Consider the following 141,028-nt stretch of genomic DNA (forward strand, 5'->3'; position numbering starts at 1 on the left):
TGGTTCAGGACCCACCTCCGCGAGCTCGTGCAGGCGGCGTCCCCAGCGGCGCAGCAGAACGGCAGCGCCGCCGCCGCGCTGCTGAGCGGCGCGCTGGTGGCGCTGGGCGAGATCGGCGGCAACGACTACAACTTCGCCTTCTCCCGGGGCGTGCCGCGGGACGAGGTGCGCCGGTTCGTGCCGGCCGTGGTGGACAAGCTGGCGGGCGCCATGGAGGAGCTCATCGCGCTGGGGGCGCGCGCCTTCGTGGTGCCCGGGAACCTGCCCTTCGGCTGCACGCCGCTGTACCTGCAGCGGTTCCGCGCCAACGGCGGGTGGTGGGACTACGACCCGGCCACGGGATGCCTCGCCTGGTTCAACCGCTTCGCCCAGTACCACAACCGGGTGCTCACCGCCCGCCTCGACAAGCTCCGCCGCCTGCACCCGGACGTCACCATCGTCTACGCCGACTGGTACGAGGCCACCATGAGCATCTTCCAAGCCCCCGGGAAGCTAGGTACGTACGTGAACGTGACGCCCGTAGTACATAACCATTAATTCATGTGTAATGTAGAACTGCGCCGCCGCCGTTGTACGTGTGCTGCCCGCCCACCATAGGCATAGATAGGCCGTGCGGCGGCGAGCTCTGTTTGCTGCCCTTGAGGTTGGGGCTCTGTTTGCTGCCCGTTGCGACGGCGACGGCGACGCCGCACCAAACAGCGAGGCAGCTCTTGTCGGATCGCGCGGCAAGTAGGCCCCTTTGCAATTGCAATGGAAGCACGGTCGGGCCGGCGACAAAGCACAGCGAGTACGTCTTGGTCTTCCTTCCATAAGGTGTCAGTCAGGGTGATAGGGAGATGGGCAGTTATGGCTAAAAAAGGCTATGCGCGAACATGGCCCGGGCCCGGCACCAGTTGTGGTCGTGTGGCCACCAGCCGCATGAGCCAACAAACGCCAAGGCCATCATGGGTTCACGTGCAACAAATGGCCCGTCGCGACCAGCTGTGCACTGCCTATGGTTTTTGGGCCTGGTACAGATCTTACCTTGGCTAGCATTATCCAAAGTGTCAGCCCAGGATATATGGAAATAACTGACTGGTGGCGGGGGCTCGTCGGGTCCGGCCGTTCGGACGGAGTCCGTCTGTCCGGCAGACTCCCGCCAAATTGTTTTCAGATATTTATCAATAGATTTTCCCGCCTAGCACCTACAGACCAAGAGTAGCACACGACAGATTTTGACTCACACTCATCTCATCCCACGTCATCTAAACTGGTGCATGCAAATAGTTTTAAACGGATTTAAAAAAGCTATAACTTTTATACTAATCATTCAAATTAAATTCCGATTACACCAACGGTTTTGTTACAATAAATCCTTCAAAATAAGATCCCACATGAATATATTTAGATAATATTTTATTAACGAACATTTATCTTATGAAGATAGAACATTCTTGAGCAGAGATGATGTTCTAGGTTTATAGAAACAATGTTCCGTCTTCAATAAAAAAATGTTCTCAGTTTAGAATAATAATATTCTAGTTTAGATTGATGATAATATAATATAAAAATAAATATAGACAGATAACATAAATAAATAACAATAAAATTTAGAGTAAAGCATAAGAGAAAACATAATAAAGAAAAATAAAAATGAATATAACACATATACTTTTTAAACGTCCTAAAATAGACTATATAATATCACATATACTAAGTGAACAACAGTAAATACACCATAAAAAATCACTAAATATATTATAGAACATCATACATTGTGCAAACATAGAAAATACAATAGAACATATATACTACACGAACAACATTAAATAAACCATAGATACAACTAAATACATAATAGAACATCATTTAATGTGTTATAGAACATCACATATATATTATGTGAACACCAATAAAATACATCATATAACAACATATGTGTAGTAAGTGAACATCACTAAGTATATCATAGAACATTACTAAATACAATATAGAACATCGCATATATTATGTGAACATTATTAAATACATCATAGAAAATAAAATGTATATTAAGTGAACATCACTAGATATATCATAGAACATTACTAAAAACAATATAGAACATCACATATATACTACGTGAACATCAATAAATACATACCAAAGTATTATATGTTTACTATGTGAATGTGAGCATAAAAAAAACACCATAGAACATCTCTTTTATGCTATGAGAACATGACATATATATTATGTAAATATTACAAAATACATTATATTATATGTATACCACGTGAATATAAACAAAATCACATGTATAACATATGAACATAAAAAAACATAAAAATCACATGTCAACTACATAAAACACCAAAAAAATAACATCATAAAAATAATAAATAAAAGACATAAATGAAAGAAAATATAATTATTAGTAAAGAAACAAAGAACATTACATGCACAACATGCGAGCATCAAAATAATAAGAAAATAAAAAAATAAAAGAAACATAAAATATAAAAAGTTAAAAGAGTAATAAAAAAACATAAAACAAAAAAATAGTGAAGCATGAAAATATAAAATAAATGAAAAGAAAAAACTATAGAAAACATTAAGTAAAAAGAGAAAAGAAAAAAAAAGAGAGAAAAAAGAATAAACATAAAACAAAATTAAATGAAGTAAACAAAAAAAAGAAATACGAAAACATAAAAAAAAAGTCACATGAAACAAAAAATAAATTGAAGCAAGGAAAGAAAAATAATAAGAAAAAAGAAAGGAAAGAAAATAAAAAGAAAAAGAAAAAAATATAGATAAACAATTTAAAAAATGGAAAGAATAATAAAAACACATAAAACAAAAAAAATTAAGCACAAAAAGAAAAGAAAAACAAAAAAAAATAAATGAAGCACAAAAAGAAAAGAAAAAAAAGGGAAGAGAAACTTACTTTTAGTTACGTACCTGGAACCTGGAAGGCCGAAGCCTAGCAGGCCGAAGCCTAGCGGGAAACTTCACGTCGGGCGGAGGGCGGGAAACATCTCATTGCCCAGCGCGGGAAACGTCGGACGAGTGCTCGGGTCCGAATGTTCGGACCCGAAGAATTCCGGACTGGTGGCTTAGGTTTCTTCTAAGGTCCGTATTTGTAACTCCATAGGTCACGACGACTCATCAGTTGAAAAAAAAAATCAGTTGAAATCCCAGCAAAATTAATTTCCACACTGATCGACCAATAGCTGAGCTCGACCAATATTGTGGTTGACTACTTGCAGGGTTCACAAACGCTCTGCGGACTTGCTGCGGGAACCAGACCGTGCCGTGTGGCATGCCGGGGTGCTCCGTCTGCAAGGACCCGTCCACGTTCGGGTCCTGGGACGGGACGCACCCGACGCAGGCGGTGTACAAGGTGATCGCCGACGGGGTGCTGCACGGGCCGTACGCGTCCCCTGTTCCTCTCGCCGAGACTTGCCCTCCCACCACATGATGAGAGCAGCAATCAGACAATCAGCAGCCTGATCTGCTTGGATGGTCGTCGTCCTCTGATGATGCTTAGAAGATTCATATATAATTGTCAGCTTTTATAGAGTGGTAACATCTGAATTACACACTTGTGAATTTTTAAGGACGGTACAATAGCTTTGTTTCAGAATACAGGTGAGGTTGACATATTTCAATAGCATACACACGAAGCATTGAAGTGATTTTTTTTTTATGAGAACGCAATGAAGTGATGATTGGGTTTATAAAAACATTATTGTTATGGTCCTGCACCCCTTCCTCCGAAACATCATTGCAACAAGAACCATTCACGGCTAGAGCAGCTTGTGTAATTTTTATGATTTTCTCTCTCCTTTTTTGTCTCTTAATCTCTCTATGTCTCCTCTTGCGCTCTGTACCCGGTGCTGTGTTTTTTTTACGTTTTTTCTTGTTTTCTCTTTTGTGTTTCTCTGCACTCTGGTTTAGTAACCTTCTAGGTTACTTTTAATAAATTTTCCAGTAGGGGCTCGTTGGCCCCTCCTGTTTATTCAAAAAAAAAACCATTCACTGCAAATGCATATTTTATTCATGAGAAGATCATTCTTGATGTTTGTTAGGAGCAAGACAACACGACCATGCTGCATGGTTCTTGGTTGCGATCACGACATTTTTATGACCTATGAGCCATTGCATGCTCCTGAATTCAGGTGTTGGCGTATCCTCACAATTCCCTCCAACCTGATATGTTCCTTGCAATGTCAGTATATACATGCATGAGACATTGAAGTGACAATGCAATTGGGTTTGTGTAAACAACAACAACAACAACCATTCAGGAGCTAGCCATGTCAACAGTATACACATGAAGCATTGAAGTGACAATGCAATTGAGTTTGTACAAACAATATTGTTATGAACTTATGATCATGCCCACCCACTAGAAATATCATTTTTTTTATTTTCTTTGTGATCTTTTTTATATGCCGACCAGAAATTTATTAAAAAGGGAAAGTACTCAAATACAAAGCTGAAGAAACAAAAAAGATCACAAAGAAAATAAAAAAAAAAAAATTCCATAAAACCATCTAGCGATAAATCTATGCGGGGATGATAACTTGCTTTTGCTCGTAGAATAACTAGAGGAAACTCTTGCTTGAAGACAACCTTACAGCATTGTACAGAATGTTGAAGGTTGCCGAAAAATATTAACATTAAATCATGTCCAAATGACCTAGTATATTGTGATGATAATCTCTATGAAGAAAGGGAGCTGAATAGCTGATCTTTGAAGCTATAGATGGCCATCGGGCTGTGCCGGCCCGGCCCTGCGGGCTGCGGCACGTTGGCCTGTGCCGGCTTGACACGGCGTCGTGCCTCCACGGGCCGCCGTGCTTCGTGCCTGGCCATTGGCCCAAGGCACGACCCGTGGGCCGTCGGGCCGGTCCAAAAGCACGTCGTGCCAGCGTGCCAGGATGGTTGGATGGGCCAACAACAGGCTAACAAGCCTACATTTCTTTTTTTTTAAATTAGCAGGTTGTATTTCTTACCAGGCCATTCAGGATGGCTGGATGGACCAACAGTCCTACATTTTTTTAAAAAAATTAGCAGACTATATTTTGTACTGGGCCATTAACCACCGGACCGTCGGGCCGTGCCTGAGCCGTGCCACGGGCCATAGTGGCGGCCCAGGCATGGCCTGGTGCCTCAGGCCGTGCTGGCTCGCGCCCGGCAGCCGCCGAGTCGTGTTGGGCCACGGACCGGGCCGACGGGCCATGGGCTGCATGCCAACTATATTTGAAGCACACTAGGACATCAAATTAAAGGGTCACTGGTGTTAGGTACAATCAAATTCAGTGTAAACCAACAAGCTGAGGCAAAAAGGGCAGGCAGTCCAACAACAATAATCGTTCACTCCAAAGACGTACTTTATACTCCACATGATACATGAGAAGGCCGTGCTTGCTGCCTATTAGCAGCTGGACACCACAGCCATGTTGTGTGCATCTTGGTTGTGATCATGACATTTTCGTGAGCCATTATGCGCTCCTAAATTCAGGTGGTGCACGATTCACTCGAACCATTATCGGCTAGAGCCTGCATCACCCAGCCGCGACGATCCACATGACCCCGTAGCCCGCGCTGCTAAATCTGTGCCTCAGCAGTCAGCCAGCCATACCCGCACCGCACGTATATATATACGTGCGTTCATAGCGCATTCAAGGACGTGATCGACTGATCGTGTGCGCCAGCCATGCCGGCCCTCGCCCTGCCCACGATGGAGTCGGAGCTGAGCGCTCTCGCGTGGGCGACGCTGCTCGCCCCGGCGTGCGCGGTGTACGCACGGTTCGCCGCTCGCCGCCTTCGCCCGGGCATCCCGCGCCTGGCCGCGCTCTTCCCGACGTTCCCAGTGCTCGTGTACATGCCCTGGATGTTCAGCTCCCTCCACCTGCGCCTCTTCTCCTCCTTCTTCCACACCTGGCTCGCCGTCAACAAGCTCGTCCTCCTCGCGCTCGACCTCGGCCCACTCCACCCACGCCTCCCGCTCCTGCCGTTCGTCCTCTGCGCCGGCCTCCCCATCAAGGTCTGCCGTCTCAGGCAGCAGAGCCAGCAGCATCCTCCCGGCGCCGAGTTCTTGAGGCCGTGCGCCCGCAGCGCCTTGCTCCTCAGCTGCCTCGCCATGGCGTACCCCTACACGGGGTGGCTCCCGCTCTACGCGCTCCACTATCTCTACTGCGTCCAGATCTTCCTCACGCTGGACCTCGTCTTCTCCTGCGTCATGCTCGTCTCCGCGGCGCTCATGGGCGGCGCGAGCCTTGAGAGGCAGTTCAACGCGCCGCTCGCCGTCGCGTCGCTGAACGGCTTCTGGGGCCGGCAGTGGAACCTGATGGCCGTCGACCTCCTCCGGGAGTCGGCGTACGAGCCCGTGCGCGCTAGGTGGGGACGGGACGCCGGCGTGCTGGCCGCGTTCCTGATGTCGGGCCTGCTCCACGAACTCCTGTACTGGTACCTGACGCTGCAGCAGCCCAGAGGTGAGATGCTGCTCTTCTTCATGTTCCACGCCGCGTTCCAGATCGCCGAGCGATGGGCCAGGGCGGCTGGCCTGTGGCGGCCGCCCAGAGCGGTGGCGTACCTCGTTGTCACGGCCTTCATGGTGGTCACCGTATCGGAGATGTTCTTCGGGCCATTTGTGAGAGCCGGCACAGACGTGCGCTTGAAGGAGGAAACCATGGCGGTGGTGGAACTGATTTGGGGTGCCAGGAAGTATCTACTCCGTCCGTTTAGGGTGCCTTCAAGCTAGAGGCAGGTAGGCGGGGTATGGCCGATTTATGTGTTTTTTTTTTAATGAGAAGCAAATTTTATTAGTGGCAGGATACCTCAATGATGGTGAAGAATTCAACGGTTACAAAGTTCAAAGCTGATAACAAAGGGGCAGCTATTTGCATGTGCTGGATTGGTACATGAAGGTAGGAAATCAAAGTTAACTAGCCCTATTTGTGAAGTTGAAGGCCTCAGTGGCTAGGACATGTGCTGTTGTATTAAGCTCCCTGTGTATCTTGAAAATTCTTGCATTGTTGCTTGAAGTATTATTGATGAAGCACTGTGTAAAAGGCTTGATGTCCCAATGTGGTGGATTGTCGTGATCGTTTCCATTGAAGAAGTTCACCAATTTATGCATGGTTGATACACTGCAGAGCATCAACTCGCGGATGAGCACTTGTATATGTATAATATATTACTACATGAGATCTTTTTATCAAATAATATGAAAAACAAGATTGAAGAGACAAAGAAGTTGAGCTAGCTCATATCCTAGTCTCCTTTGCAATCAATTTCATCTCTCACAGAATGTACCGCGCCTATCATCCTACACAATATATCATGTTAACCTAATACATATCCAACCCTTTCTGTTATAATTAATGAATGTGATTCCATTCTTTAAAACTTCACTCATGTTCATCTAAATCCAATCCTTTTCCATCTATACCTTTGAGCTCTCATATATTTTAAATTGTAACTCTGTGTTTTGCGCTCACATGGTTGTAGAAACAAGCCATACGCATTAATAACCTTTATATCTTGTTTTTCTAACGGTTAGTGTACATTTTTTTAGGTTCATTTGTGGTGCTTGCACTGGTTGTTAGTATCTACTATAAGAGAGAAGATATAGGGGTTGCCAAGAATCAGATATTTGAGGAAAAGAATCAAAAGCAAATGTTTCACGGCAACTGCTCCGGTACTCCCTTTTTTAAAATTTTGCACGAATCTCAAAACACATAATTTTAGGAATTAATTGTTTCATTATTTTGCATTTGGGTCTCGCTTGGGTTCAGCCCGTCCAAGCCAAGCCCCGGTCCAGCCCGTCCAAGCCCATCCCGTGGCTTCCCAGACGCCGTCCGACGGCGTTGGCAGAAAAAAAAGAAAAAATCTCTACTCCTAGATGCCGAATCGGACGCATTCCACTGGCCGCGCATTCCGCCAGCGTCGACTGCAGCGCCGCTGCCGAACTCATTGAAGACGCCATGCCACCAGCTGAGAGAGGCGCTGGCCCTCAACCGGCTGTGCCACCGGCGGCAGGAGGCGGCCGGCCGCGGCCCGCTACGACACCGTCGACTGGAGGAGGTTCGCCGCGCCCCGCCACGACACCGGCCGGCGGAGGCGCCGCCCCTCACCCCACCGCGCCACCGGCGTCAGGAGGCGGCTGGCCGCGCCCCGCCGCGACTCCCGCGGCAGGACGCGCCGGTCCTCAGCCCGCCACGCCGTGCCACAGGCTCCGGCGACAGGAGGCGGCCGGCCGAGACACCGGCGGCTGGAGGAGGTCCGCGCCCCGCCTCGGCCGTGGGAGGTGCCGGCCCTCACCCTGCGCACACCCCCGGCGGCAGGAGGCGGCTGGCCGTGAGCCGCCGCGACACCCGCGGTTGGAGGTCCGCCGCACCCTGCTGCGACACCGGCCGGGGGAGGCGCCGCCCCTCACCCCACCGCGCCACCGACGGCAGGAGGCGGCCGGCCGTGCCCCGACGCAGCATCCTCCACACGCGGGACCCGCAGGTCGGAATTCGTCAGGGGGAGCTCTGGCGGGCTACTTCGGCATCCGCTTCGGCGCCATGGTGTTCGTCAACTGGTGGGGCGAGACGCGACAATTGAAGAGGTTCAGACTTTTTTCTGGAAACAGTCATGGATTTAGTATGAACTGAGCACCATGAACTGAGCACCAATGCCTGACCAAAGCCTATAGCATGTCTCCAGTTCACCTGCTATCAACTGCTAAGATTGGTTTCGATAGGAATCTTCGTGGTTTGTATTCGTGCACCCCTGAAATGTGAGCATTGACTGATTGGGTATGTTCAAGGTTGTGTTCTCATCTCATAGTTTCTGATTGGGTCATAATCTATATGTAAACCTTTGTTTTTTACAACAAGATCAGTTTTATTTCAACAACATGAAGAATGGGTAGAGTCTGTAAGTTCAGAAGTCAGTGGAAATTCTTGTTGTGCTAATTTATGAGCAGTTTGGTTTTGGCGAGTTTTCATTGTTGAGTTGATGAAGTTGTATGACAGATGCTTGATCCTCCAGTCAGTTGGCGGCAGGGCATGCTGCCGTCAGTGTCTGCAATTGCTGCCTTGATGTGGATATTTTTTGTCATCATGGCAGATTTTATCTCAAATATGCATGTCGATGTAAAATCATAATCAATAAGAAGTGTACAAACATTTCCAGATAGTACAATTTCAAATTTGTCACCGATAGTATAAATTTGGAGGCTCAAACGCACAAGTTTAAGGCTAATCATAATCATAAGTGAAGTTTTTGTTCATTGCCACTAAATAGCAGCATGCGAGTTCCATCCAAAGCCTAACAATCCATTCAAACTAATCTTATTTGTAATCCAATAAGTGACATGAGTCTCAAAGAAAGGTTGCAAACCATTACAGCTAAGCTAACCAAAATAAATATCTATTCTCTAACGCTTCAATTCTCGCATGATGCCTTCAACGCGCTGTTTGGATTCTTCAATATCATTTGTCGGGGAAAATATAATGTCCGCAATCACACTCATCCGAAAGATGTGAACGTCATCCTGATTATAACAATTCCGTCATGAGTATTCCCTCAATCAGAAAAGTACAATGAATGTGAAGTACAAATCAAGTGTTGGCCTAATGACTGACCTGTGTGAAATCTCGGACTAGCCTTGTTCCATCCCAGAGCTCCATATACTTGAGCACAAATAACCCACAGGAACATCTGTGAGTAGGAAAAAAATAAGTTTACTCTAGATACTAGAAGAATAATAATTAGTGTTGCATTGTACTGACCCATCAGTTTGTTGAGGCAGATTGTTTATGGGTTGGATGTTCCAAGTGCCTACATTAGTTGGTAGCTGGGGGGATGACCGTCTCGCAAATTTGGTCATACGTTCAATTCCAGTTCTCTGTATAGGAATAAATAGGGATGTTAGTTGATTAGCACAGCACTTATAAGTTGTAGTAATACTAATATAGTAACATACCATGCTCTCAATTTTTGTAATATACATATCAGGAGTCCACAGAGAATCTAATACTTGAAATTCTCGTTTCTTATTGTTCATGACTACCAGTATCCAATGGCTATGTCCACGATGGACCAGTTGTAAGGGAAAGAATACCTAAGAATTGAATGAAAATTCTTCATCTGACACGAAGGAGAATAAATATGAAGAAGCAGCAAAGGACAGTAATTAGAAAAGTTTAGACTTTACCATGTCATGATCATAAAAATTTGCCGCAAAGTCTCTATAGGAGTCACGATTATCTGGCCTGAGGACGCGGTCAACTTGAACTTCATTCGATAGGATGAAAGAATGCCACGCAGGGCTAAAACTGCGGCTGTCTGTAATATGAAGAGAAAGATAGCCTGCGTATGCATCAATGACCTACAATATGTGAAAATACAATTGTATTACCAGAATATTAAAACCAGGAGAATACATTCAGGTACAGTTTTTCCAAGGGAATTCTATAACTTACGCCATTGCAAATATATTTTTGTTTGTCGGATTTTTCAGTAATTCGAGGAATGATGTGCCCCTTCATGTCATTTGCTGATAAATGATGATAAGTAGTAGCTTGTGTCTTCACCACGCGTGTTTTACTTGTTTCATTATGTGCGCACAAGTTGGAAATAAACTGTACTGCTGCTGCCTCTCGAGGAGAGAGTGCTTCCATATCTTGTTTGTTATAATCCATCCCCACTGAAAAGTTTTGTGCAACTGATGTCCAATTTAGTAATGTATGATGTCAAGTATTGAGTAAAATATTGGACATTTTCATTTGCAGCAAGCTGACACGTACAAGAAAATGGATGAGTTCTGGAGCATAGCAAATCAGACTTTTTCAAGTGAAGATGAGGCATTCACATTCTATAATAATTATGCAAGGGACAAGGGTTTCAGTGTTAGAAAGGAGAAAGTGAGACGTAGCGAGAAGTCAGGGGCAATTGTGTTCAGGCGGTTTGTGTGTCGTAGAGAAGGCGAGCGAGATGGAAAATGGCTGGACAAGGAGGAGTACAGCCGTAGACCACGAGCCCTAACTCGATGTGATTGCAGAGCATTACTTGATATTAGACTACACAGATCCCGTGGAGTATGGTACGTGAATAATTTTGTGGATGAGCATAACCATCGCCTAGCTATGCCTGATGAAGTTCCGTTCCTATGGTCTCACCGGAAGATTAAGGATTTCCATAGAAATGAGATCATGTCAATGGAAGCTGCTGGAATCCGTAAGCATGTCATAAGAGATGTTCTTCAATGCAGATATGGAGGATATGACAAAGTTGGCATTGTTACTAAGGATATTTACAACTATTGTTCCAAGAACAAGAGGTCAAGAATCGCAGAAGGTGATGCAAGGACAGTTCTAGGTTTGCTGCTGAAGAGGAGGAACACCGATCCAGATTTTTACTTTGATTATAAAGTAGATGATGACAGTCGTCTGATGAGCTTATTTTGGTGCGATACTCAATCTCGTATGGACTACCAATCATTTGGTGACGTGGTCGTCTTTGACAGCACTTATCGGATGAATAGGTATAAGATGCCATTTGTCCCATTTGTTGGGCTGAACCATCACCGCAACACAACTGTTTTTGGTTGTGGCATCATTTGTGATGAGCGGGCTGATTCGTATATATGGGTTCTCCAAGCATTTCTGAAAGCAATGTGTCAGAAGAAACCACAATCAGTAATTACTGATGGCGATTACTCCATGATTAAAGCTATTCGGCAAGTGCTTCCTGGTGTAAGTCATCGCATTTGTTCATGGCACGTGGAGAAAAATATTCTGAAGCATTTGCATAGCAACTGTTTGGATGGGTTCCGCACACTTTTGTATTATGCTAGTTCAGAAACATTTGAAGCCAGATGGAATGCCTTTCTTTCAGAGTACGAGACTGCAACAAATAGAGAATGGCTTGCAATGATGTACAAAAATAGAAAACTATGGGCTGCTGCTTTTCAAAGGGACAAGTTTTTCCTGGGTATGAGAAGTAATCAGAGAAGTGAAAGTCTCAATTCCAGTCTTCATAGGCACCTGGACATATATATGTCATTACTTGACTTGGTTGAGCACTATGAGAACTGCGTATCGCGCCTTCGTGAAACTGAGGTTGAATTTGATTGCCGATCTTCACAGTCGAAGCCAGTGCCTTTAACAAAATACAAAGAGATTGAAGTGGCTTGTTCCCATATATTTACGGCCGCTAACTTTTTTTTTGTTGCAGCATGAATTATTGAAGATTAATGATTATCATATACATGATAGGATTATTGCTATGGGTTCATCAAGATATTTTCTAGTACACAATGAGAAGAAGAAATCAGTGTTTGAGGTGGACTACTGGTCTGATACTTCAGGCCACACAATTCACTGCAGCTGCCGTAAGATGGAACGTGATGGTCTCCCTTGCGCTCATATTTTTCATGTTTCGGATCATCTAAAAATATATGAAATACCAAAGTGTTGTATGTTGCAACGACACTTAAAAGACGCCAAGGGTGGCCTTCCTTCCAAGAGAAAAAGTGCTCTACATGTTTGGACCACGAAGAGATCAAGGTTCAGTGAACTTACTGTGCTTGGGGCTGAAGCATTTGATGTTGCATCAAAGAATCATGAACAGTTTTGTGGAGTTAAGCAGTACTTGGGGAACCTCATTTCAAAAAACACAATACTCACCATGATGCTAGAGATGAGCAGAGGTCGGTTCATTTTAATGATCAAACTTGGCATACTACAATCGGTTCAGTTTTTGATCCAATTATTGCTGCCACCAAAGGTGCACCCAGGAAGAATAGCAATGTGCCAAACAATTCGAACGTAGATGGTTTGTCCAAGAAGAGGTACAAATCATTTGTTGAGAAACGGCAGTACAAGTGCACTCTATGCAAGCAGCAGGGCCACAACAGAAAGACATGTGAGAAACAAGTAAGTAATTTAATTGTGACATATATGGTTTACATGCATCTGCTGGTTGTTCTATGTATGAGGTGCCTGTCTGTATAATTTGAGTGAAAAAGTGACATTGCGTTTTTTTTGCTCAGGTGCAACAAGGGTGCGACTGATCTGCTACCACTGGATGTGAACTGATATGCTTACAGCAGTTCTTGTAGTAGTTGTTTAAAAAAAATTCTTGTAGTAGCATGACTTGCAGTCCACATCTAGTTCTGTAATACTTCTGGGTTCCTGTGTGGTAATAGGTTGGGTTTAGCCTTCCAAATATATTTTGTTCATGTGTCTGAAGTTTCTGCCTTCCCATGTATTGAGAGGAGATACACTGGTACTGGACAATTGGTTGTGTATCATTCAGTTCTTATCCAAGGTGTTAGGCTTTGGATGGAACTCGCATGCTGCTATTTAGTGGCAATGAACAAAAACTTCACTTATGATTATGATTAGCCTTAAACTTGTGCGTTTGAGCCTCCAAATTTATACTATCGGTGACAAATTTGAAATTGTACTATCTGGAAATGTTTGTACACTTCTTATTGATTATGATTTTACATCGACCTGCATATTTGAGATAAAATCTGCCATGATGACAAAAAATATCCACATCAAGGCAGCAATTGCAGACACTGACGGTGGTCATGCCTGAGGCAGCATGCCCTGCCGCCAACTGACTGGAGGATCAAGCATCTGTCATACAACTTCATCAACTCAACAATAAAAACTCGCCAAAACCAAACTGCTCATAAATTAGCACAACAATAATTTGCACTGACTTCTGAACTTACACTTACAGACTACCCATTCTTCATGTTGTTGAAATAAAACTGATCTTGTTGTAAAAAACAAAGTTTTACATATAGATTATGACCATGAACATGCACGTTCTACAAACTTCACAATGACGGCAGGCAGCTTTGGGCATGGATGGGCCTTCGGAACCAGAATATGAGCCATGTCCAGATCCTTGACGACATCAGCATTAACCTCCAGGGACCCTTCACACGAGACATGCTTGATCTGTGTCCATGTAGGGAGCACTTCTGCATTGATTCACCCTGTTATATCCTCTAATCAGTGGTTCTGTCAACCCTGGAAGAAGAATGTGAAACGTTAGTCCACGTTTAGAATACCCAATCAGAAACTAAAATATGAGAACACAACCTTGAAGATACCTAATCAGTCAATCCTCACATTCAGGGGTGCACGAATACAAACCACGAACATCCCTAACGAAACCAATCTTATCAGTTGATAGCAGGTGAACTGAAGACATGCTATAGGCTTTGGTCAGGCTTTGGTCAGGCATTGGTGCTCAGTTCATGGTGCTCAGTTCATACTAAATTCATGACTGTTTCCAGAAAAAGGTCTGAACACCGCCGGAGCTCCCCCTGACGAATACCGACCTGCGGGTCCCGCGCGTGGAGGATGCTGCGTCGGGGCACGGCCGGCCGCCTCCTGCCGCCGGTGGCGCGGTGGGGTGAGGGGCGGCGCCTCCCCCGGCCGGTGTCGCAGCGGGGTGCGGCGGACCTCCAGCCGCGGGTGTCGCGGCGGCTCACGGCCAGCCGCCTAATGCCACTGGGGGTGCGCGCAGGGTGAGGGCCGGCACCTCCCACGGCCGAGGCGTGGCGCGGACCTCTTCCAGCCGCCGGTGTCGCAGCCGGCCGCCTCCTGTCGCCGGTGCCGCGGCGGGGTGAGGTCGGACGGCGTGGGAGGATAGATGCACGGGACTACGAGAGGTTGAAGTAGAGACTCTTTTTTTTTCCTGGCGACGCCGTCTCAAACGCTCCAACGGAGCCAAGCGGACGGGCTGGACCCGGGTCTATGCTTGGACGGGCTGAGCCCACGCGAGACCCAGATGCAAAATAATAAAACAATTAATTCCTTAAATTATGTGCTTTAAGATTCGTGCAGAATTTGAAAAAGAGGAGTACCGGAGCAGTTGCCATGTTTCACGAAGGTAAATGTAACCACCTAATAACAGATAATAAGGACATGTTTAGGACCACTATGCTCCATCTTTTACAACCCTGCTCTCAACTTCATTTGGCAAACATGCCAACTCTACAAACTCTATGTCCTAGCGCCACTGCCTTTAACTAACCCTTATTGCTGCCGGTAAATCCAGCCACCACCGTCCCTCCGTCAATGAGTTGATCACCATAATAGACATTGTCACCACCTATTGCCCATGGGGAAATCAAACCGTGGGCGTGAGTCAATCATAGAGGAAATCGGAGAATAGTATCTCAATAAGGAGGAGGAAGAACATCTTCCTGACTTGTTCGTGTTTCTGAATATTTTCTGTGCTCCTGTTTGTCTCTAGCTTCTCTCCTATATAGCCATCACTTGCTGGTACAAACCCACAAGACCTAAAGCCCATTATATATTTATATCGAGGCTTATATATGCTGTGGTACTGGTACAGGGTATGACACAGATCCGATGATCTTCCATTAGCCGGGCCCATTTATACTTCGGGGTTGTGGGCCGTGGGCAAGGCAGACGATGGCGTTGCAATGGGGGCTTCTCGTTCGATTATTCGAATTCAACTTAACACACCGTATAAAGTGGCCAACCGAGCGTATCACTAGTTAGATGGGGGTTATTAGTTTGAATATATGCCATACTTAAATTACTCCACCTGTCCATCTAATGTTGCTAGCATGGTGCACACGCTGCAGAGCATGAAGTACCAAAGACATGCACGAGGACTCACGTTCATGAGTATCTTCACAAACCTTTTTTTTTTTGACAAGTCTTCACAAAACATTGTTCTTTTCGCGGAACCATAACACAATTCTTGTACCCACGAAATCCATTGACGATTTCAAAACCCTTAAGAGCCTGCGGACTGCGGCTGTGTGGCATCACCAGGCTCTCACTTTGAGGCTTATTACAGCATCCCTCTTTATGCTCAAAATTTATTGCAGTGCGCTTGGTATCCATATCCTCCTGCAATGCATCTGCATGCACACCGAAAAAAGCTGCTAAAGCTGCTAGGGCCTTGTTTAGTTCCAAAATATTTTGCAAAATGGACACTGTAGCTTTTTCGTTTGTATTTGACAAATATTATCCAATCATAGATTAACTAGGCTTAAAAGATTTGTCTCGTCAATTCCGACCAAACTGTGCAATTAGTTTTTATTTTTGTCTATATTTAGTACTTCATGCATGTGTCTAAAGATTCGATGTGACGGGGAATCTGAAAAATTTTGCAAAATTTTTTGGGAACTAAACAAGGCCCGGTCAGGCCTCGTTTACTTCCAAAAAAAAATTTGCAAAATTTTTCAGATTCTCCGTCACATCAAATCTTTAGACGCATGCATGAAGTATTAAATATAGATAAAAATAAAAACTAATTACACAGTTTGGTCGGAATTGACGAGACGAATCTTTTGAGTCTAGTGAGTCTATGATTAGATAGTATTTGTCAAATACAAACAAAAGCGGTACTATTCATATTTTGCCAAATTTTTTGGAACTAAACAAGGCCTTGGATTAGAGAGAATTAATTTCTTGATTTTTTTTAGTAAAAAAGAATGGGTAGCTTTGTTTCACGTTACATATTCCTTCCTTGATACACACATTTCCCCTACACAATTAACTGCTGTGCTTCCATACACACACCTGTTGCTTTCCGTCCACCTGCAGTTGCAGCCCGGTGCATGCAGTACACCCTGCACGCGCTGCCGTTCACATGTCCACGCTCCACAGGTCCATAAATCCACGACAGCCAGTTCGTCCAGTCGTCGCAAGCAGCAGAAGTCTCCAAAATGCACCGCTTCTTCCTCCTCGTTTCTGCACTCGTAGCCATAGCCACCACCACGCTTTCCGCCGACACCACCTCCACCATTGCCGCTGCCCAGAGCCAGAGGTCATGGGCTGAGCTCAGCGGGCGGGACAACTGGGACGGCCTCCTGGACCCGCTCGACGCCGACCTCCGCCGCGCCGTCATCCGGTACGGCGAGCTGGCGCAGGCGACGTCGGACGCGTTCATCGGCGACCCGGCGTCGCCGTACGCGGGCGCGTCGCGGTACGCGCCCGGCGCGTTCCTCCACAGGACGCAGGCGCCCGGCGGGTCCGACCCGGACGCGTACGCCGTCACGAGGTTCCTCTACGCGACGTCGAGCGCGCGCGTCCCCGTCCCCGACACGTTCATCACGCGCCCGGCGCCGCCGGGGGCGTGGAGCGCCGAGTCCAACTGGATGGGGTACGTCGCCGTGGCCACGGACGCCGGCGCCGCCAGGCTGGGGAGGCGGGACATCGTGGTGGCGTGGCGCGGGACCAAGCGCGCCGTGGAGTGGGCCGACGACCTGGACATCACGCTGGTGCCGGCGACGGGCGTCGTCGGGCCGGGGCCAGGGTGGTCGCAGCCGGCGGTGCACCGGGGTTTCTTGTCCGTCTACGCGTCGAGGAATTCCACGTCGCGGTTCAACAAACAAAGCGCGAGAGAGCAGGTAATGTAGCTTTGACTTACTCATGTCTTACACAGGTAATTTTGCAGTGATATTTGTGATAATGCATGTTTTCAAGCGCGCAAGATAGGACACTGATTAGATGTTGCCGATCACTGCCGTTCTTGTGAGCTGTACTGTACCATAATAGAATGTGCCAGCGTGGCGCAATTTGTTCACACGTTTGCACCAAGATCAGTCAAATGTTGGACCTTTTGCGTCGTCACAATAATAAATGGTAGTATGTTTTTTAGGATACCGACAGAGACATTTAAAGAGAGGATAGAACTGCAGTCAGTGTACACGGGGACAGGCTTCTGTGTTTCACACACTGTAGGGAACCAGCAACAAATGATTTGGCAGGTGCATTGTAGGAGTCGGCATTTGTGAAGTTCGCATATTGTACTGGCCTTGTTTACTTCTCAAAAAATTTTGCAAAATTTTTCAGATTCCCGTCACATCGAATCTTTAGACGCATGTATTGAGTATTAAATATAGACGAAAATAAAAACTAATTACACAGTTTGGTCGAAATTGACGAGACGAATCTTTTGAGTCTAACTAGTCCATGATTGGATAATATTTGTCAAATACAAACGAAAGTGCTACAGTGTCGATTTTGCAAAATTTTTTGGAACGGCCAGAATCTTGTTGGGACTGGAACATCTCGATGTTGATGTCCACAAGAATTTTCGGAGAAGCAACAAGGGCCTTGTTTAGTTCAGCCTGAAAACCAAAAAGTTTTCAAGATTCTCCGTCACATCGAATATTGTGGCACATGCATAAAATATTAAATATAGACGAAAATAAAAACAATTACACAATTTAGCTGTAAATCACGAGACGAATCTTTTAATCCTAATTAGTCCATGATCGAATAATATATGTCACAAACAAACGAAAATGCTACAGTACCGAAAAGTTTTTACTTTTCGAAACTAAACAAGGCCAAGATAGGAGTAACATGCTGCAAACTGTTTGGAATTATAATGATAGGGATATAGGATGGACGAAACGACAAACCGGCCTTCTTGATTGGATTGGAAAGGAGACGCAAATCGCTTTCCTTGCACAATTGAGCTCAATTTCTTATTCTTTGTTCGCCTTCTGGCCGCACATACAATTGCTGAACGAATCTATGCAGGTGTTGAGTGAGGTTAGACGGCTGCTGGACGCGTATAAGGGCGAGAACTGCAGCATCACGCTAACCGGGCACAGCCTCGGCGCGGCGCTCGCCACGCTCACCGCCATCGACATCGTCGCCAACGGCCTCAACGTCCGGGGGGGCTCCAACTCCAACGACACGGTCCCCGTCGCGGCCATCGTCTTCGGCAGCCCGCGCGTGGGCGACGACCAGTTCAAGAAGGCGTTCGAGTCGCCGTCGACGCCCGGCGGCGGCGCCCGGCTGCTCCGCGTCCGGAACGCGCCGGACATCGTGCCGACCATCCTGCCGGCCGCGTTCTACAGGGACGTAGGCGTGGAGCTGCTGCTGGACACGCGCAAGTCGCCGCACCTCAAGAGGCCCGGGCCGGGCCCCGCGGCGTGGCACAACCTCGAGTGCTACCTGCACGGCGTCGCGGGCACGCAGGGCGCGGGGGACGGCGCCGGGTTCCGGCTGGAGGTGGACCGCGATGTGGCGCTGGTGAACAAGGAGGTGGACGCGCTCAGCGACGAGTACCCCGTGCCGGCGGCGTGGTGGGTGGAGGGGAACAAGGGCATGACGAGGGACAAGAGCGGGCGATGGGTTCTGCAGGATCATGAGGAGGGTAATCTCGCCATGTGAGATGATTTTTTTTTTGGGGGGTAGCAAATAAGAATTTTCTTCGACTATGTTCGCTGTTCTAAAAAGTCATGATTTGTGAGAGAAAAACATTGCTGGCTGGTAGAAAAAGTATGGCTGGTAAAAGAAGCGAATGGGTTCATGTCGCATGGATAGTTAAAGGATCAATGATAATCTCGCGAATATTTCAGCAAAGTCCAGAGTCAATTTGAGTCAGATTGGTTCAAATTTGAAACAGTCTCTATCAATTCAAAATCATCATCATCTCACTGAAACATGCCCACGTTATAACGGTATTTTGGGCTAACGTATTGGACGATAATAAAAAGGGCCAACACTAGTTGGGCTCCTGAGCCCAGCATACCCTCTCTTTGCTTTTGAAATGCTCAGCATACCTTTTGACCAATAATAATATTGGGCCGAAACGGGCTGGACCAATTAACAACCTGAAACATCTTTTTTGCCGAGTCGTAATACTGTTTATCGCGTCACCCGGGCCTTGTTTAGTTCCCGAAAAATTTTGCAAAATTTTTCAGATTTCTCGTCACATCGAATCTTTAAACGTATGCATGAAGTATTAAATATAAATGAAAATAAAAACTAATTGCATAGTTTGGTCGGAATTGACGATACGAATTTTTTGAGCCTACTTCATCCATAATTGGACAATATTTCTATTTTGTAAAATTTTTTGGAAGTAAACAAGGCCCTAGAGTACGATGCAGTCTTTGTTGGGAAGAAAAAACATCAGCTATATGATGCAACTTGACACGTAATGCATGCACAGTTGCAAACAATAAGTTGCAGCAAACTCTCTGCTCGCCTTTCTGCTCTCGATCTCGGCTAGCTGCCTAGTTGCAGGCAGCTGCCGCTCGCAGCAAGAGATCCAAGAGATTCTTCGCTTCGAGAATACGCCCTCGCCGGAGGTGCGTCACGAGACATTTCCACACCAAAAGTCGGTTCGCATTTACTACTGTAGTTCTGAGAGGAAGGTTGAAGTAGAAGGAGAAGGGGGCAGTGGTTTCGCTAGACTTGGCATCACAGAAAGCAGCGAAGGGCGTCTCAGGAGTACGCTGCCATTTGGGGACGTTTGTTCGTGGTGTCTCCTTCCGCCTTTGTAGCGTCTGTTGGCAGCGTGCTGAGAGCATCTTTGCCGGGGCCCAAAGGACGACGACGGGCGCGCCCACTGGCTGGACAGCGTACGATGCTGCCATATCTTGGGGGCACTCCATGCCATGCCATGGCACATTGGCACGAGCGTGCGGCAGCGGCACACGGGCTTTTATTAGCTTGGGGCCTCTCTCATGGCCATGGCACGATCTGCCGGCGCACCACATATATAGCTGCTCTCATCCACAGACTACACACAGTCTACAGGGCACCACCCAACCAAACCATGCAATGCAAGGTCAATTCACATTCACTGCCGAAGTGTCAAACCGTGAGAGACTGAGAGCCACCCACTCTCGATCGTCGGGTGGGATCGGAGCTCCCTGTTCACCGCACGCATGGGCGAAGCTCCCTCTTAATTTCTTTCCTGTTCCTTGGGTCGTGCACAGGTGAAGTGACACGGCGGTGTGGCGCCGCCCGCGATCATTGAGACGCCTACGCGTGACAACGACCGTCCACTACCCCTTCCCGGCCGCCCGCAATGCGGCTTGGTCCGAGATCGCGCTAGTGCACCGTGACACAGCCCGGCGATTGCGCGCGCACCGCGGCGTTGATTCGATTTCGCGTTGATGATGATGTTGAGACAGGGCCCGGGCGGCTCTGGAGGGTACGTACAAGAGCTCTTAACTTCTCAAGGCCATGTTCGGTTGGCCAGGATTGTGGCCATCCTCCGTAGGTCACCCTGGCCTGGATAAAATCCAGGTCCTGGGTGAAACTCATGTTCATTTAGACCACGTGAAGATTTTTGTCTTATCAATTATCGGCCAAACCTCCTCATTCCAACCTGGAACGGATCCACTCATCAAGGGTAATCGAATGAATCCTCATGCGGGGCCGTCAGGATAGCTAGCTAAGACCTGCTTGATGGAATCCTCGCCCTGGAATGAATCCCCGCACATACTTGCCAAAATATCAGGGGCAGCTGGATTAAAAACTCTCCAAACCGAATAAAGCCTAAGCCGGCCGCGCAGCATGTCCTTAAGAAACGAGCATCGCCGTCGTCCTTCTCGTCACCTGACTCGTGAGAGCCACGCCCGCCCGGCCATAAGCTGGTCCCCTTGCACAACCAAACCCTTCCTTCTGTCACGAACGTCGAACGTTGCTATGGCTAGGAACGAGGCCTTAGTTCATCCCAAAAACAAAAAAAAATGTTTTAAAATTCTTCGTCACGTTAAATCTTGTGACATATGCATGGAGCACTAAATATAGACAAAAATAAAAATTAATTGCACAGTTTATCTGTAAATCATCTAGTTACTTTATGGTTGAATAATATTTGTTAAATAAAAACAAAAATATTACCGTTCTAAAAACTAAAAAATTTCGAAAGTAAATAAGGCCGGAACAACCAAGGTCATTCGCTCCTGTCAAAAAAAAAAAAAAACCAAGGTCATTCCCCGGGACGCGTGGAAGCGAGAGCAAAAGCGGAGGGGCCCACATGTCAGCCTGGGTTCACATGTACTCCTGGAGTATAGTACTACGCTGGTTGTTTACTGATCGCCAGAACGGATTCATCAGGCTGTTCAGTGTCGTTATTCTCTGGGGACGAAAAACAAGCATGATAGGCCTATGCGTGCCGCCCATGCATCAAAAGAAGGGTCCGCTCGGCAACAAGGTGAATCGGTCCAAAAGATTCACTACCGTACACGGTACACCGGATAGTTACAACGATCGATCGGGCCGGGGTGGCGTGGCGTGGAGCATGCTGTTGCTGCAGGCATATCGCCGTCGTCACTTGTGGTCAGTATATATATATATATATATATATTCAGTTGTACCGTGGAGCTGGCACGGCACGCACGCGAGCAATGCGTCTCTACCAGTACCCAGAGATGGGCGCCACCACGTTGACGGATCTGAGATGCATTTTCGCGCATTCATTGGGAGCTGCGGTCGTCTCCGGCTCTCCTCCACCGCTACCACACCGTCGATATGATCTCCACAATGAATTCCACTCATCGTCCTCTCTCGCGTACCGGCCCGTGAACTGCCAACGCAACAATTCTAGCCAGCCGATCGATGCGTCTGCATGCCTGCGTAGGTGCGTGTACTACTGCGTAGCGTACCCCCAGGTTGTAGTACGTGGTGGCTCAAAAGGCTGAAGATAGCTTGCCAGTGGCGGAAAAACAGGACGAGACCGCAATGTTACGGGCTGCGCGCATGCATCATCTCCAGGCTGCTGCGGCATGCGACGCATTCACGGCGGCATGTCATGTTGTTACGCCACACTCGTCGTCCGTGGCGCAGTGCAAGGACCAACAACAAGGCTGGTGGAGGCCAGGCGAGGACCGCGGGTAGCTAGGTGGGTGCATGCAAGTGTAACTCGGCCGGGCCGGGGCTCGCTCGCTTGTAAATCCAGCCTCACCAGGACGGCCTCCCCGGCTCCAGGTAGTACGTACACGTACGTAGTAGCTCCTTTGCAGAAAGTCATCAAGCGTACCCAGTACTATAGGCCTCTCTACCCTCGATCGACTCGTTGTCGGCTCGGGGGCACCAGTGCAAAGCCGCTGCAATATAATGCAACGAGCAGCAAACTCATCGAGCATTAAGGTGCGCCAACGACGGAGCGGTGGCACGTAGGCTGCCCCGCCCCGTGCCCACGTCAACATTTAAATCCGGGTCTCTCGTGTGCATTAGTGCATGGACCATCCATCAGTCAATCACACACGAGTCTCTTTCCCTGCGCGCGGGCGCGTCGTCGTCGCCGGGCCGGTTTGGACTGATTTTGATTCGAACAGAAGCGTGTACGTACTCCGTATCTCCATATGGTCATCACAATGATTTTGATAGGCGATCAGCTAACTGCCTTCCAAACTATTTGTATGTTGTTAGACGAAATGATGACTTGATGTATAAGTTGGTCAACACTTGCTCTCTCAAATTTATGTGGGATCAAGTATATTTTTAGTCTATTTTGAGGTTGGAATAAAAATTCTTTTTCTCAACTTGAATACGAGCACAATAATTTACCATGGAGCTGTGGCTGTACGAGCAACGGGTATGTGAACCTCAACTTGAATACGAGCACAATAATTTACCAATATCCAGTACTGTAGCTGTCACGCTTCGCTAGCTAGCATTAGATACAACAACGATCTTTTTTCTAAGATACATGTATGTATATAAAACAGGGTGTGGGTGCTCGGCTTTTTTTCTAGATAACGCATAGATATAGAGTTTGGTTGTCTCAAATGTCATGGCTAAAAGTATTATTCGTTAATCTATTATAAAAGAAAAATATTACTAAATAATAGAAAATGTAGAAATTTCAACTTTTACAAACGGAATTCTCTCCGCTTCTGGAGCTTTTCAGCTGGTACAGCCGTACAGCAAGCATGCAACGATCACACACGCGCGTCTCGGCGATGACACACGGGGAGATTTGACCCGTAGCGGTGGCTTTGCCAGTCGCGTCCCTAGCTCTGTTAATGCTGGTCCCTCCCCGTGCCACGCCGGCCGATTGTAGATAAAGGGCGTTTACCAGCATCACCCATCCAATCATCCACTGTGACGCTGTGTAGTGTGCGTACTGCTGCTACTGCTCGCACCTCGGCTCGCACTCGCAACCCGCTCCCCGCCACCTCCTTTTCAACCCAAAGACCCGTTTCTCGGACGCCGCGCCCCGCGCCTTCCGCTTAAACCCCGCAGCGCCGTGCATCACCGCCGCCGCCGCCGCTCAGCAGTCATGCACGAGTGCGCCGTGGCGCAATCCTAACCGCACCGCGCCTAAGGTCTCTCCACGGTGGTCTGAAAGTCAAGTTATTAGTACGACGCCATGGTGGCAGGCCGTGTCAAGGCGGCCATGGGCTTCCAGCGCAGCAGCCCAAAGTCGCCGGCGCCGGAAGCGGCGTCTCCATCTCCTTCCCGGACGCCTAGCCGGGCGCCTCCCCCGTCGGGCTCCGCGTCCACCACCGCCGGCTCGGCGCCGTCCAAGGCGTCGGCGCTCGCGCGGTCCTTCGGCGCCTACTTCCCGCGGTCCTCGGCGCAGGTGCGCCCCGCCGCCGCCCGCGCGCCGCCGCAGGTCGCGGAGCTGCTGCGCGCCATCGAGCAGCTCCAGGAGCGGGAGTCGCGCCTCCGCGTGGAGCTGCTGGAGCAGAAGATACTCAAGGAGACCGTCGCCATCGTCCCGTTCCTGGAGGCCGAGCTCGCGGCCAAGAGGAGCGAGCTCCAGCGGTGCAGGGACACCGCGGACCGCCTCGAGGCCGAGAACGCGCGGCTGTGCGCCGAGCTCGACGCCGCCGCGCTCGAGGTCACGAGCAGGAAGCAGAGGATCGTCGAGCTGGAGAAGGAAATGGCGGAGCTGCTGAGGAAGCAACAGGAGGCGGCGGACGCCGACGACTGCTCCTCGTCCGCTTCGGCGCCGAATAACGAGCATCTCGAGAGCTCATCCACCGCGGCGCCAAACCGTGCGAGTTTGGCTCAGCTTGGTGCGGAGCGGCCGTACATTCCGCCGCCCCCAGCGCCGCCGCCAGCAGCGCCTTTCAAGCCCAACAAGTCCTACTTCTCCGCGTCGTCGCACCCTTCGCCCGCTACAAGCTCGTCGCCACCCTCGCCGTCTTCCTCCACGTCCACCTCGTCGTCTTCACCGGCGCACTCCCGCTCGTCGTCGGATACGGCAGCCGCTCCAAGACCCCGCGTGATAGTAGAGCTCTCCAAGCTGCCACCCATACCTCCGCCGCCGCCGCTATGCCATCCTCCGCCACCGCCACCTCCACCTCCCAGCAGGAGCAAGAGATTCTCTCCCTCGAGCTCAGCCAGAGTCGACGGGAGCGCAGCCGCCACCGCCGCCGGCCCACCTCCCCCGCCTCCTCCCCCTCCGGCAAGGAGGCCGCCGTTCGGCGCCGCGCCACCACCGTCGGGGCAATGCGACGTCAGGCGCGTGCCCGAGGTGGTGGAGTTCTACCACTCGTTAATGCGGCGGGAATCCAAGAGGGACGGCGGTGTCGGAAGTGAGGCCACGAACGGCGCCGGCGTGGCGACGACGCGCGACATGATCGGCGAGATCGAGAACCGGTCGGCTCACCTCCTCGCGGTGCGTACAAACTGAAGCATCCATCCATCACCTCGTTTCCGTTCTCGTTTTTCTGAACCGTGACCACCACCGGCCGGTACGCAATTAGGTTTGGTAGTCGTCGTCCTCTTCAGCGGCTAACCACTGCTCGAAGAATGCTTCGTGTAGGAGAGTTTGGTGACGCACAGTCGGAGAACAGTGGAGGCGTCGTTCTCCGTCGTTTATTGCAAGATTACAAGCGGTCTCCCGTCGTTATTGCAAGATTACAAGCGGTTTGGTTGGGTAGATACGGTTAGTTATTGCTGCGGCGGTGAAAGCATCTGCATTGCATGCTCTGCCAAACCTGCATTGCATGCTCTGCCAAACCTTGATCCATTGCAGGTACAGTACAGCAAGTAAAACGGAGACCACCCGTTTGCTCTCGAGTTTATCCTCCTCTATCTAGTCCTCGATGTCCATGTCAGAATTCCATAGGTCAGGAGCGAGGACCCAAGATTTTGTTCTGATGGCTACGCTCTTCATTGGCGTAGGAGGACGCGACGGCGAGCTCAGCTCGGTGAATGATTCGTGGTAATGCAGATACAGTGTGCTTAGTACAGGCAGTTAAAGCAGAAACGTACGTAATCTGAGGTGGACGTGTCATACTGCTAGGTGGGGCCGACCGGACGAAGCGCAGTGAAGGGTTGGTCTCGTTCGGTAGATGAGCTTTAGATGTGTGTGTGTGTTACGGTCTCAAATTTAATCCGAGCATTGGTAGGAGGTTAGCTAACCGGCGGAGTGATTCGTACTCCTCCTACTCGAGTGTGATATACCACTGGTGTCTCGATCCGGTTGACTTGGATCTCAAGGCAGATGCTACGTCACTTGTGTTGTGATTCGAATTCTGAAGCGGTTCAAAAAAAAAAAAAAGAATGACTCAACGAGTTAAACTGCTTTGTGGTTGACTTTGGTTTGGCAGATCAAGTCGGACGTGGAGAGGCAGGGCGACTTCATCCGGTTCCTGATCAAGGAAGTGGAGGGCGCGGCGTTCGTGGGCATCGAGGACGTCGTGAGCTTCGTCAAGTGGCTGGACGACGAGCTGTCGCGCCTGGTGGACGAGCGCGCGGTGCTGAAGCACTTCGAGTGGCCGGAGCACAAGGCGGACGCGCTCCGCGAGGCCGCGTTCGGCTACTGCGACCTCAGGAAGCTGGAGGCGGAGGCGGCCTCGTTCCGCGACGACGACGCGCGGCAGCCCTGCGCCGCCGCGCTCAAGAAGATGCAGGCGCTCTTCGAGAAGTAAGCGACGACGATCTCTCTCGCGGAGCACGCACCGCGATCACATACGTTGCTTTGCGTGTGTTCTAAATGTGTGTGTGTACGTGTGCCGCCGGCCGAACTGAAATTTCAGGCTGGAGCACGGCGTGTACAACCTCGCCCGCGTCCGGGACGCCGCCACGAGCCGGTACACCCGGTTCCAGATCCCCTGGGAGTGGATGAAGCAGGACACCGGCATCGTCAGCCAGGTAAAAACTTTGCATCGCATTTCACTCGCCGTGCGTGGTTCCGTTCGTTCGTTCCGTCCGTGCGTCCGTCCGTGCAGTGGCATTCATTCACGTATGCATAGTAGAGACTGTCGTCGACTGTACTTTTTCGTACAGTGAGTGAATTCTACGCTTGGATGGAGAGGACAAACAAACAACTTTTTTTCGATGCCGACCGTGTCCGTCCGCACATGTATGTCGGGGGTGTCACGTAGTACGCGCAACCGTACAAGTTGGAAGACTACAGTACAGCCCCCGCCTGGCGCCCTCCCGGCGCCCGCGCGTGATCCGTCCGGCACGCCTCTGCTAAGTTCACGTGCAGATCGAGCCCGCAGCCCGTAGAACGGTGGTGCGTAGCGTACCCTCCCGTGCCGGTCCCGGTACACAACAAAAAAGGGAATTCGAGGTGGAAAATTCGGAAGAAGCACGGCGTGGTTCTCGTCTGTTTCAGCGTGGGGCATCTGGTAGGATGCGGCGTGAGCGTGCACCGGTGCACGTGAGCCGGCCGGCCGGCCGGCGGCGGCATCTCGTGAGCGTGCCGCGCCATGCGCCCGTGCTTGCTTGCTGCGTTCCCCTTTCTCTCCTGCCACCGCTGCAGCAGCTAGAGAACAACAATCCCGGGCACGGGGCACGGGTTGCCGGAATCGTTCCTCGTCAACGTGGCCCCGCCCGGGCTATGCCTATGCGATACCCAAATTGCGCTAGCGATTCGGGGATGCGATGCGTGATCCGATCCGTGTTGTGTTTTCCATTGCCATTGCCGTGTTCAGCAGGGCGCTATGCCGGGGACGTGCTCTCTCTCTCTCTCTCTCTCTCTCTCTCTCTCTCTCTCTCTCTCTCTCTCTCTCTCTCGTCTGTTTTGCTTTGGGTGGGTGGGTGGGTTGTGCACTAGTGCTGCACCCACTCTTTCACCATCACTTGACCTACGTGTCGCGCTCCGTGGAACCGGTAGACTCAGAAAATCATTCTTCACTTCATCAACGAAAATATCGAAAAGCCCCATGGATATATATATTGGAGTGATACATGTAGGCGTAGTGGTTGCACGGTATTGATTGCTCGTTCTGCCGTCCTTACACCGGGTGGTTGTGTTTCTGGTTTCCACACTCTGGACCATTTTCCAAACCCGATTGAATTTGTAGATGTACGTACTCTGCTTTCTTGCATCTCACTGCAAGTCAGTATGCTGTTGTAGTTGACTGAAAGTTTTGAATGCTGGTACATGAAAGAAATATACTCCCTCCAGGTTCTTTAAAAAAAGAGTAATTTTGAACAACGTTTATGTCATTAGAAATATAAATCATAAATAACGTTTAAGTTTTTGAATTTAGAAATATAAAAATCGTATGAATTGATTTATATTGAAAAATATTTTTATAAAAATATATATTGCTCTTTTTTAATAAGTATTTTATAAAAAATAAAAAGTCCAAGTTATATTTTAAATATCGTGCCGCTGTCGAAACGACTTCTTTTAGAGATCTGGAGGGAGTATGTTTTTTAGTCAAGACGTAGACTTCCGCAGATGATTTTCCAGATAATCTATGTTAGCACCTCTTTGGAAAGGCTTTTTCATCGGTTTTATTAAAAGCACTGCCAAACTGGTATACAAGAGAGAAGCTAAGCTGAAAACAAGCCAAAAATAGTGAAACCGAAGCTGTCTAGAGGCTAAAAGCTCAAGCCACCAAAACATGCCTTTTTCTGTCTTGTCTGTTTTTTTAGAAGCTCAATCCCTACCAAAGAGAGCCTTAAAATACTGTTACGTTTTTTAGAAGCTCTGAGTAACTTGATTGCACTGAATAGAGGCTCGTGAGGGGCAATAAAATGTCGACGAGTGGTACCCCTTACATTGTATGTTTTTTAGAAGCTTAAGAATCTTGCTTTGAGATTATCTGCTGCCAACCATTCAACGGTGTTTTTCTCTCACAACAAATCAGCGAACAATACTTTCAACCATGATAACAAATCAGCGAACAATACTTTTAGACATGATTTATCAACCAAGCGAACATGCTGTGTTTGTAACCGTTTTTCTGTACAAAGCATTGATGGGAGCGGTGATGTGCAGATCAAACTCCAGTCGGTGAAGTTGGCAATGAAGTACCTGAAACGGGTCTCCTCCGAGCTTGAGGTAATCAAGGGAGGCCCTGAAGAGGAGGAACTGATGCTTCAAGGAGTACGGTTCGCCTTCAGAGTACACCAGGTACATGCTTGGTCGTTACTCCTACTTGTTAGCATGCAGCTATGCAGCAACGCCACTGTGAATCAGAGAAGAACTCATGCTTCCATTCCATGGTTTGGTTAGGCCACTTGACACTCCTCGCTTCATGCAGTTTGCAGGTGGATTCGACGTGGACACCATGCGAGCCTTCCAGGAGCTCAAGGAGAAGGCGTCCATGTGCCGGATACAACGGCACAAGCAGCACCGTCATCTGCGGCAGCACAGACTTGTCGCCAGGGCCTGAGGAGTGATGACCAGAGCATGCAGTTCTTATATGGTCGATCTATCTATACGCCATCATCTCGTCCGTCGCCAGTGGCATAGTATGATTTGTCGATTGTTTTTTCTTTTTCTCCTTTTGCTGCGAGAAATAGTTGAGGATTGTCTATTCTGCTGTAAACGCTCCAGTAATGTAACTAATGAACAACCTCTGTATCTTTTTAGGAGAAATCTGTGTTTATTACAGGCTCATCCTTCGTTCTTCCAATATCTGTTTTTGTCAAAAGCATTGTGCTTATTACTGATTATTGTATGTAAAATTTGCCGCTATTTGTGTGCCGTGTCGTATACTGCCCTCAGGAAAGGTTTACAACTTTCAGTGCTTTTTTTTTCCCTCTCTGAACATTGCCATCTGATTGCATCGAGCTTCTTGCTACATAAGCGAAGTTCAAAATTACTGTACTCGTTATACTGTCTCGCTAATTGATACTATTACTGAAGATCAAAGAAAATACACCCCCTACTGTGCACTACTTTGGTATTGAAAAATAACTGAATCACCACAGGTTTCAATCATGTAATACAACATTGTAAACTCGCTTGCTGCTGCTGCTGCTTCTCCTTATATATATGATGATATGACATAACAGTGTTCCTGCGTTTTTTTTAAAAAAAAACAATTGAATCACCAATTTAAATACGAAATGCCTATATAGGTTGAGCCAATTGGTATATATATAGATGTTTCTTTCTTTTCCCCCGGTCCTATGCCAGGAGCGAGGCGTAGAGGATCTGGTTCCACGTGTCGGGCACGCCGGCGAGGCACCAGTGGCTGCAGTCGTTGCCCGGGTGGCCGCCGCTGTAGGCGGAGGGGTGGCCGTCCCGCCTGAGCTGCGACAGCAGCGTGACGTCGAGCAGGTACACCGGCTTGGACATGCCGCCCAGCGCGGCCCGCACCGCGCCCTGCGCCGGGACGGGGCCGGCGGGGTACGCCGACCCGGCCACCGGCTGCGTCTGCTGCGCGCAGCTCCGCGAGCCCTCGCCCCAGTCGGCTCCGCTGCAAACGAAACGAAAGCGTCTTTTTAGTTGTTGTTGTTGGGCCTTTTTGAATCTTGTGGAGTTTTTGGGCTCTGGTGGGTGTGGGTTTTGCTTACTTGTAGTGGGTCGGCGAGATGCCCTGGAAGTAGACCTTGGTCCTGGAGGTGTCGACGTTGGAGTCGACCCACCTGGCCCATGTGGACATCCCCTTGGAGAAGGCCGTGAGCCGGTCCATGTCCTTCATCACCTGCCCTCCGTCTTGGACGTAGTCCCACCTGGATCACCATCGGAACAAAATCAAAACGACGATGCATGAAGTGTGTTTTGTTTCATCAAAAAAAAAAGAAAAAAGTGGGTGCGGTGGACGACGTACGGTTGGTCCCTGCCGGTGTGCGTCCACCAGTGCCAAGTGTTGAAGACGAGGACGTCGGCGCCGAGCCAGGCGTCGCCGGTGATGGAGTCGAGCTTGAGCACCCGGCCGACGGACTCCTCGACGATGTCCACGAGGTAGGTGCTCCGGTAGTAGGCCACCGACACCCCGTAGTCCTGCCACCACCACATTGACAGGCGCACGTTATTAGCTGGCGTGAAGGCGGCCAGGGAGGACCCGGCGATCGGCCGGCAACAAACTTTAGGCGCCGATCGATGCCCGTGCGCGCCTCTCATCCGTATCCGTGTACCACCAAATAAAACAGAGCAGCGCGATTAAAAGCCGATCGATCTCGACGATGCATGCATGTTACGCCTACTGTAGCACACGTTCATGGACATGGCCGCACCGACCGTATCAATCAGCCCAGCACGCACAAAGGTCCAAAGGTGTCGGCACCCTCCTATTAGCAGTGGACGGACGCGGCCTTCAACTGGCAGATAGTATAGTGCCAAGTCTATTCAGTGTAGTACTATAGTCGTCTGCGACAAATCTCTCTGTTTGTCTGCGCCTGCGGCTACCACAGTGTGCCTCGCAGCGGAGCGGATGCGATGTCACTACTGCCGAAGCACAGCAATATATTTTGTACGGCCCGTCCGTCAGCTCGTGGCATTGTATACCTCCAGTCTGCAAAGCAGTAGTACAAGTAGAGCGGGCAGCAAGATGGGCACGTGAAACGGCAAGCATCCTGCTTCCTCCGTGTTAAATTATAAGCTATTTCAAAAATCTTAGTTAAATCATCTTAAATTTAACCAAATTTATATAATAAGATAATAATATTTATGGTGTCAACTTAGTATCATTACATTATATATTAATTATATTTTTATATTATACCTATTTGATGTTATAAATTTTTGTAATTATCTCTATAATTTTGGTCAAAATTGAAATACTTCGACATTTCAATATTCTTGAAATGATTTACGATTTGGGATAGAGGAAGTAGAATTCACGGCAGTGAATAATTGGACTCATGGAATTCATGGCGATGATCATTGGTTACCAATAGGCACCCGCGAAGTGGAGTGACTCTATCCTGTTGCACTGAATCTGCATGTGAGTGGTCGTTGCCAACAGCCATGCATGATAGGGATCTGCATTTGAGGTGGGATTATTGCTGGGACAGTGGGACGACGACTGCATCCTACTCGACAGGAACTAGTGGTTCGGCTGTCCGGGTCATCTGGAATGCTAAATTGACGTCTGAAATGCCAGGTTCTCATAATATCTTGCATGGCATTTTTATTTCTGTGCAACATCCGCTAGATCTAGCTAGCGCTTCAGACCAACATGGGCAACCAACAGGGGAAGGAACTATAACCTATTATTTATCGTCTAATTTCACTTCGTTTTGACCTTTATGTCACTTTTCCCCCCTTTTCAAAGAAAGTTCATTTCTGCTCAGTTTTAACGTAGGCGTCAGCCAAAAAACCAAAAACTTTTTAAGATTCTCTGTCACATCGAATCTTGCGGCATATGTATTGAGCACTAAATATAGACGAAAATAAAAACTAATTACACAGTTTACCTGTAAATCGCAAGATAAATCTTTCAAGCCTAGTTACTCTATAACTGAACAATGTTTGTCAAATAAAAACGAAAGTGCTACAGTCTCGAGAACCAAAAAAAAAATTCAAAACTGAACAAGGCCGTAGCACGAATAATAGCCGGTACAGTACAAGCATGTACCACGTCCTACAATGGCTGGCTGCCAGCTTCTGTACACAAGCTATAAACCTGCAGACTCCCCCCGAAAGTCACCGTTGCACATCCCATTTTTAGACGTACAGGTTCAGATAAAGTCCATCTGTAAAATCCCGCACAGTCCGTATTGGAATTTGGAAGACCAGCAGGGGACTCGGACCCATCTTTACACCATCAGCTGCCTAATGCCCTGCTTTGATGGACGGCTAGACGCAGACAGTCTTCTTCTGATTATAATAACAGAGGACGATCCTAACATTCACAAAGTACCAATCTGGTCGGCACAAGAAGTAAAAAGTCCCATTTGCTGATTCTCTGCAGCCTACTATTCGATCTATCTATACATAATAATAAATAAACATGTAAAAAAAGAGGGATCGCATCTGGAGGACAGAGCATGAGAGGATCCAACAGTTTGACCCTTGTCAGCGTATCACGGGTAAGACTAAGACCGATGGTTAGCAAAGGGACGGGACCCGTACCCGTAGCAAAACGCCAACAATGGGACGGGCAAATGATGCTCTGTGCACTGTGCTGTCCCGCGGCCCGTCCATGGCGCCGACGACCCCTTCTCCCCGTCACGGACCACCCACGAGCGCCCCACGATCGCCCAATTCCTCTGCCACTGCCACCACCACATGACCCAAGCAAATTGGCGCGCGCGCGCCCAGTTTTCTCTGCTGGTGGCGGTGCGATTTGGCGCTGGTGCGCTACACACACCACACTGCCCGCCTCCATCCGCGCCAGACAAACGCGCCGTTCCACCCGTAGGGCCCGAAAGCCTGCGGCCGGAACTCCCAAAAGGCCAGCACGGGCCACGGGCACAGGCACAAAGCCTTTTCGAAAGCTTTGTAGACTGTCTATTTCCCAATCTTGCTTTTAGTTGCTGCTTAAATAAATACTAGTAATTTGAACATCCCATGACGTGAATCCCTTTCGCTACAACGTCGAGCCTAATACACCTATCCAGGGCCGTGCTACTTCTCACTAAAACCGAGAGGAACCGTAACGTATGATGTACTAGGGCACATGACGGCAGGGGAGCAATGGTCTGGTATGGTACTAGGCGTACGCACGCACCTGGAACGTGACGCTGGAGACGGGGTTGCCCCTGGCGTAGGCGACCTTGGACGCCGGCGCGGCGGCGTGCAGCATGCACGCAAGCGACTCCCACTGGTTCAGGCTGATGGAGTCCCCCACGAACAGTATCTTCTTCCCCTTCCACCGCCTCAGAAACTCCTGCCCGTCGAACCTGGCATTGGCAGGGCAGCAATGGCGGCTCAGAGAGACTCCAGCACTCAGCTTGGCGCGCCAAGATTTGATCGAGGCAATGGCTGATGACGAGTGATGAGAGACACACAGACAGATGCGTACCTCGGGAGGTCGCAGGAGGTCGGGCGCCACCGGTACTTGAGGTACAGCTTGTCGGGGCGGCCGTACTTCTGGCAGTCGAACTCCGGCTCCACGAAGGGGCACCCCGCCGTGTCGTACATCGGCAGCGTGTCGTCGTACACCCAGCTGCCCTGGAACAGGTTGCACGACGCCATGCCGGTGCCGGGGGCGGCGCCGCCACGGCCACGGCCACGCTGGTTCCCTCCCCCGTGCCGCGTGCCGTTGTGCTGCCGCGCGGGCTTGCTATGCCGGAGGCCGAGCGTGCCCGTGCCCGTGACCTCGGCGGCGGTGCCGCACGCGCGCAGCAGCGACCACGCGACGGCCGCGGCGAGGAGAGGCAGGAGGCGCAGCTGCCGCTGCCGCTGCCGCTGCTTGGCCGCCATTGCGCGGCGCTGTGGAGTGAGCAGCGAGGAGCTGCGGCTGCTGGTGCTGGGCCTTGCGGGGACGGGCACGGACGGATCAGATGAGGGCGGCGCGCCGAACTTTTTATAATAGAGTAAGGAGAGCGACGGGTTTTACGCCTTTTAACCTGGCCTATATCAGTTTTTTTTTCTGTGGGCTGGCCCTGGGTGGCCGGCCGGACTTATCTCCGGTTAGATTCTCGGCCGGTCGCTGGCCGCTGGGGTCTGCGCGGCTGCGCCATGGATGAGGGAACCTTTTCTGTCAGATAGGTTATGATGCGATGGTGACTCTGTTTCGGCAGCCGGCAGGGTCATAGACAGCGGTCGCCGGATGAGGAAGTCCACGCCGCCGGCCCACGGCGTGTCACCCTGTCACTGCCGGGCGCGTACATCGGCACGGGCCGTGAAAGAAGTCCCACGGACCGCGGAACGCGTACTGCGGTCAGGTAGATCCGCGCCTAGCCAGAGCCCAAAGATATCTTGCATACGAGCATTCGGTGCTCGATGTTGTTAAGGCCGAGTTGGGTCACCAAGGTAAGGAGCCAGATCGCTCGTGCAAAGCTTAGGTTTACTCAAAAAAACCAAAAACTTTTCAAGATTCTTCGTCACATCAAATCTTACGACATATGTATTAAGCAATAAATATAGATAAAAATAAAAACTAATTACACAGTCTACCTGTAAATCGCAAGACGAATCAAGCCTAGTTACTCCATGATTGAACAAAATGAAAGTGCTACCGTGTCAAAATTCAAAAAAAATTCGAATCTAAACAAGACCTTAGCCAACTTGGGTTCGCCCATGTCTAGAGTATGCCCGCACTCCGATCTTGTGCTCCTAGCAACAAGTACCATAAGCAAAACATATTATCTGATGAGCTTTACTTTTTTTCTCAAATACACGAGAGGGTTGTATATTTTTATATTAAGAAGGGAGAAATTATTCAGTACAAACCCAGCCGAGGCCGAGCACCCTAGTGACATTGAAGGACTCGGGTGGCAGCTAGCTACACCCCCGACGCTAAACACCATAGATTTTTGGCGCCTGCAGTCGCCCACTGCTCTGCCTCCGCCTTGATCGTTATTAGGGGATCTAGAATCGTGGTGGCGGCGTCCCTGAAGCAATGCACATTCCATTAATTCCAGATGGTCCAGGCGGTCAACGTGAAGAGGGAATCGAAGCCCTTCCTCGAGTTTCCTTACCAAGTGCTCCTCAGACGAGTCCATTAGACTACGACTGAATTCTCTGCGGCAGGCAAAGGTCACCCAAGGGCATGACACAAGTGATGCCATACCTCTCTTGTGAACGGGTAGGTACAAAGGATGTGGTCGATCGTCTCCAGAGATTGGTCGTAGAGGTAACACTCCTCTCTAGCCTCGAGTCCATGCCGTGCGCGTCGAATGTTTGTCCAATGTCGTCTTTGGAAGGACAACTAGAAGAAGATCTTTACCTTTAAAAGGGCCTAGGTCTTCCAAATTAGTTTGTGTCTGCAGAAGGGCACCCGAGGAGCTTTATCAAGAGCACGATACACAAGACACGTCGACAATGTCTCTTGAAACATGAAACCCCACACGTCCGGAATGGACCCTGTTGGGGCATGCGGCGGTTGTGAGCTACTGTATCCGGCTTGACCACTCTAGAACTTCGTCATCAACGATCCTCCAGCCATTCATCACCGACGAAGAACAAGTAGAAGTAGAGAGAGTAAAAACTTTTAGTATATGTGTTTTTGACGATTAAAAGTTAAGATCCTCAATCAGCCATGGTTCCCACTGTTTTACATAGAGGGGAGGTCTTATCCTAATAAGATTTCGTGTGGAAGAATTTGTGGAAACTTTCTATTCCTAGCAAGGTGATACTTTTCGCATGGCGGGTGTTACATGGCTGCATCCCTTGTCTTGTGGCTTTGGCAAACAGGCATATCACCAACGCAGTAAATTGCCTGTTGTGTCAGGTGGCGGCAGAAGATATTAAGCATGCTCTATTTACATACACCCGCGCAAAGAATGTTTGGGCGTTGTTGGGAATTGAGGAACACATTCAGAGAATGATGGTCGCTCACAGATTGGGTTGGGTTCGGTTATCCTCCAGGAGGTTATCAGAAAATGGTGGTGAGGTAAAGGAGCTCAACCTTGGTCGAGCTGAACTCATCTTGACAGGTGCTGGTATATTTGGCGACAAAGACGTCAGCTTGCTCATGGTGAAGATATCCAGAATCCATCAAGATCGACCTTGTCAATAGCAACAATTACTTGGAATTATGCGGCAACATCAAAGAAGGGAGCATTAATCAACCAAGGCATTGAGGATGTGATTGGCCACTTGTATACGCTTGGATGACGATCATGGGGGAGAGAAAAACGAGCATGGCTCCGATGCATACTGTAAGCCTGAATTTATGACATCGCAAAAGATTCTTGAATAGTGTTACCACGTTTACCTTTACAAGAATATAGAAGAGCAGGGTCGTTTAGTTCCCAAAAAATTTTGTAAAATTTTTTAGATTCTCCGTCACATCGAATTTTTAAACGCATACATGGAGTATTAAATATAGACGAAAATAAAAACTAATTGTATAGTTTGGTCGGAATTGATGAGATGAATCTTTTGAGCCTAGTTAGTTCATGATTGGATAATATTTGTCACAAACAAACGAAATTGCTACAGTACCTGTTTTACAAAAAAATTTGGAACTAAACAAGGCCTAAGTTTCTATTTGGTAGGACTTCCACACTATCTTCTTCTCTGCTCTGTGGGCAGAGTCGGCAGAGCCACGTCGTGTAGAGGAATTCAATTGGCTAGCAAAGCACAGAGTCAGAGCCATTTTGGCCTTGTTTAGTTCGCAAAAATTTTTAAGATTCTTCGTCACATCGAATCTTTGGTCGCATGCATAGAGCATTAAATATAAACAAAAATAAAAACTAACTGCACAGTTTACCTGTAATTTGTGAGATGAATCTTTTGAGCCTAGTTACTCCGTGATTGGACAATGTTTGTCAAATAAAAATGAAATGCTACAGTAGCCAAAAACAAAAGTTTTTGCCAACTAAACAAGGCCTTTGTATACGGACGCGAAGCTGCAAAAACTGGCTCCACATAAAGGGCGCGTGTGGAGGAGCTGCACCAAATATGTCCTTAGAAAAAAAAATGCTAAACTATAGTAGATTCCAAGCACCAGATATTGCGCTCATGGTCCCGAAAACCCAAAGTTAGACGCCACGATTGCAGCAATGCATACTTTGTTATAGTGACGAACCTATATTGAAGGCGCGATCACATCCCAGCAAAAAGAGAAAGACAATAATAAAAGCTAATTTCTTTACCATACTTACACCTTTATTTGAAAAGCCCCGAATCCATAAGGAAAGTACACCTCTCTTTTTTTGATTTGCTTAGCTCTGTCATATTGTGTTCATGCGTTATCAGTGATGAACTCGGCCCAAATTTGAGGCATGGGGCTCTTGACTCGTTATTCCAACAGAAACGTACTGAAGTGTTTGAATTGAGCTCTGGTTCCCACCAGCAGAAACGGATGCTAAGTGCCCCATGGCCTCACCTCCCACCACAACTTCCATTCCCATCACCTGCCCCTCTCCTTGTGTCATAGCTCCTGTCGTCGTCCAGCGCATTGCACAGTCTCTACCGCTGCGTGTGCTCCTACGCAGTCATTTCGCTTGCCATTGGCGCCCAAGGAGGGCGGAGAACAACAACACATGACCCTAGGATGCATCGATACCCAATCAAAGCTCCCCAAGGAGAAGAAGCCCGTGAAAGCTTGATGTTTCGGTTCCTCTAGCTCATGCACACCTATCTTAGTACGAGTTTAGGAGATTCGCATGCGGAGCTGTTGTCATGCCCTTTGGTAGGGTTGCGCTTAAAGCTGGTTCGAGGGCTACTCAAGGGGGGTTACCAAATATGTTCCGAATTCCTCTCAAGTACCTATGCATCCAAACAACATAGATCTAAGGCCTTGTTTAGTTCCAAAAATTTTTGCAAAATAGGAATAGTACTACTTTCGTTTGTATTTGACAAGTATTATCCAATCATGTACTAACTAGACTCAAAAGATTTGTCTCGTCAATTTCGACCAAACTGTGCAATTAGTTTTTATTTTCGTCTATATTTAATACTTCATGTATGCGTCTAAAGATTTGATGTGACGGAGAATCTGAAAAATTTTGTAAATTTTTTTGGGAACTAAACAAGGCCTAAATTTTAGTTGTCTAATTTCTACATCTCAAAAACAAATGTATTTCCGGAGTTGAAACTTTGGGGCTGTTTGGCAGGGCACCTCACGTGAGGCTTCTCTAGAGGAGCCGGAGCCGTTTTGGTGAAGCCACAGATCGGGTTCCGGCTCCTCTGCTTTTTACTCAAAAACGACTTCTCCAGCAAAACGTTTGGCAGGACTCATCTGGAGGAGCGAGAACCAGAGCAAGAGTCGGAGAGGAACCTTGCCAAACAGGGTTCCCACGATAAGTATCAATATAAGGGTATACATATTATTTTTTCTAACACTTATTTCTTTAATAAAATTTAATTATACTTATTTTGGGGCAAAGAGTAAACTTTATAGCCAGCTAAATTTTCGGATCCATGTATTTCCAAAAAAGAAAAAAAAAATCGGATCCAAATAGAACCTCTTTTTTTTTGAGAGGGGATCCTGGAGACTGGAGTTGCTCTCATGGGCCTAGCGAGCTGAACCTTCTGTTTCCCCTACCTAGCTGCGGAATGCGGACCCCGAGAGGTGCCTCTATTTCGGCTACAGTACACATTGCTAGACGCTCCCGCCGTTCCGCGCGTCGTCGCCGCCGCCGCCGCTGCCCGGGTCCTTACGCAAGACCGCGACGTGCATCTGTGGATCCAACTCAAGCCACGCTGCGCCTGGAGCGGCTCCCGTCTCGCCGGCCTGGAACCCTAGGCTTGACTCGGGGACCCCATCTCATCTGCGCTGCCGCGCGTAGCCTAACGTTGCCAGAAGTAAAGGTGAGGAGTCCTCAAGCTTCGAGTTGCAGAAACTTTTTGTTAAAGCTACTGCTTGTGTAGGATCATTAGTGCAATTCCGGTGCTTGCGCGTGCAGGCCGTGCTACCCACGCTCCAAAATCTCGCCCTTGTTGGTAAATACTACTGGTTTGCCCCCAATTAGGGGACTGCAAAACTTCATTTTAATTATTTTGGTCCTCTTTTGTGATGCTCATGGACATCATGCGAATTGTGTAGTTGAATGCCCCTTTAGGGCTTGATAAAAGGAGCCAAGGAGGTGATCATGTTACCCAGCTGTGTGAACATGTAATTTCATCTCGTTTCAGGGTTTAGAGGTGCATGATGTCTTCAGAGGAGCTGAGAGCAAGCTTTTCAGATTTGGTGGTGTGTTCACCAATCCGGACAGAGGGCAAAACTTATTCTTCAGGTGATTTGTCATCTGAGGAGGGCGTACAAGTCACTAGTTTCACAGAGGATCTTCATGATGTAACACTTCATTTTCAGATAATGAGGTTTTCTAAACAGGTAGACAAGGTTTCTTGGCTCGAATTGAAGTATCAAATTGAAAGTTGTTCAAATTCATGACATAGAAGGAATTCATTGATATTTATATATATATATAAAAACTTATGCTACTTCTGATGATATAAGGCTTTCAACTTTGTTTGTGCTCTACCAGCTGGCTGTGTACTTTCATTCAGTAAAATAAGTAACTAGCAATCTATCATATCATCTTGTGACCTGCAAGCATGCTAGCTTTAGCATTTGGCAAGTTCATCCTGTCCTTGTGACTAAGGTTGTTAACAATGTCACCTGTATAGTTAGCTCCAAGTCTTTAATCTGCCTAGACAAAAATTGATGTGTTGCTGTACTCTCTACATTCATCGTATTTTTAGATGTATATTTGTTTGAATCCTCACAGCTTGTTTTTTTTTTGGAAGAATATCCTCACAGCTTGTTTGCAGCGTGTTACCTCTCATGCTTTAATTGGTGTATATAGAATATTTTTGTGAGTAATCATATTTGAGCTTTTCCTTTTATTCATTTTGATGCAGATCTATGTGTGGGTTGGATGCAACACAACAAAGTTTGGCCATTTATATGCTGCTGCAACCACTAGGCCGGTAAGCTGTAGTTGTTTCATTTTTAGAAGATGCTGTTTAATTATTTCTGTTGTCGTTTGTGCCATGTTGTCTTTTTAATTCGTGTCGCTTTACAGGATAACAGAGTGAGCGTTACTTCTGTACTGGGAGGAACGTCTGATAACACCGGATCAAGTATGGCTCGCCGTCTAGGTACTGTTTTTGCTGGCATTTACAGTAACTAATTGCTCTTCATTCGCGGTAGCTTTTAGTAACAGAAAGGATGCATCCTTACATGTCTCAGTGCTGAAGACTGGTCTGAACATAGTCCTGGCATGCAACATCCCAAAAGACAGCCCCATTCTTGAGGTACATACAGTTACATGTGGGCTCATACCTGCATAAAACAATCTTGTGAAACATATCTGACGCTCACTGGTTCATGGTTTCAGGCTGCTGCGGAGAGGAAGCTGGTGGAGAAGCTGAAAGGTTTGGGCTACATTAAAACTGCAGCTGTGGAGGCTAACACTTCCACGGCACAATGATCCTTGGTGAGCTTTCGGTCGACGTGTACCTTCATCATTGGATGCAGCAGGAACAGTTGTTATTTTTGGTGGGCTTGATTGGCTAACTGTTTTCTCTGTCCTCTCATGTGGTAAAAATTATTGTGAACATGTTCGTTGTAATGTACTCCCTCCATTTAAATTGTGGACATGTTCGTTCTTACTTTTTTAGATGCATAATCTGTACTTTTATCTAGACATAATGTATATCTAGATATATATAGCAAAAAAAATCATGTATCTAGAAAAGCTAGAATTGGAGTAACACCGTGGAATGCAGATTATGCAATGCCTTGCAACTTTGAGATCCTCAGCTAAGCATAAAATCGGCATTCAGATCATTTAGGCCTTGTTTAGTTTCCAAAATTTTTTGATTTTAGGTATTGTAGCACTTTCATTTTTATTTGGTCCAATAATAGACTACTAGACTCAAAAGATTTATCTCGCGATTTACAAGCAAACTGTGTAATTAGTTGTGTCGAAAGATTCGATGTGATGGGGAATCTTGAAAATTTTTTTGTTTTGGGGTGAACTGAACAAGGCCCATGCGTATGGTCAGCAGCTTGCAAGGCTTTCTGTGCTATGGCCTCTGCTCTGTGGCGAGCGAGCTACAATGACACAATGGTCTGCAGGCTGCAGAGATGTGATTATTCGCAGCCGCTGAGAATCGCAGACACAATACTTTTTTTTACTACACAAAATACTGTTGATACAATTTAGATATATACTATGCAGCAGAAGGGCGACTGAGAAAGGCAGCCCAACAGGCCCAAATATGGGATTTCTGCTGTGCAGGTGTCTGATGGGGATGGCTACCACTGTAGGGCAATAAGGGCGATTGTCAATGAATCCAAGTTGCATTTTATTTGTTCGTTGGGTCGTCCGTGATGGTGCTAGCTATATAGCTAAAGACTGTTTTATATTTCTTTCATCTATACCTATTTATAAAGAGAGAAAATTTCAGGCTGCCAATATTTTTTCTGCCTGCCCTGTCCGGCTTCGGTTGTCCGGAAACCTCTATCCGCGATTAGATTAGGTTATAACACAAGTTACATCCGCAGCCGACAGCAGCGATCCTCCCAAAGTCTCGATCGACCGTCCGGTCCATGCACGCAAGCCGCACACGCCGGCTTCCATGTACTGGCTTGGTCCGTGCATAGCTCCGAGCCTCCGACGGACATGGCACAAACTTAGGGCTTAAGCTAACCCTATATCCATTAATGTGATTGAATCGATATATTTTAGGATTGTTTCTTTTTTGTGAATTAGTATTTTATAAGATTAATCTATGTCTATACTTCTATATCTTTTTCTAATATATAATTGTAAAAAATTTAGTCCATCATATCTTTATATGTCCACTGGTCAGATTAATTAAACGATGCCTGGTCCAATTGGGTTAGGGGAAAAAAGAAAAGTTACGGGCTGAATCTAACTCCGAAGCCTAACACAAGTTTAAACCAATTTTAGACCGAACCAAGCGAACAGTTAGGCTTGACTAAAATCCAAAATGACCAGAAAAATTTCCTTTTTATTATTAGAGAAGGAACTATAGGACTTTGATTTTTTTCCTCCGATTGACATCTAAGTAAGGGGTGCTTAGTTCCCCCATAGAATCCAAAATACAAAATACCAATTACTTTGGAGTGATGAAATACAAAATGCCAAAATCAGGGTCATGGTTAGTTCCATTCAAAATGCAGAATTTATTGTCCTCATGAGAGCCTCTTGAGGCTCTTTTTGAGGTTTTTTGTCTCTTAAAGTCAAAATACAAAATGGAGAATAACCACCTTTTTGCCAAAAAAAATTGCATGGTGTTTAGTCTATTTTGCAAAATGATGGACCAAAACCCAATTTTTTTGAAAAAAGGGAAACTAAACACCCCCTAAATAAAGCAGTGGAGCAAAATAAAGAACATAATTCTTATCCTTTTTCTATTTGACTATTAAGAATTCTATTTAGAATACTTAGGATGTGAGGAATCTATTTATATTAGGACTTCTACTCCACATATTGGTTTAGACGTAAGTTATTCTAACTCGTATGAGCACGGGTTATATATAAGTTTAGATAAAAGAAACTTTTCATTGTTCGGTAGTTAGAGGAAGATAGACAAAAAAAATGGACAAAAAAAGAACCTAAAATTTTACCTCTTTATTATTAGGTATAAATATATATAATTAGGTAATAGAGATATAGATATAGATTTGATAGCTTTTTTCTCCCGTTGCAACGCACGGGTATTTTTGCTAGTATCTATAAAAAATCATTTTAGATAAGGTTTAGGTTAAACATTGCGAATATAAATCATGAATAACTTTTAAGTTGTTAAGTTTAAAAAATATGAAAAATATACGAATAGATTTGTCTTAAAAAATACTTTTATAAAAATATACATGTACCATTTTTCGATAAATATTTTTTATAAAAATAAGAATTTAAAGTTATGCTTTAGAAACTGTGTCGCTGTCCTAAATATTTTTTTATAGGTATGCAGGGAGTATATATTTATTTTTCTATGTATTATTAGATCCACATGTTCCTCTCTCATATTTTTGGATTACCTGAAATAAGTAGGCTATTCACTCATCGCTAATAACTACTCTCTCTTCTATTTTTTTTCTATAGCTAACGAAATAGGTAGGTCTTGTTTAGTTTCTCAACAAATAACTTTTCACTCATCACATCGAATCTCTGGAGATATATATAGAGCACTAAATATAGATAAAAAACTAATTATATAATTTACGTGTAAATTGTGAGATGAATCTTTTAAATCTAATTAGTTAATGATTAGATACTATTATCAAATAAAACAAAAATAATATAGTAGTCAAATTAAAAAAAATCAGAACTAAATAAGATGTTGGAGACGCCCTAAGGCCAGTCTTCAGTGGAGGTTTTACCAGGATGTCATGCACATTTATTAGAGCGTCATGTCAGTAAAACTGCACTTTTTGCATGAAACGAAGAGGAGAGAGAAGGAAGTAGTTTCACCATGGTGAAACCCCGCGGGCGTTGTTTCCCACGCGGTGAAACGAGATGAAATCCCCACTGAGGGCTAAATCGTTTCACCATCTTGCATGTGATCCAATTCAGAGTGGGCATAATTAACCGAAACCGAAAGAACCGGTTCCTTATTCGGTTCCAAGTTTTGAGGAACCGAAATAACCGAGAACAATTCGGTTCCTACCCTCGGTTAACCGAAAGAACCGAAATTCATGAATTTTACTTTACTTACTAGTATTTTGTAAGACAAAGTTTGATTTTTGTGTGACGTCTCATATTAAATTACTGTATTTATGTTACTATATTGCTAATGTAATCTTATCAATTATTATTATCGTTGTATTAACCTTTCCTAGAAAAATTCGGTTAGTTCGGTAAGAACCGGAACCGAACCGAAATAACTTAGAACCGAAATGTTCGGTTTCTAATTTTTTTTGGAACCGATCGGTTCTGAACCGAATTTTATAAATAACCGAGGGAACCGAACCGAGAACCGAATGCCCACTCTGAGATCTAATTATTTTGTAGTAATTAAATGCTTTGTCCAGCCTAGAAAACGTCAAGATGAAACTCATATATTGTGGAGATTGTTTTATTATTCATTTTATTTATGCTTTATCAGCAGATTTGTTTCGAAAGCAGTACATTCAAACGGATCACTGGCCTAACTGCATGACCAGTGACCACGCGTATGTGGAGTGTGGGCCATTGTAACACGATGCCTATAGAAGTTAGTGCACGCAGATTTGACCCAAACCGTAGCGAAAAGCCATTTTGGCTTTGGGGAGTGGGGACCTGCAGCAAAGCAGCTGCACATCTGCACAAAAAACTGCTGGGAAGAAAAATGCAAATTCTTCAGTGCATTAGGGTGTGTAATAATCTTCCGATGACAAATGGCTCGCGTTGATTTGCCTTTTAATACGATTATTATTACTTAGAATACTCCTAAATTTAATTCTTCATTCACATGTAGGGGCATCCTAACAAAAAATACTCTCTTAAATATTTCTATCTAACAGTCCCACATTCCAAATAACATATTAATGCGAGGGCGTCACACACTCTCATGACCGCGTAACGAGTCACACGATAAACTTCATCCAACTAAATATGAGATGATAGATATACAAATATTGTTTGAGTTTTTTTTATAATTATTTATGCATAAAACATTAAATATAAATATAAAATAACTAATTATACAGCTTAGATGTAATTCGCGAGGTAAATCTTTTAAATCTAATTAATCCATAATTAGACACTAACTAAACAAAGCCTCATCCATTCGCATCCAAGAACTTTTTTTTTTTGGTGCTTGTGCTACTAGGATGTGACTGTCCTACTGTCACCAACTTTTCTGCCCTACAATCCCACGCATAAAAAAGCTCACGGACGCATCTCCGGAAATCCCCTCTTTCCAGCCAGCCACCCTCACGCTTCAGTAGCCCCTTCGCTCCTCCGAAATGGCGGCGGCCACCTCCTCCTCCACCTACCTCGCCATCGCCCGCAAAACCCTAAACCCCGCCCCCTCCGTAGGCACAGCCGCCGCCTCCGTCTCCTTCCCCGCCACGCAGCCCCCATGCCTCCTCGCCGCCTCCGCGGACCGCCGCCGCGCCGTGGCTGCGAAGGTCTCGTCGCCGTCGGTTATCGGCACCGCCATGCCATCGCTCGACTTCGAGACCTCCGTCTTCAAGAAGGAGAAGGTGTCCCTGGCCGGCCATGAGGAGGTACGATTTGCAGGCCTAGCCCGTGCTTCCGTGATCCTTTCGTTGTTTAGTTTGTGCGAACCCACACACACGCTGCTGATTTTGCTGGTTTGTGTTGCAGTATATTGTGAGGGGTGGGAGGGATCTGTTCCCGCTGTTGCCGGAGGCCTTCAAGGGAATCAAACAGATCGGCGTAATCGGCTGGGGCTCGCAGGTTAAAAGGCCTGCAAACTCTGTTTTGTCTGATGGAACTGTTCTTGTCTCTACCGGCGTTTACTTCTGTCGGATGTATTGGGTTATTCTATTTGAGTATAGATAGAAGTCGTTGTAAGTGCCCAAATGATGGCGTGCTCTTGGGAACGATATCTTCGGCACCAACTGCAGATTTAGATTATACATTTTTGCTCGAGCACTCTTTGTCGGATGAATATGGTAGGGTCAATTTGCATGATGGTGAAGAACAAAAACATTATATGCTAGTATCAATCACTTGAAACTATTAATGTTGAGCAAACATGTCACTGCTATTGGGCTTGAGTGTTACCGTGCTAATGTTACTCTTTATGAGGTATATATAGTTTGGTTTAGTAGGAATTGATATCGATGTTGCTATGTTTGTTGCTTGTTGGTGTTGGATGCAGTGAATACCTTCCCTAATGGCAGTATCAATTGAATTATCTAGAGTCGATGTAAATGCACAATCTGTATTTTCTTATATTTCATTGTTTATTAAGTTATAGTTGTTTACCCATCAATATTTTTCCTATTTACTTTTGGACATGAATTTTCTGTTTCTATAAGTTGTGTAGAAGAAAGGAGGTATCTACACATTGATAAAAACCATGTGCAGATACTGAGATAGTCATCATTAATTTTGCAGGGTCCTGCACAAGCTCAGAACTTGAGAGACTCACTTGTTGAGGCAAAGGCAGACGTTGTTGTTAAGGTTAGGTCTTATTTGCATTCTGCTAGTACAGCATATGTTAGCCTTGATAGAGACAGTCAAATTTTCAAACAGATGGTAGCTCTAAATCATTGCTTCAATGAGCCATCATTTGTTCCTTGGTTTCTCGTTGACTAGATGTTACTTAAGCAGTAAGCAGTATTTCCTCTCTGATTCTGCTGTTTTGGTTTCAGATTGGTCTCCGGAAAGGTTCTAAATCGTTTGAAGAAGCCCGAGCAGCGGGGTTCACTGAAGAGAGTGGGACACTGGGTGATATATGGGAGACTGTATCAAGCAGTGATCTTGTTTTGCTGCTGATATCTGATTCTGCTCAGGTTTGATTCTTCATCGATTTATATGCTCATGTGCTCATATGCTGCATACTTTCTGTTGATCTTTTTTTTTAAAAAAAATTCTTGCTGTCGATCATTCTCTGGTATAGTACTATAGTGTTGCACCTTTTGTTATTCCAATTATTATTATTTTAATTCTGTTGCTTTGAGATGAGACTGATTCTAGTTGGTCACAATCTTATATGTTTAAAAGTCTGATGACATTTACGGTACTTCAATACTCTGTACAGGCTGATAACTACGAGAAAATTTTCTCACACATGAAACCAAACAGTATTCTTGGTTTGTCACATGGATTTCTCCTTGGACATTTGCAATCTCTGGGTCTTGATTTCCCTAAAAACATCAGCGTGATTGCTGTATGCCCCAAGGGAATGGGTCCATCAGTTAGAAGACTTTATGTTCAGGGCAAAGAGATTAATGGTGCTGGTATCAATGCTAGCTTTGCTGTTCACCAGGTATGTTACATATGGGTATTGTCTGAATAGTTTATTACATGTTTACCTTCCCCAGGTATATTACATATGTTCACATGTTTGTTTTGTTTGGTTCTTCCTTTAAGTGTATATTTTTGAATCTCTGTTGACATCCTCGTGCTGTTCTTTGCATCTTATAGGATGTTGATGGAAGGGCAACAGATGTAGCTCTAGGGTGGTCAGTAGCTCTAGGTTCTCCTTTCACATTTGCTACTACTCTAGAGCAGGAGTACCGGAGTGATATTTTTGGCGAGCGAGGTTACCTACTTTCCTGTCCAACGAAATAAAGTTTTGCACTTTGAGTCTGTGTCTAATTATTTAGTATGCAGGTATTTTGCTTGGTGCTGTCCATGGCATGGTGGAGGCTCTTTTTAGGAGATACACAGAACAAGGAATGGATGAGGACTCAGCATATAAAAATACAGTTGAGAGCATCACTGGAATTATATCGAAAACTATTTCAAAGAAGGTACACAGCTTTTTTTTATCTTTTGATTGTTTCATTTTGGCTTTACTCATCTCATGTCTTTCCATGGTACCAGGGGATGCTTGAAGTGTATAACTCTTTGACCGAAGAAGGAAAGAAGCAGTTTATTGAGGCCTACAGCGCAGCATATTACCCATGCATGGACATATTGTATGAGTGCTATGAAGACGTTTCTTCTGGAAGTGAGATTAGAAGTGTGGTGTTGGCTGGGAGGAGATTTTATGTACGCTTTCCCATCTGCTAAAATTCTAAATCATATTCTATTCATGGATCTCCAATGAAACAAAGTAAAATGTTTACATGTATTTTCTTCTCTTAACAGGAGAAGGAAGGGCTTCCTGCTTTCCCTATGGGGAATATTGATCAAACACGTATGTGGAAGGTGGGTGAAAGGGTCCGTTCTACCAGGCCACAAGGTGATCTTGGTCCATTGCATCCCTTCACTGCTGGAGTGTATGTTGCACTAATGATGGCTCAGGTTTGATTCCATATCCAGGAGTAACAAGGTTTCATTACACACTGGTTTGTGAAATGTTTAACAGTCTTTTGTTTTGTACCACTGCAGATTGAGGTCCTAAGAAAGAAGGGCCACTCTTACTCGGAGATCATTAATGAGAGCCTGATCGAGTCTGTGGACTCGTTGAACCCGTTTATGCATGCTCGTGGTGTGGCCTTCATGGTTGATAACTGCTCCACAACTGCTCGCTTGGGATCAAGGAAGTGGGCACCACGCTTCGATTACATCTTGACCCAACAAGCGTTTGTGACCGTTGACAAGAAAGCACCAATCAACCAAGACCTCATCAGCAACTTCATGTCTGACCCTGTTCACGGTGCCATTGAAGTCTGCGCTCAGCTGAGGCCCACTGTTGACATCTCAGTGACTGCTGATGCAGATTTCGTGCGTCCGGAGCTTCGACAGTCTTCATAAGCTCGTATGGATCTTCAGTGTGTCCTGCAATGGTTAGTTTGTAAGAACTAATATGTGTGGGCTTTTGAACTCTTAGATTACCTGTATTGCTCCTGTTTGAGGACCAGACAAGTAAACTCTTGGGGTGTAGTACTGTTGTGGTTTGCAAGAATAAGAATAAATGGTTGATACCAAATGTCTGATTCGGTATTCCCTTTTTGATGTGAATGCTGTAGGGCTCATAGCTGAGGCTCGGGATCTAAGTCTTATTCTGAATATCATGAACCCAAGGTTCGGGCTCAAGCTAATTGTGGTCACCATTTCGACTTCGATTTGCTAGTTTATGCCTAACTTGATTTATTGTGACATTCTCTCAAAGCTTGCAGCTCTGATGGAGAGGGGAAGCCTGGACAATCTGTCAGTGATCGCTGCAAACTTTTGTTGGGACTTTGGAAGGGCAAGCATTGCACGATGCACGGGCGGCATTGCCGGCCCTTCGGACTAGGCAATGCAAACCCTGCGCCACGCTGACAAACAGACAAGGCTACCTTGGGCGCTACCAACAAAGTAGCATCGCTCGGTCATTCCGTCGTCGAACTCGAACATCCGCATGGCAAACTTCTAAAAAACCCAACGATTAATTCGAGGCCTGTCAGCACTCGTTCGCTTGGCGTTTCCTGGCTCACCTCCCTATATATGTATACAAATAAACCCCACAACAGCCACACGCAAACCACAGACGAGCCGATTCGAAGATCAGCTACGCAATCAGGCATGGCGGAGAGGGAGGGCGGCGTGGTGAAGAAGGGGCACGAGGAGGGCCTGAAGATGGCGGTGTCGCTGCTGGAGGAGTTCGGGCTCCCGCTGGGCCTGCTGCCCCTGGAGAACGTGATCGAGGTCGGGTTCGTGCGCGCCACGGGGTACATGTGGATCGCGCAGCGGAAGAAGGTGGAGCACCAGTTCAAGCTGGTGAGCAAGCAGGTGAGCTACGACGTCGAGATCACGGGCCTCGTCAGCGCCAAGCGCATCAAGAAGCTCAAGGGCGTCAAGGCCAAGGAGCTCATGCTGTGGCCCCCCGTCAACGAGATCATCGTCGACGACCCGCCCACGGGCAAGATCCACTTCAAGAGCCTCGCCGGCGTCACCAAGACCTTCCCTGTCCAGGCGTTCGCCGCGGGACAGTAGCTGCTGCCGCGCCCGCGCACGCACACACATGCTGTGTCGGTGTGGGAAGCCTTGCTTTTGCTTTTAAATGTTACACCTTACTACACGCCTCGTTGCTTTTGATGATTTGCTGCATAAAAAGGCCTGCTTAGTGCTAAACCATGCTCCTGAATAGCACCACGAGTCCACGACGAATATGGATTTGTACGGTTTCACGAGATATATTGCTACAGAGAACTTACGCAGTTGCTCAATAATTGAGAGTGCCAACACTGTCTTTCCTAGCACATGTTTGTCACAGTCCAATGCGTATTTTGTAGCTTGTGACAGGTGAAGACCACTGACAAGAATGGTCGATTTGGCCAATCGTGATGCCTTCGACAATCGACAGAACTTCTGCTAGGAGCGAGAACCAAATCCTTTGCCTCGTTGAACTATCAGTCTATCACGTACTAGTTCAGTTCTCCCTCTCCAACTCCAGAACTGGAGGCAGTTTAGTTTACCTACTTGTCCTGGTTTGAAGCGATATCCAAATTGCTTTTGTCATTTTCAGTTAAATAATCCCGGTAAACCACGAAGAATATCTGTATTTTTTAGAAATTCGAAAAAATCGTAAATATATTTTTGAGACATGATAAATTCAAATAAAATATTTGATACTCACTAAAAAAATATATATAAAAGCTTCAAGAAATTAGATTTAACTCTAGGAAGACATGTCGAAACGTGTCTTAAAGCTTTTCACATAAAAAAAACGAGATGCAATCAACATGCATGGACACTAACGTATTTTGCTTTCATGGTGGTCGCATCTCATAATTTTTGCTGTGGAAAGTTTTCAAAACGCATTTAGACGACATTGATTTGAATGTTCTAAGAATTTTTTATATTGTTTTTGGATATTTTTCCTTTATTCTAGAACTAATTCTGAAATTGAAAAACTCCTTTATTTGGGTTTCCTTATTAAAGCTTGGAGGTATCTTTTGATGATTATTTAAAATCTTGTTATGGGTTGCCGAGCTTTTCTAATTTTTAATTAAAAATGACAACCGGTGAGGAGGTAACTTAAATAGTTTTAAGAATCGAAGAAGACAAGTTCTTTTTCGTAATTTGATTGAGGAGAAAACTTGGACTGTAATAATAGCTCTAGGAAAAATATGTTGATATGATATAGTTTAGGTTGTCGCGGCGAGCTTCGCCATCTTTTAGGGTTTGTTCATTGATGTTGCACAAGCAAGATGTGAGGATGAGGACGGTGCTCCAAATAGATACACGTGATTCTTCTCTAAATAATCTAAATAAAAAAATAAGAAAAAAATATTTATTTGGTTTATTAAATTATACTAAAAAATCGCGGGTATAAGGTTTATCCCCATGCTCAGCAGGACGCGAACTGCCGTATCCCTCCTCTTCGGCATGTGGGCCGGGCAATCGCGACGTTGGCTTCCCGGCCAGGGAAACTTTTGTTCCGGGCTTCATGATATATAGGCCCATGCCAACTTCTGTCCCAGCGCTATTTTCGGCCTATTATCCAAGGAGCCGGCCGAGGATTGGGATCGGCATCGGCATCGGCGGTCCCGTTACGTTAGTCGCTGTATTGAACTTCCGTTTCCTCTGAAACGGAAACGGTGCTCCACTGCAGACGCTACGGTGGATCGACGGTGCAGAGACGCTGACCGGCACCGCGGATGGCGGGCTGGCGCACCTTTCGTCAGTCCCCCGCCGTGGCAGGTCGTTAACAGAACGGCGTTTAGTGATTAGAGTTGGCGCCGACGTCCGGCGCTGAGTAAAGTTCCGGCCGAAAGCGTCGGTGCGCAGCAAAACCGCACATCGAGTGGACGCGAGCACTCGGGGTCGGGGGGGGTCCCCGCAGTCCACCTGCAACCTGCTCCTCCTTCCAGCCGGAGCCGCGGATGCCCCGCAAATTACGGAACCCGGCAATCGTCTCCTCTCCTGTCTGTCAGCACCACCACTACCGTGTACGACTACTGCTCTGATGAGTCCACCACGACTCGATCTTGCTCGTGAAGTTATCATCGATGCATGCACGCATCCACCAGTTAAGCCGCCAGGAGTAGTAGTACGTACCGGCTGGTTCGCATCAAGTTCGGAGTTGCTAATGTGTACGTGGTATACGGATCGCAGCGTGACGGCAACATCATCACTTTGTACAGTGGACTGGACCATCGCCTTCTGTGTGCTCACATGTTACTGTCGCAGGAGTACATCTTCAGGATAAAAATCTTTGCCCTGTGCGTGTTGCAATCTTTACGCTCCCCATCTGTATCATGCGTCTTGTAAACAAAAACAAAGAAAAAAAAAAGGTCTGTCGCTAACTTTCGCAGCCACTGGGCACCCGTACCCTCGCCGCTCATTATGGGCATTGATCTTTACTAGCAAGGACCCACGCGCTGTCGGCGTGGGTATGTCTGTAGACTTAAAACTTGTACAGTGCTAGCCTGCATTTTGGAGAGGAGCCACTTCGGAGGCAGAGATTGGAGCTGGACATGCGCGGATCGGCGGATGGCGCCCCGCGACATGGCCCGTCCCCGTCCTCACTCCCTCAGGTCCTCGCGCTGCGTGCGCGGGGCTCCCGAGCGCTTGTCATAACCGCCCGCCAGCGCCAGGCCTGGTTCGGTTCTAGAACGCCGCAGTACACCTTGCAGAGGCCAGAGAGGCTGCCCAGCAGAGGCAGCAGCACTGGCCTGACCTGGGGCCTGGCCTGTGTGTGGGCGGTGGACGCACACCGGCACACCAACCCCTCTGCACACTCTCCCCCGCGCTATCGAGTCACGCGGCTCACGCTGCACACCCCCTTCCTCAGATTCAGGCATTCACTCTCGTCATCACCTCCACACATGGCCGCCGCTCGCCGACCAGGCCCCGCTCCCCGACAACGACAATGCGCGTGCCGGCTCCTCTTTCCGGTCTTGCGCTGCGCGCACCACTTTTTTTCTTTGCCCCAGCCCCGGCGCCACCAGTGCGATCCACCATCCATCGCCGGTCCGCCGGAGGCCGGACGGACGCGATGCGGACGGCGGACGCCGTGCGTGCACGACCACACCCAGGCCAGTGAAGCAACGCGCGGCGCTTTTACTCCTGACTCTCGTACGCGCCCCCAGATTTGGAACTGCAACAAGATGGCAGTGACAGGAACATGATACGGCGATACGCGGGGGAGTACAGCCAGTTAACTTTCATTTCAAACGAATCGAAGATCGGAAGATGGCCGTGAGTCCGTGACCTTTTCGACAGCTTGCGTTGCGTTGCTTTGCGTGCGCCAGCCATAAGCAGAATCAAAGGCACCACCACCGCTAGGAGCGGTCCTTTTTTTGTCCTTTTCACTTTCACGGCGCCGACCAACCAGGAAAAAAAAGTTCACTCGGATCGACACCGCAAAACAACACAGAGAACGGGGGGAACGAACGGATGATCTCGTCTTCCGGGAGGAACGAATCCTTTCCTTGCTTGTCAAAATTGTACCCTTTTTTCTTTAAAAAGAAAACGAACCAAAGGCAAAAACAAAAAAAAAACGAATCTGTGCACGGTTACCGGCGACGGATTTGTTGAGCTGGTTCGATCGATCGCTTATCCTTGCTACTAGGCGAGGAGCATCTGGAAGAGCATGTCGTTCCAGATGTCGATGGGTCCGGGGAGGCACCAGTGGATGCAGTCGTTGTAGAGCTGCACCTTCTCGTTGGCCCAGTGCCCGTACCGGCTGGGATGCCCGTCGGGCCGCATCAGCATCGCCGCCGTGGCGTCCATGAGCATCAGCCGCCGCCCCTTGTCGCTCGCGACCTTCTCCGCCGCGCGGAACTCCTCCATCTGCGCGGTGTAGAAGTGCAGGTCGCGGCCTTCCATGGTGGTCTGGTTCCCCCGCAGCGGCTGCGTGCGCTTGCAGTCGCCGCCGTGGTCCCACGTCCCGTTCTCGAAGTGCGACATGGGGGAGAGCATGCGCACGATGACACGCCCGCGGAGGTGCTCCAGGTCGTTGATGGCGCGCAGCGCCACGCGCCACGCGCGGCGCTGCGAGTAGTAGAGCGTCAGGTCGGGGACGCCGTACTGGCGGCTGCAGAAGCTGCACCCGATCAGGCGACGCTTCTCGTAGAAGAGGGACGGGCGGGAGAACCAGTTGGCCGCCGACACCAGCACGTAGTCGAAGCGGGAGATCTGCGAGACCCACTTGTCGTCGGCCTCGTCTAGGTACAGGCTCCAGTGGCCCGTGTGCGCGGGGCCGTCGTGGTCGGGCTCCCGCGCGCGCACCAGGAACGGCGACCAGAACATGCTGATGGTGAAGTTGTACGCCCGGTAGTGGTACACCTTGTTCTGGTCCGACGGGTTCGCCGACAGGTCCTTGGGATACGCCACCTGCAGCCATGGACACAGTGATCGATCAGTCGTGAGGTCAGTCGCTGTTCATCATGCATGCTGCGAATTGCTGGAAGCTTCAGCTGCGCAAAGTCTCATGCGACTCGGCAACAGAGCAGGCAGCAGGCTCTTGTGAATTGTCATCATCATCATCATCACTCAGAGCAGTCATCACTCACCTGGGAGAGGAGGCAGAGCAGCGACTGCATGTGGTTCCTGGCCAGGGAGTCGCCGACGAAGGCCAGCGACTTGCCGCGGACGAACTGCAGGAACTGCAGCGGGTCGAAGCGCGGCAGGTCGCAGCCGGAGGGCCGCCACCGCCACTTGAGGAATCCGAGGTCGGGGCGCCCGTACTTGAGGCAGTTCTGGTGCTCCTGGATCATGTGGCACGTCTTGTGGTTGTAGTAGGGCGCCTCGGCGTCGGGCACCCACTCGCCGCGGAAGATGTCGCAGTACTTCATGACGCTGACCACGGGCGTGGTGGAGGCCAGCTTCGCGGCGCGCGGCGCCACGCCGACGCCCACCAGCCCGAAGTACTGCGCGTTGGTGAGCACGATGAGGATGGCCAGCGCCGAGAAGTAGACCGGCACCGGCCCGAACAGGAACCGCACCAACCAGTGGAGCTTCTTCATCCTCTTATCCGCCGCCTTCCGCCGCCGCCACCAGACCTCCGATTCAATTCCCCACCTATCTGGCTACCTAGCAATCTCTCTCCGGCCGGCTAGCTACTCTCCGCTAGCAGCAATTCATGGGCAAGACAAGCATCGGCACGCCGGCTAGCAAGACGACGACGGCCTCCGCTCCGCCGGTGATGGCCGGGGCTCGGTAGCTGTGTGAGTGATATCTAGCTAGCGCTATCCATCCATGGCGAAAGCCCGAAAGCCCTTTTGGGTGCTCTTGAATAAGCAAGCCAAGCCGGTGGCCGCGTGAAGGCAGAGAGTAGGTGCGCGGCCGGTTTCAATAATACTGCCAAGTGGGGCTCGCAAGAGAACATGTCTGTCCCTGTCAATATTTAATCGCGTACGTAAGCCCCATCATCAGTAAGAAAATGCACCCCGCATGACCTCTGTTGGGGGGGTCAAGTCTCAAGTGGCCCTGCTGCTGCTTACCCTTGCCGAGCTGTAAATCGAGCTGTCTTTGACCCCTGCAGATCTGAAACGGATTATCCTACAATATTAGGCCTTGTTTAGTTCCAAAAAATATTGGAAAATCGATACTGTAGTACTTTAATTTGTATTTGACAAATATTATCCAACTATGGACTAACTAGGATCAAAAGATTCGTCTTGTCAATTCCGACCAAACTGTGTAATTAGTTTTTATTTTTGTCTATATTTAATACTCTATACATACGTCTAAAGATTCAACGTGACGTGGAATTTGCAAAATTTTTTGGAACTAAACAAAGCCTTATACGCGTTGTATTGTACCACTGTTACTGCTGCAAGAGGAATCGACAAACGGGCTACGGGAACCACAGGTTTCATTAGGCAGATAAACAAATGGGACAAACAGCGGTGGATGCGCGCGCCCATCGATAAGAACATCGGTTAGTTTTGTGTTACGGGAGGTGCTCGCCTCGCCATGCTCGGTTTCAAAGGTGGGATGTTTGTCCGGTTGGAGTTTCAGAGGTGAGAATTGACGGTGGTAGACTGCTGGTGCCGAAGATGCCTTCTTCTGGTCGGCCTGGGCTTCACCAACCATTAGCAGAACGAGAGGACGGCAACTGGCAAGGCAAGGAACCGGGTGCCCTGACATCAGACTCAGATTAGATCCAAGTAGGCATGCATATCACGGAAGGCGCGTCGCGTGATTGGACCCATCCGGCCGGCGATCTCAGTTCGGCAGGCGGCGGACGTTAACCCCGAGGTTGGCACGGCCTGTGCCACCATATGGAGCACAATCACAAGTCACGGAGCTGTAGTAGTTTGAAATGGGCTGCAGTGCAGCCTGGACCAGATCTACATACTCCTACGTGCATGTGTAACGGCAAGAACCGCGTGAATTGGGCGCAACCATTCGGCCGGAAGAGCGACGCGACACGAAAGGCGCGCAGCTTGGCGTCGTTGAGAGGGAGAAAGCAGGGTGTGATGGCTCCCTCTTCCTTCTTCCGTGCCCGTGCCCGACTCATTGGTTGCTCCCTGCCAAAGATTGTTTAGCAGAACGGCACAAAGAGAAGAGAGACACTGCTACGTGGCGTGAATAGCCGGAACAGCTGTCTCCTGGCCAGAACCGGTCCGCGGGATGGGACCAGGACCACAAGCCAAGCCAGCAGCGTCCGGCTCCGGCCGGGCGCGTGAAGTCGCCGATCGAGTAAATTATCTCCGGTGAAGGGCAGATAGGCACGGTTCGTTTGTGCAATGGCTCCGTTCGTAGGGCCGGCGACGGCAAGGAGCGAGAGCGCCCCGCCCCGCTCGCCGCTGCCGGGCGGCACGTGGGCGCGGGCCTCGCGTGCGACCATGCATGATGGACACAACGGCCCGGATCGGGCCACCGCTATCACTATTGCTTGGATGCCGGATGTGGGTGGGTGACTGAGGTGAGGCGAGGGCTCCACGGTGAAGGCGATGGCGATTGCGATGATGTGGTAAACGCGACAAAGCGGCAGCGGGCAGGTAGGTTCTTGTTCGTCCACAGCGCGGCACATGGCTCAAAAGCGGGGAGTCAGGTCTTGTTTAGTTCTATAAATTTTTGTAAAATAGATATCGTAGTATTTTTATTGTATTAAATATTTTCCAATCATAAATTAACTAGATTTAAAAAAATTTCCTTATAAATTATAGGTAAACTATGTAATTAATTATTATTTTTATCTATATATAATACTCCATACATACATCGTAAGATTCGATATGATGGAGAATCTAAATTTTTTTGCAATTTTTTTTAAAACTAAGCAAAGCCTCAGTCGCGGGTTGGGCAAGGGAGATCCCTTGCACCCGAGCCGTTTCCATCGTGCACCACCATTTCGGCCGGTGCAAAGCAGCAATTGCAGCAGGATACCACCGTAACAGTTGTAGAAAAGCCAGGCAAGGACGGGAACGAAGAATTTGCCGTTTGCACCGCACGGCGCCACTGCACCAGGCCGGAACCGAACCGAAAGGGGTGCGGCTTGATCTCAGCAGCAGGCAGCAGGCCCCTGTAGTAGGTGTAGGTGTAGAGAGTCCGCAACTCTATGCATGCGTAGACATCATCAATGACTCGTGCTCGTGGGGATGTTTGTACACGGCACATGGGGTACGGATTCACCGGCAGCTACAACAAGCCTACGACACGCATGCATGCATGGTTACTACCCAGGGTGTCTTACGAAGTCAAACAATGACTCGTGCAAGGTCGAGAGTTTTCACCATGTGGTATCTGCGACAGCGAGCTAAGTTTCTTGAAAGATCAAATAGTTCATCTCTTGCTCTTCTTTTCTTAGGACTTGTTTAGTTCCAAAAGAATTTACAAAATAGGCTGAACTAGGTTTAAAAGATTTGTCTTTTAAATTATAGGCAAACTGTATAATTAATTATTATTTTTATCTATATTTATTATTCTATGTATGTGCCGCGAGATTCGATAACAGAAAATTTAATTTTTTTTTGTAAATTTTTTAGAAACTAAATAAGGCACTACTATACTGTAAGGCCTTGTTTAGTTCACAAAAATTTTCAAGATTTCCCGTCACATCGAATCTTTGATCGTATGCATGAAGCATTAAATATAGATGAAAATAAAAACTAATTGCACAGTTTACCTGTAATTTGTGAGATAAATCTTTTGAGTCTAGTTACTCTTTGTTTGGACAATGTTTGTCAAATAAAAATGAAAGTGTTACAGTAGCCAAAAACGAAATTTTTTGCAAACTAAACAAGACCCAAGCGAAGCAGGGTCTAGATCTGAATATATGTCCCAGCGGACAGACGGTCGTACAGTACCACTTGCTGGGTTGTGAATGAAAAAAGTAAAAGGAAGGATACAATCAGAAAGAAGAAAGTAGAAGGAAGGAGACACGGAAAGCATAGAACATCTTCAAGAGTTTTGTATTTGAATTTTGCATTCTTGTAATTTGTTAAAAATCGCAAAAAAAAGATATCCAATAGTTTTGTATTTAGAGTTTATATTTTGGGCAACTTAACAAATGAGAGAGCAAACTTGGTATATATGCAAAGCCGCGCACGGCTTGGCAAAAGGCCGATCGCGCGTCTCCCGGTCTCCCGCGCGACCCGGACTTCTTTCGCGCCATATATCACGATCGCGAGGAACACCACCGATGTCGTCCGCTGCAAGCCAGAAGAGTAGGATAGGACCGAATTGAATCAAACGAATTGTAAAATTTATGAACCAGTGCATCGGGCAATCTATCAGAGCCATGGAACAATAATGTACGAGCAGAGCATGAAGAGGATCTAGGTACCTGGGCAGGTCGCATCCGTCGGGTTGGCACCACGGCGACACCTGCAACGAGTGGTGGGGAGCAGGAAGAACTGGTGGCGCGACCTGTGAGGAAAACATGAGAACCGGCGGCGACTTTACGCGCGCGAAGGAAAAAATCGCGGTCGGGTCCACTTTGGCTAATTGCTAACTCAATTATACAAAATTCTTGGAGATGACCTATTTTTAGACTTTGTATTTTGTTTCAGGAGTTTGCAAACAACAATAATTGCCAACTCAATTATACAAAAATCTTGGAGATGCTTAAAAAAAAGAAACAAGAAGCGGCCGTCGCTCCTTGTCTCCCGTTTGGCGTGGAGATTTGGCGTTTCCTTTTTCCTTTTCCAGATTAATTAAATGGTTAAATTAAAAAATCTAAAAAAAAATCTATGGCTCAGATTTGTTTGAATATTACCTCCTAAGAAATAAAGACGGTACCATAGCATTACCTTACATACATTTAAACTAATCATAAAAGTTTTCTTTTGGTTGCTATAACTATAATTGTTTTCTACATGCCTACATTCTTTAAACTCATGATAGACTTAGCACCCGAAGAGGAGGCCCCTCCTCCCCCCCCCGCCCCCTTTCCTACAATTGTGTGCTATGTTAAACTCTGAAGAAACTGTCCAACACCTATTATTCCTGGAGTGTGAAATAGCCAAAGCTTGCTGTAACCTTATTAGCATTACAATTGATTTATCACTTGATCCTTTATAGATTTTTGAGAGTTCTAGAGCGCAGTTGATTTGTTAGCTTTTTCATGGAGATCATAATCATCATGTGCTGGAGTACGTGGATAGTTAGAAATAATGTCATTTTTAGAGGACTCCCTGCTAGCGTTCAAAGATGTTCAGATATCTTCACACACTTTTTTGGCTTATACAGAGAGCCAAAATGAAACATTTTCATGCAATAGAGTTATGGCTAGAGCTCTTTCTGTAATTGTGTTAATTTTCTTTGTTTCCTTTTTTGTCTCTTGAACTTTAGTCCCCTGCAGATCCTTTTGTAAACTCTCTGGTTTCCGGTAACTTCCTTGGTTACATCTAATAAATTTCCAGTAGGGACTCCCTAAGGCCTTGTTCAGTTGGCAAAAACTGGTGAAAAACGGCACCGTAGCACTTTCGTTTTTATTTGACAAACATTATCCAATTATAGAGTAACTAGGCTCAAAAGATTCATCTCGCGGTTTACAGATGAACTGTGCAAATAGTTTTTGTTTTTATGTATATTTAATGCTCCATGCATGTGCCGTAAGATTCGATGTGACGGGAATCTTGAAAAATTTTGCGAACTAAACAAGGCCTAAGTCCCTCCCTTTCATTAAAGAAAAAGGCAAAGGATAAGAAAGTGCTCTGAGTGAGGGCCAGGCCATACAGGCTGTAATACGATGGTTGGGGCGGTTACAGCATCTGCTTCGCCCGGCAGTGGCGTAAATTTCCGAGCTGGTACCGTCGTTGGTCACCACATGGGAGCCGCTGGCGTTTAACTGTTCCTGCACGTGGAACGACTAGTACTGTCACAAGATGTGCCCACCACTAGAACATTACTCCTAAAGCAAAGTTTAAAAAATACAGATCAATTACCTGGTTAAGTTTTCCTTATCAACTCTCGTAAAGATTAACCTTGATGCTGCGCCTGAACCGTTGGTCTTTTTTTTTTTTTCTGACACAGCTGAACCGTTGTTGAGACTGATGGCTACCCACTTGGATTGCGGTGTCGCTGTGTTAACAGTAGCCGTGTCCCCCTGGTCCGTTCCACGGACCACGCCCATCGCCATCCAGTACGCCCATCGCCATCCAGAAAACTGGTTAGAGCATCTCCAAGACTCCAAAAGCTTGGCTAAAATTAATAGTCAAATTCTAATGTTTAGCCATTTTGTAAAATAGATAACTTGTTAAAAAAGACGAGGTTCCAACAGTATTGCTATCAGATAGCTAGTGTTAGTGGTTGGTTATATATGATCAACGAAAATTAAGTGACAGTAAACTTTTTATTTTACAAAACCAAATAGCACATTTGTTGGAGCCTATTTCTCTATAATAAAAATTCTAAAAGGCTATCATAATAAGATTAGAGGAGTTGCTCTTATCATCGACGAGCCATGCATGGCCCACGACGGGGGCTATTCTTACTGTTGGTAAAAATAATATATCCTGATAACCAGCTGACATGCATGTCCTATACAAATCGTACGTGGTGTCGGTACTCGTCAGTCGCCTAGCGTGGCGCACCGACACCCAGTTCGCAGTACCCTGTGGGCTGTGGTAGCGTAGAGTCCTAGGGCCTTGTTTACATGCAAAAAGTTTTAGGATTCTGACACCGTAGCATTTTCGTTTTTATTTGATAAACATTGTCTAATTATGAAGTAACTAGGCTTAAAAGATTCATCTCGTGATTTACAGATAAACTGTGCAATTAGTTATTTTTTTATCAATATTTAATACTTCGTACATGTGCCGCAAGGTTCGATGTGACGAGAAATCTTGTAAAGTTTTGGGTTTTTGGGTCTAGCAAACAACGACTGGCAGGTGATTGTTCCTGTCGCATCGGCGGTGCGGGCAGGGGGTGGGGGTAAAAGACCGAGCGAAGAATCAACCGACGGTAATTAACGTCAGCACAACACTTGCCAAATTGCGCTAAAAAAATAATCAACTGACGGTGAAAGGATCGGATTTAGGCTAAAACACAACGATTGCAGCCCGACTCGCTGACTGAAGTTTTCAGGCGGTCGATCAACCGCTGGCGTTCCGCTCAACCGGCCAGGATGTGCATGGTCACCCGTGACGTGCTCACCATGCATGGGCAGTGCAATGCGGGTCGCACGTTCGTAAACGGGGTGCTTATTTCCCGGATTTTAGCTAGGCTGTGACGAGACGACGCAGCCCTCCGTTGATCGAGGCACGCATCCGGCTGCTTTCCCGGATTTTAGTTAGTGTCACTTATTTATGCCTTGTTTAGTTGGTAAAAATTTGGGTTTTTGGCTACTGCAGCACTTCCGTTTTTATTTGACAAACATTGTCCAATCATGGAGTAACTAGGCTCAAAAGATTCATCTCACAAATTACAGGTAAACTGTAAAATTAGTTTTTATTTTCGTCTATATTTAAAGCTCCATACATGCGACTAAAGATTCTATGTGATAGAGAATCTTGAAAATTTTTGCGAACTAAACAAGGCCTTAGTTGTCCCAACCCAACAAAACGGATATATAAGCCTAGAATTTGCCTTTTGCCATTATTGGAGCGGGCACGACCCGCGTGCAACCAATCATTCCATCCTATGATAGTGTAGAGCGTAGTGCGGCGAGACATGCGATGATCAACGTTAGCCTGCTGTCTCATCAATCTATAGTACACGGCAACTGAAAGCGAAGAAGCCTCTTACTCCTACCTACTAGTAGCACTCAACTACTCTCAAGTCGTGGCGCGCGCTACGATTTGATGAGCTCCACAAGAGCAACATGATTTCTGTGTTTGCCAGCTGTTTTGGTGGCTTGATTGTCTCGAGTTGACTGGACTCATTAATTATAGTATTTGATTCTGCAAGAACATTGTAGAATTTTCAGTTCATGCAATGTTTAGGGCGTGATTGGTTGCCTATTAATTTTTGCCCAACCAAAATCATGGCAAGCCAAAATTTAGATTTGCCAAAACCAAAACTACCAAAATTAGGACAAAAACTAGGTGTGCATTTGGTTGACTGCCAAAATTAAGGCTTGCCAGTTTTCTCCTTTATGTAGTTTATAAGAACTTTCTAAAGACTAGCCAAAACTTTGGCCATGAACATTGTTGTGCCAATTCTTTGGCAATGAACCAATTGACGACTATAAATTTTGGCATTTGCTATGATTTTGGCTGGGCAAGAATTGGAAGCCAACCAATCAGGCTCTTATCCTTGAGCCTCTTGTCTCGTTGACGTCGAAACGGTAAGGATACATGATGCTTAGAGGTTCATACATTCATTATTCATTGTACTTCTCATTAAACTCTCCAACCACGTACAACTAGGATGAACAGAACAACACCAAGACTGGATTTGAATCTGAATGAAAAAAGTCTACCTTTTCTCCCTCCACTTTCACGAAAGTGCAATTTTCCTCTCTCAACTCCAAAACCGGACAAACCACCTCTCTCAACTTTTCAAACCGTGCATTTTACCTTCCTATAACTCCAAAACTGCTCTAGGAAGATAAAATGCACGGTTTAAAAAGCTGAGGGGGTGGTTTATCTGGTTTTGAAATTAAGGGACAAAATGGACTTTCATAAAAATAGAGGAGGAAAAATAATTTTTTTTCCAATCTGAATCCGACCGATAATACATAAAACTTCTCTGTGGGCCTACCAACAAATCCCACGGCAGCCACCTACTTCAGGCCCCCACAGCCCATAAACTCAATCATTGTCGTGATTCGGCCCATTTAACTTGCCGCGTATCTATACGACTGAGACATGAACTGAAGTGAACTCACTCAAGAATGTTAACCGAAATGTTAAAGTTCTACTTAGGTTAATCCCTTACCCATGGGGATTGAGCACAAATGATCACAATACCTACTCCCTTCAAGTCCACCCCCTACATTCCTAATAAAAACCCAAAAATCCCTACGGCGGAAATTCAATACCGGTCTTGCACAGGTATGGTTAATGAAAAGGAAAAGAAAAGATAACCTCAACATGCTAAGCACACAGCCACTTTAGGCAGACTGAAGCTACACATCATCGACCAGGCAAAAGGAAGACTAGCTGGCTGGCAAGGTAGACTTCTTCTCAATGTAGCGGCTCGAAGAGAAGGTCAGATCAGTCCTGAGCGCCGCTCTCCAAGTGCCCTAAACAATTTACACGAGACTTGGACAAAACATGGCGGTTCTTCCTATGGGCAGGCGACCAAGAACTATCCGGAATTCCGGAGGCAAATGCAAGGTGAGTTGGCCGATAGTGACAAACAAGTCCAGCAAAATTGGCCTTGGAATTTTGGACCTCCATCGTTTCAGCAGGGCCCTTCGACTTAGATGGCTATGGCTCGCTTTCACAAATCCGGACAGGGTCCGGAAAGGAATGGGGAACTGCCCATCGATTAACACGGACAGAGCGCTATTTGCAGCTGCAACTAGAAGTTCAGGTCATGAACGGCCATCGGGCATGTTTCTGGTCTTCGAGTTGGATGCAGTGTCAGACTCTAAGTAACCTCTTTCCAGCCTTGTTTAATTGCAGTAAGTGAAAGAACAGAACAGCTGCTGAGGCACTCCAAGGAAACAAATGGATCTAGGACATTGCATATGCTCTGAATGACACCCTCTTATCCAAAATTTTCCATCTTTGGACACTCTTGCTAGGTTGTGGTTTCAATAGTAATGAGCTTGAAGAAGACAAAATCACTTGGACTTCGGAAGCCTATGGGGAATATTCAGCTCGCTCTGCTTATCAAATACAATTCAATGAACATTATTCCTCTCTGTTCCCAAAAATGATTAGGAAAATCTGGGTGCCGGCGCGATGCAAATTGTTTCTTTGGCTGCTCCTACAAAATAGAATCTGGACAGCAGATCGGCTACTGCTACGAGAATGGCCCAATAATTATTTCTGTCCTCCATCTCTATGCGAGAGAAGTTTGGAAACAGTAATGCACTTATTTGTTGAATGTCCAGTCTCGAGAACCATATTGGCAGCATGTGGAGCACAACCAAAATCTGAAACCTGACTCCTGGAGCACCACTCAACACATAAATAGCAGATTTGTCGAAATGTTCAGTAGAGGGAGTAAGAAAAATGCAAATTCTTGCAATACTGGTTCTGGAAACTATGGAAACAAAGAAATGACAGGATTCTCAAGCAATTTTTTAAGCCTCCACAATCCATGCTAGCGGAAACACATGATGAAGTTCTCCTGTGGTCTTCGGCTGGAGCGTAGTAGCACCACTACTACAAGTTGTATTTTCAAGTAATATGTAATATGTACTTTTTTTAACTTTAAAGCCTACGGTGGCTGTCTTTATTAATATGTCCACTGAATTGGTACTTTTCTTAAAAAGCCTAATATGTATTTTCAAGTAATATGTAATATGTATTTTCAAGTAATATGTAATTTGTACTTTTCTTGTGCTTGTCCAATCTATCCTTATTAATATATGCCGGTAATCAATCCGGACCTTTCAAAAAAAAAAAACCTCCCCAAGACAGTTTCCTGTTTACCGGAGCGAAACAGTACAGATGGTGCTTTGTGACACCCCGAAAACCACAAATACACCGGGATGCTACTAGACTACATAAACAACAGCTGCACACAACCAATAAACAATTTGGCAGCATCTTCTTTGTATTTATAGCAAGCGGAAGAATAAAATATAAAAAAATATTGAAATACCAAACTAGGATTAATGAACATCCTAACGTAAATAAGTTACTTCAACAAGAATTAAGTTTAACACCCACACTTTAACAACCGCCTTCAAAACCAATAAGCAAACCAAATTATTATTTATTAAAACACAAGGTCTCTAAATGAATAAGTGTGTGACGTGCAGCTAATTCCCTTCCCTTCCAAGTAAGCATCAAGTACCTGGATTGAGTAAAGCAAGAGTGAGATGAAACATCTCAGCAAACGAACTTGTTTGGACAAGCTATTTAAACCACAATTTGAATTAACATCAATTTAATATGATGTTCCCAATTGACATAATATCATACTAAAGTAACAATCTTCCAATTTGGAAAATAGCCAATAATACAGAGCTTCATAATAACATGGATAAAATCCCTTCAATAACATACTTCTCATGAATGCATATGAATGCAATGCATATGTCTCCTGCTTGCACACCCAACAAGATGTGGAGCTGCATCCCATGATGCGTACCGGTACAGTCATGACTATAGGTCAAGACATAACTTCCAATGCCAATGAATGATGCAATGCACTTGGCATGTTGCAACAAAATTAATAAATCACCAATGATACTCCAACTTCAAATTCAGGTTTGCGGGCTAGCCACAAATAACAATATAACATAATACCATCACCATAAGTACTTAAATAAGACCATAATTTAACTAAGACTAAATATATCCAAATCATAAATTTTAGATATGAGAGAGGTGACATTCTTATAGACAATAAACTGTAGGTGATAAAAATAACAAGCCAAAACGGTAGCAAACCACCGCTACATTCACTTGCCCCTTTACCGAAGGAGAACAAAAGCACTAGCGATGTTCCGAAGTGCTACCACCTGATCACAAATACTACTCAGTACATACACCAACATACAAGCAAGAGTAAGAACAAATACGCACTAAAGCGCCCCAAACCCGACATTCAAGCCTCTACCGTTTGCGCTACCGATCAAGACAGCAGCGCCGACTCTTCTCTTTTTCATATACTTCAGAATACTCATCCAAAAATTACCACAATTTATCAGATCATGTAAAACTCTGTTATATACAACTTTTGTATTGTAAGTTTTTGCATCAGAGATCTGCAAGATGGTATAATTAACCATAGAACACAACTGAATATTTCTGACCTTCAAAACAGAACAACAAACTTCAAAAATTCATAACAGGAGATATACTTATTCAAAAGTTACAAACTTTACCAATCTAGAAAGCTTAACAAAAATCCTAAAACCTTTGTTAATAATCAAAGACCTAATTATTTCATTAACAGGGTCAAAAACTGCTTAGATCCAAAACTGTCCAGATTTTCGTCACTGGAAACCAGTCAGATTGAAGAACATGAACGTAAATGACTTCGAGAATTTCTCCACTAAACCCAAATTCTAAATAAGCGATTTAATTCGCAAAACTTGATCAGATGAAGGGGATTAATATTTGGCTTCTCACCTAGAGAACCACAGCGAGCACGACGCTGAAACTCCCGGCGTCTACTCCTTCTTCTCCGCCTCTTCACCTTTCCATCATCTCCGATCCAACTCGCCACGATCCTTGCCGCCACAAAAGCCTTGTTATTCCGATCTACGCCAAACATGGCTAAGCCCTCATGGACAGCAAAAGGGACATGGTGGATCAATGGGACAGCCAAGATACAAGGTATAACCTAACCGTATTTTTCACGGGAGGAAGAATGACCACCACGGATGACCGACGGCGGCGTTAAAACCCTAGGCCCTATTCTTCTCTTCCCTCTTCTCCTTTCTCTTTTATCCCCTCTCCTTTTTTTATCCTGAATATGAAAAGCTATGGATGAAACCTAAAGGCCTTGGAGAGGATATAAAAGGCCACCACGGGTACTGTAGCGGCGCGGCACTGTAGCGTCACGCTACAATAACAAGGGTCCTGTTTATTTTTTCTTTTTAAAACTTCTGAAATTTATATCTCCATGATCCAAATTCCAAACAATACATATGAGTAGTGCAACTGAAAGCATTCGACGAGCTCTACGCATCTCTGATCATTCATTTGAGTGATGGATAAAATTACAATTATTATTATTTTGCTACTTTACACTTCTAACGCAATAAACGTATTCAAGACGTTACACTCTTTGCTGGAGCAAAACAGTTTCAAACAGCATGAACCAGGAAGGAGGAATATAAACAATGGTAGAAGTAAATATGTAATAAGGACAGTAAGTGACAAAATTATGTACAAAAGTCAGCAAAACCATGAGTTTATTGCACACATGCATGGATTGGTTCTCATAAGACAAGAAAACATTGCAGCAAGAATGAAGAATCTTAGGAAAATAGCAGAATTTTTTTATAAGGAACAGGGTTCAGATCAATGACAACCAAAGAATGACATCGAAAACATAGCAATGTAATACAGATAAACCATAAACTACTTAATCCGGTCGAAGAAACAGCACCAGGATGGAAGCAAAAACAGTTAGTGTTTCTTTAATCAATCTAGAGCCATAATGAAACAATTTCATAAATAGTGCTAAATCACTAACAAGTGATCCAGCCATTAATCTCCCAGAAAAACTGTATCCCTCTTTTTTAATAATTCCATAGGAATGAAAAACTGTATCTCTCTGCATACAAACAAAGACAGATAACACACTCAGCAATTTGGAGTTAGCTGCTACAAAACAATGTTTTTGTTACTTAAGCAGGAGCTCAGCCATTCAGTAGTAGGCAGGGACGAAGTTACACAACCTAATGAGTTCAAACTGAAACTGAAAACAGCAACGTGCTGGATATTAAAAAGACTGAGATTCATAAGCAGACCAGCATAGAGAACTCTTGGTTGTGCACCATAACAAAAACGAACCAGCAGTAAATTTGATTTGAGAGATAGAACCCTTCTAGCTTCACGCTAAAACTGATCTATGGCAGAATAAAAAGCATTCCAATCTAAAGACTGGTGGTTCACCGTTCACCAGATCTAAGATCTTGAGAAATGAAGGTCCAATTATCACTGCATTTTCTCAGTGGTGAAAGAAACATCGCATTGGATAGCGAAATGGTCATCCTTGAGATACTCTAATTTCTCCAATTCTTCCCTACTGATGAAATCCTTGAGGCCCCAGCAATCTCCACGTGAAAACTTATGCATCCCCACATCGCGTGGCAACGCTGGCCTGCCAAGCTGATCGAGTAGGCTGAACTGTGATTGCACTGGGACGACCTCATCCTGAGAACTGACAAGTGTGAGGTAGAGAGCAATGTGGCGCCTATATTTGGAGTGGCTGCCATTGGGGTAACACAGGAGACGCCAGATGTGGCCATCAATGTCGAAGTCACATGATTCAATGCCCTCACCATGGCTTATCGCCTCTTTCAAAGTGTGAGTAGCCATCAATCCTCAGAAACGTGGGAAGCACTCACTGGCTTTGAGACAATAGCAGATGCGGAGCGCAACACTTGTCTAGCTGAGGACCGCAACATAGGGGCTCCCATGGAAGATGTACTGATGGAGGTAACCAGCTGTGCGTGCTTCTCAGTTAGAGAAATGTCTTCTTGTCAGATTTTGCCTGAAGGAGATATCATGTTTTTCAATTTTGATATCTCACCAACAAGGTATGTAGCACAGAAGCAATACATATAATTATCTTAGGAAATCTGAGCCCAGATCAATTTCATTCAATTTGGGCAATTCTAGTTTTTGAAACCGAAGGCAACAAATACAGCCTTGCATATTCAGATGACGAACGCTGCTTTACAAATCAACTACAAGAACTTAGATTGCACAAGACCAGATTACTATACGAATTGACAATTAGGGAACATATGAAAAATTTGAATTCGACTTATCACATACCAACTCAAATAACCACCCACATAAATGTGATGGACCCAATTGATGGAATTGAGGCATATTGTTATTTCTCAAGCATTTGGTTAACAAATGTGTTTTCTGATAGCAAAATTATCGACACCAATCAACCAGAGATTACACAAAACCCAGGAAACCTATGAACATGCTTAGGATGACCATGGTTCATGAGTATCACACTTAAGACATGGCGATGAACATCATTACCTAGACCCAATAGGTGCAGCCTGCAAGGATTGTGGGTACAGCCGGATGAAGGGCTTGGAGTGGCAGTTGGTCGTGGCCGGGTCAGAGGTCTGTTTGCTCGTTTGAAAAGTCATAGCTAAAATTATTTGCTGACAGAAAAACACTGCTGAAAAAAAAAAACGAACAGAGCCGACGTCGCGGCGGACCGGGAGTCAAGGATGAGGTGATGCCTAGGCAAGGACAACGGCGGCAGCGGCCAGCGGGGGCTTCTGCTTCCCTTGGCACGAACGGCGGCGGTTGAGAACGACCTCGAAGGAGGGAGGAGGATTGCGCAGTTGTTGGGATGCAGAGCAGCCGTAGGCGAGGACACCTCCACACCGGCGACTGCCGAGCCGCCGATGGCGCGATGCCGACGGTAGGAACCCTACCTAAGACCTTGTTTTGTTCTTTTTGGAAATGAGCGTAGCACTTTCGTTTCTATATACACTTTGTTTAGTTTCAAAAATTTTTTGGAAAATCGACACTGCTGTGTAATTAGTTTGTGAAAACCTCCGTGAAAATCTGTGCAAACCACGGCAAAAAAGTCATCTAAATTCACCCAAAAAATCACACATGTAGATGATATGATGATACACAACCTTGTAAAATATCTTATCCAAACTCGAATTCGTTTGTGAGATATAAAAATAACAAATTTCTAGCAAATCCTGTGGACACCTTTGTGGCTTGAAATTTGTTATTTTTATATCTCACAAACAAAGTTGAGTTTGGACAATATATTTTACAATATTATGTATCATAAAATCATCTACATGTGTGATTTTTTTGATGAATTTAGACAACTTTTTTGCTATGGTTTGCACAGGTTTTCACGGAGGTTGTGGTTTGCACTAGATATGTTCCCAATTAGTTTTTATTCTATAATTAATACTTTATACATGTGTTCAAAGATTCACTATGACAAAGAATCTTGGTGAATAACTAAATAAGGCCTTGTTTAGTTCTGAAAAGTGAAAACTTTTCGAAACTGTAGCACTTTTGTTTATTTGTGACAAATATTATCCAATCATGGACTAACTAGGATCAAAAGATTCGTCTTGTGATTTACAGCTAAACTGTGTAATTAGTTTTTGTTTTCGTCTATATTTAATGTTTCATGCATATGACACAAGATTTGATGTGACGGAAAATCTTGAAAACTTTTTGGTTTTCAGAGTGAACTAAACAAGGCCCAAGGCCTTAAATATCACAAATTCACACACGCACATCACGGACTACGGGACTATAAACGGGAATCTCTCTCCTGATGTGTCACGTGCTCCAGTTTGCTTGGTGGGCTGTTGGTGGGCCGGATTTTTTCCTCACCTGACCAGCTTGTTTTTTGTTTTGTGGTACTCACTCTATATCTATACAAAAGTCTTTTAGGACAAACACGGTCTTCAGAGTCTAACTTTAATCTTTTTTTTTTAAAAAAAATATTTATCAAAAAGTGGTATATGTACTTCTGTGTCTCTAAAAGCTTCAACTTCTAGAGTTGCCCTAAGTCAAAATTTTAAAACTTTATCTGAATTTCTAGAAAAAACAATAAGATTTATAGTACCAAATTAATACCATTAGATTTATTATAGAATATGTTTTCATTATATATTCACTTTATGTCATAGATATTAATGCTCTTTTTTATAAAGTTGGTCAAACTTAAAAAAAATGACTGGCGCGAATTCTAGAAGTTGAAGTTTTGAGGGACATATGGAGTATATTTTTATGAAAGTATTTTTTAAGACAAATTTATTCATATAGTTTTCACATTTTCAAACTCAACAACTTAAAAGTTATTCATGATTTATATTTCCAATGTCTGACTCAAATCTTGTCCACATTGACTTTCCTTATAGGTATGGAGGGAGTATGTATATGAAAGGAAAAGCTTTATTATACTTCTCTAAACTATTGCAATTCAAACTCTAAAATCGTACATTTTACCTTTAAACTCTTGAAACTATTTAAATTACCTCTTTGTTTTGGTTTGGAGTGATGGATGTCCCTTTTTTAGTTAAAGATATGGTAAATACTAGACAAAGTTTCTAAATCATAGAAAATGTCCACGTGCTTTTAAAAATAAAAAATCCTAAACATTTATAGTCCATCAAATATATCTTTGATGATTTTTAAAAATAGATTTAGCTCTATAAAAATAGAAAAATATCAAAAAATCTAGAAAATTCTAAAAACATTATCAATGTATAAACATGTACTAAAAAATTGCATGGCAAAAACTGATATACAACTAGCATGAATGCAACATACATTAATATTGAATGCATTAGTGTTTGTTGCTTATTATGAATTTTAAGATGATAACTTTTAAAACATGTTTATACGCCGATTTAAATGTTTTATGGATTTTCTAGTTTTCTCGATAATATTTGCATTTTCCTAGAGATAAATATATTTTTGAAGCATCCAGAGATGCTTTCATGAGCTCTAAATATTTTATTTTGGTTTGATATATCGCATCTATCTTTAGTTTTTTTTATCATTTTTAAAGTATTAGAGATATTTTATGTGTTTTTTTTTACCTTATCAAGTTTTTACCAATATTTATCAAAAAAAGATGAATCCACCTCAAAAACCAATCCAAACCAACTAGGGATGTAGTCTGAATAATTTGGAGAGTTCAAAGGATAAATATCTAGTTTTCAAGTTTGATGAGGAAAGTCAAACTACGACAATATTTATGGAAGGTACTCCTTCCATCCTAAATTATAAGCATTCCAAAAATATTAGAGAGTCAAAGCATCTTAAGTTTGACCGAAATTATAGAAAAAATTATAAAGACTTATGACATTAAATAGATATACTATAAAAATATAATTAAAAACCTAATGATACTTAGTTAATATCATAAATGTTATTATCTTATCATATAAATTTGGTCAAACTTAAAATGCTTGACTCTCTAAAATTTTTGGAATACGTTATAATTTGGGATGGAGGGAGTAGAATGAACTTTTTCCTACCAGATTTTTCAATTTCTCCTAGTAATGTGGGGTTCTCCTAGTGTTTTAGCATTTAAAATTTAGTATAAACTTTTCCCTACTAAATGCCTCCTAGTGAGGATTTCCTAGTGTTTAACTAGTGATAGTGTTTTATTACTAACTAAAAACACTAGGAGAACTCCACTATTTTGGTAGTGATATGACAATTTGGGAGAAAATTTACTTGCGGCAAGTTTGCAAAAACTCCTCTCTTACATACAACCTCTCATCCATTATCATGTGTCCATGCAAATGAATTGACTCCACATATGCTCCTCCCTTCTCGTCCAAAAATAACTTTTTTTATTTAAGCATTTCACATTTTAACTCACCAAATAATTTGCCGAAATGGGCCCCGGACCTCGGCACTGCCTTGGTTATACGTCTCGACAGCACATCCTTTGGCGCCAAGCTACGATACATGGCGAAGACATGGAGCTTACATGGCAGAGGGTTCAGCGCCAATAGCATATGACACCGAGCTCCCGGACCTAGGCACCAAAGTATGCGGCACCCAACTTGATGCTAAATGGCGTGGCACCAAGACCTAGAGATTTAATCCCACACACAATCGTCCGCTTAGGTGTTGTTCCTTCTTTTCTCCATGCTTGACGAACAGAACGACAAGGGGATGTTTCTCACTCCAAATTCCTCTCGTCCCCTTTCTCATCTATCTACTCTAGCTATAGGACTACGGATCTTGGTTTGGATCTGGTGAAGCAAGGTAATCTTCTTCCTCTTCCTTAGTTTTATCCATGTTTAGTTTGAAGTTCTTGAATGATTTGGTTGTAACCCTATGATAAAACTAACAAAATAATTTGATTTTGTTTGGTTAGGGATTCAAAATTACTTGCTAGATTTGCATATTCATGACAAAATATTTTGATTTTATTTGGTTAGGGATCCGAAGGCAAGTAATCCGAACGGATGCTCCTCATAAAAGCAAGCAATCTGGGCGAACACTATAACCAAAGCCAAACTTGAATTCGAACCAAATCTCTATGACTCTGGCCCAACCTTTTTGATACCCTGATCAAATCCATGGAAAACATAAAACCCTAATACTATCTCTGAAGAAAATGTCCATTCTTCAAATTTTATCGTCCCAAAATTATAGCTCAAAATACTCAAATTATCTTATGACCAAAATCTCCAAAAAGATTGTCAAACCTTAACACGATCTTATGTCTCTTTTCTCCTTCTATTCAAGCTCTAATTTGTTATTGACCCAAATCAAGTGTCCCTCTTTCTTTTTTTACCAACACATACAAATCCATATCTAGGCCAATGCAAGTTGGATGCGGGATAGCAGCCTAGCTCTTCTCTTGATCAGGTAATGGATGAGCCCAATCTTCCCTCCACTATTTCTTCTATTGGACCTAAACCCACCAACTTAGCCAACAAAATCCAAACCCATCCCTCTCTCATTCTTCTCCCTCTACTAGCCACCCCTTCCTCCTCATGCCACCCTCTTCATTATTTTCAAATGGCACCAGACTCATATGTAGATTCCTTACGAGTCAAAAGGAATCGTCAAAACAAGTAGACATACATAATCTATCAGGGTGTGTTGTGTGCCACTATCTTTTGGGCTATTAGATCACGTATCGTGTCAGAGTCCATTAGAGACATGTCTAAGGGTCCTTGGCCGTCCCTGACTCCCTAGTATTATATATGCAACAACCGTCACCCAATTTAGGAGGTTAGGTCTTTGTGGTTGTAAGCCAAATTGTGAGTGCTTCCACCAGATCGATCGAGAGGTGCCTCAACCTAATGAAAGATTGGACACCCCCACTTCCATCAGGTCACAAGCGTAAACAAATGTGGTCACTCATAGTACAGACTGATATCAGCAGCTCACGCATGTCAGTGAAGGGTTCAACAGTTTGTTTGGAAATACTTAATGTGCTAATGGATATTGACATGATGATGAAGCTAGCTAGTGGCTACTTGAGACAATTGTGACTCTAACATATCGACATGAGCAAGGTTGTGATGAATCTGTTGATGTTTTATGTCAAAAGACTGAAAGAGGCAAATATGGGTCCACAAGAGAAGATACAATATAATTCAAAATTTAAATTTATCAAGGGCGCAAGGAAAAGAAGTATTTGTGAGAGCCGTGGTTTCATCAAGACATGGAGCTCAAAAAAGAAACAGTAAATGGTACCTTAATTTGGCATTAGTAAAAATTATACAACCACGATATAGGAGTGAGAATAAAATGAAGATGAGGAAAAGAAGGTGATAGCCTTATAAGTCACTAAATTAGTAGATAGATGTATGGTGTTCACATGCGGTGAAGACGCAAGGAGAGAGGGTGATTACAATTAATTCAAAAAATAAATTAAATAAAATTATTTTAAAAATACTTTCAATTACTATTTAGAATGAAAACATCTAGCTATCCATGCTATTTGCACGAGTCACTTCCTAGTTTAACTATTCATTTGGTAGGGATTTGGATTATTTTTAAAAGCATTTCTCCATTGATTCTAAATCAGTTTCGTGGAACCATTTGGCTAGGCCGTTGTATTCTTGAAACTAGAACTAGAATCAGAAAAACCATGAGTGTTTCATTGGACTGGTAAAATACGAGAATCAGTTCCAACTGAGTATCCCTGAAATGTTTCTTTTTTTTAGTGCTTGACAGCAATTTTAGGGATTCTATTGAGAATTTGAAGCGTGTCTCACTACCAAACGCATTTGGTAAGGATCTAGCTATCCATGTTTGCATGAGTCACTTCCTAGTTTCACCGTGCATTTGGTAGGGATTTAGATTCTCTTTAAAAACATTTTAGATCTCGATTCTCTTTAAAAACGTTTCTCTGTTGATTCAAAACCAGTCCGTGGAATTATTTGTCTAGCTTGCTGGATTCCCTTGCAACTAGAACTAAAATTAGGATTGTTGGGATGGACTAGTAAAAAACAAGAATTGGTTCCAAGTAATTATCCCTGAAATTATTAATGTTTCATTTGTAGTGGTTGACAGCAATTTAAGCGATTCTATCAAGAATCTAGAACATTTCTCACTTCTAAACGCACACCGATTCTATCAAGAATCTAGAACATTTCTCACTCACAATGCAAGACTCTATCACAGAGTCCAAGACATATTATTTATGGTATTTTGCTGATGTGGCAGCATATTTATTGAAGAAAGAGGTAGAAAAAATAAGACTCCAAGTCTTATTTAGACTCCAAGTCCACATTGTTCGAGGTAATAAATAACTTTAGACTCTATGATAGAGTCTGCATTGTGAGTGCCTTAAACGCACACCGTGCACACTTTGTTTGCCTAATGCATATACTACAATTTGCAATTAAGACGCACGCACAACCGTTGGCAGCCTTGTTCGTTTGGGTAGAAAGTACTGCTGGCTGATTTATTATGAGAAAAACACTGCTGAATACCTAACATTTACATTATGCTACCGTTGCTTCTAGATAATTCCACAGCGAAACTGTACTTTAACAAAGCTCCAACATGAGACTACTGTGCCATTCCGTGAACCAAACGTGCTAATAGTCTGTTTAATTGAGGAAAATTTTTGGTTTTGATTAATGTAGCATTTCGTCTGTATTTGATAATTATTGTCTAATTATAAACTAACTAGGTTAAAAAAATTTGTCTCACAAATTACAAGTAAACTGTGCAATTAATTTTTATTTTTTATCTATATTTATTACTTTACGCATGTTTCGAATGATTTAATATGACAAAAAATCTTAAAATTTTTTGGCAACTGAAGAAGACCTAAGGCAGGCGATGTCTACTGGCTCCTCCTTGTTTCGATAATGCTATAGGACAAAGAAAAATTGCAGCTGGCCTCAGACAGAATCCTCGAGGGGATAAAACTAGCGTCGCTCAACATGAGACTCGACTCGACAGTCCACAGCCTCCGCGTTGCCAATTTATTTCAACTCCTCGGTAAGATTAAACAAGCATAAAACCTCATTGCCGATCGTCGGCCACAAACAACTTTGATCTTATAGTTTTTTTCTTGCACTCCTGCCAGTATTTCGTGTGAAGTACGCTTAGATCGATGGACGTGCAGATCGACAAAGCCTTGAAGGATTTGTTCTCTCTTCCGAAAGTTCTGAATTCTGACACCACGAGTAAATCAGGAGGCGTAGGTAGTCAGAAATTACGAGCAAGGACTTGCCTTGTTTAGTTTTCGGTAGTGTAGCACTTTCGTTTGTTTGTGACAAATATTATCCAATCATGAACTAACTAGGATCAAAAGATTCGTCTCGTGATTTACAGCTAAACTGTGTAATTAGTTTTTGTTTTTGTCTATATTTAATGTTTCATGCATATGACATAAAATTCGATGTGACGGAAATCTTGAAAACTTTTTGATATCTTGAAAACTTTTTGATTTTCAGGGTGAACTAAACATGGCCATCGTTGAACATTTGTAGCTAATTCAGAGATCGGATTTCAATAGCCGTTGGGGCATTAATAGCACTGACACCAGAACGTATTTGCCTGCATTTAGAAAATATATAAAGAGGATTAGCTGCTGTAGTCCGTGGTGTCCAGTGCCGACTGCCGAGAGGAGAAAACCTCTTAATAAAAACCTATCAGAATGATCCTCAGCAGTTGCTGCAAATATATTATTGTTTCCAGTTTCCACCCATGTGATCGATCGATCTGAAGAAAGTTCCGATCCTCTTTCACCTCCATTTGCAAGCAGTATTGAATTATGAATTCTTCGTGTTGAACATTGGAACACGCGAGTAGAAAGATCGGGTGATCTGTTTCAGTATTAAACAAACTCCAAATGCCACTGATCCATACGCTCACAGTCTCCGCCAGTGCACACGGCACACAGTCGAGTCGTGTGGTGTCATCGATCTGGTGAGCGAGAGACGATAGAGCAGCCATGGTTCTGTGCTTGAAGCTCCTCTTCGGCCCCACGGCCGCCATCTTCCTCTCGGTGGTCGTCATCCTCTCCTGCTTCACCAACGTGCCGTACCTACAGCTCAGCTACACCGACCAACTCTACGTCGCGCCGCCGGTGCCCAAGTGCGACATCTTCCGCGGCGAGTGGGTGCCGGACCCGGACTCGCCGCAGTACACCAACGAGACCTGCGACTTCATCCAGGAGCACCAGAACTGCATGCTCTACGGCCGCCCGGACCTGGAGTTCCTCAAGTGGCGCTGGAAGCCGGACGCCTGCGACCTCCCGCGGTTCGACCCGCACACGTTCCTCCAGGTCGTCGGCAACAAGACCGTCGCGTTCGTCGGCGACTCGCTGGCCAGGAACCACATGCAGTCCCTCCTCTGCCTCTTGTCCAAGGTGCGTAGCGTACGTTGTATATATACATATAGCTGGAACTAGCTGCTGCTGACCCATGCATGCATGGATGGATGGCGATGATAGGTGCTTTGGATTTTGCAGGTGGCCAAGCCCAAGGACGTGTCGGTGACGGAGAAGACGGACCCGAACAAGATCCTGTACTACGAGGGCTACAACGTCACCCTGTACCTCTTCTGGTCGCCGTTCCTGGTGAGGTCGGAGGAGGTCGCCGACCAGCCCGGCGTGTTCAGGCTGTACCTCGACGAGGCCGACACCAAGTGGCTGTCCGTCGCGTCCCGGTTCGACTACGTGCTGCTCTCGGGGGCCAACTGGTTCACGCGCCAGTCCTACTTCTACGAGCGCGGGCAGCTCGTCGGCGGCATGTACGTCCCGCTCAACTTCACCAGCAGCCTCACCAACCAGCACTCGCACCGGATGGCGTTCCGGACGGCGCTCCGGGCGCTCGCCGGCGACGCCGGGTTCCGGGGCAAGGTTATCCTGAGGACGCTGTCGCCGATGTCGCACTTCGAGGGCGGGACGTACGACGCCGGCGGGGACTGCCGGCGCACGCGGCCGTACAGGGCGAACGAGACGGCGCCGATGGGAGGAGTGGAGCTGGAGTTCTACACGTCGCAGCTGGAGGAGTTCAGGGAGGCCGAGGGCCTGGACGTGGTGCTCATGGATCCCACGGCGGCGATGCTGATGCGGCCCGACGGCCACCCCAGCCGGTACGGGCACTGGCCGCACGAGAAGCGGACGCTGTACAACGACTGCATCCACTGGTGCCTGCCAGGGCCTATCGACGCATGGAACGACATGCTGCTCCACATGCTGTCAGATTCTAGTTAACACAAATTTAAGGTGGTTTTTGTTTGTGGTCAATAATTGATTTGGTTTAGCTTAGTTTTTTTTTTTGCCCCTCGATATATACAATGTCCTCTACTCCGTGCATCTCGTGCTGGATTCAGCACAGGTTTACCCACACTCAACAAAGTTGTTCCATTTGTTAGGCACTAATTGGAGCGCAAAGCGTCTTAATTACGTATATCCGATTGTATGTTACATAAAATTTTCTTGCAGCCAGTTTTTGAGCCATTTGTTGTTGATGTTTTCTTGGAATGTGGTATTTGACGTATGGGGCAAACAATGTGCGTTAGGCTTATCTAGCAGATAACCAAGCATTTCAAGGGGCATGAATCTCTCCCTCTTCCCATCCTACTCTCACTGGCTTTGTTGTTGCCACCAGCGAGCTGCCACAGAACACCACCATCCTCTGTATGTTGGCGAGCCCAATTCTCTCTTACCAGCCAGTCACCATTGTCCCCATCTTCAGGACCTCATTCTTGGCATTTCTCCCTCTACACATGAAAGTAATAAGAACATTTAAAATTAATAGGAGATACAGTATAAAAGTACAATTTATTAGTGAACAAAAATTAATAATAGGGAACATAACATGCGGAAGAAAAAAAACGATTTCATTGTTTTTGTCCTTTTCATTGTGTAGTAATTCCAATAGAAGACAACAAAAGGCAGCATAAATAACCCATGGATTCAGTTTGTTCAATTGAAAATTTGAAATAGAGCGAATTGGACATGGACATTGGGACTGATTGTAGGAGAAAAATGAGGAATGAAACACTATCTGAAAGAGGAAGAACACTGGTATATTGGAGAATGCGTGATTGACTCATCAGAGTGCGTAGGTATACATATAGCTGTGTCGAAGCACTCCTGGCCGATGGGCCCAGTCTGCATGCCTAGGAGTAAGAAGAGGGATCTGTGCACTAAGATCAAGTCGGTTCTGCTGTAAGTTGGAGGACTACATTGCAGTCTGTTGTTGCTTTTCAACAACTGAAGAAGAGTACATGACTATTTTTAAGGCGTACAAGAAATTAATTTGGCTGAAAGGTCTGTACGTTGAGCTGTGTGGAGTTAATTCTAGTATTAATTTATTTTATGACAGTCAAAGTGCCATTTACCTTACCAAAGATCAGATGTTTTATGAGAGAACTAAACATATTGACATCAAGTACCATTTTGTTCGAGATGTGATCGATGATTAAATTAAAGGTATGCAAAATCAATACTCATGATAATCCTACTGATATGATGACTAAACCTGTTTCTGTAGCTAAGTATGCTCAAGCTTAGTTGGTTTAGTAGATTAGCCCAAGAGGCTATTTGGCGCCAGTGGTATTTTCTTTGTTATGTTCAGGATGAAGGTGTTGATTTATGCTACAAGATGAATTTATCTCAAGGTGGAGTTTGTTGAATATGTTCCAAATTCAATTACACATTATAAAGGCCGACTTCTAACGGAGCAAAGCGAAGGCCCACGGTACGGTAGATATACCCAAATTAGGGTTCCACCTAAAGTATGATCTTCTAAGCCGCGGCACGGCGTTGTAACCCAACTCTTGATAATAGTGATGAGTGTTTGCTGGCTGGCGTCCGTTGTTTTTCTCCTTCGCATTGGAGGGGTTTTCCACGTTAAATCTTGTATCTCCGCTGTATTTTGATCTTGTGTTCTTCGTCGTTTATCCGCCGTCATTCACAACACTCATACTAAGAGGGTGTTTGGTTTCCTTCGGTAAACTTTACCACCCGTCACATCGAATTTTTGGACACATGCATGGAGTACTAAATATAGACTACTTACGAAACTAAAAACATAGCTAGAGAGTAATTTGTGAGACGAATATTTTAAGCCTAATTAGTCTATGATTGGACAATAATTTTTAAATAAAACAAAAATGCTACAGTACCTGTTAAACTTTACCACCAACCAAACACCCCCTAAATATATTCTAGCACCCCCAGTCAAAGTGGGAGCTCTACAGATGGTGAGACTTGAGAAGAAGTCAAACGACATCCCCCGCAGTCACAAGTAGGCGCGATGCAGACACTACGATTGGAGAGAAAACCTACGATGGCTCATGCAGATGATAGCCCTTTGTACCGATGTTGAGGTAGCCGAGCGTGAGGGTGCAATAGCTATAGTCGAAGAAATCGTGCTGAAGATGGCCGATGTTGACGTAGTTGTGGTCATGTTGCCACGTCGATGGAGCTGCAGGCGCACAAGAGGCACTATGATGATGATTATGGAGACGCGTCGAGGCAATCGTCGTGGGAGGAGGCAATGTCGAATATTCTATAAAACTCTATAGAATTATGTGAAGGGACATCACCTTTATGTTAATCATCTAACATAGCATTCAAATCCCCATTTATATATTCTAGAGAACTCTATAGAATTATGTGAGGAATCCATTTGGAGCTAGAGTCGAATTATGATTTATTTGAAATAGCATCCTTAACGTTAGCTTAAGAAAGTTTTGCGTTAGGATTTCGGGGCTGTTTGGTTCATAGCCCACGCCAGCCATCCAAGTTGTGGCGCCGCCGAAGACTGTGGCGTGAGAAATGGCCGCCAGAGGTGTGGCCGAAATAAGCATGCAAATGAACTAGGAAAAAGTATGGCGGACACAACTTATGCATTAACCAAACAACAACCAAACTGCTGTGGCAGTCGCATGCATGGCGAGGCAATGTGTGGCTGCGAACCAAACACTCCCTTCATTTTCCATTACTGTAGAGGGATGTTAGGGTCTCATCCATCGTAACCAAAGAGGGCTCAGGAGCTCCAAACAAACTATGATGATACCTGGTAAACTTTTATGTTCAATCATGACTTATTACACCCCCGCCTTGTTCCAGCTGAAAGCTATGAGTTTTTTTATGTTTTCCATAAGCCACTAATTGGAAGTACTTAGTATTTACAACTCGTTCTAGTAATTTTTTAGACCTTTTTTAGGTGCCATTTTAACTCTCTCTCTCTCTCTCAGCTAATCTTTCATTTAAGGCATGTTTGAGCTAAGCTTGTTCCCACCTAATTGAACCCACTCTCTATTTTCTTACCTAACTCATGCAACTTAGGCCTTGTTTAGTTCTAAAAAAATTTCAAGATTCTCCATCACATCGAATCTTGCGGCACATGCATGGTGCATTAAATATACATGAAAACGAAAACGAATTGCACAGTTCATCTGTAAATCGCGAGACGAATCTTTTAAGCCTAGTTACTCCATAATTGGACAATGTTTGTCAAATAAAAATGAAAGTGCTACAGTGTCGAAATCCAAAAAATTTGTGAACTGAACAAGGACTTATCTAGCAATTGTTTTTTTTCTCTTTCTTGTAGGAACCACTAGCATTTTAAGTACTAGCAAAGGTGTTTGAGTTTATCTTGCCATTGTGCTAAGGGACTAAAGGAGTATGGCCTTCTTGCACACCGGTCCAAACCTTCTTTACCATGTCAAGAAAAAAATCTTCTAGAACTAGTAAATCCAGTTAATGTAAATCTCAATCTGAACTTTTGAATTTAAATTTCAAATTTGTTATTTTGAATTATGTGTGGTAGAGACATAAAATATGAATTGTTGTGATTTGCAAATGGAGTAATCATGGTGTTTGTATGGAACTGTAGAGAGGGGATAGGATATTGGTTTTTTTAGGAGGATATTGGTGATCTATAAAAATATCTCCCTTAATAATCTTAAAAATGGTAGTGACCATCTCCATTACCACTTTATTGGAAGAGTTGGGAGCTGCCGGAGATGCTTAAGCTGGGCAGTTCAGTGTTTTGAGTTTTGACCTCTCAAAAATGGAAATGGAAGCTCTGTTTTGGTTGAAACAGCGGCCATGACTCCTGAGCTTGCGTCGATGCGAGTAGCACTGTGCCACTGTACACTATGGAAGTGCATGTGCATGGACACACCCCCTCGCATGCATCGCTGCTTCTGTAAGTAACTTCAGCCATGGAAAGCACACCATGGATGACTAAGGTAGCAAGCTCCCAATGCACCTCCCAAGTGAAGTCAAATGCCTTCAAGACACTCCACCTTCACTGCTCCATCTCCAAAAGCGGTGCTGAACTCTGAACCGCGCCTAAAATCCTGCCCCTTTGCCGCCATTTTGCGCTGCATCCGTGCAACCGTCCATGCACGCCTAGCTAGAGCTAGCTCGCGCGCGGCGTGATCGATGGCCCTGCTCACCTCCCCGTCGAGGCCAAGGAAGCAGCGCTGCCCCTTCCCCGCGATGCTCTCCCTCTCGCCGTCCCTCCTCTCCCTCATCCTGCTCCTCCCCTTCCTCTCCCTCCTCCTCCTCAACCGCTCCTCCTTCCCGGGCTCCTCTTGCTCCCCGGCCCTGGCGGGGGCCGCTTCGCGCCGGGGAAGCGCGGCCGGCTTCCAGGGGGACCTGCGCGACATCGAGTTCTCGTGGAACCACCTGCCGTTCTCGGCGTCCAGGCCGCCCCCCGCCAAGCTCAAGATCGCCGTCTTCTCCCGGAAGTGGCCCGTGGCCTCAGCGCCTGGAGGCATGGAGCGTCACGCGCACACGCTGCACACGGCGCTGGCCGCGCGAGGCCACCGCGTGCACGTGTTCACCTCCCCGCCGCCGCACACCGAGGCGGCGCCCTCGGCCCCCGCCGACGGTCCTCAGCTCCACTTCCTGGACGGCGAGCCGGGGCAATGGCGCTGCGACGAGGCGTGGAAGCTCTACGAGGCCGAGGGCGAGAACGACCCCTTCGACGTCATCCACTCCGAGAGCGTCGCCGTGTTCCACCGCTGGGCGCTGGGCGTGGACAAGCTGGTGGTGTCGTGGCACGGCATCTCGCTGGAGGCCCTGCACTCGGGCATCTTCCAGGACCTCGCCCGCGGCGAGGAGGAGGCCCGGTCGCCGGCGCTGAACCAGAGCCTTGGCCAGTCCGTGTACCGCGTGCTCTCCGAGGTGCGCTTCTTCCGGAGCTACGCGCACCAGGTGGCCATCAGCGACTCCACGGGGGAGATGCTCCGCGACGTGTACCAGATCCCGTCCCGCCGCGTGCACGTCATCCTCAACGGCGTGGACGAGGCGCAGTTCGAGCCGGACACGCCGCTGGGGCGCGCGTTCCGGGAGGAGGTCGGGGTGCCCAAGGGCGCCGACCTGGTGCTGGGCGTGTCGGGGCGGCTGGTCAAGGACAAGGGCCACCCGCTGCTGTACGAGGCATTCTCCAAGCTGGTGCTGCGCCACCCGAACGTGTACCTGCTCATCGCCGGGAAGGGGCCGTGGGAGAACCGGTACATGGACCTGGGACGCAACGCCAAGGTGCTCGGCGCCGTGCCGCCGGGGAAGCTCAAGGCGTTCTACAACGCGCTGGACGTGTTCGTGGACCCGACGCTGCGGCCGCAGGGGCTGGACCTGACGCTCATGGAGGCGATGCAGTGCGGGAAGCCGGTGGTGGCGACGCGGTTCCCGAGCATCAAGGGCAGCATCGTGGTGGACGACGAGTTCGGGTACATGTTCGCGCCCAACGTGGAGTCGCTGCTGGAGAGCCTGGAGGCCGTGGTGGCGGAGGGCGCCCGGCGCGCCGCGCGCCGCGGACGCGCGTGCCGGGAGTACGCCAAGTCCATGTTCGCGGCAACCAAGATGGCGCTCGCGTACGAGAGGCTCTTCCTCTGCGTCAAGAACGACACCTTCTGCGGGTACCCAGCCGAGTTCGATTGATCGAGTAATTATTATCTGCTCACTGTGCATGCGTTTTTGCTAATAATTATACACAAGTGTTGTACGGTGTTTTTTTCTCCCGTTTTTGCGTTCAACTCCCTCCCAGTCCCAGGTATAGAATATAGATATTTAACTTGGAGCTCATTTCTTATGAATACAGATGAACAAAAATCTACGATTTGTTTTATTTATGCATGACTGCACAAGTACGCATTCTAAGTTCAGTACGACTACAGTACCATTTGATGTTGACACACTCTGTTTATTATTAGTAGGCGCATGTGTCTCTTCGTACGTCTTGTAAATTGTACTGGAGATCCGGTTGTACATATACGCAAAGTACTAGTACTCAACTCAAGGATGGAGGTCAAAGTGTACGCCGTACGAAAACTAGCGTAGCCCTTTTCGGATGATGAATGCTTATGTGGCAAGCAACCAAATAGTATAACTGCGTTGAGTCGTTGACCAGCCGCATGCTAGAATGGCTGACTTGCAGGGATGTCTCGGTATTGGCTCAATGGCTTGCTGATAGTCGCATCTCTTTGCTGTACGATACATGCGGCATCCATTTCAGAAAGTACACCGTACTAGAACGACTTTGACTCGGTCAGCTGCAGGCTTGCAACTTGCAGTAAGTGTGAATTGGACTTTGCTCAAAATGTTTACTTTGGAGTTTGGACTTTGCTCACAAGAAACCTTTGTACTATCAAAAGTCAAAATGTCGTTTTGTTTTTGTTTCTCTCTCTCTCTCTCTCTCTCTCTCCTTTTCTTTTGCATTTTTGGATGGATGTGTCAAGGACATTGAAAAATTAGACAAATTTGGCAGTCGCGGTGAGCACATGTTTCATATTCGTGTAAGAAAAACATGTTATACACTACGCGACCGATAATTGGTTCATAGGTAAATACTAAATACAGATGGTGAAGGAGAGGTTTGGATGCAATTCACAAACTGGGTTCGGTTATCTCAGCCAAAATATTCATACAATAATGTACAAGACTGGTGGTGGTTGGCTTCCCTTGCAGGACCACAATGCAAGACAAAGGAGAACTGCGGCGCTGCTCATGTACTACTTGAAACATCTGGAAGGAGAGGAACATAAAAATCTTTGAAGACAAACTAAACTCGCCGATGCAGGTTTTTAATCTGGCCAAAGAAGAGATGGCTAGAGTTGCCTGTGCCCTGTGGGCAGCCTTGCATCCATGGATTTAGCTAATTAAACGAGATTTTTGGTTCTGTGAGATAGTGATCTTAGTATCTAATGTAATAACACAATGTACTCTTCTTCCCTCTATTTAAACGATATGAAGTGCTCCTACAAAGTTTCAAACAAAATCCCCAAAAAAAAAAAAAAATACAGATGGTCATCAACAGCTCTCGTCTTTGCTTGAGTGGCGATCAGCGAAGGGCTTGCTCGCTTGGTTGCTCATATACCCAGCAGCAGCGCGCTGAGGCGCCTCTTCATTTGATCTACGCTCGGGCCCTTCCGAGTAGTCGCCGACCAGCGCGTCCCTCCCCGTGAGCCTCTGGACGATCGACTTGAAGCTATACCGGTCCACCTCCACGTGCACCGTCTCGATGATCTTCACCGTCGCCTGCCTCGCCTCGCCGCCCCCTCTCGTCGACATGGAACGGAACCTCGGAACTCGGAACACACGGAACGTTGAGGAGAGCAATCAACACCAGTGCAATCTCTCCGAACCGGGAACCCCAGACGCAAAGCCCGAGCAGCGGCGACCTGCATCTTATAGCCGGTCAGGAGTTCGGTTGCAGATGAGAAAAGATCAGCCGATATCTATCGCCTAAAAAACTCGAGCCGGATGAGACGTGCAGCCACGGAACCCTCCGTGAACTGGAGCTGCTTGACGGCGGCGACCGTACGGTGACAGATACGTGACAGCTGACCGCAGAGTGAGGAGCGTACGACAGGGAAGCTGCACCGCGCCGCGGCTGCTGTTGCGCCACATATTTCCTCATGTCAAAGTCAGCAATACCGGTCGGCTGCCGTCCTATATATACTCCTATTCGCTGGTCAGAATAGTTCTGTCACCTTGCTGTTGCCTACTTGGCTTTTGACACGCCTCGACCAATGAGATTGACCGATGGAGGGCGAACCAACGGGCGACTGCCCAAGATGTGGAATTTGCTGACCGGGCCGACATAGAGCCTTTTCGGTACGCACAGATTCTCAAGTTTGATGACCTAACAAGACATTTTGCAAATCTCAGCACTTGCGTTAAACCGGCAAGAGACGAATCGGTCGTGCTAGGCAAGAAGGATATCGACGATGCACCTCAATTAACTCATCAAGCAAAGATTGAACTGTGGTCCTATTGATTGGTCACAAACCAACATAAGCTATGCCCACACAATGTGACACAATGGTAGCACGTTCTCGCGAGACGAAGGCAGCAGATGTACAAGGCTACTCACATACTGCCTGGCGTCTACGAAATCTGAATGCCATGGACAACAAATACCTATAACAGTATTCGGGGAAAATTACAGTGGAACGGACGCACCAGCATACAAAAAAATTGGCACACGCTAAAAGAATCAGAAATATTTTATACACCAGAAACAGTGGGTGGAGGTGGCAACGATGCCTCTGTTGAAGATGGCTTATCCGTCAACTCAGGTGCCTCGGTTGAGGGGGCGGAGACGGTAACTTCACTGGGAGTAACAGCAGGTGCATCCGAGCTACTGGTATCAGCTACAGCTACAGTAGCAGGAGCAGGAGCAGGAGCAGCCGGAGCAGGCACATCAGGGCTGCCTGCTGCATCTGGAACTCCAGCTGCTGTGGCTTCCTCGTTGACTGGATGTGCTGTGCCTTCCTCATTGCCAGGTGCTGCTGCGTTAGGTTCCTCACTGCTGGGAGCTGCTGTACCTTCTGCAGCTGGGGGAGCTGCAGTGCCTTCTGAAGTCGCGGCAGCTGCATCTGCCACTGTAGCATCTGATGGCTTTGCCTCGTCGCTGCCCTGTGATGGAGTAACTTGGTTCATGGGGACCCCTTGTGCCCCAGGAGTACCTTGAGCCATGGGAGCACCTTGAACCATCGGAGCACCTATAGGGCCATTTGAGGCCTTTGCTGCATTAGGGAGGCCAGGTTTTGCTCCAGCCTTTTTAATCACGATTGGAGGTGCAGATAGAGGAGGCATCCCAGGAGGAAGTATTTCAATGGGAGGCTTTTTCTCAGTTTCCCCCAAGCTTGTGAGCTTTGGATCCTCAAGAGAAGCCAAGAATGCTGCGGCGGCATCGGTTTTTACAGTTGGTGTGTGATCCAGTTCCTTCTGTAGCATCTTGTTCCATGTTATAACCAAGTTCCTTAATGATGGACGACCATGGGCCTAGAGAGTTTTATTAGGCTAGTGAGCATATCAAAATCATACAAAGTGTGGAATTTCAACCAAATAAGAAAAAAGTGGATAGTACAATAACAGCAATGGAAGTATGGAAGAAAATGGAAAGACAAAAAAATGTGTCATTCTGCAAAACCATAATGGTTTGCAGTTCATTAAGTAGGATTGAGCATGATAATTCAATTAAACAAAGAACTTACTTGAGCATGTAAAACAGCTTCAGCCAGCATTCCTGTGTCCTGCCATGCTTTCTCCATTAGGGCATTATCTCCCAGAACTGCAGCAGCAAATGCTGCTTCGCGTCCATGGCCAGCTGTGATCAAATTGCTTACCAAACCCTGGGCAAGTACACTGGTGTTAGTGGTTATTCCTATGAATTTGTGGTAATTCAGAGAACAATGTATTGCATTTCCAACAGGTGAAGTTAGACTTGGACATAGTCCCCATGACACTCTAAGCATGTGCTTGGGTCCAAGTTCCATCATACATGGGTATGAGCAGGGCAGTGTCTCCCAGCATTGCAATATCAAAAGAAAAGGCACAATCCAACACCAAAACAGAAAAGGCAACATACACAGTTGCGCATGGATTGTGTCATGCTATATCCCATAAAGCCGCACAAGTAAAGCTCTCAACTATATAATAACATTACTCCCTCCGTCTGGAAAAGAATACGATTCTAGCATAGTACTGAGTCAAACCATCTTGAATTTGACCAAATTTATATAAAAAAAATCAATACTTATGATATCAAATTCCTCATGGAATAATTTTCATAATACACCTATCTAGTGTGACGAATATTGATTTTTTTCCCTACAAACTTGGTCAAACTTTAGATAGTTTGACTAAGGGCAGAACTAGAATTGCATCATTCTCAGGACAGAGGTAGTACCAGACATTGGTGCTAATGTGCTATTATGAATGAAAATTAGAACTTTTTAATCACCAATACTCATCATGGATAAGAACTTCAAGTTTTTCAATGTAAATTATTAGCCATAAATTTGTGGTCAAACATACCGACAATCTAGTAAGCTCCCCATGGTTTGCAAGACGAAGTGCCAGGCCTCGTAGCATCTGTCCATGGAGGGCACCCTTTACAGAAGCTGCAGCCGCTAATCTCTTTAAAACTTCACGAGCAATGTCAGATTGCCCAGTGGCATCTGCTGCATCGATAAGGTCAAAAAACTCCTTGACAAATTTCACTATTCCCTGCACGGCATCTGCAAGACTTTCCTGCTTAGCTTGCTTAGCTACCGCCAAATTAAGAATCTGTGTAACGTCAGTGGCATCAGCAGCAGCTGTTTCTTGTCCCACATCTCGGCTATTGCTCATTGTCAATAGACAAGCAAGTGCTCTTTTCAGGTCATTGCTCTGCATTGCAAGGTCAAACTCCAGTCTGCGGGGTATCATCACGAATTCAAATAAAGAAAAAAAATCAGAATATGTCCACCAATAATTCTTGATATCCTAACTTTGAGAGTTCAGTTAACTCAAGACATTACTTTGAGAGTGAAGTTAACTCGAGACATACAGATGTCCTAGCATGTTACGTCATATAAAACACAGCTCAAATAAGCAAAAACGAAGGTCTTACCTCTTAGATATTCCAGGCAAATGAAGAGCTTCAGTGGCATAGCCCATACCCAGCATAAACTGAGCCAGGTCATCGTGATGCTCTCGGCCAAGTCTCGTTGCCCTGCATAATGGGTATATATATTATTATTCTTCTCAGGTCCTAGACGCAGAAAGAGGCAATATTCCATTGCTCCACAAACATACCACTTCACAGCACTAACAGGGTCCCCATATGCTGCAAGGCAACGACATCTTATACCAGGATGGCTGAGTGACAAGGCATGTGCACACATATACCTGCAAGGTACATGGAATATTTCATAGTTACATCCAGGCAAGCATATCAAAGAGTAACAAAAGGTAACAATGTAAGTTGTTTGAACAAAATTTAATTCCACAGCATTTCATTGTGCATTAAGGAACTGCTCTTGCTCTTTTAATAAAGAAATGAGATGCTCAGGACAGTATATGTTACCTGTCAACAAGCCAGAGAACTCCATCTCTTACACCAACCACAACAAGAGGTCCAATAGGTCTCTTCTGTTCAGGAGGGAAGCGAGTTACTGCAACAGACACCCCTCCTCCAGCAACAGCAACTTCAGCATATCTTCTGTCATCTAGTTCTTTCTGAAACACTGAATCATCTCCATCGAACTTGGATTGCTTTGGCACTATAAATGGTGGTATCGATGGAGAGTGCTGAAAGGAGGCTAAACGAACAACCTGGAATAAAAGTGAAGGATGTAAGAACAATAAAATATGTCAATATGTACATCATTCAATATATTAACAGACTGCCATTTTTAAAAATAACAAAACATTGAAAAAAATACCAGGCTGTTTGAAACTGCAGCTCATTAAAAAAGAATGTGTTACCACATTAACTAAATGTACCCTAAAGAGATAGATTACTACACAAGTTAAAATGCCAGGTTACACCTGGTCCTGATTTTTCAAGACAGCTTTAGTTCACAGAAGATTTTACAATAAAATTGTGGCCATGGAGAACTTTGATCTGTTCGATTTGTAAGGGTTAGAAATACTTGAAACAAAATATTAATTTTTCAACTCGGCATTGGGCAAATATTGGCACCTCAGCATAAAATAATTTTGTTTCTCAAACAAACTCAGATAGATAACCACAAAATATTGACCAATACTACCGTTTCAAGATGTAGGTCATTCTAGTTTTGTCCTAACTCAAGCTTCTCTAACTTTGACCAAGTTTATAGAAAAATGCACGTATAAATACAACATCAAATTAGTTTCGCTAAATCCACCAATCAAATGTATCTTGATATTGCATTTATTTGGTATTCTAGATGTTGATATATTTTCTAGAACCTTTGTTGATGTTAGAGAAGTTTGACTTATGACAAAACTAGAGGGAATAAGCATTGCTCCATACATTCTGTCTAATGATAAGGAGTGTGAAACTCTTTTTTATATTTAACATAGAACTTCAAAAGGGTATGTTGCATTTTACAAGGCTCGATATCTTTGTTAACTGATCACTAAGGTGAAAGATTGGTGCTTCAGAAACAAAGTTAATGATGTGGATCATATTGAGCTTTTTTGTTGATAAGTGTGAAAGTCCAAAACACCAAAAAGAAAAGAATAATCAATAATGTATAAAGAAGTTGCAAATACTGGAAAGTACATATTGATTGTCAGCTCAGAATTTCTTACTATACACAACTTCAGGTAAAAGTAAAACTTACGAGAAAAGAAGACAGCATATGAATAAAGAAGAAAATGGGCACTAAAAGCATCCATCATACTGAATGTCATACCTGCAACATTGGTGGCCTCAATGATACTTTTTCACTCACAGTAACCTGGGGAGCTTCAACAGTAATAAGAGCCAAATCTCCATGCTCTTCAACTGCCCGACTCTGAGCTTCTCTTGCTTTCATTTCTTCTTTTCTCCTTTTTGTTTCAATGTCAATAGCTGCTACTCCAGCATCAACAAAGACACACCTGGGAAATGTATTGTTTACAAGATCAAGGAACAGAAGTTGAAAATTTTGTTCGCTTGACACAACCTAGACTACACGTTCCACTTATATGCAACTATAATCCTGTAAATAAGAAAATCTTGAAGAATCAAATAAACTGCGTGCTCAATATCTTGGTACTATCATTTTTGGTACCACTGAACGCAATCCAAATTAAAAAATGTCCCTAAAAATTGAAATTATTTGCTAAGCTGCCTATAAGCTACTATAATTTTAATCATAGAAGCAATCATAAGTTCATGACCTTCATATGGCATTATCCATTTCTATATACAAGCTAGCATCATAAGCATAGCGATAGAGATATCTTCTTTCAAGGGCAAAAAGTGACCATTATTGAAGTAAGTATGAAGAAGATTAAAAATCTTACTCAATTGTTGTTGGTGTAGCCACAAATAACTGCCTTCTATGCCAAACGGCACCAGTTGCAAAGGGAATTGAGACATCGCCAAGGTACCTAAATTGGGGCCGCAAGGAAGAAATTACTATATACTGCTGATAAGCAAATGCGCAATACTCAACAGTTTGGTCCCACACGGTCCACTCAGGTTGTGCAAGCAGGCCGCTTACAGGCTGATAGGTCTCCCAGCTGCACCAATTTAAAATGTAATGTTTAGTCTCACAAAAATATTAGCTGTTTAGATCATTGTACAAGGAAGCAAAGTGAACTTTACAGATACACCAGAACAATGTATCATCCAAGAAATAACTATCCAGACACTGCAGGAATCAGGAAGCAACAAGATCTAGCATAAAATGCCAAAAGAACAATACTAATTACTAAATGTATACCTGTACAGTTGGAAATTTTGTGGAGGCCCTTCCTTAGAGGAAAATGGATCATCAGATGCAAAAGATGATCCACTTCCACCAAAACCTGATAAGGGCATCGATTGAACAGTTGATATAGCTGTTGCTGTCAAAGGACTGATTCTACGAGATGTGCGGTATGTGACGCCAAGTAAAGCACCACCATGCAGTCCAATAACCTGAAATATCAGTGTCATTACACTAGACAGAAGAGTTTCTGCTGCTGAATTTGTGCCAATGGACAGAAAGTTAAGGGTTTCTATTTCACTGGTCAAACAAAGATGTACTCAGAAGTGAAAGAAAGAAACTCAACCAAGCAAACACCCATGTCAGTATCACTCTGCTAATGTTCAATGCAACTACAGCATGGTATGATCATATGAAAGCACAGCTAGTTTCCAACTACACAAGCATGATGACACAAGGAAACTGTAACGATAAAATAAGATTCAATATAAAGAATTGTCAGTGTGTTATCACATTGTCCAAACAGGGATTTTTATGCAACTGAGCAAGCATAAAAAAAGTTCAGCCAATGGTTTAAATCAGCCGCACATCATATAGCTCATCAATGTTAAAAACCACGTTAATTAGAAGAAAACATGTTACTATGAAATGCAATTTAACTCCTTTAAGCTGAAAATTTTCCATCACACGCTACCACTGCAGCATGTTTTGGACACAATAGGGTATCTACAAAAGATAAGTTCAGATCTCCAGCAAACTATGAATAAAGAGAAAATTGAAATTGGAGACTGATTATTGCTACAAAGGGGGGGAGGGAACGAGCAATGATTACTGACCGGTTCACTACGACCATCAATCGATCTCTGCAAAACATGTGCTGTTCCATCATCTAATAAGATACGCACTTGCACTGTGGCGGCAGAAGCAGCACTAGCTGCCGCAGCTGCTGCTTGAGCTGCAGCTGCTGCTGCTTCTTTTGCCTTTTTAGAAGAACCACCTTTCACAACAAGTGGCATTCTTGGGGCCAATGCACTCTCTACTAAAGCATATCTGTCTCGACAGGTGTCCCAGGCAAAAAGCTTCCCTGTGCCTGAATCAACAACTGACCAATCACTTGCTTTGTATACAGCAAAAGAAGGGATATCTGGCCATACAATTGCAACATACCTGAAATGAATGTATAACACTATCATTAGAAAAATCATTTTAAATCTGGAGAATGGAAAGCAGCTAAAATGTGTACAGGTATGCAAGCATTAGGATATTGGAGAACTGAACCAGACAATACTAACATGTTTTTCCAGATTTTGGCCTGTTACATAACAAAAAGGGCTTCGTTGGGGGGGGGGAGATTTTTTTAAAAAAAAAGTATTCAACAAAACCGGGACCACAGGTGTGTTCTAGGGCCTAAATAACACATCTTAAGCCAATAACTACCTTGTATTACTGGAAAATAATGTGGTTGGTGAAACAGGCTTCAGATCAATTTAGGATGAAACCAGTGGAAACCAGAACTCAGAAATTTTCCAACAGCACTACAGTAAATGCAAAGCAGATTAAAGCATTAAGCATAAGCAGCACTGCCTCCGAAGGTGACAGATTGCACCCAAAATAACACATCTTAAGCCAATAACTACCTTGTATTACTGGAAAATAATGTGGTTGGTGAATAATGCAACAAAGCCAACAATAACAAGACGAAGAGTCAAAAAGTAGTTCAAATTCAGCTAGGGACAATGTGTAGTGTAGCCACCACAGGCTGGTTGAAAATTTGAAGTAGGTAAACAAAGTACAAAATTGCTGATCCATACTGTATTGTAGTAAAGTTCAGCTTCCTCCAGCCAGAAATATAAGTCCATCTAGGTTTCTTCTAAGTCAAACTTTTCTACCTTTGACTACCAATAACTAAAATATATATAGACTGACAACACAAGATTGGCATTGCTACATTCATTATGAGAAATACTTCTTGATGAACTCTACCGGTTTAAAATAATATACTTATAGAGATACATTCCTAGTCAAAGTATCATATTGGAGACTGTCTCGATGTTCTAATGGACTTATATTTGTGATCGGAGAATGTAGACAACAAGACAGCATGCATATCACTTACTTCCCAGAACTGCTAACGGAAAGGACCGAATAGGAATCGTGGGGAGCAGGAGTACTGATATGCTTCTTGGTCTGCTTTACTATCAACTGTTCTATTGAATCATTCCTTGATCTTCCTGCATCAGATGCAACACCAGCATTCCCAAGGGATGGATTCGCTGTGTTTGACAATTGGAAATTCAGTAACTTAAGTTCTCTTTCAACTATGTAAACAGCAGAATGTTCCTTGTTGCCTGTTGGTGTTGGTAAAGGAGCAATAGCTGGAAGTGCTCTTGGATCAAACTCGCTTAATATGATACCAATATTAGTTCCAGTAGCAACAAGATGTGGCTGCAAGGGGTGTGCCACCATGCAATAAACCTATAATATAACCACAAAGTTTAATCTATAGTTAGCAACACACTTGAGGAAAATGCATCACAGTATTTGCACAATAAAGAGTACTGAGATTTTATTTTTATTTGGGGGGGCGGGGGCACCTCTCTTTCATGTACTAAATTGCATGTTTCGAATACAGTTATTCTACTCAGGAAACAAGCTTCAATTTGAAGAACATAGATCAAGCAGAGATTATTAAAAGTGTTATATCACTCCAGTCTCTTGAATGAGAGCTGACCTAAATAAACGTGGGTATAGACAGTTCATTACTTTGTGCTAAAAGTTAACATGCTGGTATTCATGATTCTGGAGGTTTATTCACAACTAATCAAGCCACAGAAGATTCAACCATCACTAACAACTGTCCACGAAATTGTAGGTGTAGGGTACTGGAATAAGAACCACTGGAACAGTACATGTCAGTTCCACTTTCTCTTTTTTATTAGGTAATGATAATGATATTTGAGATGTCCAAATGTGTGCATGTCCCATCAAGACTCACAGTATCAATGGTGAGATTTTTTTCTTTGCAGGGCACAGCATGCAATCTATTCCAACTATTGCAAACAACAACAAAAATCATCAAACTGTGAAGCCTAACCCTGGACATAGCAGTTAATAAAGTTGAGATAAGTGAGTAAGAAATATTTCAGATTTTCAAAATGTGTTATACAGTAACTAAAAATATCACAGCTGAGATGAAAAAAATTAGTACACTCCGTTCAAGGAATAAGAACAGAAGAATACCCTCAGTTTCTTATGCTGTGCAAGAACCTGTGGAGGAACTAGTGATGACAATTCGCAGAGCGGTCTTGTTAAAGCAGAATAAGTTGGGTGCTCTATGGCCCTGTAATAATAGAGCATAGAACAGTGCAATAAGCTATGATTAGCATCATTTAGAGAAAAATCTCCAACTAATATGTCTCTGGAGCCACAGAAATACATACCAAATATGGGAGTCCTTGACACAAGTTAGAATATCAAGGTTTGGTGCACGGGGATGACACCACGATGCAACACTATGACAAGCAAGTTTAGGCACTGGTTTAATGCGCCTTATTTCCTGAGTAGCAAACAGTAAATGCGATACTTTAAGCTCTATTTAAAATAATAAATAATACAACTTCATGCAAATATTTAATATAAGTACCTTGAAAGTAACAGTATCCCATATGGCTAAAGTTTTATCAGCCCCTATTGTAATGAGCTGTGGAGCACTCCCCATCACCCTTGAAAGTTCAACTGCAACTACACCTCCATCATGGGCCTTGAGAAAATATCCCCAAAAAACAGTATTAACCAATCCACATGCTAAGTAATGTTTTTTACAAGTTATTTACAAACGTTCTGCACCATTTTATTTTTTTCTGATACATAAATAATCAGTGATCGAAAGTCAGTAACTCAGTACCTTCATACTAATTTTAGGCACAAGCTCACGTGAGTCATGGATATGATCAGCGCTCCATAATATCAGCAGGCCATCGCTGCCACCAGAAACTAAATGTACCTGAAGAGAATGCATTGTTAATTGGAAGATATAGCAGTAATATCCACAGAAATGAAATTGGAAGAATTAACAACAATTAATTGTTAAAAAATGAAACATGCAAATAGAAAAATCACAACATACGAACACAACAGAAAGAACATAGTACTAACCACCAAAATGGAACAACCAGAGTCAAAGACAAGAAGTGTTTGTGCAAAATTTTACCTCACCAGCTGCAGACATGTACGTCATTAAGCAGGCTATTGCTCCTTTATGTCCACCCGTATACCTCCGCACAAGCTGCAAGGATCAAAAGACTCAGTTTAAACTTGCAGTACACCAGTAATGAAGAAAAGGTAGGGTAGAGTATGTTTAACCTTCCATGTCAACATCGAAAGAACCCTGATGACACCATCAGATGACCCAAAGGCCACAAGAGGAGCATCGCTAGAAGATGACCTAGAGAGGAACTCCATACTGCAGAAAAGCATAGGGTTTTAAATTATCATAACAGATGAATGTTGAGTTAATACAACACATGCTGTTTGTGTCAAAAGAGTACACTGGTTACTCTGCATTCTATAATACACAAAACAAAGGCATGGTGTGAAGTAGGCAAGTAGCCTATTGGCCTTAAGCAATGTGCAATGTAGGTTAAACTCTTAACATCTGAAGTAGGCAAGTTTTGCTCCTGAATCAACTACCCACAATGAGCATTGTTACAGAAAATCAACCTGGTATGCATAATCCAATTAGGCCCATCTAAATGCCATGAACAAAGATTTGTACCCATAAACTTAAGTAATTAGAGAAAAGTAACCATACCAAAGAAGTGACCTATTATCAAGCTCCTGTTTAGGAACATCACGGCCCCGCATAGTCACCAAATCTAAAAATATGACTTTGTTCTCACAACAAATGACAACAAAGTGCCTTCCTCGTGTTGAGGGTGCAGGTGCACTGAACGTGGAAGATTGCTGATTGACTGCAGTTGGGGCCTCAGCAGCAGCAGAGCAATTGCGCCAATGTTGCCAAAAGCGAACATCATCATCATAAAAGGAAACCTGCTTTACACTTGGGGAAGAACAGTAGCCCATCGGGAGTCAGGTTAAGGTACTACGCACATGATCATCATAATTAAGGGACAGAAAACTCAAATCGATACCTTCCCCCTCGAATAGCCTCGGTGGGCTTTCCCTTTGAATCTGCACAAAACATTGAAAATGGGTAAAGTGAGAAGCACATATTGCATCCATTGATCTGGCTTGAAAAAAGACAATAAACAAAACACTAATGCCCTGTTTGGTTCCCCTTGCTAAATTTTAGCCAGCTAAAATTATTTTAGCTACTCTTGGGTGACTAGTAGGACTAAACTATTTTAGCTCCTTTTTAGTCATTGTGTTTGGAAGTTTAGCTACTAAAGTGACTAAAGTTTAGCTGGCTAAAATTTAGCAAGGGGAACCAAACAGGCCCTAAATCCCATGGATATTGGAAGTGAAGGGGGACAGCAAAAATGTGAAGTCAGGAATGACAAAAATAACAGTACCGCTAGCTTCAACGAGGATCAAGATTTAGGCTACATTTAGCCATTTAGGATAGGGTGCATGTTGCAGATGAGTAAGTTTTGCAAATGACATTTGAAACACAAACTTTAGTGGTGATATCAAAACCATAATACACTAATAATGAAGTACAAAACTACAAATTGAATGTAGTCATATCCTATAGCAATGGAGTATTTTGGGTGAGATAAGTATATGAGAATAAGAATTTCATTGATACCATTACAATGGGATTACATTACTACGGGAAATCAAGCAACGTACAATAGCTCTACAAGGACAGAGAAATGACATTTCAGCAGTCAGACAAATTCAAGTTGTGCCAAATAGTAAATGAACGCCCATTTTAGCAAATGAACAATCATATGTCACAATTCAACAGTGCGAATAGCATTACCACTATGCACAACAACCACGTGACATGCCCAAACCACCGATATAATAAACGAAACATGAACTACTGCGCCACCATACCATCTCCCTCAGCGAGTTTCTCAAGCTTCGCTCCAACCAAGCGACGCTCATCAACGCCACCTGCCTTCAGCTCATAGATCACCTAACGGATTACAAGAGCACGGTGAGATCAAATGGAGCTCAAACAAAGCTTCGAAGCCGCCTCTGTATTTGCGAGATCAAATTAGCAGATATAGTAGCTAGAAGGTCCCTAGAAGCAAGCAGTACCTGGCGGTGCTCCCAGTCCCAGACGGAGACGCGGTCGTTGGCGTCGGCGGTGACGAGCCAGGGGTGAGTGGGGTGGAGCTGGATCTTCACGACCTTGTCGCTCGTCGGCCGGAACGCCCGCAGGCGGAGCATCTCGCCGCGGCCGCCGCGTGCTGCGGCGGGGTTGTCGCGGGCGAGAGGCGGGCGGGGACCGGAGCAGAGATCTGGAGTCTGGAGATCTGGGGATGAGCAAAGGGGAGGTAGCAGTGATGCTGTGCAGGGCTGGCGTCGCGGGTGGTGGTGGCAGGTCGGGGAGATCTGAGTCGGAACCTGCAACTGCAACGGTGAGAAAGGAGGCGAAGAGAAGAGCAAGATGAGCAGGACGAATGGGCTAGTAGGCCTGTTTTCGACGGCCATGATGAAGGAATATGAGTAAGTTGAAATATATGGGCCTTATTCGCAAAAGAAGATATGGGCCTAAATGTTAATAGGCCTCCGCCCTTTGAAGGCTTCACCTTTTGGACCAAAGCTTCACATTAAGCTCTGGATCCAAATGAATCGACTTCCGTAGTTTGGTGTTGGGCCCAAAAGAAAGGCCTGGAAATAAAAACGGATGAAGGTGTGCTCTTTTTTGGCTGAAAATCTTACTCAGATCTTATCTAGTTCACCCAAAAACTAAAAACTTTTTAAGCATATCAAATCTTGCGGCATATGCATTGAGTATTAAAAATAGATAAAATTAAAAACTAATTACTCGCGAGACAAATCTTTTAAGTCTAGTTACTCTATGATCGAATAATTTTTATTAAATAAAAATTAATTGCTATAATATCAAAATTCAAAAAAAAATAGATCTAAACAAGAGCTCAATTTAGAATGTTGCCAACCACGTTTTGATGAAGAAACATGTATTGATGCTGGAACGTCCGCTCAGAGGAGCAGGTCCTCGTACTCGTAGATTCGCAAAGGATTTATTGCAAGCGCCTCTCCACTCAAGTCATGATGGTTTTAGCTTTCTATATATGCATCCCGACAAGAGAAACAAAATAATGAAATATACTTCATTCATTCTAAACTATATAGCTTTTTACCTTTAATAAATATATTATGTTTACTATATATCTAACATAATATATATCTAAATAGAGTAAAGTCCACTATCAGTCCCTAAACTTGTACTATCGTGTCATCCTAGTCCCTAAACTCGCAAATTGACCGTTTAGGTCCTCGGATTTGTTTATCTATGTCATCTCGGTCTCTAAACTTGTTCAATTGTGTCATCCCAATCCCTAAACTTAAAAATCACTCATTTAAGTCTTCAAATTTGTTCTGTTGTATCATTCTGATCCCTAAACTCTGGGTCAAAACAAAGCGATCTAAAAACTCTATATTAAAAAAATAATTTATAACTTTTTCATATGAACTCAAATGAAGACAAACTTTATAGCAAAGTTGTAGCCCTCAATGCGATCTATAACTTTGTAGTTGAAAAGTTTTTAATTTGAAGCCGTTTAGTGTAACCAAATTTAACAAAATTTAATTTTAAATTTTAAATTTCAAAATCTATAAACTTATAAAAAATTTTGAGACACTAAATGATTTTAATTAAAAAAACTTTTCAACTATGAAGTTGTAAATCACGCTATTGGCTACAACTTTGATATAAAGTTTTATCTTTATTTGAGTTCATATGAAAAAATTATGAGTTATTTTTTCATATAAAGTTTTTAGATTCCCTGTTTTGATCTAGATGAGTCTTAAATACAAGTTTAGGGACCGGGTGACACAACTGAACAAATTTGAGGACTTATATGAGAGATATATAAGTTTAAGGATCAGGATGACACAACCGAACAAGTTTAGATACTTAAATGGTCATTTTACGAGTTTAGAGACCGGAATGACATATCCGACCGGTGATGGACTTTACTCATCTAAATACATAGTAAAAACTAAGTCTTTAAAAAACAAAATATCTTATAATTTAGATGTAATTTGAAAAAAATACCAAAACCAACCATTTTGGAAAATAGACTATGCCGGTTTACCAAGGAAACCTAGGATTGGCTACTTTTTGGTGTGAACAACACGCGTCACGTGCTAAAGAATTTCATCATTATATCTAACTTCCTCCAATCAAAATTATAAGCCCATTAGGACATCCACACCAACCAGCCTCTCGTGTGACACTTTGATTTGCAACCAATCATTTTAAACAAATAAACCATTCACATTGAATGTTATGGTCACAGTTAATAAATTAGATTAAGAATGATAGGTGTGGTGTCTAGTCTTACTGATTACCTAGGAATGCATCCAACCCCACCAATGCAATGGTAGCCTCAAGTGGTGACAACAATGACAGTACTCTTGTAGGACTTTTGTTGAGCCCCCCTAGTCCCCTTCTCATCCCATTTCATAACTAGAGCATCTCGAAGTAAGGATATGTTTGGTTGGATGGATATAGATGAGAGATGGCGATCCATAGATAGATGGTGTTTGTTTTCATGGATTAGCTAAGCACTAGACAAAATATTCCTACTAGGTGGATACAGCAGTCACAGGAAAACTAGTGATGAACTTATCCACATTTTTAATCTTTATCATTGGTTAATAAACCAAGGAGTTATTAATCAATAATTATGATGGCAAAGTCAGTTTTGGTTACTGATAATATGTTGATTAGTGCATGTTTTGTGTGCTAGTTAGGGTAATAGTGATTAGCATATTTTATTTCAATTAGTGATTAGCATGACAAAATTAGTTTAAATGTATATTTATTAGTTTATAGTTAGTTGTTGTCATTTTTAAATCTCCTACAACTAAAAAGAACAAAAGTAAGACCATCGTGCGACTTTTATTGGGTCGCTCCCCACCACCCGACGTGCGATACCCGTGCGTAGTATAGGAGGTGGAAGGGTCAAAATTGAATAAAAAAACCAGATAGGATTCCTGATGCAAATTTACAATACAGAATAATATATAACATAGAGGTGGAAGGGTGTGAAATGAAATAAATAAAAAGAAAGGATTCCTGATATAAAATCACAATCGTGTAAAGGAAACAATCGCACGCTAAGGAAAGAATCACGCACGGTACCAATCCTCGCCCGACGCCTCGCACTCGCCCTCGCCCAACATCGCACCTCTCCGTCTCCATCGATCGTCCTGGGTCCTCGCCGCCCTCGCCCTCGCCCCCGACTCCCGACGGCCGACCTGCGTTGCCAGGTCTGGAGAGTCGCCCTCGCCGGAGAGACCGTCGCCCGCCGTCGCCCTCACCCTCGCCCTCGCCCTCGCCCTCGCCCCCGACGCCCGACGGCCGACCTGCGTTGCCCACCTCAGTCCTGCGACCGTCCCGGAGAGTCGCCCTCGCCCTCGCCCCCAACACCGTCGCCCTCGCCTCCGACGCCCGACGCCCATATTGCCTGGTCTGGAGAGTCGCCCTCGCCCCCGACGTCGCAGCCCGACGCCCTCGCACGACCTGCGTTGCTAGGTCGCCCTCGCCCGACGCCGTCGCCCGACGCCCAAGCCCGACCTGCGTTGCCCACCTCAGTCCTGCGACCATCCTTGAAGCCGTCAATCCTGCGTTTTGACGAGTCGCCCTCGCCTTTGTGTTTCCTGGCCAGTCCACAACCATAAAACAAGGTGAGTTACACAACTGAAATCATATCAATTGGAGTTACATGTTCTTGAAGCACATACAAAATTGTGTATTTTGAAAACTGTGTATTTATACACATCATTTTGTTTCAAAGTAACTAATATTAATTGTAAAATTTTAGAATGAGGTTGTTCGATGCAAGCAACCCCCACTTGTACTTTGCTAAGTGTACCAAGCAACCCTTTAAGCTCGGTAACATCGATAGTTTGATACAGTTCCTTTAAATACCCTTTTAAGTTCTAGACTTCCATTTTGATGGTCTATTACTAGCAACAGAATACTCATACGATCCAAGTTTAGCCATAGTTTTCAGGTAAACCATTTTATGGAATTTAAGTGACAGGATTACTAAATAATACCCTTGTTAGATATCACCTCCTTTTCTGTTCTCCATCTCAATCCAATCTGCAGCAGAAAATGACCTTATAATGTGCAATTCACATCCAAAACTACATATCATTTCAGAAACATTGGACGAGAGAGCTAAACATTCCCCAAAACTTTCAGAAGAGAGAGTCAGGTTCTGTCTTCTGAAGCACAATGAATATAAACTGAACTTTTCCCAAAAATTATTTACGTATGAAATCCGTACAGTTTCTAATTGAACAATGCAGATGAATGCAGAAGCACTTGGTTAATTGTACCAGCTAATGACAAGCATATCACACACATTTTATCGAATAGATTGTGAGCACTGAGGTTTCCACAAATGAAGTTGACTTACCTTCATGGTGGCGCCACTTGATGGTTCTACTTGGCTACTTCGTGTCTCATGCTTCTTCATCAGTGTGTTGTATACAAATGCAATGCGAGCATGCCACTAGCTCCCCCCATTTACATGAACCCTGAGGCTGCTTATAACAAAAGGTTTGTCATCAGTGTGTGTTGCTATAGAGCCGAAAGAGCTGAAAAAATACAAGGAATAGCCCTACTTTTCTACGCCTGGGTGCTATTATCAGTAAGGGCTAAGAACTCAAATAACATCTTGCTCGTACAGCTCTATAGGTGGCTTCTAAAGCAAGTATAGTCCATGCCTCTATGGAAGCTGATAACCCAGATCGGAGAAAGTAATACCTGAGCGACCTTCGCGAGGACATTGACAATGCGGGCCTCACCCTGGCCCTGCCAGCGGACACCGATTCCACCATAGGTTGTTGGTACCGTGACTCGAGGAGGCAGTGGAGTAGCTGAGGCCTGAGGGTCTGCACGAGGTCGAGGATCCTCAGCGAACTCGTAGCCCAAAGAGCGCAACGAGGTCGGCGACGCCGCGCCCGCACCAGGCGAAGGCTTAGTGTTAGCGCCTGCAGGTGCACAGTTCCTATTTAATCTTAGCATACTATTTGCATGTAGAAAGAGAAATGTTATGACAACTAACCTAATAGGGCACAAAAGTTGGCTGCTAACATCCTCTTGATTTTTTTAGATAAAGGCTAACATCCTCTTGATGGTTCTACTCTTGGTCCTCTAGCTCCTTGCCGCTGCAATATGTTTTCTGTTAGTTGATGTCTTGCTACAAATGGACACAGGTCCCAGTCAGGTTCAACACCTCAGGCCTCCTTTTCATTTGGCATACTTAGCGGCGCCCTACTAGGCATAATATCTTGTACAAAACATCATAATATTATTACTTAGTGATAGGAGAGCAGGGATACATCACAAATTCACAATTAAAGCAAAATCCTGCGGTTAATATAGAAAATGTATAATCAGAACACACCGCAAACTCAAAAAATAAAATAATGCTTCATTAATAACACAAACAAGATTTGGCATTGACACAAATAGATATCTAAATGTTCTAAAAATCATTTTTCACATAACTCTACAACCACCAAAAGCAATATGTCAATACAGTTTATTAAGAAAAAGCAGTAAACTACATGGTTTGGCAACGTCAGGTGAATTGGCAATTGCATCACAGCTCATGAAGGGCAGCAGAAACATTAGGCCCCAAATACCGAGCATCCTTCTGTGCCACATCAACCAGCATCACACCTCCCTAGATTTAGAGCTGAGCCATTAAAATGTTGTCTAAATACAACAGACTGCTAATGAAAGAAATAAAGCACAAGTTTTTTAGGTCCTACATCAGGATTTAGGAACACATTCAAAGACATGGATCATAGCACTGATGTTACCAGTAACTACAGCCAACGCCACCATCATCATCTTAGCAAGTACCTAAAGCATCTAGAAATTGGAAACTATGGTCAAGAACACAAGTGCACATATGACTCTCAAGAAATATTGCATCACACTAATCCTATCACTCAACCTATCAAGGAAGTAGCTGATGAAATAAAAAAGGGTCATAGACTGCATTCTATCTTCAAGGTGATCAGCACAAGGTCATAGACTGCATTCTATCAGTGACTAACTGGACACCACCACCACTTCCTTTGCCAATTACTTGAATCATCTCAAGATCATCCATTGATAACTGCACATCTTCCACCTTCAGGTTTGTTGATTGCTAAGAGAAGGTACAATACAAATTCAGAAACCACCTGACTGTTAACAAACTACTAGCAAACACTAATGCAAACGAGTGACCAAGATAGTTTTATAGGAGTGGATTTTATATCTGACGATCATTTGGGGAAATTGAAATATATTGACTGGAAAAACTTCTTAAAATGGCACCTAATAATCAGGAACAAGTAGCAGGGTATAAATTCAATGCATGTCAAACCCACATTTGTTCTTCAAAGTTAACCAGAAATGGAAAACCAATATTTTGTATATATTGAATATTCTGATAAGTGCATCCCCACCCTCTGCTTTTTGCCAGTGCCCTTACTAAATCAGATCTCACAGCATCAAACCCTTGGAGCATACTTTACATAAAACATGACAGCTGCAATTTCCCTTGTCATCCCGGTACCAAACAAAAACAATCCAAAAATGGCTCACATTCCTGGCAAAGCTTATGGCATCAATCCCCTCCTCCCGGATGCCCTCGCTCGTGTGTGCCAGAGAGGTTGGTGATGGCGGGGCATGGTGCAGATGCCCTTGCCACTAACGGACATGTCCGCACCGAGTAGAGCTTCGCGAGCCGCTCCTTCATGATGTCGATCTTGTCGCATAGAACCAGCAGAAGGCTTAATAAGAACTTGTTGTGAAAGGAACAACAAAATAAGTGACCTTATGGTGAGATCTATGAAAAAAAGGGAGGAGGCTGCTTACTGGAGTGTTGGAGCAGGCTTGGGGATGTAGAACGCAACAGCGGATGCCAGTGTGAGCAACGATGAGGACGATGCGAAGCAGGAGACAGTGGAGCAGCAGTGGATCTGCCCCTGCATAAGCAAATGGTGCTCCTCATCATGAGCTCAAGCGGCAGAAGCGGAGGGGACACACCAAGGGGTGACCTCGATCTGTGCTGACTGGTCGGAGGAGAGGGATGGAGTGGAAGGGCCATGGCTGGGTCGGAGATGCGGTGGAACGACCATGGCTGGGTCGTAGGAGAGGGAGAGGCCACGGCAGACTGGAGTGGTGTCGCGGCATACTTGAGCGGCGGCGGCGGAGTGTCGGCAGCAGAGAGAGTGTGTGTGAGATTGGAGAGATGGAGACAGAGAGAGAGGAAAGTGGGGATGGGGAGCACGGACTTGGGGTGGGGACTGTGTGGGAGCCGCGATGCGCAGACCAGCCGGTCGACAGCCCGGCCAAGCCTCTCCCTCCCCATGCGCGCGAAGTCACTGCAGCATGCCATCTCCATGTCCAGAGGAAGAAGAAGGCCACAGGCCACAGGGATGGGAAGGGAAGGGGAAAGAGTGAGCAGCAAGGTGCGGGCGGCGCACGGAACCGCTGAATCATAGGATTTTTTATTCCCGTGAAGCATCTGGTAGGCTCTGGAGTCCACAACTAGATAGTCTCTAGACAGCGTCGTTTGTTTTTTTTTCTTTTTTTGACACAGTGAACTTTTTAATTTTTTTTATCTCACCTGCAGCTGGGATATATAACTTTTTACCATTATGGTAAATATATTTTTACCACCAAAATCACGAATTCGATACAAATATACCATATTTGCCTTGGTGGCAGTCCATATCAGCTAGCCAGCACGGAGGGTGAAGGGAAAAAGACCTCCTTACCCCTGGCGCCTTGCTCTCCCTTTCTCTCAGCCCAGAACGCACACAATCAGCATTGCAGTAAGTTTTTTTATATTTTCAGCAAACATAATATCAGATAAATGATCACACATAATGAATAAAAAATTAACATATATAAATAATCACATATAATATTCACCACTACAGTGCTGATTGTGCAATCATTTAACTGATAATATTCACATATAATATTCAGCAAACACAAGATCCAATATATGTGCGATCATTTATCTAATCTTGTGTTTGCTGAAAATATGAAAAAAAAACACTACAGTGCTGCGTCCTAAGCTCACAGAAAGGGAGAACAAAATGCCAGGGGTAGGGATGTCTTTTCCCCTTCACTCTCTATGCTGGCCAGCTGATGTGGACTGCCACCAAGGCAAATATGGTATATGTGTATCGAATTCGTAGTTCTGGTGGTAAAAATGTATTTACCATTCTAAAGTTGGTATTTGGAGAGGTGCCAAACTTAATAATGGTAAAAAGTTATATATGCCCCTGCAGCTGCTCGGTCTGGTATGCGGAGGTGGTAGCATGCTATGCGTCTCTTTATTATTTTGGAAAATTTTTGAACCGTAGATGAACAAATATTCGTGGATGGAGGGAGTATTTTGGTATTTTGATTTTATTTAAAAATATATAATATACTTATACTAACTCTATTCATAAAAGAATATAATTTTTTTGGATTTATTGGCACACGAAAGAAATAGATATGACGATTTCTTCCTGCCGATATTAAACACTATCTTAGCCGTATCACGGAAAGATCTATAAAGTAGAGTTTGTGAGCCTGCGACGTCATGCTCTTCATGACTATGTTAATTATATAAACTTTGTGGTTTGCATTTAATGTTATTTTAATGCTGATACTTAAATTTTACAGTATTATTATTTTATTGTGCGATCTATGTATTTTAGTATAAATTGTTAGCTATCCCGTGGCAACGCACGGGCACGCTACCTAGTAATAGATATAATTAGTCAACTATTCTAATCACATCCACTCTCATATGTAATCAAAGAAAAAAATGGCTCGTTCTACCATCCAGCCAAATATGCAGTATGGATAAACTCGTCTTGAGATCCATAGATGGTCATATCACATCTAACTTTGCCCTCAAACTAATTAAATGCACTACTAGTATATTACCCGTGCTAACGCCACGATGCATCTATCAATACAAATCAAACAAGCAACAAATATCTTTTAGTTCAAAGTTAATTAAGATTCATTAGAATTCACGTAGGATGGTTAGCAGAATTCATCTTTTTATGACCAGAGAAACTTGCATCAGAATTCTTGTGAGAGCACACCGGCCATTGTACATCCATCACAAAAATTCAATAAAGATGAAGCATTTGCAGAACAGTCAGGAGAATCTGCCGTCGAGACATAGCATTCAGAACAAAGCTTTACATCAGTTTATCGTGCTTTGGCCGCAATCGGCTAGAATTAATTTGGCAACACCTACTCAATTTCCTCCCACGTAACTGACTGGAAGAATGAAGCAGGAGGTGATGAATCTCTTCTGCAAACAAAACCATGCTTCAAGCTCTCGATTAACTGGATGATGAAGATTGAAATGACCAAAAACAATTATCTCTTTCAGAAACAGGAGATGTCCTTGATGTCAGATCTGCATAAAGCTTGCTGAAAACTTTGGAATGGCACAAACATGTCTTTAGAAAAGGGAGATACCATTGATGCTAATTTTTTGCAAAATTCAGCATAAAGCTTTGTGACACCCTAAAATTTTTCCTTTAGAAATAAAGCTAAATTGATTTAATTATTGTATTTTTGGTGTTCATGAAACATAGGAAAATAATATTTTCATTAAATTAAAATTTATTATAGGATTTAGTAACATGAATGTGCAGTCATGCTGGAGAATTCATTTTTTTCTTTGTTGTTTGCTGAATGATTTGATCCCAAAATACAAAATAATTCAAACTTATTTTTAAGATGGTTTCAAAATTTGTTTTGAAATAGGCTTTGAAATAGGAAGAAAATAAAATAAGAAAAGGGAAAAGTTCCCCACTACTTCTGGCCCGAAGGCCCAGACCCCACCCTCTCTCTATCCTTCTCTCGGCCTGCTTTTCTTCCCCCCTCGCTCAGCCCGCTCCCTCTCTCAGCCCAGGAACGGCCCAGCGGCCAGGCCGCACACGCGCTCACCTCCTTGGCCCACTGATGGCCGGGGCCCACTCGTCAGCCACGCCCCTTTCCCCTAACTCCGGCCGTAATCGAGCAGGACTCCTTTCCCAACCGAAACCGATCGCAACAAGCTGCGATTTCTTGCTTTTTGCGAGAATCGAGATCCTATAAAGCCCAGATACCTTCCCCGCACACCTCCTTTCTCTCTGTCCACGCAAGAAGCCGCCCTGGTGGCGATTTTGGATCTCGGTGAACTCAAGAACGCCGCCGCCGTGACTTTTCATCCCTCCCTGCACCAACCTCGACAACGGTCGTGTGCCGAGCGTCACGTCTTCTCTACGAAGGAGCCGTCCACCCGCCGTCGCACGATGCCCCGCTCCCCCGAGCTCTCCCCGGTCTCAAAAAGGCCCTAGGTGATTTCCCCTTGCTCTCTTCTTTCTCCCCATGCCTTCGGATTCGAGTTTGGTGCTCTAGTACGCCGTCCCGATCAACTCCGGCAAGGTGCTTGACACCGGCCATGGAAACCGCCGCACCGGAGTCACTGTGCGCCGCCGGCAGCCACTGTGTTCTTCCCGGATCGAATCTCATCCGTCGGATCACGAATCAACGGCTCACAAAAGAAGATACCCCTTCGGGGTTAATTTTGCTAAAGAGACCCTGTAAAATTTGAATATCGAACCCACAGTCCTTTACGTGGTTAGAAAATACGTTTTGTTGTGTTGAAAACGTAAACTGTCTCGGCTTGTTTCAAAATACGTTTTCAGTAATTACGAAATTGCCGCTGGATTTGTTTAGCTCATAAAATCTTCATTTTAACTCCGTTTTTGTCCATTTAAATTGCGTTGAATTCGTATTAATGAGCTCTACATGTTAGTAATATTGTTTACTCAGTTTGAAACTTTTTAATTTCGTGACCTTAATTAATTAATTACTTTTCTATCCAAAATCTTAGAAAATTCATAACTCCTACGTTTTAACTCCGATTTTCGTAATCTTTACGTCTATGAAATCGTAGCGATGCGTAGAATCATTTTATAAACTTTTCATACTGTTTTTATATGTTTAGTGTACTGTTCTAATTGTAGCCTTGTTTGCTTTGCGTATGTTTTCTCCGATTGTTTGTGTGATCGATGATCGAGTTTAGACGGTGAACAATTCGTAGTGATCAAGAGTGCTCCAGTGGTCAAGATCAGAGCCTTGGACAACTAGTAAGACCAGTGAGATCAGCAAGAGCATTTGGATTAAGGCAAATATAGCATTTGGATTTTATTTCTATGACCATGATCCTGTGACTAGATTAATGTTAGGTAATAAATGATAAAAATGACTTTTTAGCAACTTGATGATTTGTCTGTACGTGATCACCCGGGACAACGGTGCAACCATGAGGGCTATAATGGCTCTGGCTTTACCTCAGTATGAAGATCTTTTCTAGCTTGTTAGCGGTTACCCAAAAGGGCGCTAGAGGGGCTGAACCGACACGGGTATAGTGCGAGCCCCTGTCCCTATGTGTATAGGCTGCGCGTCATTGTGCCATTCGGAAGGAGGGTATCTATATCTGCTTGCGAAGAAAACCTGATGGCCCTAACTTGTTAGACGAACTTTTGAAAGGCTTCACAGTGATCCCTGCCGACCTTCCTTGGAAGTGGGTTAAGAGGCTGATCACCTCGGGCGAAAGGGTAAATCATGACTCATGGGTAAAGATGTACAACCTCTGCAGAGTGTAAAACTGGTATACTAGCCGAGCTCATGGTCAGGAGGGGCCTTGGGGACATCTACATTAAGGGTGATGATTCTTGTGTGTTAAATATGCTCATTGTTTATTGTTTAATGCTTTACATAATTTATATCACATTGATCATGAGATTGTGGGAGCTATACAATCTAGTTGCTATACTTGTGGAGTTCGACATGGACTCACTCTTGCTATTTCTCCCAAACCTCAGGAGAAGTTTTGGGCTTGTGATCAACCAGTTAGTTGGATCCTGTAGAGAGAAGTTAATACCCGAAGTTTGGAGTTGTCTATCCGCTGTTTGCTATTAAAGGTTATCTCTTTTATACTAAGTACGTTATATATTTATGCATTGTCTTTTGATTTACCCCTTATTTGTAGCTATATGTGAGATTTGACTTCGAAAACTCACATATGGTGCATATCTGATTTTGTCCTTAAAATCGGGTATTACAAAGTGGTATCAGAGTAATGCTGGCTGTAGGACGCAAACCTAGTTAGAAATTGGTCGTCTTAAGGTTTTGAAATTGTCATAAAATCCTTGCTCTATAAACCTTGGTATTTTCATCCATACTATATCCCTATCCTTGTTATTTGTCTCTACCTTGTTGCTTATTTTAAAAATACTTGCTCTCACCTTCACTCCTTGATTTGGTATGCTATTAGAACCTATTCTTACAACCTTCTTGCGTCTTTGAAACATAAGTTTTAGGATCTTTGCCCTTAATGAAGAGAACGATAATATCGCAAGTTGAGTGAAGTGTGCTTAGTTGGTTTGTTATTATGCTTATGTTTGATTTGGATCTTTGTAATGATTATAATGATCTTGTGGAATTACTTCACAATTTCATTAGTTTATAGACCTAAGGCATAAGGATTAATGAAATAAGTAGTTGGGTTTGGCTATCTCTTGTTTCTATCCCTTGCTGATTTCTGGAGCAGTTTGCAATAATGCTGGTGTATCTAAAGGTCCGATCGTGCAAAGTTTATCAAATTTTTCTGGAAACAACTAGACTTCAAGATATTTCTCTGACCGCAAGAATCACCCTCATAGCTATTATGGTTTGGAAGTTAAAAAATCACAAGATGATACAGATATGCTGTCGAGAATCTGGACCAGTTTCGGGAACTTGCTGTTTGAGACAAATATAACTATAGAATTTGGAAAAGTGTTCTATAGAAAAGTTATAGACGACTTGCTATGCTTTCCAACGGTATAAGCTGGAACTTATTTGGCTAAGTAGAACCTGAGATATGATATTTACAATTGGATGTTTCTGTTCTATATCAAAGTCTAGACAGTTTTGGTATTCCCTATTTTTGGCCAAGTTAAAGACAGAATCTGGGAAAACATGGTATACAAAAGTTGTAGAGGATTTCCTAATATTTTCAAAAATGTAAGGATCTTCTCTAGATGAGTTAAGTAGCTCAAGATATAATTTCTGGAAGTTACTACACCTTTGCTGAGACATTATCAGGAAGGATATTATGTTTGGTTATTTTACCTATGCTTAAAGACAGAACCTAAGGAGGACTTCTACATGAGAGTTGTAGGGAATTTTATAAGTTTTCTAACGATATAATCTGCAATTCTATTGGATTAACAGAATAAGAGTTATACCTGTTTTACTACACTAGTATTTTTCATATCGCGAGGAAATTTCAGGATACCTGTTTGCTCCACTGCACATAAGTTCTTTGGGATGTCACAAGTTCTAGAAAGTATGCAAGCTACCTTTCTTGGTCCCCTAGTTGACTTTTCTTAAGGGGGATAGCCCAATTAAAGAACTACAAGGAGAATAAGTGATTAATAACTGGAACATCTACAAGGACATCAAGTGCTTGGTATGTTGGTTTGTTTCAAGATATCATTCTATTTGGAGTGTGCTAATACCAATGGAGGTTTATGTCATTACTGATACTCATGGATTAAGAGTTGTGTATGAGAATCAGATGACACCAAAGTCTACAGAGTTGTATGTGAAGCAACTTAACTATGATAAAGGTACCGATAATTGGAATTTAGTGAGGAACGTAACCTTGGATTAAGAGACTCGGTACAAGCAGATTTAAAAGACGATATGATGTGTAGCGCCTAAAAAGGATAGGAGAGCTAGTCTCTAGTTTTCCCCGATCAATCTCGTCTTAAGGGGGTAGTACCTTGATATCTTTGGAAGATGCATTTTAAACTATCAGGAAGTGATAACTGTCTCCTCAGATATCTTATGGTTATGTGCACACAAAGAAGTGATGTATGCTACCTAGTTGAAAATTTTCGTAACCGCACCATCAGGGAAAAGAATTTAGTATCAAGGTGGTCTGCTCCTACCTGAGGAGGCATATCCATGCTAAGTTATCATATCTTTGAGTTGTATAAGTCAAAAGTGGGTAGTCAAGAGGGACCTTGACCAAATACGAATAATAGGCATTCTGTGGAAACTTTGATTCACAAGTTGTGATCCCGAGACATAAGTGTTTACATCCGGAATGCAAGTGTGAAGTTGAAAGAGTATTAAGATCTTTTCCTGTTTCGCTTTTGGAATCCGTGCTCTTCCGAATCTCGAGGACGAGATTCATTTTAAGGGAGTAGATTTATGACACCCTAAAATTTATCCTTTGGAAATAAAGCTAAATTGATTTAATTATTGTATTTTTGGTGCTCATGAAACATAGGAAAATAATATTTTCATTAAATTGGAATTTATTATAGGATTTAGTAACATGAATGTGCATTCATGCTGGAGAATTCATTTTTTTCTTTGTTGTTTGCTGAATGATTTGATCCAAAATACAAAATAATTAAAACTGATTTTAAGATGGATTCAAAATTTGTTTTGAAATAGGCTTTGAAATAGGAAGAAAATAAAATAAGAAAAGGGAAAACTTCCCCACTACTTCTGGCCCGAAGGCCCAGACCCCACCCTCTCTCTATCCTTCTCTCGGCTTGCTTTTCTTCCCCCCCTCGCTCAGCCCGCTCCCTCTCTCAGCTCAGGAACGGCCCAGTGGCCAGGCCGCACACGCGCTCACCTCCTTGGCCCACTGATGGCCGGGGCCCACTCGTCAGCCGCGCCCCTTTCCCCTACCTCCGGCCGTAATCGAGCAGGACTCCTTTCCCAACCGAAACCGATCGCAACAAGCTGCGATTTCTTGCCTTTTTGCGAGAATCGAGCTCCTATAAAGCCCAGATACCTTCCCCGCACACCTCCTTCCTCTCTGTCCACGCAAGAAGCCGCCCTGGTGGCGATTTTGGATCTCGGTGAACTCAAGAACGCCGCCGCCGTGACTTTTCATCCCTCGCTGCACCAAGCTCGACAACGGTCGTGTGCCGAGCGTTACGTCTTCTCTACGAAGGAGCCGTCCACCCGCCGTCGCACCATGCCCGGCTCCCCCGAGCTCTCCCCGGTCTCAAAAAGGCCCTAGGTGATTTCCCCTTGCTCTCTTCTTTCTCCCCATGCCTTCGGATTCGAGTTTGGTTCTCTAGAACGCCGTCCCGATCAACTCCGGCAAGGTGCTTGACACCGGCCATGGAAACCGCCGCGCCGGAGTCACTGTGCGCCGCCGGCAGCCACTGTGTTCTTTCCAGATCGAATCTCATCTGTCGGATCACGAATCAACGGCTCACAAAAGAAGATACCCCTTCGGGGTTAATTTTGCTAAAGAGACCCTGTAAAATTTGAATATCAAACCCACAGTCCTTTACGTGGTTAGAAAATACGTTTTGTTGTGTTGAAAACGTAAACTGTCTCGGGCTTGTTTCAAAATACGTTTTCAGTAATTACGAAATTGCCACTGGATTTGTTTAGCTCATAAAATCTTCATTTTAACTCCGTTTTTTGTCCATTTAAATTGCGTTGAATTCGTATTAATGAGCTCTACATGTTAGTAATATTGTTTACTCAGTTTGAAACTTTTTAATTTCGTGACCTTAATTAATTAATTACTTTTCTATCCAAAATCTTAGAAAATTCATAAGTTTTAACTCCGATTTTCGTGATCTTTACGTCTATGAAATCGTAGCGATGCGTAGAATTATTTTGTAAACTTTTCATACTATTTTTATATGTTTGGGGTACTGTTCTAATTGTAGCCTTGTTTGCTTCGTGTATGTTTTCTCCGATTGTTTGTGTGATCGATGATCGAGTTTAGACGGTGAACAATTCGTAGTGATCAAGAGTGCTCCAGTGATCAAGATCAGAGCCTTGGACAACTAGTAAGACCAGTGAGATCAGCAAGAGCATTTAGATTAAGGCAAGTATAGCATTTGAATTTTATTTCTGTGACCATGATCCTGTGACTAGATTAATGTTAGGTAATAAATGATAAAAATGATTTTTTAGCAACTTGATGATTTGTCTGTACGTGATCACCTGGGACAACAATGCAACCATGAGGGCTATAATGGCTCTGGCTTTAGCTCAGTATGAAGACTTTTTCTAGCTTGTTAGCGGTTACCCGAAAGGGCGCTAGAGGGGCTGAACCGACACGGGTATAGTGCGAGCCCCTGTCCCTATGTGTATAGGCTGCGCGTCATTGTGCCATTCGGAAGGGGGGTATCTATATCTGCTCGCGAAGGAAACCTTGCGGCCCTAAGCTGTTAGACGAACTTTTGAAAGGCTTCATAGTGATCCTTGGCGACCTTCCTTGGAAGTGGGTTAAGAGGCTGATCACCTCGGGCGAAAGGGTAAATCATGACTCATGGGTAAAGATGTACAACCTCTGCAGAGTGTAAAACTGGTATACTAGCCGAGCTCATGGTCAGGAGCGGCCTTGGGGACATCTATATTAAGGTTGATGATTCTTGTGTGTTAAATATGCTCATTGTTTATTGTTTAATGCTTTACATAATTTATGTCACATTGATCATGAGATTGTGGGAGCTATACAATCTAGTTGCTATACTTGTGGAGTTCGACATGGACTCACTCTTGCTATTTCCCCCAAACCTCAGGAGAAGTTTTGGGCTTGTGATCAACCAGTTTGTTGAATCCTGTAGAGAGAAGTTAATACCCGAAGTTTGGAGTTGTCTATCCGTTGTTTGCTATTAAAGGTTATCTCTTTTATACTAAGTACGTTATATATTTATGCATTGTCTTTTGATATTACCCCTTATTTGTAGCTATATGTGAGATTTGACTTCGAAAACTCACATATGGTGCATATCTGATTTTGTCCTTAAAATCGGGTATTACAAGCTTGCTGAATGTTGCAAACAATGGGTATTTGATTAGGCATTTCCTTTGCACTTGAACATGCAAGGGCATGCGCACTCATGTATTCATGATCAAGAAATTATTTGCATTCACTCCTCAAGTGCTCCTCTGCTCCACGCTGTGACAATTACAATCACCTCCACATCAGTATTGCCATTAAAAAGAGCACTACAAATTTAGAAATAAATAATCTTCAACATTGCAAAAAGAGATGAAAAGTCATAGTTGATTATAAGCTGAAAAAAATATAACCTGTAATATGTGTACAGCTAGTTAAGTAAATGAATGGTACATATGTACTCATGAGATGGCCCTAAATAAAATGATTAATATCATATACCGGATAGTGGCTCCATGACAAAGCATGTATCATGTAATATACTGGAAAGATAGGCATGCATCATATACGGTAAATATGGAACATATATACTGTATGTAAAGCTTCGATCTGCCTCTAAAAACATACAGTCATACATCCTTGAGATAATTTTTTATGTACATGCTATAAAAAAGAATGCATCTTTGTCAGATTACACGATTAATTCTGTGCCCACTCCAGCTTTCAAATCAATTGTTTCCTTAGCAACATGATTTAATTAGTCTCTACAACTATAAACGTGCAGAAAAAGCCAGTGATGAGGGCAGTTGTTTAGTAGATATACTAAATCTTTTGGTTCTGCCACAACCATAAGATTATGAATATATGCTAGGAAAATATGAATATAAAAGTGCAGAAAAAGAGAACAAAATATAAATATATACTAGGAAACAAAAAGAGAACAAATCAAAGAGAAGAACTTACAACTTGCAAGGAGATGTCGAATGACCAAACATTTCTATAAAGAAGAAAGAAGTCCTGTTAATCTGGAGGTGAGCGCCTCCTTGGCCTTCTGCATCCCGCTGGCCACCTCCTGAAGCGATGCCTCACAGATCACATTGATGGCTGGTCCGGGTGATGCCCACGGGGTATACGTAGTTGACGTAGTAGTCAACCGACGACAGCACGCCATGGAGGAGGTGCACCGCATGCTGGCAGTGAAGCCGACCCGGACCTCGGCGTCGTCGGGGAGCACCAAGTCCAGCACGCAGCACTTGAACACCACCGCTGTGACAGCGTCGAAGGTGGAGCAGATCTGCCCCGTCGCGTCCTTGATGCGTGTGATGCTCTCCGGCGGGATCTTGACCACTCGGGTCACGAACCTGAACGCTGTAAACGACACAGCACCCTTGCGAAACCGCCATCGCTGCCATGGCGGCGTCTTGGGTCCCACTGGCTCCTACTGCCTGGGGAAAAACTTGGATGAAATCCACCTACACGCAGACCACAGTGGTCTTGTCGATGGAGATGATGACAGTGGGAAATCTCACCACCGCGTGAGCGCGGCGGCTCGGTCCTCATTGGTTGAAAGGCGGCGGCCAACAAGAAATCCACGATGGCAGGATCTTTGGCCAAGGAAGATGAAGAGATAGAAATTTTTGCTTTTTTTTAAAAAAAATCGAATGGATGATACAGGATCGAACCCAAGATTGCTCGCCAGGGCATGGCGCGTTGTGCGCTGCGGGACTGAGGGTGTGCGTTGAAGCCGGCTTCAAACATTGAATCGTAGCCACAGGATCGAGTTTGAAGGTCTGAGGGGTGTATTTTAGCCTTTGATTTTAATGAAGACGATTTCCCGTGTGCATTTTTCTGAGTACATATAGCTGAACGCTCTCAGCGGGGGATGTTTTTGTGGGGAGATCTAGTATAATTTTAATTGGTCCATTATAGTAGAAGATAAGTAAAGTTGAGTAGTCTAATTCTCGATTCTTTAGATTATACAGGAAAAACTTAGCAAACTCATCTCTACCCATAAAAACATTTATTTTTCTATCTTTATTCTTGGATGAACTTGATCCTTGATTAGAGTTTTAGGGCATCGGAGCGCATGGTTGGGGATTTTTCAGAAACAACCATCCTTATTGTTACTCATTTTGATAAACAACATGGATTAATTTCAGACTTCCAGTAGTAGCTCTAATGGAGAAATGTTTGTCCTAAGTTGACTTATATGGTATCTATAGAGTTAAGATGTGGCCGACTAGGAGAGAAAAGGAATAGTCATTTCTAAAAACTAAAAACTAGTTGCTACGACTACAATCAAAGCAGCAGAAATAAACTAAATGTTTAGCCTTGACTACACCCCTCTATTTATTATCACAAACACCTTATAAAAAAATTCCTAAGCAAGATATATCTAAGGTGTTGAGCTAGCTAGTGGGAGTTGTTGTAACACCCAAAAAAATTTTGTTTCTTTTAAATAGATGAAATGAATTTAAATGAATTTATTTTGTGAGCATTTTCACTATAGGAAAATAAATAAATTTGGAGAAATTAAAATTTGTTATAAACTTAGAGAAATGTTTATGTTGCATTCATGCCGGAGCATTTCTTTTGTGATGATTGATTGGAAAACAAAATGATTCTTTTATTTTCTTTTTCCTGCTCAAAATCTCAACTGGAAAAAAAAAATTAGTATAAAAAAAAAATGAAAATGAAAAGCTTTTCTCTCCTCCTCTCCCCTTCTCTCGGCCATTTTGGCCCAACACCCGCGCGCGCGCCATTTCCTTCCTGGGCCGCGGCCCAGCCGCCTCCCCCTCCCCCTTCCCCCTCTCTCTCTCACCCGCTGATAGGCCGGGCCCGCCTGTCAGCTCCTTCTTCTCCCAACCGACGCCCCGCTCCTTCCTCTCGGTTGGAAACCGCCCGGGCCGAGCCCCGCGCCCACGATCCCCCTCTCTCCCTTTTTCCCCGCGCCTCGGAAGCGTTTGAAGAGCCCCGCGCCCGAGCCCTGTTCTTTCTCCCCCATTCCCCCTCCTCGCCTCCGTTTTCCTCTCTCTTTCGCGCAAGAAAACTGTCGCCGAAGAAGCTAACGCCGCCGCGCGTCGTTCCTCCATTTGGAGCCCTCTTCGCCGCGTTTCGTCGCTTTGGTGAGCCTCCTCTTCCCTCCCGCTCTCTCCCCATCCAATTCCCGAGCGAATTGGGGCTTTCTAGCGCCCCGGCCATGCTTGCCGGAGTAGCTCGTCGCGGCCGGCCATGGCGCGGGCCTCTCGAGCGTTCTCTGGCCGTGTCGTAGCCGGGGATGAATTCCCCTTGCCCTCCTCTCTCTCCCGGTGGTCTCGTTTTGGAAAACCGTGCGCTGTAGCCTCCCCTTGATGTGCGCCGGCGACCTTCCTCGCCGCGGCAATGGCGGCGCCGCCGCCGTCCCCTCCCCCTCCGGCGGCCGGCCCCCTTCTCTTCCCTCTCTTTTCCCAGGATCTAATCCTGGCCGTCCATCTCTAATCGGACGGCCAGAGACGCCCGATACCCCTTCGGGGGAGAATTTGCTTAAAGAGCCCCTCCCAGATTTCCTAATTCGGCCGCAGTCCATAGCGCCTTCGAGTAAAATACGTTTTCTCTTTTAGAAAACGTATTATCCGTCGGTTAGGTCAAAATACGCTTTCGGGAAATTACAGAATTGCCACTGAACTTGTTTTGGCCATAAAATATTCGTTATAGCTCCGAATTGACCCGTTCAAATTGCGTTAGGTTCGTAATTAAATTCTCTACATGATGGTACCACTGTTTCTATAGTTTGCCACTTTTTATTTTCAGGGTTAGGTTTAATTAATTAATTGCCTATAGGAAATCGCCGAAAGGTCGTAACTTGGTCGTTTTAGCTCCGATTTTCGTGATCCTCGTATCTATGTGATCGTAGCGAATCGTAGGTTCTGTTTTTAAATATTTTAATTCATTTTTGATCTGTTGGTGTACTGTTCTAATTAAATGATTGTTTGCTTGTATGAATGAACCTGGATGCGTGTTGTTGTGTGGTACCGATCGAGCGCAGACGGTGACGTGTCCATGGGTGATCCATTTTACTACGAGGAGCAGCAGGACCAGCAGCAGTTCCCCTTCACTGAAGGCAAGTATAACATGGGTTTCCCTTGTACACCTATTCACTTAATTAATTACGCATCTGCATGTGTCTAATTTGGTAACCCTAAGGACATCCTAGCTACCTGACTATATATTTATGACACCTATGGGTAGAATGCATGTGGGTAGCTTTGCTAGTGCTTTAATTAATTGAGAATTTATTATCACTCTGACTTTAATGAATATGATGATAAATGTTGGGAAAAAGGGCTATGGTGCAATTGACTTCGGTCGGGTTGACCTAGACCCTCCGTAAGGACTTCTCTGTAAGCGACAATCCGGGACTTACAGTGCAACCGTGATGGTTATATGGCTCTAACTTTAGCTCAGTAATAGGATCTCATCTAGCTGGTTAGAGGTTACCCGAAAGGGCGCAAGAGGGGCTTGCCACTTTGGGTATAGAACTGCTTCTGTTCCTATGTGTATAGCCGTGATGGAAATGTGCCATAGGAAAGGGGGGTTCTCTATATCTGCCTGCCGAGGAAACCTCGCGGCCCTCACTGGTTAGGCGTGGCCTATGGAAGGCTTCATAGTGTTCCCTGCCCGCTCACCTTGGTAGTGTTAGTGGGTCTTGCAAACCCCGGGCATATGGGTAACATGACTTACGGGAAAAGTGCACACCTCTGCGCAGAGTTTGATCAAACTGGTATACTAGCCGTGCTCTCGGACATGAGCGGCTTTGGACCCTTACGGAATAGTTGGGTGTGGATGGTTATGGGGAATAACTAATGAAAATCTGACGCATTGATCGTGATGATTAATGTGGTTTAACCGTGATGGTGGTAGTGTTAGCCGTGAAGGTTAACGGTGTTATTATCATGTACTCGTTTGGGCTAATTGGGAGCTTAAGCATAATTGATGATTAAATAGGATTAAAACATTGACCAATTAAAATGCTAACTGCAGTAGCCAGTGTCTGACCTTTTTGAGCCGCATAAAATCCTATGTTATGCTTGCGGAGTACGAGATGTACTCACGCTTGTCTTTATCTTTCTTTTTGGACAAAACCCCGGATGGGTAGCAGATGACAGCTTCTATGAGGAATTTCCTGAGGATTTCTAGGTTGGCGATCCCCCAGTCGGTCGTCCCTGTGTTGGAGTTATCTTTCATAGCTAGTATGAGTTTATTTTCCGTTTGTCGCAGACTTTGATATATTTGTGTTGTAATAACGTTTTGTAAGGCACTTGTTATGATACATTTGTAATTTGTCGACTTGTGTGCGCGACTATTCCTGGGGCGCACATGAGATTATTGTACTCAAATTTATCCTTAAATTTGGGTGTGACAAATTGGTATCAAAGCAAGGCTGACTGTAGGACGCAAACCTAGGTAGAAACAGTCGATTTTAGGGTTTTTATTTTCGCTTTATTTATTTCACTGCTCACTTTACTTTCTTGTTATTTTATTAAAAGTTTATACTCTTACTCACTGTTCTATTTATGTAAATATATTGATTCTAATTCTTAAAACAAAATTTATAGATGCCTCGTCGCAGCGCAGCCGCGTACCGTGCCCTCTTCGTCGCCGCCCGTGCTCCGGCAGTTGCACCAGCTCCAGTACCTGCACCTGCACCAGTACTAGCACCCGTACCTGAGCCCGAGGTCGTCGCCTCTGGTGGCGGCGAGGAGGAGGAGCCTACGGACACGGGGTCCCCTACGCCTACACCTTCAGCTCCTACACCAGTGGCGGTACCGATCCCGCAGGCTGCCGCTCCAGTTCCACCTGCGCCTGCACCACCTGCACCACCTGCACCTGCACCACCTGCGCCTGCACCCCACGCGTCGACGGGTTCAGCACCGACGCCTCAGTACCCTCAGGTTGTTCCGGAGATGGGATGGACCTCCAGGAACAAGTTCATGGAGGCGGACGAGGACGCTCACTACCACACTCTGCTCACGGGTGTGTTGGCGAGCTATTACCCGGAGTTTGCCGCCACCGTCCGCTACCTTTGCTCGGAGCACAAGCACCCGTTGGAGAACACCTACTGGAAGGCCGAGGTGATCATCACAGCTCGGAACAATGTCGACAACTCGGATGAGGTGGAGTCCATCCACGAGAGCAGGGTTAGACGTGCTTCCGCCTACGAGAGCATGGAGGATGCAGCTCAGGCCGCGTACTTTCACTACCATGGCCGCCGTTTTGAGGCCATGCAGGAGGACAGGTACCGGTTCCTTCCCCGCAACGACCCAGATGGCAAGGCATGGCATGTCCTGGCACCTCCTGCCGGCGACCCTACCCTGGATACGACTGTGAGACACGTCAGTGCCATTCAGGAGATGAATGGGGCACTGAGACAGGAGCTGCGTGTTGCACAGCAGGCGGGGAAGCGCCTCCAGCGTCAGGTGGATGAGCTGCGTGGTCAGCTTGGACAGCCACCCATCTACAAGAAGAAGCCCCGCAAGTTCGTTCTCCAGGATAGAGCTCCTTAGATTTTCCAGTACTTTCTAGATTGACGCTAGCACGAGAATTTCAGAAATGTGTGGCATGTGAACTTTAGTGAGTTGCTGTTTGTGTTGGTGAACATTTATGATTTGGAGTTTTGTTTGATTGTGGAAACATGTGGGCTTATCCGCATGTTTCTAAACCTTAATCTTAGAAGTAATGTTGTTTAATTTCGAGGTTGGGTTACTTTATCTTGTCTCAGTCATGCTGTTTCTGGAGCAGTCTGTGATGCTTATTCAGTATCTCATTATCGGTTCAGTCAAAAATTACAAAGTTTTTATGGTGAAAACTAGACTGGTATATCTTTCATCTCCAACTGGAATCACCTCACTATCTATTCGGATCTGTGAGATATGTCCGTTTTAATCTGCTGTACCTGCGCAGACTGAGAACCAGAGCAGAACCTGATAAATCATAATTTTGATTATGTTACTTTTGGAATCAGTAAATGTGGTCTGAATAAAGTTTGTAGAGAATTTCTTAACCTTTCCAACGATGTATACCATATTCCTTTTTGGATCTGTAGGTTCTGAGATAAGCACGGATTACTGACCTGCTGAGTTTGAAACTTGTCCAGAAAACTGCTAGACTTGTTTTTATTCATTATAAGCGATGAATAATTATTTTTGGAAGATCACTAAAAGCCATGAATCTTTGTTGGAAGCAGATGGACGCCGAAGGAGCAGCCGCTGGTCGTGGACGTGGCCGTGGCCGTGGCCGTGGCCGTGGACGTGGTGTACCTGAGAATCCACCACCACCACCGCCGCCGATGACTATTGAGCAGCTTATGGGTATGCAAGCTACTTTGATGCAAGCCATGATGAACCGTATGAACAATGAACCAGTAGCAGCACCACTGCCGGTTCAAGTCCGTGACAAGCGAGGGGAGTTATTGAAAGGACGCCCTCCGGTGTTCACCCATGCCTCTGATCCACTGGAGGCAGACGACTGGTTAAAAGCAGTCGAGAAGCAGTTGAACATTGCCCAATGCAGCGACCTGGAGAAAGTGCTGTACGCATCAGGTCAGCTGCAAGGACCTGCACAGGAGTGGTGGGAGTCCTATCAATATGGACGCCCGAACAATGCTCCGCCAGTCACCTGGAAGGAGTTTACGGAAGGGTTCAGGTCCCATCAAATTCCAGAGGGCCTGATAGAACTAAAAGCAGAAGAGTTTCGGTCTCTCAAGCAGGGATTGATGTCAGTCAGTGAATATCGTGACAAGTTTGCACAACTGTCACGATATGCTCCATATGAGGTGGCCAGGGACTCTGACAAGCAGCGTCTCTTCCTGAAGGGTCTGTATGATGGACTGCAGCTGCAGCTGATGAGCAACACCTACCCTTGCTTCCAAGAATTGGTGAACCGCGCTATTGTCATCGACAACAAGCGCAAGGAGATGGATGCAAAGAAGAGAAAGCTCCAGGGGCAGCCGTCGGGCAGCAACACTCGCCCACGTGCGTACCCTCAGCAGGGATTCCCTCAGCGCAGTCAAGGACCACAGAATCAGTGGAACCGTGGTCAGTTTCCTCAGCGTCCCCAGTACTACCAGCAGCACAATCACCAAAACTAACAACGTCCCCAGCAACAGTATGGCAACCAGAATCAGCAACGCCTCCAGCATCAGGTCAGCAACCAGGCACCACGCCAAGGAGTGCCCAATAATGCTCCTGGCAAGAGTGCAGCACCCAGCGGCAATCCCAACGCCTGTTACCGCTGCGGAGAGGTGGGACACTATGCCTACCAGTGCCCCAAGAAGCAGAATCCACCAGCCCAGCAAAATCAGAACAACAATCAGAGGCCTGCTCGACCTCCGTTCTCTGGGAAAGTGAACCATGTGTCCACTGACACAGCTCAGGAAGCACCTGAGGTTATGATGGGTACGTTCAACATCAACTCCATCCCCGCTACAGTACTGTTTGATTCTGGTGCTTCACATTCTTTTATCTCCCAAGCTTTTGTTAGAGTGCATAGCATCCCACTTTGTGCACTGAAAAATTCCATGCTAGTAAATTCACCGGGAGGCACCATGCCAGCTAATTACTGGAGCCCCTCCACTAGTATATCTCTAAGGGGGGTAGATTTCAAGGTGAAACTTATTGTGCTAAGAACCATGGGAATTGACCTCATACTTGGTATGGATTGGATGAAGCAGCATGGGGCAGTAATACAGTGTCAGGAGAGGGCTGTGGTGGTGACATCACCAGGTGGGGATAGAATAAGTGTGGATGTGGCAGTGCAGCCTCAGCCGACTGCTACAGTGAATCAGTTGAGTGGTGGTAATCAAGAAGACCAGGTGGTGGACAAGTTCCCCGATGTTTTCCCGGATGAGTTGCCAGGTATGCCACCAGACCGAGACATTGAATTTCTTATTGAGCTTTTACCTGGAACTGCACCCATAGCAAAAAGACCATATAGAATGGGGGTAAATGAATTAGAGGAACTTAAGAAACAGCTTAAGGAATTGCAAGAAAAAGGGTTTATTCGTCCTAGTTCTTCACCATGGGGTGCACCAGTAATCTTTGTTGATAAGAAAGATGGCACTAGGAGGATGTGTGTGGATTATCGGTCATTAAATGAAGTCACTATTAAAAATAAGTACCCATTGCCTAGAATAGATGACTTATTTGACCAACTGAAAGGAGCATGTGTATTCTCCAAAATTGACCTTCGATCTGGCTATCACCAGTTGAAAATCCGTGCAACTGACATACCTAAGACAGCTTTTACCACAAGGTATGGCTTGTATGAGTATACAGTCATGTCATTTGGGTTGACCAATGCACCTGCATACTTCATGTATATGATGAACAAGGTGTTCATGGAGTATTTGGATAAGTTCGTGGTAGTATTCATTGATGATATATTAATCTTCTCCAAAACAAAAGAAGAACATGCTGAACATTTGAGGCTGGTCTTGCAAAAGCTTAGAGAGAATAAATTGTATGCCAAGAAAAGCAAGTGTGAGTTTTGGCTGGATGAGGTCTCATTTTTGGGACATGTGGTCTCTAACGGTGGAATAGCCGTAGACCCCAGTAAAGTGCAGGATGTGCTAAATTGGAAGCCTCCAACCAATGCTAGTGAGATCCGTAGCTTTTTGGGACTAGCCGGTTATTATAGGAGATTTATTGAAGGCTTCTCTAAGTTAGCAAAGCCCATGACAGCCCTACTAGAGAAGAGTGCCAAATTTATTTGGTCAGATAAGTGTCAAGAAAATTTTGAGGAGCTAAAGAAAAGATTGACCACAGCCCCCGTGTTGACCTTACCAGATCTGAGCAAAACCTTCTCTATTTATTGCGATGCATCTCGCCTAGGCCTTGGCTGTGTGCTTATGCAAGAAGGAAGAGTAGTGGCGTACGCATCCAGGCAGTTGAGAAAACATGAGCTGAATTATCCTACTCATGATTTGGAGCTAGCTGCCGTGGTTCATGCTCTGAAGATTTGGAGGCATTATCTAATTGGACATAGGTGTGATATTTATACGGATCACAAAAGTTTGAAGTATATTTTCACACAGTCAGACCTGAACCTAAGGCAACGCCGCTGGCTAGAATTAATAAAGGATTATGACCTGGAAGTGCATTACCATCCCGGGAAGGCAAACGTTGTTGCCGATGCACTTAGCCGAAAGAGTTATGCCAATGGGCTGCAATTGACCTTCATTCCCACAGAGTTGCTAGCTGAAATAGCGCATCTCAATTTGGGTTTAGTGAACAACACTGTTGAATTGGAGTTAGAGCCCACCTTAGAGCAAGAAATCCGCAAAGGTCAGTTGGAAGATGAGAAACTAAAAGAAATTTCAGAGAATGTAGTGCTTGGAAAAGCACCGGGTTTCAAGTTAGACGAAAATGGTACACTATGGTTTGGGAAGAGAATATGTGTGCCAGAAGTGAAATCCATCCGAGATGCAATCCTGCGTGAAGCACATGACTCAGCATATTCAATTCACCCCGGAAGCACCAAGATGTATCTAGATCTTAAAGAAAAATATTGGTGGTATGGATTAAAGAGAGATGTGGCAGAGTATGTAGCGTTATGTGATACTTGTCAGAGGGTGAAAGCCGAGCACCAAAGACCTGCAGGGTTGTTGCAGCCAATGCAAGTGCCCGAGTGGAAATGGGAAGAAGTAGGTATGGATTTCATCACTGGATTGCCCCGCACCCAGCGTGGGTATGATTCAATTTGGGTAATAGTGGATCGACTCACTAAAGTTGCTCACTTTTTGCCCGTTAAGACCAACTATGATGGTGCAAAGTTGGCAAAGTTATATATGGATAGAATCGTGAGTCTGCACGGAGTTCCGAAGAAGATCGTGTCTGATCGGGGTACACAGTTCACATCTCAGTTTTGGCATAAAGTACATGAATCATTGGGAACAAAGTTGAACTTTAGTTCTGCGTATCATCCCCAAACTGATGGGCAGACTGAAAGAGTAAATCAGATTCTAGAAGACATGTTGAGAGCATGTGCGTTACAGAATGGTACCAGTTGGGATACTAGTTTACCATATGCTGAATTTTCATATAATAATAGTTACCAGAAAAGTCTTGATATGGCACCGTTTGAAGCATTGTATGGGCGTAAATGTAGAACACCTCTGTTTTGGAATCAGACTGGCGAGAGTCAAGTATTTGGACCTGATGTTCTCAGAGATGCAGAGGAAAAAGTGCGGAAAATACGGGACAATTTGAAAGTAGCCCAGTCTCGGCAAAAGAGTTATGCTGATACTAGAAGAAGAGATTTGGCATTCGAGATAGGCGACTATGTGTACTTGAAAGTGTCACCTATGAGAAGTGTCAGGAGATTTAATATGAAAGGAAAATTGGCACCAAGGTACGTTGGACCGTTCAGAATTCTTAGGAGACGTGGAGAAGTGGCCTATCAGTTAGAGTTGCCTGCGAGTATGTCGGGTATTCACGATGTGTTCCATGTGTCGCAACTGAAGAAATGTTTGCGAGTGCGTGAGGAACAAATTCCATTGGAGGAACTCACAGTTGAAGGAGATCTAACTTATGAGGAATATCCAATCAAGATCTTAGAAACGGCGGAAAGAGTCACCCGGAGTCGGGTTATAAAGATGTGCAAAGTGCAGTGGCACCGATATAAAGAAGAAGAAGCCACTTGGGAAAGAGAAGATGAGCTGAGACAATCTTATCCGTATCTCTTTGAGTAAGCACCATCTCAATCTCGAGGACGAGATTATTTTTAAGGGGGGTAGAATTGTAACACCCAAAAAAATTTTGTTTCTTTTAAATAGATGAAATGAATTTAAATGAATTTATTTTGTGAGCATTTTCACTATAGGAAAATAAATAAATTTGGAGAAATTAAAATTTGTTATAAACTTAGAGAAATGTTTATGTTGCATTCATGCCGGAGCATTTCTTTTGTGATGATTGATTGGAAAACAAAATGATTCTTTTATTTTCTTTTTCCTGCTCAAAATCTCAACTGGAAAAAAAAAATTAGTATAAAAAAAATGAAAATGAAAAGCTTTTCTCTCCTCCTCTCCCCTTCTCTCGGCCATTTTGGCCCAACACCCGCGCGCGCGCCATTTCCTTCCTGGGCCGCGGCCCAGCCGCCTCCCCCTCCCCCTTCCCCCTCTCTCTCTCACCCGCTGACAGGCCGGGCCCGCCTGTCAGCTCCTTCTTCTCCCAACCGACGCCCCGCTCCTTCCTCTCGGTTGGAAACCGCCCGGGCCGAGCCCCGCGCCCACGATCCCCCTCTCTCCCTTTTTCCCCGCGCCTCGGAAGCGTTTGAAGAGCCCCGCGCCCGAGCCCTGTTCTTTCTCCCCCATTCCCCCTCCTCGCCTCCGTTTTCCTCTCTCTTTCGCGCAAGAAAACTGTCGCCGAAGAAGCTAACGCCGCCGCGCGTCGTTCCTCCATTTGGAGCCCTCTTCGCCGCGTTTCGTCGCTTTGGTGAGCCTCCTCTTCCCTCCCGCTCTCTCCCCATCCAATTCCCGAGCGAATTGGGGCTTTCTAGCGCCCCGGCCATGCTTGCCGGAGTAGCTCGTCGCGGCCGGCCATGGCGCGGGCCTCTCGAGCGTTCTCTGGCCGTGTCGTAGCCGGGGATGAATTCCCCTTGCCCTCCTCTCTCTCCCGGTGGTCTCGTTTTGGAAAACCGTGCGCTGTAGCCTCCCCTTGATGTGCGCCGGCGACCTTCCTCGCCGCGGCAATGGCGGCGCCGCCGCCGTCCCCTCCCCCTCCGGCGGCCGGCCCCCTTCTCTTCCCTCTCTTTTCCCAGGATCTAATCCTGGCCGTCCATCTCTAATCGGACGGCCAGAGACGCCCGATACCCCTTCGGGGGAGAATTTGCTTAAAGAGCCCCTCCCAGATTTCCTAATTCGGCCGCAGTCCATAGCGCCTTCGAGTAAAATACGTTTTCTCTTTTAGAAAACGTATTATCCGTCGGTTAGGTCAAAATACGCTTTCGGGAAATTACAGAATTGCCACTGAACTTGTTTTGGCCATAAAATATTCGTTATAGCTCCGAATTGACCCGTTCAAATTGCGTTAGGTTCGTAATTAAATTCTCTACATGATGGTACCACTGTTTCTATAGTTTGCCACTTTTTATTTTCAGGGTTAGGTTTAATTAATTAATTGCCTATAGGAAATCGCCGAAAGGTCGTAACTTGGTCGTTTTAGCTCCGATTTTCGTGATCCTCGTATCTATGTGATCGTAGCGAATCGTAGGTTCTGTTTTTAAATATTTTAATTCATTTTTGATCTGTTGGTGTACTGTTCTAATTAAATGATTGTTTGCTTGTATGAATGAACCTGGATGCGTGTTGTTGTGTGGTACCGATCGAGCGCAGACGGTGACGTGTCCGTGGGTGATCCATTTTACTACGAGGAGCAGCAGGACCAGCAGCAGTTCCCCTTCACTGAAGGCAAGTATAACATGGGTTTCCCTTGTACACCTATTCACTTAATTAATTACGCATCTGCATGTGTCTAATTTGGTAACCCTAAGGACATCCTAGCTACCTGACTATATTTTTATGACACCTATGGGTAGAATGCATGTGGGTAGCTTTGCTAGTGCTTTAATTAATTGAGAATTTATTATCACTCTGACTTTAATGAATATGATGATAAATGTTGGGAAAAAGGGCTATGGTGCAATTGACTTCGGTCGGGTTGACCTAGACCCTCCGTAAGGACTTCTCTGTAAGCGACAATCCGGGACTTACAGTGCAACCGTGATGGTTATATGGCTCTAACTTTAGCTCAGTAATAGGATCTCATCTAGCTGGTTAGAGGTTACCCGAAAGGGCGCAAGAGGGGCTTGCCACTTTGGGTATAGAACTGCTTCTGTTCCTATGTGTATAGCCGTGATGGAAATGTGCCATAGGAAAGGGGGGTTCTCTATATCTGCCTGCCGAGGAAACCTCGCGGCCCTCACTGGTTAGGCGTGGCCTATGGAAGGCTTCATAGTGTTCCCTGCCCGCTCACCTTGGTAGTGTTAGTGGGTCTTGCAAACCCCGGGCATATGGGTAACATGACTTACGGGAAAAGTGCACACCTCTGCGCAGAGTTTGATCAAACTGGTATACTAGCCGTGCTCTCGGACATGAGCGGCTTTGGACCCTTACGGAATAGTTGGGTGTGGATGGTTATGGGGAATAACTAATGAAAATCTGACGCATTGATCGTGATGATTAATGTGGTTTAACCGTGATGGTGGTAGTGTTAGCCGTGAAGGTTAACGGTGTTATTATCATGTACTCGTTTGGGCTAATTGGGAGCTTAAGCATAATTGATGATTAAATAGGATTAAAACATTGACCAATTAAAATGCTAACTGCAGTAGCCAGTGTCTGACCTTTTTGAGCCGCATAAAATCCTATGTTATGCTTGCGGAGTACGAGATGTACTCACGCTTGTCTTTATCTTTCTTTTTGGACAAAACCCCGGATGGGTAGCAGATGACAGCTTCTATGAGGAATTTCCTGAGGATTTCTAGGTTGGCGATCCCCCAGTCGGTCGTCCCTGTGTTGGAGTTATCTTTCATAGCTAGTATGAGTTTATTTTCCGTTTGTCGCAGACTTTGATATATTTGTGTTGTAATAACGTTTTGTAAGGCACTTGTTATGATACATTTGTAATTTGTCGACTTGTGTGCGCGACTATTCCTGGGGCGCACATGAGATTATTGTACTCAAATTTATCCTTAAATTTGGGTGTGACAGTTGTCCTATACAATTCTAGTTGGCAAGGCCATACAAAACTACGCAACTAGTTAAGCAAGCAAATGAAGGTTCCTACACATACCAGTGAGCGATGAGCACAAAGACAGCTACACTAACACTACTCAATGTTGACACTTACTAACACCACTTAGATACTAGGTTGTCATCTCCAGCATGGTGCCAGAGTGTACAAAGATATTTATAAATGTAAAGGCTCTCTAGAAAATAATCTATTCTATTCGCAAGCGCACAGATAAAACACCTCATTGTAGCATTTCACCAGGTAAATATTTCAGGTATCGTTATTTATAATTTTGCTTAGGAGAAAAAGGATTAAATGAAGATAAGGATAAATCTATCAAGGCATAGACTAGAGATAAACTTGCAAGAACATGATTACTAATGAGGAACTCGTCACACAGTCACTTACTTTGGCAGGGGGTAAACCATAAAGATAATGACAATGAATTATAAGTTCATGGGTAAATAACACAGCGATTAGAAAATAGACTACTCGTCATATATGTAAGCTGACGTCGGATTAGCTAGAGAATGGATTCTAAGTTATCTACTATCTACTAAGTCACAATCTACTCTAGGTATCTACAAGATCATATATAGCATAAAAGACTCTTCATTCATGTATACACAGCGATTAGAAAATAGACTACTCGTCATATATGTAAGCTGACGTCGGATTAGCTAGAGAATGGATTCTAAGTTATCTACTATCTACTAAGTCACAATCTACTCTAGTTATCTACAAGATCATATATAGCATAAAAGACTCTTCATTCATGTATAAGGAACATTGCTAAAGTAAATCAGAGCATCGCAAAACTTACTCCGCAATACAAATTCTGCCTGTCCTATCAACGGAGGGTGGACTATATAAGAATCAACGAAGCTATCACTATCGCGAACTACCACACAACCCGGCCAATAGGATACATTTGCAGGTAAATAATATCTAAGCACCACGCCTACATATGATCTACCACTTAACTCCCACGTGTCAAGAGCTAAGCGCTTTGCAAACTTATACATAAACTCATTATCAATCATAACTATATCAAATATAGAACTAGAGCAAACTAAGAGCATAATAAATAGAGACATAATGCAATTAGAACAAAGTATTAGAGAAAGATATGAAATAATACCAATCTTTATTAACGAAGATCCGAATCCAGAGCGTAGTGCTCTACTTCTCTAATTCCTATCTAATCAATCCTCTAAACTTGAAGGATTAGGGAGTAGCTAATTCTAATTCTCTGTGGGAGAGAAGTTCTAAACCCTAACTTTGATGGCTACCTCTGATAATGATTTCTCCTCTTCTCTTCTCTTCCTAGGGTGGAGAGGCCTTGATTATATAGTCCTTTCAAGTGAATTTGGGCCGTCGGATCAAACCGACATTGATCGCACGGTTTTCCTTGATCCTTTAGGTCGGTGGAGCACGATCTAAGAGTTTGGTTCTGATTGGCCCTGAGGCCTGGGCGGGCGCCCAAGGGGGGAGGGCGGGCGCCCTGCCCCCGAGCCCGTCCGGTCTCCCGTTCGTTCCCGTGGCTTCTGGACTCTTCTAGATTAAGGAAAATTGCGCGGCACGTAATTATCTCGTTGTAAACATGATATGTGGGCATTCTCTCCATATTTTCTGATAATTCCCTGCAGAAATAGACAAACACCAAAGCTCATGGAATTCTGTCAGATAAAACCCTAATTCTAGATGTTTGGTGCATATTGATCCTTTTCCATGTTTAGTTGATGGTTAAATTTAGTACTTAAGGACCGTCAACACTCAACTAGTTACACTACACATGCTAACAAGCTAATTAAGCTACTTATCTACACAAGCTAAATAGCATAAGAGCAACCACACACTAGCATAATATATGAACACGTAAATGCAACACAAGTAGCCACAGGTACTATACAGGCGGTTCGCAACCCCTTTCTATAGGCGGATTGACGAACCGCCTGCGCTGTTGGCCTGTGAAAATAAACTTTTCCACAGGCGGGTAACTGAGAACCGCATGCAGAAATTCATTTCTACAGGCGGTTCAATTATGCCACCCGCCTGTAGAAATCACTTGTGTCTATATTAGAGTTTAGTTCTCCATATATTATCCTAAACCGAGCATATATTGATTATTTGAGGCCCTAAACGGATTTCAATGGAAAAGTTGTCAACTACAAAGTTTCATAACTTTTCAAGATCTACAACTTTTATATTGGTAGTTTCTCCATCCGAGGTCATTTATAAAATTTGAATTTCAAATTTAAGAAATTCAAACGTAGTTTTCGACGATAAGATGATTTCAAATGAAAAAAATTATCAACTATAAAGTTTCATAACTTTTTGAGATCTACAACTTTTATTTTGATGGTTTTTTCAAACGATGTCATTTGAAAAACTCAAAAAATTCAATTTAAAATTATTTTTACAAGCGGATTTCTTAAGAAACCGCCTGTAGAAATATGATTTTTACAGGCGGTTTCTTAGGAGAACCGCTTGTAGAAATACATGATTTCTACAGGCAGATTTGTTAGAAAAACCGTCTGTAAAAATTGATTTTCACAGGTGCTTTTTGAGTTGGGCCCGCTAATTTATTTTTACAGGCGTTCTTTAATTAAAACCGTCTGTAAAAATTAAATTCCACTGCCAGCTTAGAGCTTCTTTGTACTCCCTCTGTCGTTTTTTAATTGTCGTTGTTGGTGTGCGTGTCACAAATTTGACTCGATTTATAGAAAATACGTGCAACATTTATATCTTCAAATAAATTTGTTAAAAAATTAGATTCAAAGATATTTCTAATAATACTAATTATGTATTATAAATATTATTATTTTTTAATATATAATTACCAGCAGTTGTTTTTTGGAAGCGCAAACTACAATAAAAAAAAAGGAACGGAGGGAGTACGCGATGGCGAGCGGTGACCTGATCGAAGTTCAGGTGACTATCATCTGCTTTGGAGCGTCACGGACATCGATGAATATATGCGCCGCGGCTAGGATCGATCACTTTCTTATCGCGATCCACCCCATGCGTCGTGCGTCTTGTGCGCTCCATTCGGGGGCATACTTACCCCTGTAGCGACTAGCCAGTGAGCGTCGCATTGGTGTAAAACGCCCGCGATTCCAAAGATACGGATAACCTTTATTAGTCGTCGGCAACATATATATAGACACAGACACACAGTACATCATCTAGATAGCAGAGACGCACCTACCGCTAGTCCGCTGTCACACTACACATGGCAATAGGCAAACGCGCATTGTCCTTTCTTGAAAGGTCTCAACACCATATCCCCCATTGCTGACTAAGGGCACTCCCAATGGGATATTAATTATAGTTTCTATGTATCTTAATTACCTTGCCAACTAAGCATTTTTGCTGAGGTGGCGAGAGAATTAATGTGGAGAGAGATTACAAAACGAAGTAATCGTTTCTTGCTGGCGAAACCGAGTCTTCACTCGCAACGAGGACAGTAGAAACCAGATGATTCGCGTTGGGAGGACTCGAGTGGTTTCTATCCTCCTCCGTTCGGATCCTATACGCCTCCACCAACGCACTGAGCCCCGCACGCCTCCCATGTTCTGCTTCCCCACAAGCACTGCCGGCCATGCTGCAGCAGCAGTTGCTCTACCCTCTGGTTCTCTTGTCACCCAGCCACTGCATCTTCTACTTCAATCAATGACGCACTTCCATGCGAACGAGGCCTCCTCCGGTCCGCCGCTGTAATCTTTTGGCTCTGCTGCACTCTAGTACGAAGGAACACACAAACAATCAAGAAGCTCGCCAGGTGAATGAATCATGCTCTATCTTTCCTTGCCATTGATGCTACAGCCGCCAGTGGCGGAGCTAGAACAAATTCGAGGGGGGTGTGCTTCCCTTGTGGGTGCAAGACTTTATAATTTATGGGTGCAAATATGGTGAAAATTTGATATTTATCACTGTTTTTTATTTTTTCCGTGGGTGCAGCCGCACCCACTGTAGTACATGTAGCTCTGCCCATGACAGCCGCCTGCGCTTAAGATGGTGACTGCTAGTGCTCCTTTTACTACTGCGTGGTAGCTTGCGATGAATCTTGGTGCCTGAACCATGTTTCAGAATGCTAGGCAATAGCCACACAAATATATGCCACAATAGATCAGCCTCTCTTTATTTAGGATGCATGAAATTATTAATTTTTTATTTCTATAGATATTATTATAGAAACTATGGGTTGAGAATGATAGTTTCTACTCCACATTAATTACTCTTTTTCTCTCTTGAAAACTATGTTAGAAACTATCTATTGTGACTGCCCTAATTGCATGCATAAACGTAGTATGAGCCTGCTAACTGGCCATAAAAAGTCATGACTGACGAGCCAATGCGGCTCTATAATATAATTGTAATGCGGAGCTGATCGGCGCCAGTACGTGCCATCCAAGTCACGCATTTGTCAGATCAACGTGTAGTGTCTCCTCTAGCTAAGCAGCGCACGTACCCAGACCATGTATGCATATACACATACACCAATCAGGCAACCACATTAATGCGTCTCAGAATTTGCTAGGACGAAAGGCAAATAGCCAGGGCATGTAGTAGTGCGACGATGATATCGCCGGATGACCCGGAGACGATCGACGTACGTAGGTTAGGCTGAGGAGATCGATCCATCGAGCCCACCATCTTTGGGTGGAGACGTCGCTAATATCTCGGCTCTTCGCCGGGCCACTTGCATGCATGGCGCGTTCGATGCGGTGGGTAGCTAGCTAGTACGGCTCTCGCCGTCCGAATCAGAGCTGCGTGTTCAATGTCGGGACGACGGGACAGCGCGCGCCCTGCGGAGTCCGCCGTCCCCGGCCCCCGGGCAGCGTCACATGTGCTGCAGCTGCACCGGGTACCTCCCACCCCGATCGGCACCCGTCCTTCAATCCTTCTGTACGTAGGCAGCGTCACCATCGGCCATTTCCAGGAGTGCCGGGGCAGGGGGACGGATGGCCCAGCACGGGAAGGGATAAGGCGACGTACGCGAACTAGTGCGGGTGGACCGCACCGCACTACACATGCATGCATGCATGCATGCGGAGGCCACCGGCGGTCGGAGGACGCGCCCGGCGGTGTGTGCATGCGTGTGTCCCCGCTAAGCACAAGTCGCGCGCGTCGCTGCCTCAGCGGATCCAGCGGCGTTGGCGCGCCGGTCGGGGGCGGAAATGGCAAACCTAACCGCCGGTCCGACGGCACAATTCTGCTGGGCGGGCCGTTTCGAGGGCCCCGCGTGGAGTCAGGTGGCCGGGTCCGCGCTATCCGGCTCCCCTCGCCGGTTCCGCGTGTTCAATCTGCTCGACTGCCTGTCCGCTCTGCTTGGCATGGATGCGCAACGAACCGAAACTGCTGCGCGGACGATCGATCGCGGACTTGCCGAAAGAACTGTCTGTCTAGTATAGTTAGAGTCGTTCTCGTTCGCCGCTCGTCCTGAGGCAGTGCTCGAGATCACTTTGATCTGCTGCACCCGACCGGGGCCAGCGCCAGACAGAGCGGCCGGTGGGGGAAAAGGGACGATGATAGCTGCAGCCAAGGGCAGAGGACGGTGATCTACTGTGAAAGGCAGATATGCTACCATCGAGAGCCCCATGCATGATGGGGATTGGGGTGTGGGGTGATAGGCCGGCCGGCCAACCTCTGCAGTGCACCGCCACCACCACTACTGTTTTGAGTGCTGGGTACTACGTACTACGTTGCTGCAGTGCAGGGGACCAGAGGAAACCTTAACATTGTCGTTGGTTTCTCTGATGACGCGCCAGAATCAGACTGGACCAGGCAGGCGCACTGCATTTCCCGGCCTCTGACAACGCGTGCACCGACCATCCTCCATATATACGCACCGTGGTGGACGTGGACCGATCCGCGTTTGCAACGGTGGTCCGACCCCCTGGTCGGTGGAATCCAGTCCGTTATATTAGGCCCTTTTTTTTTTTGCGAACGTAGAGGCGTCAAGAGAAGTACTTACGTACAGGCCTTCTGATTCAGTTTGTGCGTTGTAGTATAAAAACGAGAGCAAACACGCCTAGTCGCCTAGAATCTGCTCCATTCGTCTCAAAATCAGTGTTGTTATGTAACACCCTAAAGTTTGCAAGTATTTAAAATAGGAGAATTTAATTTAATTTGGTATTTTTGTGCTCATAAAACATAGAAAAAATAATATTTTTATTAAATTAAAATTCATTATAGGATTTAGTAACCTGAATGTGCATTCATGCTGGAGAATTCATCTTTTGTTTGCTGGGTGATTTGATACCAAATTTCAAAATAATTCCAACTGACTTTAAAATGGTTTTCAAATTGATTTGAAGTAGGCTTTGAAAAAAAAAAAGAAAACCCTCACCTCTCCCTGGAATTCGGCCTGAAGGCCTGCTCCTTCTTTTCTCGCGGCCCAGTTAGCAACCTGGCCAAATGGCCCAGCGCGCGCGCAATCAGCCCAGGAAGCCAGCGCGCCTCCCCTCCCCCTTTCTCCGACTGGCTGCTGGGCTCCACCCTCTTCTTTCGCTGACAACCGGGACCCACCTGTCAGCGCCCCTTCCTTCTTCCTCGTGTGGACGAGCCGGACACAAACACCGGGCGGCTTTTCAATCCCGGACTCCACGGGATTTTCTCTAGGTGAAGATCTCCCTTGCCCTTTTAAGCTTCGTGACCTCCCCAGCATACTCCCTTCGCTTGGACGCGCACTAAAGGAACCCTAGCCACCCTGGACGCCGAAGTACGGATCTCGCCGTGCTTACAGTATCGCGGCCGACGCGACGCTCGCCTCCTGCCGCACCAAGCTCGCCAACAGTAGAGTGCCGAGCTTCACATCTCCACTACGAAGGTGCCGAACCTCTTCCCGTACCCTCTACCGCACCAAATCTTTCTCACATCGGCGCCGAACTCTTGCAGGAGATTTCCGCCCGTCAAACCGCGCTGCACGGCAACTCCGGTCGATTTCCGATCTCGAAACGTCCCTAGGTGAGTTCGCGTTGGTTCCCTCTTGCTCCCCATACTTTTAGATCCGAGTTTGGTGAACCGTAGAGTGTTTTCCGTCAACACCGGTGAGGTTTCGGCAATGGCACCGCCGCCGGAGACACTGTTCCGGCCGGCAGCTGTTTCCCCTCTCCCCCAGCTCTAATCTGCGCCATTCAATCTGAGATCAACGGCTCCCAATCAAAGATACCTTTTCGGCTGGCATAATTTCTAAAGAGCCCCTTCCCTTTTTGATAATGGAACCCGCAGTCCATTACGTAAACCATAAAATACGCTTTCTCGGTTTTGAAAACGTAAAAGGCCGGCTGAGTTACAAATGCGCTTTTCTGTAATTACAAGTTTGCCACCGAATTTGTTTTGGCCATAAAATATTCATTTTAACTCCGTTTTTGTCCATTCAAATCGCGTTGGATTCGTCTTTGAAAGATCTACATGTTAGTAAAATTGTTTACTCAGTTTGAAACTTTTTAATTTCGTGTCCTTAATTAATTAATTACTTTTCTATATAAAATCTTAGAAAATCCATATCTTTTCCGTTTCAACTCCGTTTTTCGTGATCTTTACGTCTATGAAATCGTAGCGATGCGTAGAATCATTTTATAAACTTTTCATACTGTTTTCATATGATTGGTGTACTGTTCTAATTGTAGCCTTGTTTGCTTCGTGTATGTTTCCTTCGATTGTTTGTGTGATCGATGATCGAGTTTAGACGGAGAGCAGTTTTTGGTGATCAAGATCAGAGCCTTGGACAAGTGAGACCAGCAGAAACAAAAGGATAAGCAAGAGCATTTGGATTAAGGCAAGTATAGCATTTGGATTTTATTTCTGTGACCATGATCCTGTGACTAGATTAATGTTAAGTAATAAACGATAAAAATGACTTTTTAGCAACTTGATGATTTGTCTGTACGTGATCACCCGGGACAACAGTGCAACCATGAGGGCTATAATGGCTCTGGCTGTAGTTAAGTATGAGTAACTTTTCTAGCTCGTTAGCGATTACCCGTTGTGGCGCAATTGGGGAATAGCAGACCGTGGATTCCTGCGGGTGAATCACATGGACTGACTAATGAAACCAAGCGGCCCTAACTTGTTAGACGAACCTTTGAAAGACTTCATAGTGATACCTGCCGACCTCCCTAGGAAGGGGGTTAAGAGATTAGCTACCTCGGGCGAAAGGGTAAATCATGACTCATGGGTAAAGATGTGCAACCTCTGCAGAGGGTTAAAAACTAGTATACTAGCCGAGCTCACGGTCAGGAGCGGCCTTGGAGACATCTACATTAAGGGTGATGATTCTTGTGCGTTAAATATGCGCATTGTTTATTGTTTAATGCTCTACATTATTTATGTCACATTGATCATTAGATTGTGGGATCTATACAATCTAGTTGCTATACTTGTGGAGTTCGACATGGACTCACTCTTGCTATTTCCTCCACACCTCAGGACGAGTTTAGGCTTGTGATCAACCAGTCAGTTGGATCCTGTAGAGTGGAGTTAATACCCGAAGTTGGAGTTGTCTATCCGTTGTTTGCTATTAAAGGTTATCTCTTTTATATTAAGTACGTTATATATTTATGCATTGTCTTTTGATATTACCCCTTATTTGTAGCTATATGTGAGATTTGGCTTCTAAGACTCACATATGGTGCATATCTGATTTTGTTCTTAAAATCGGGTATTACAAAGTGGTATCAGAGCAATGCTAACTGTAGGACGCAAGCCTAGTTAGAAATTGGTCGTCTTAAGGTTTTGGAATTGTCATAAAATCCTTGTTCTATAAACCTTGGTATTTTCATCCATACTATATCCCTATCCTTGCTATTTGTCTCTACCTTGTTGCTTATTTTAAAAGTACTTGTTCTCACCCTCACTCCTTGATTTGGTATGCTATTCGAACCTTTTCTTACCATCTTTTTGCGTTTTTGAAATATAAGTTTTAGGTTCTTTACCCTTTCTATGAAGAGAACGGTAGTATCGCAAGTTGAGTGAAGTGTGAACCTTTAATGGTGAGTACTATCAAAATAACAATACAGAAGAGCAAGTTGACATTGAATCAAATCAGAATCCACAACGACGGAAGTGTAAAAGGAAAACTTTACTGTAAACCTCATTGTGCTAGAGTCACTCGACATTCCTTTGGTTCTTGGCAATGGATGGTTATGTGCGCACAAAGGAATGATCTATGCTACCCAATGGAAAATTTTCTTAACCGCACCATCAGGGAAAAGAATTGAGTATCAAGAAAAAAAGAAAAGAGAAAAAAAGAAAAATAAATAAATTGTTAGTGAGTAGTGACAAAATAGTTCCCACATATTGGGGGAGATTATTGGTGATCTGTTGTAGCACCTCCCCCAATAAGTTCAGGAAATGATATTGGGCCACCCCAATACCATCTTATTGGAAGAGTTGTATTGGGGAGCTGTTGGAGATGCTAACCGACGATGGACTGCAAGAACTAGATCTAGAGGTGAGGAGGGTAGAGAGAGAATATCATGCAGATGGGCGGTGCTAAAGTCTAATATTTTTTCGTTCAATGTTGAGACTTTGATTATGTAGCGAGAGTCTACGATGTTCCAAAATATGAAATACTCATCTTGGTGGAATGAGTCTCTCATTGCAATCCTATTATCATAGGCTCGTCTTTGGAAAGAGTCTCTAATAACTTGTCGCTAGTGGCGTGTTCCTTTACTGAGTCTGTGCATGCCAAAACATTAGAGACTCATCTTGGTTGAACAAGTATCTAATCATAGTCCAGTTGTCACAAACACACGTTCAGTTGGAAAGAGTCTCTCGTAGCTTGTCATTAGTGGCACGTTTGTTTACTGAGTCCATGACATGCCAAAATACCATAGACTCATCTCTGACCACGCTCTTGCTATTAAGACTCATCTAGTTGGAAAGGGTTTATGTTAGCTTTTGTTATTAGTGACTCATTTTGCTTATAGGCCATGAGCGACGTGGAACCAGAGACATATCCAATTTTACCCCCGTCCTAATTAAGCTTATATTAGAGACTCATTTCAAATTTGTGTCACTAATTAATGCGCCTCCTTTTTGTGTTGTTTTGGCATAGAGTGTATAAAATAAGAAATTAGAAAGCCGAAAGATTGAGGCAAAGACAATTTATATTACTATAAAAAGACATTTACTATTGACAGAGGCGAATGACTTAACTACTTCTGCATAATGCGCTTTATTGATGGCCATTTCCAAAGACGATTGACATCTCTACAAAATGATTAAAAGTAAATAGCATTTATAGAAAAAAAACAACCTTATGTTGTCGATCTAAGATAATTTCAAAAAAAATGCTAGCTCTTTCTAATTTTATATTTAATCGAGTTTCTTCCATATTTCTCATAACTTTATTTTGAATCCTCTCCTCCAAAGCTCCATGGGAAAATACTATCTACACATATTCTATGTCCTAATTTAGACATAATATCACTTTGTTTTATCCCATTGGAAAATACTATCTACACATATTCTATGTACCTAATTAATCCTTCTAGGGGTTTCTTCCATATTTCTCAGATACGAGGTACATGTCACAACAATTTTACGTATCGATGATGGAGATATGCATCTGTCATTATCGCCGTATCTAGACAGATGGACGAGTACATCTGATCGGATATCATTTGGTCGGCCGTCTCTCCTAGCCATTCACCACGCGCGGCAAGCTCGTCGTACTTGGGGAGAGTGCTAGCTAGGAGTACGTTACTACTACTATACACGACGTCTATACACGCGCATATACGACAGATTATAGACGGAAGGGTGGCAGCTTATATATTGAGTAGAATATACTTTTACTATAGAAAGGTCAGGTCAAGAACGCAATAATGAAAAAGACCGCAGTGCACATGGACGGTGCACAAAGGAAATCGTGCTTCGCCAGCAGGATCGATCTGTTGCTTCCGGTAAAGGAGCTCTAGGGTGTAAAAACTGTAAGTGGGTCGGATATGAATGCATACCCATGGATATGAATACAAATAGATAATTATAACGGGTTGAAGCCAATAAAAAGTACATCCACCAAGCGTGTCAGGTGCTAGAGGCGGCGCAAATGACTCCTTTTTGCTTTCTTTGTATGGTCTTGTAATGTTAGAAATTGAGTTTTGAGTGGGACTTTTGTGAGGTTAAACTTTTGTGTAATATTGGTCTGATTCTCTTGTTGATAAGAGATGAAAGCTAGATATATTTCCATTATTAAAAAGACAAAGAGTTTTTAGAACTACTCTACAAATTTCACCGTAACCTAAATTTGTGTTGTTTAGTGCTCTCTTAACTTTACCTTTTTTCTTAGAGCAAGAGTTTGTGGAGCTACACCTATTTAACTAACAATACATGCATGGAGCGGAACTAAAAAAAATATAGAGCAGAGCAGTTCCAAACAGACACAATACAAATATCTCTCGAATTTGGATTTGGATTCAGTTATTATAGATGGTATCCGTAGTATTGGATAAGATAAGAATAAAGAAGCTCAATAACTTTATGTGCCAAATACCACAATCAATTAGATTTTATACCACAATCAATTAGATTTCTAGTTTTTAAGTTTCATATGGTCAAAACCA

The 141,028-nt window shown here is 44.7% G+C and overlaps 14 protein-coding genes across 18 annotated transcripts in view; 10 read left to right on the top strand and 4 right to left on the bottom strand.

The window, feature by feature from the left end:
- Positions 1–3,770, top strand: part of LOC8058246 (GDSL esterase/lipase At1g31550) — a 5,959-nt gene extending 2,189 nt beyond the window's left edge. For both annotated transcript variants that reach the window (XM_021455665.1, XM_002456014.2), the window contains 2 exons: positions 1–496; positions 3,228–3,770. The exon at positions 1–496 is cut by the window's left edge and continues 170 nt beyond it. In XM_021455665.1, coding sequence (XP_021311340.1) covers positions 1–496; positions 3,228–3,439 — 708 coding nt within the window. In that variant the 3' untranslated portion in view covers positions 3,440–3,770. The remainder of the gene's footprint in view (positions 497–3,227) is intronic.
- On the top strand, positions 5,684–6,972 carry LOC8058247 (probable long-chain-alcohol O-fatty-acyltransferase 5). Its single transcript, XM_002456015.2, has one exon. It carries the CDS (start codon positions 5,684–5,686, stop codon positions 6,728–6,730), a length of 1,047 nt encoding a protein of 348 aa, XP_002456060.1. The 3' UTR covers positions 6,731–6,972.
- LOC8054959 (protein FAR1-RELATED SEQUENCE 5) lies at positions 11,106–13,033 on the top strand. The gene is made up of 4 exons (XM_021456280.1): positions 11,106–12,080; positions 12,196–12,364; positions 12,718–12,896; positions 13,013–13,033. The coding sequence occupies exons 1-4, from the start codon at positions 11,106–11,108 to the stop codon at positions 13,031–13,033; spliced, it is 1,344 nt and encodes a 447-aa protein (XP_021311955.1).
- Positions 16,581–19,349, top strand: LOC8058249 (phospholipase A1-II 3). Its single transcript, XM_002456017.2, has 2 exons — positions 16,581–17,377; positions 18,519–19,349. The coding sequence occupies exons 1-2, from the start codon at positions 16,694–16,696 to the stop codon at positions 19,155–19,157; spliced, it is 1,323 nt and encodes a 440-aa protein (XP_002456062.1). The 5' UTR covers positions 16,581–16,693; the 3' UTR covers positions 19,158–19,349.
- Positions 23,765–29,625, top strand: LOC8058250 (protein CHUP1, chloroplastic). The gene is made up of 5 exons (XM_021457477.1): positions 23,765–25,356; positions 26,294–26,610; positions 26,723–26,837; positions 28,924–29,058; positions 29,189–29,625. The coding sequence occupies exons 1-5, from the start codon at positions 24,100–24,102 to the stop codon at positions 29,318–29,320; spliced, it is 1,956 nt and encodes a 651-aa protein (XP_021313152.1). The 5' UTR covers positions 23,765–24,099; the 3' UTR covers positions 29,321–29,625.
- LOC8058251 (protein trichome birefringence-like 38) lies at positions 29,768–34,245 on the bottom strand. Its single transcript, XM_002458194.2, has 5 exons — positions 33,845–34,245; positions 33,551–33,722; positions 30,707–30,879; positions 30,450–30,608; positions 29,768–30,352 (listed from the first exon to the last, which is right to left on the bottom strand). The coding sequence occupies exons 1-5, from the start codon at positions 34,243–34,245 to the stop codon at positions 30,061–30,063; spliced, it is 1,197 nt and encodes a 398-aa protein (XP_002458239.1). The 3' UTR covers positions 29,768–30,060.
- LOC8054960 (proteasome assembly chaperone 4) lies at positions 38,926–41,202 on the top strand. Of its 3 annotated transcripts, XM_021457480.1 has the most exons (7): positions 38,941–39,246; positions 39,307–39,378; positions 39,571–39,769; positions 40,300–40,368; positions 40,464–40,521; positions 40,592–40,695; positions 40,779–41,202. In XM_021457480.1, exons 3-7 carry the CDS (start codon positions 39,584–39,586, stop codon positions 40,869–40,871), a joined length of 510 nt encoding a protein of 169 aa, XP_021313155.1. In that variant the 5' UTR covers positions 38,941–39,246; positions 39,307–39,378; positions 39,571–39,583; the 3' UTR covers positions 40,872–41,202. The 3 variants fall into 3 exon arrangements, with proteins under 3 accessions (XP_002456064.1, XP_021313155.1, XP_021313154.1); XM_002456019.2 differs by lacking the exon at positions 39,307–39,378 and having other exon boundaries at positions 38,926–39,246; positions 40,464–40,539; positions 40,631–40,695; XM_021457479.1 differs by lacking the exon at positions 39,307–39,378.
- Positions 45,296–48,986, top strand: LOC8058252 (ketol-acid reductoisomerase, chloroplastic). The gene is made up of 10 exons (XM_002456020.2): positions 45,296–45,625; positions 45,726–45,818; positions 46,485–46,550; positions 46,742–46,882; positions 47,131–47,358; positions 47,517–47,634; positions 47,706–47,845; positions 47,919–48,086; positions 48,186–48,341; positions 48,429–48,986. The coding sequence occupies exons 1-10, from the start codon at positions 45,362–45,364 to the stop codon at positions 48,792–48,794; spliced, it is 1,740 nt and encodes a 579-aa protein (XP_002456065.1). The 5' UTR covers positions 45,296–45,361; the 3' UTR covers positions 48,795–48,986.
- On the top strand, positions 48,988–50,101 carry LOC8058253. Its single transcript, XM_021457481.1, has 2 exons — positions 48,988–49,064; positions 49,153–50,101. Exon 2 carries the CDS (start codon positions 49,470–49,472, stop codon positions 49,956–49,958), a length of 489 nt encoding a protein of 162 aa, XP_021313156.1. The 5' UTR covers positions 48,988–49,064; positions 49,153–49,469; the 3' UTR covers positions 49,959–50,101.
- On the bottom strand, positions 53,353–55,285 carry LOC8058254 (protein trichome birefringence-like 19). The gene is made up of 2 exons (XM_002458195.2): positions 54,485–55,285; positions 53,353–54,305 (listed from the first exon to the last, which is right to left on the bottom strand). The coding sequence occupies exons 1-2, from the start codon at positions 54,935–54,937 to the stop codon at positions 53,538–53,540; spliced, it is 1,221 nt and encodes a 406-aa protein (XP_002458240.1). The 5' UTR covers positions 54,938–55,285; the 3' UTR covers positions 53,353–53,537.
- LOC8054962 (protein trichome birefringence-like 21) lies at positions 76,760–78,509 on the top strand. The gene is made up of 2 exons (XM_002456022.2): positions 76,760–77,492; positions 77,595–78,509. Exons 1-2 carry the CDS (start codon positions 77,076–77,078, stop codon positions 78,339–78,341), a joined length of 1,164 nt encoding a protein of 387 aa, XP_002456067.1. The 5' UTR covers positions 76,760–77,075; the 3' UTR covers positions 78,342–78,509.
- LOC8058255 (D-inositol 3-phosphate glycosyltransferase) lies at positions 82,252–84,226 on the top strand. The gene has a single exon (XM_002456023.2). It carries the CDS (start codon positions 82,533–82,535, stop codon positions 84,033–84,035), a length of 1,503 nt encoding a protein of 500 aa, XP_002456068.1. The 5' UTR covers positions 82,252–82,532; the 3' UTR covers positions 84,036–84,226.
- On the bottom strand, positions 85,166–85,804 carry LOC110433535. The gene has a single exon (XM_021455873.1). The coding sequence runs from the start codon at positions 85,662–85,664 to the stop codon at positions 85,404–85,406; it is 261 nt and encodes an 86-aa protein (XP_021311548.1). The 5' UTR covers positions 85,665–85,804; the 3' UTR covers positions 85,166–85,403.
- On the bottom strand, positions 86,318–98,343 carry LOC8058256. 2 transcript variants are annotated; one of them, XM_002458197.2, is made up of 21 exons: positions 98,000–98,343; positions 97,793–97,874; positions 96,922–96,961; positions 96,582–96,830; positions 96,134–96,233; positions 95,982–96,056; positions 95,676–95,774; positions 95,415–95,531; positions 95,212–95,327; positions 95,012–95,111; positions 93,888–94,246; positions 92,608–92,938; positions 91,787–91,983; positions 91,365–91,583; positions 90,770–90,956; positions 89,452–89,699; positions 89,181–89,273; positions 88,996–89,097; positions 88,419–88,797; positions 87,596–87,733; positions 86,318–87,383 (listed from the first exon to the last, which is right to left on the bottom strand). In XM_002458197.2, exons 1-21 carry the CDS (start codon positions 98,129–98,131, stop codon positions 86,604–86,606), a joined length of 4,143 nt encoding a protein of 1,380 aa, XP_002458242.2. In that variant the 5' UTR covers positions 98,132–98,343; the 3' UTR covers positions 86,318–86,603. The 2 variants fall into 2 exon arrangements, with proteins under 2 accessions (XP_002458242.2, XP_021311547.1); XM_021455872.1 differs by lacking the exon at positions 98,000–98,343 and having other exon boundaries at positions 86,335–87,383; positions 96,582–96,820.

The sequence above is a fragment of the Sorghum bicolor genome, chromosome 3 (assembly GCF_000003195.3).
Source record: "Sorghum bicolor cultivar BTx623 chromosome 3, Sorghum_bicolor_NCBIv3, whole genome shotgun sequence".
Classification (NCBI taxonomy): domain Eukaryota; kingdom Viridiplantae; phylum Streptophyta; class Magnoliopsida; order Poales; family Poaceae; genus Sorghum; species Sorghum bicolor.

What these genes read in the sequence shown, in the direction of transcription:
- LOC8058247 (XM_002456015.2), top strand. Translation starts at nt 5,684, where the DNA reads ATGCCGGCCCTCGCCCTGCCCACGATGGAGTCGGAGCTGAGCGCTCTC.
- LOC8054959 (XM_021456280.1), top strand. Translation starts at nt 11,106, where the DNA reads ATGCCTGATGAAGTTCCGTTCCTATGGTCTCACCGGAAGATTAAGGAT. An exon ending in CGCGCCTTCGTGAAACTGAG is followed by an intron (nt 12,081 to 12,195) that starts GTTGAATTTGAT and finishes TTTTTGTTGCAG; the next exon opens with CATGAATTATTGAAGATTAA. An exon ending in CAGCTGCCGTAAGATGGAAC is followed by an intron (nt 12,365 to 12,717) that starts GTGATGGTCTCC and finishes CAATCGGTTCAG; the next exon opens with TTTTTGATCCAATTATTGCT.
- LOC8058249 (XM_002456017.2), top strand. Translation starts at nt 16,694, where the DNA reads ATGCACCGCTTCTTCCTCCTCGTTTCTGCACTCGTAGCCATAGCCACC. An exon ending in AACAAAGCGCGAGAGAGCAG is followed by an intron (nt 17,378 to 18,518) that starts GTAATGTAGCTT and finishes GAATCTATGCAG; the next exon opens with GTGTTGAGTGAGGTTAGACG.
- LOC8058250 (XM_021457477.1), top strand. Translation starts at nt 24,100, where the DNA reads ATGGTGGCAGGCCGTGTCAAGGCGGCCATGGGCTTCCAGCGCAGCAGC. An exon ending in GGTCGGCTCACCTCCTCGCG is followed by an intron (nt 25,357 to 26,293) that starts GTGCGTACAAAC and finishes TTGGTTTGGCAG; the next exon opens with ATCAAGTCGGACGTGGAGAG. An exon ending in TCGCCTTCAGAGTACACCAG is followed by an intron (nt 29,059 to 29,188) that starts GTACATGCTTGG and finishes CGCTTCATGCAG; the next exon opens with TTTGCAGGTGGATTCGACGT.
- LOC8058251 (XM_002458194.2), bottom strand. Translation starts at nt 34,245, where the DNA reads ATGGCGGCCAAGCAGCGGCAGCGGCAGCGGCAGCTGCGCCTCCTGCCT. An exon ending in ACCTCCTGCGACCTCCCGAG is followed by an intron (nt 33,723 to 33,844) that starts GTACGCATCTGT and finishes TGCCAATGCCAG; the next exon opens with GTTCGACGGGCAGGAGTTTC. An exon ending in CACACCGGCAGGGACCAACC is followed by an intron (nt 30,609 to 30,706) that starts GTACGTCGTCCA and finishes ATGGTGATCCAG; the next exon opens with GTGGGACTACGTCCAAGACG.
- LOC8054960 (XM_021457480.1), top strand. Translation starts at nt 39,584, where the DNA reads ATGATGTCTTCAGAGGAGCTGAGAGCAAGCTTTTCAGATTTGGTGGTG. An exon ending in TAATGAGGTTTTCTAAACAG is followed by an intron (nt 39,770 to 40,299) that starts GTAGACAAGGTT and finishes ATTTTGATGCAG; the next exon opens with ATCTATGTGTGGGTTGGATG. An exon ending in GTCTGATAACACCGGATCAA is followed by an intron (nt 40,522 to 40,591) that starts GTATGGCTCGCC and finishes CATTCGCGGTAG; the next exon opens with CTTTTAGTAACAGAAAGGAT.
- LOC8058252 (XM_002456020.2), top strand. Translation starts at nt 45,362, where the DNA reads ATGGCGGCGGCCACCTCCTCCTCCACCTACCTCGCCATCGCCCGCAAA. An exon ending in CTAGCTTTGCTGTTCACCAG is followed by an intron (nt 47,359 to 47,516) that starts GTATGTTACATA and finishes TGCATCTTATAG; the next exon opens with GATGTTGATGGAAGGGCAAC. An exon ending in TGATATTTTTGGCGAGCGAG is followed by an intron (nt 47,635 to 47,705) that starts GTTACCTACTTT and finishes TTTAGTATGCAG; the next exon opens with GTATTTTGCTTGGTGCTGTC.
- LOC8058253 (XM_021457481.1), top strand. Translation starts at nt 49,470, where the DNA reads ATGTATACAAATAAACCCCACAACAGCCACACGCAAACCACAGACGAG.
- LOC8058254 (XM_002458195.2), bottom strand. Translation starts at nt 54,937, where the DNA reads ATGAAGAAGCTCCACTGGTTGGTGCGGTTCCTGTTCGGGCCGGTGCCG. An exon ending in TGCTCTGCCTCCTCTCCCAG is followed by an intron (nt 54,306 to 54,484) that starts GTGAGTGATGAC and finishes CCATGGCTGCAG; the next exon opens with GTGGCGTATCCCAAGGACCT.
- LOC8054962 (XM_002456022.2), top strand. Translation starts at nt 77,076, where the DNA reads ATGGTTCTGTGCTTGAAGCTCCTCTTCGGCCCCACGGCCGCCATCTTC. An exon ending in TCCTCTGCCTCTTGTCCAAG is followed by an intron (nt 77,493 to 77,594) that starts GTGCGTAGCGTA and finishes TGGATTTTGCAG; the next exon opens with GTGGCCAAGCCCAAGGACGT.
- LOC8058255 (XM_002456023.2), top strand. Translation starts at nt 82,533, where the DNA reads ATGGCCCTGCTCACCTCCCCGTCGAGGCCAAGGAAGCAGCGCTGCCCC.
- LOC110433535 (XM_021455873.1), bottom strand. Translation starts at nt 85,664, where the DNA reads ATGTCGACGAGAGGGGGCGGCGAGGCGAGGCAGGCGACGGTGAAGATC.
- LOC8058256 (XM_002458197.2), bottom strand. Translation starts at nt 98,131, where the DNA reads ATGCTCCGCCTGCGGGCGTTCCGGCCGACGAGCGACAAGGTCGTGAAG. An exon ending in TCCGTTAGCAGTTCTGGGAA is followed by an intron (nt 92,939 to 93,887) that starts GTAAGTGATATG and finishes CATTCATTTCAG; the next exon opens with GTATGTTGCAATTGTATGGC. An exon ending in CCTGTTAGTGCTGTGAAGTG is followed by an intron (nt 89,098 to 89,180) that starts GTATGTTTGTGG and finishes CCCATTATGCAG; the next exon opens with GGCAACGAGACTTGGCCGAG.